Raw genomic sequence first — 144,179 nt, 5'->3', positions numbered from 1 at the left:
AAGATAATTTCTGTTTATCAATTTCAATAATTCTCTTCAAAGAGTTAACACTACTGTGTGTATTATAGTCGACTCTACATACAGCAACTTTGGATCTCCTCTTTCATACTTCATCTTGATGTTTTCACTGGTTCTCATCTTCTCTACTTGCAGCACAAAGAGAAGAAAATAAAAATGATATCATTAAAATTTAAGAAGGAAATGATTAAAGGAAAATGTTTAAATGAAATGAAAATTCCACCCAAAAGTCAGTTAATGGGGTTAGAGGCAATACGGGGTTTTCATCCAGGAGAAACGGAAGCTGTGGGTTGTTCCTTAAGTATAGGATGACCGAAATTAAAAGAGTTTAAAACAATAATGTGCTATATTATTTTATAAAACAATAAGTCCTAACACAAAGCATCTGAGTTCTGTGTTCTAAAATAGGTCAACTCCTTTCCCATGCCTCATTCCCTCTGCCTTTTGTCTTAGCTTCTCTTAAACTAGGATGCAGCCATTGTCCAAAAATATTTTTTTTCCTACAGAAAAAGCATTAATGCCCTGTGAAAACAGCTCAGCATCTTTTTAAAGAGTAGGAACAACTAAGAAATTGATAGGTACATTTATTTCCTTTCTTAAAATTTAAGAAAATAAAAACTATTCCAAAAGCTCATTTTCCTCAAGGAGGCACACAACACTTATCCTGGCCACTGAATTCTTCTGAAGTAGAATATCATGTAAAGCTGAATTTTGGGAAAGTTTTCAGATGACAACATCAAATACATATTTTTCCTGTTAGAAAAAAAATAGCAAAAGCAGCTACTTCATTTACCTTTAGAAATATAGATTGCATTGCCATTTCCTACCACTGTTCTTCTGGACGTCTAACCAAATCTAAGCTAAAAGAAAAATATGTTGTTCAGCAATCTTATAAAAGAGGGACAGAAACAGGGTAACACAGTATGATGAACGGGCTAAGCTCCTGCCTAATTTATATGGCTAGAATTCCCTAAATCACTGAATAAGCAAAAAAAAATGTATTAAAAGACTGATGATCTTGTTAAGAACTTAATTTATGTCCATACTGCATTATAAAAGGAAGCTACAATTTTTCATTAATTTTTATTTTAAGGAAAAGCAATTGGTTGTATATTGGATGAAAGTATTTAAGGTTGACAACTACAAATGAAAATATAATTTAAAATAATTGATACTATCTTAATAGGGGCCATGTTCTAAAATGACATTGCTATGCTGGTACCAACGTGAGGCAACTATATACACATAAAACCCGAGAGAGCTTGAAAAGGAATTACAAACCAAAATAGAAAAAGTTTAGTGCAGCTTCTTGGTAATCCCATTTTTTTTTCTCCAATGGGGCTCTGTTTGCTCGCAGCAAGCAGGGGCTCCATGGCTCCTTTAAGATAAGTCTTCCTGACTCAGCATTGGCAGCAAAGGCTGCTTGGCTTATTTTGGGGAGGGATTCCTGGTTTGTTCTAGTTGCACAGACAGCTCTGGACTTTACAGGACATCACACACTTAAATGGGCTCTGTTAGAAGTGTGTTACAAATTGTTAATGGTGAGGTAGACCCGCTGCAACCCTGGAACTGGGGCGGTGTGCATGGCTCTCAGAGGCAACGAACATACCTCTGCCATGTGGGACTGGACAGAGCCAACAGGCAGGACCACAGAGTCGGTCTTAGCCATGCCTGCTTAGCATTTTTTTTTTAAAAAAGTGCACCTGATCAGAAAATAGTTACAGATATTCATGCAGGGGTGAGAAGCATAGTTTTCAGTCCACAAAATGAAATAAACATAGAGTGGAATTTTTATTAGATTAGGATATTATCTGATTTCAAGACTTCATGTTATGTGGTCCTTTAAATCTAAGTCACTGCAATGGTAAGCAAACACAGATCTTCAGGAACAAACAGAAGTACAAATATACATTAGTATGCATAAAAAGGCGGAGCTCCTGAGTCGCACATTCCTTCTGAATAGTGAGTGGCCTGCAAGCCTACTCATAGTCCTCTGCCCCATTTCAACTCATTAATCCAGGACCCTCTGACTCACAAGCGCTTCCCCCAGGCACCACCAACCTGTGTGGTGAAGTTATTGTGATCATATCCGTGTTTTATATACATGAGGTATAGACTACTTTTTGTATGAATATGTGTAGAAAACAATTTAAAACTTATCTGTTCATATGAACACCCTGGATACAGAAAATTCTTTTTCAGCAATAAAATTCTTTTCTAGTACTTTGAAGTAGTTAGAGCAAATCATTAAACCTACAGTGCCTACATTCTGCAGAAGACACTCTACCAGTAGTGTTTGCTTCTGCAGAATTCTAGGACTCCAGATTCTAAAAAAAGCATGGGCACATCAGATCTACTTTAACCTATATTCAAAAGCAGAACACTCTTTAGATTTCTGAGACGTAGCTTCTGCAGCTGCTATTTACACGGTTCTCTATTTACACGTTTCCATACACAGAGTCGCTGTTCTATTTAAGTCAGATCCCATTGCAGTTCTTCTGTTTCTGTTCTCTAGATAACCTGCTAGAGCACTATCAGCAGGCCCACGTCTCGATAATTAACGCACACGCGGGATCTCTGCGTGTCACGTGTTCATACTCTTTCAGGAGCACCTCTTTTCTGCTGCGGTCATAGCCAGTTCACTTTCTTGCTCCAAAATCTTCTTTGGTGATATTCTTGGCGTTAAGTGAAAAATAAACAAATTTAAAGCAGTGCTTTCTGTAAGAATGGGGTGGAGAAACACATAGGACATTAAGAGACCCTAAGAGGGACATACATGGATCTGCATAGGAAAGAGAAAAAGACAAGATCTCCTGAGTAAATCGAGAGATTGGGGGTCACAAGAGAGTAGAAGGGGAGAGGAAAGGAGGGGAGCAGAGAAAAATATATAGCTTAATAAAACCAGTGAAAAAGAGCATGTGGTGTTCTTGCAGAGGATTCGAGTTTGGCTCTCAGTAACCATGTGTGCAAACTCACAACTGCCTGTCCAGCGGCTCCCGAGGAACCCAGTGGCTCTGGATTGACTGTGATATGGATGAAGGTGAGACCTAACTGTTAAGAAGCACTGGAAGCTAGAGATTAATCACAAGTTGTCCATGCACACACCTTCACTGATCACTACATGAAGGAATGAGCTTCCTACGAGGATCTACAACTCAGATAACAAAATGGCTATTCACTTATAATTGGTTTCTAGCCATAAATAAGAGTCACGGAGTCTACAATAGGTGAATCTAAAGAAGCTAAGTAAGAAGGTAAACCCAAGGAAAAACATATAGTTATCCTCTTGGCTAAGGGAAGTAGACAAAATTGCCGGGGAGAAAATTGGGATCTTGGGGGTGGGGTGGGATGGGGGTAAGGGGAGATGGGGAGAGAAAAGTTAGAAGGGAAGGAGGGGGGGGGGGGCTTGGGGAAACAGGAGGATTGGGATAAAGGAAGGTTGGATAGGGGAGCACGGAACCACAATTCTTAGTTAAGGGAGCCACTTTATGGTTGGCAAGAGACTTGACCCTAGAGGGGCTCCCAGGTGCCCAAGCCGAGGTCCCCAGTTAGTTCCTTGGGCAGCTGAGGATAGGGAACCAGAAATGACCCTATCCTAGAGCAATACTGACGAATATTTTGCATATCATCATAGAACCTTCATCTGGTGATGGATGGAGATAGAGACAGAGACCCACACTGGAGCACTGGACTGAGCTCCCAAGGTCCCAATGAGGAGCAGAAGGAGGGAGAACATGAGCAAAGAAGTCAGGACCAAGAGGGGTGCACCCACCCACTGAGACAGTGGAGCTGATCTATTGGGAGCTCACCAAGGCCAGCTGGACTGTGACTGAAAAAGCATGGGATAAAACTGGACTCTCTGAACATGGCGAACAATGAGGGCTGATGAGACGCAAAGGACAATGGCACGGGGTTTTGATCCTGCTTAATGTGCTGGCTTTGTGGGAGCCTAGCCAGTTTGGATGTTCACCTTCCTAGATATGGACGGAGTGGGGAGGACCTTGGACTTACCACAGGGCAGGGAACCCTGACTTCTCTTAGGACTGGAGAGGGAGGGGGAAAGGAGTGAGGGGAGGGGGAGCAGGGTGGGAGGAGGAGGAGGGAAATGGGAGGCTGGGAGGAGGTGGAAACTTGTTTTTTTTTTCTCCTTTTCTCAATAAAAAAAATAATAAAAAATATAAATAAATAAATAAAAAATGGCTATCTATAGCACTTTGGGACTTCTCATTTATAAGACAGTCTGAACATCTCATTGTAGCTGTATGAATCTGTATTCCAAATTTTAAGTTTTTCATCTTTTTTTTCCCTTTTTGGTCTCAAAAATAATAAAATGACTGGTGCCTGAATTTTTATGAAAAAAAAGTCAAGATGTTATAAAAAATTTTATGCAGACCCGTCTCTCCTTAGCACAGGACTCTTACTTCAGTGTGACCTTTGCAGAACCTCCACAGGGACACGAACGTAGAAAATAATAAAATCAGTACTTCTTGCATTATTATTGCTAACGTCATTATTAGGATATCTATTAGAGAGTTATGTGAGCCTTATGTGGAGCATTTAATCCTTAGGATGATAATTCTTCAAACAACTCAAGCTAGGTTGTACAACTCTTTTAGATTATTAATGTCTCTTTCAAACTCTTAAGAACTTCTGTGTTTAGAAATTACAACTAAGAATATTTCCCACATAGTAAATGTAAAAATGATACATGCTCCCAGATAACTAATAATTCATCTAAAATGACAAGAGCAACATCATTGCAGGCCAACGTGACACAATTAGCAAGCTTAACTATATGTTTTAGAGAGAACAATGACACTAATCTAAATCTTTGAGAGTGTCTTCAATTTTTTTGTTACAAGAAGACAGGTGACAATCACAGTTCCTGTACACTCAGTGTGACATCACACAATGTATGGCTGTTTAGAGTGTCATTTTGTGTGGCAGTTTGAATATAACTGGTCTCCATAAGCTCATACAAAATGGCACTACTAGAAGGTGTGGCTTTGTGGGAGTAGGTACTGGCTGCTGCCTTGTCAATCAAGATGTAGAACTCTCGTCTCCTTTCCCAGGAACATGTGCGCCTACCTGCTGCTTGCTTCTTGCCATGATGACAATGGACTGGACCTCTGAAGGTGTAAGCCAGTCCAAAGTAGATGTTTTCCTTTATAAGAGTTGTTGTGTTCATGTATCTCTTTACAGTAATAGAAACCCTAACCTTATAATTCTATATTTAGAATGGGAATGGAAAGACAAAGACCATCTTGCGTTAGGATGAAAGCAATTTTGACCTTATAGGACCCAGGTGAGTATATTGCAGATATTCAAGGGATTACTAGGTACAAGTGAAATATTTGCAGCGAAATTTTAGCATAGATATCATCATTGCTGAGTAATAAGGAAAAATGAACCCAATATTAGATTATTTGATTCAGAAGACAGAAAAAGCATGTCATGAACATAGGTTAGAACTCAGATCTGTTTCTTCTAGGCCCACAATTGATTCCACCTAGCACACAGCTTCTCAATTCTTCTAACTGCATCTTTCATCTGTATTGGTGATAGAGCGTCTATTGATCAGAAGGAATTTTAGTAGATAAACAAATGACTCTAGATGGTATTTTGATACTTTTTTATGTATAAAATCACTTTCACTAGACAAATTGAAACTCTAAGCAATTACCACTAGAGGTATCACAGGATGCCTCACAATTGGATAGAAAAAATGTGCATTAGATTAGATTGTAGTGACAGACCTGGTAAATAACCAGTAAAACAGAGACCTTCCCACAGAAGAAGGTCATTCCTTTCCAGAAAACGGGGCTAGACTTTATCTTCCTGATACAAGGCCTCTAGATGAGTCCCGTGGGGACCCTTTGAAGTAGACATTGATTCTGGAAGAACGGAAAAGGCACACTCTTTCTATAGCTGTAGGGAGTGGAGGGATTGCTAGACAATGAGCAGCCTGGTCGAATGTGGAACTGAAAATCCTCAGGGACGTTTGGAAAGCTCTAAGTTAGTGATATTTTGTGTTAATTTGTGTATTCATATAAATCTGTGGTGAGAAAACCTATTTCTGAGCTATTTTTAATTATTATGAGAAACACTATAAAGGAGTATAATATGCAAACTCAGAAATATTCCTTGAATTAATTAATTATCCAGGAAAAATTTTTGAAGAATAAAGGGCCACAGAAGATATGTGGCTGCACACACCAAAATTTCCTTTGAAAGTTTGAAATGGAATTGTTCAAACTAATAGAAGGTTGCTTTTGTTGAAATGCTGTATTTTTCTATAACTGATACACCTAAAATATATTAATCATTTTGAATAAGGATTTAACATATAAATCTTATTCAGGATCAATGCAGGATAAATCTTATCCTGCACTAGACACTGGGCTGTCCTGCTTTCATGGATTAATCTGTTTAATTCCTATAATCAGCTACAGGGACAGCACTCTGCTTAGCCCTACTTTCCACACGAGAAAATAGCAGCTCAAGATTTAAGAAAGTTGCTTGGTTATGTGGGGATGAAAAATAATTAGGCTGAGATTTCAACTCAGAATCACACTGAGTTGAGAGGAAAAGCAAGAACTTGATTTTCGAACAGTCACATCAATTTCAGGGGAGGTAGCACTCCTCCATCGAGGTCACCTCTAGAGTGTGCTGGCTGAAGCCTGTGCTAGGCTAGTAGCATTCACAGCACTGGGAAGACACCTCCTTCATTTCTGGGGAAGGTATCTGGGTGAGACCTCTTGAAAACTTTCCAGTATGAATGGTAAGTAGTTAATCTAATTAAGCTTACAGTTGACTTTCTGCATATGAATTAGCAAAATAAAGAAATTGCTCACCTAATCCAGGAAGTGTATTTGGTTGAGTAAACTGGGACACATTTTACTGTGATTATAATAAAATATGAAATACACTTTAAAGAGAAGCCCCAGCATGATGAACTTTAGTGCTTAAAATCAATCGTAAAACCACTTTATAAGGCAAACTATTTACACAAAGATTTACTTTTCTAAGCTTTGAAAAATCTATCGACATTTTTTCCTCAGAGAGCTTCATTTCACTGAAGCAGTTTTATTACTTAAATAAACCCAAATCTTTAATTTGTTCCTCATTTCTTCTGCATGAGCTGTGCTCAAAGCATTACATCATTAAACCCTAAGAGAGTATATTTAGTATGGCAGGGAATATATATTAATCAAGAAAACTACCAGTTTGAAGGAGAATTTTTAATTACTAAGAATTCAGATTCTGAGCACTTTGGGGACAATTATCTATATAAACTGATCATATCAATGTCCAACAAATCAAAAACATTGTCTATGAAGTTGATGTCTAGCATAAAGTGAAATAAAATGCAAGGAATGGAGTAGAAAATTGTATGGGAAAATTATATTTTATTATAATAAATAGCTAGATACTAAGGTCTACCTTTTTTAAAGGCCAGTATACGAGTCTCGTTGTTTTATTTTCAACATTACTTTAACAACACAGCAAACACATTAGCAGAGAACATTTTTATACCTTTATAAGTGTAATGAGTCTCCGCAGACCATGGAGCCTCAGAAGTAAATAAACAGTATGTGTGCACTCAGCGTTCCCAGAGAGAAACTCCAGTGGCAGTTTTCCTAAAAAATATCGTAGTTTTCTCATGGTAAATAATTCTGAAACTTTAACCCATCACAGAAAGTCAATTTCTCTTTTTTCTCAGCTATTTAAACGAGCATATAATCAATACCATGTAATATAAACACTTACCACAATGTTAGGTGAGAGCCGTGAGGAGAGGCCTTCTCTGAGACTCCTAAATACCTCTAATCTATGTGAAAATATATAACCCCAATGACGTCTTCTCTATAGAAACCCCAAATAAAAGCTTCTGGTGTTTACCTTGACTGTATTCAAAAATCAAAAGTCCTAGAAGGGAATTTTCTGCTGTTTCAAGCATAGTTTCTCTTTGTTCGAGATTATTGTGTTGGGCTTTAGAATACAATTGTACGTACTTAAGGCTATAAGGTGATGGCGTGATGCACACACATTTAGACATTAATCAGCATTCAAATGAATGAGCATTTCCTTCATCTTTTATCATTTGGGATCCCGTGAATGCTTCCGTCTACTGTCTTAATAAAGGTCGAATACACAGTGCGTGATCCTATAGCCCCATAACACCTGTAAAACCTACCATCATGGGTATGGTCGGTGATATCATCTTTATTATTAGCATCATCACCCAGTTCCTGGGAACTACAATTCTGCCGTTTCTACATGTCCCACTTTTATCTCAGACAACTTCTATCCCATGTGTTTTTATGTGGATTTCACTTAACATAATGTCCTCTATTTTCATCCATGTTGTCACAAATGATTAATTCGGCTATAAAAAGTTAATGATATTCAGTTACTATTATTATTTCATTATATATGTGCTCTAGGTGAGTTTTAAATAAGAACAAAATTTAAAAGTCTTTTTTTTTATTTTTTAATGTTTTCGGGGTTTTGTTATTGTTGTTCATTTGTTTGTTTATTTTGTTTTTGAGTCAGGGTTTCTTTGCGTGGCCATGGCTGTCCTGGAAGCTCTCTGTAAATCATACTGACTTGAACTCAGAAATCCGTTTGCCTGTTAAAGGTGTGCACCACCACTAGCTGGCTTAAAATTCATAGCAAACTCAATCCAATGAAAAGTTTCCTTACTTTTAATTTATAAAAAATCATATATGTATATCACATTTTATTTATAAATATGTCTGTTGACTGTTAACTAAGTCACTTCTAGAACTTGGTTGTTATGAATAACAAACACTACAATGAACAAAAGAGAAAGAATCAAATCTCTTTAAAATACTGATTTGGTTTGTTTCGAAGCTAGATAATAAGACAAATGGGATTTCTGCTTCATACAGTAGTCCCATTTGGCTTTGCTGAAAAATATCTTTACCTTCTTTTACCACAGAATGTGGATGCTACATACCCAGTACAAGTAGAGAAGTTGTATATGTTCATTAATTATTTCATTTAATAATTTTAAGAGAGTGGCATTAACTCTAAACAGCACTGTTCCTAAGTGAATTAATGACATGGAAACACTATGGATGTAATAATCCTAAATTTATGTAATTATAATAATTATCCATTGCTAATAATTTATTATTATGCAAAATAATCAGTTATTTTTATGAGTTTAATCTCAAACATGAATATTTGGAAGTATTCTATTCAATTCTTTGAAGTCAAATCATATAGCAAAACAAATACACATTTACAGCCTCACTGTATTAAATTGCAATACACTTCAGATTCTAAAAACTAATCAATAGTTCTATGTAGGATATTGCAATGAAAGAACTTCAGAATGATGGTGTTGGAGGTCTTTCTGTTTATGTGTTGCTTTCATTGGTTAATCAATACAGAAACTGCTTGGCCTGATAGGACAGAACTTAGATAGGTGGAGAAGACAGAACTGAATTCTGGGAGGAAAGAAGCAGAGTCAGGGAGAGACACCATGGAGTCGCGAGAGACAGACGTACTGACTCTTTCCTGGTAGGCCACTGCCACATGGTGTTACAGATTAATAAAAAATGGGTTAAATCAAGATGTGAGAGTTAGCCAATAAGAGGCTAGAAATAATGAGCCATGCATTAATTTAATGAATACAGTTTCTGTGTGATTATTTTGGGTATAAGCTAGCTGGGTGGCTGGGACAAACAATGGGCCACCCTCTCCTTGTAACAGAATGACGATCAGTAAAATTATTTCAAGGATTCAAATACAAATGTTCTTATGACAAACAGGCATTTTCATGAGGAATTATGTCAGCAAGTCTTACTTATGCTCTTTAATTCTAAAAACCAAAGATATTTATTACTTCTCTTTCTTACGAAGCTATTGTGTACCTATTTTTCATTTGTCATCCCCAGACATTGTTCAATATTATCTTTGAGTGCTAATATTTGGACACCTGCCTCCAGAGAACCAAGTTTTAAAGGCCAGTCACCCGCTGATGGCAGAATTAAGAGAAAGTGGGTTCACTGCAGGCATGTTGGGACTCTGCTTTCTGGTGACCAAGAGTGATAAGCGACTCACTCTCCCGTGTTTCCATCATCTTGCCTTCTAACTGGCCTAGAAAGCAACTAGTTGGCCAATTATGGATCTAAACCAAGAAGACTAATAACTAAACTAAACCTTTCTTTCTTCTCAGAAATATCTGATGACGGGGACAGAAGTTTACACACTGAATTATTATTTACTTGTGCTGTACCATTAACATAACATCCATAGTTATAACTATTCCACTTCTTTTAATTTCTTTTACTGTATCTCTTCCTTCCAACCTCAAGAAAAACATCCAAAAATACCAATACCACACATATACATTTAAACACTAAAATAAAACTCTCATATTTCCTTCTTCCTCTACACACACACACACACACACAAACACACACACGTCATTTCATTCTTTCAGGACATAGGTTCTCATATTTACAGAGAACTTCCAGACAATTACAATCTTTGATGCCAGTTTTTATCCTATACAAGAATTTAATGGCTTCCCTAAAAGCCTCTACTTAATTTGGTAAATGGTTCTTAATCAACTTGAATATTCCATCTGACTCCTGCCAAGGCTCTAACTGATATACAAGGAAATCAGCTTGCACCAAAGAACGGTGTGATTCTCCTGTAGCTGGCACTCATGAGTATCTACACTTGTATTTAACAACAAGCAGTTATAAAATGTGTCTCTTCACATTTTAGAAGATGTGCCACATCTTCTAAGGTAGGGACTCAAGGCTTGAAATGAAAACATAATTTTTCGTTCATTTTTCCAGAACACCTAATTACAAAGCACAGTAGTCTTGTTGATTGATAATGTCAAATAGTTTGAGAAGAAAACATTGTAAGAATGAAAATAGCTCTTATGAAATTTCTCAGAGATAATGAATGTTTTAAAAGTTCTGATGTAAGATAAAATTATCGCAATGGTAGTTTTTTAAATAACTGTGGAGATTTAATTGACATAGATGAATAAGACAGATTTCTAATGGCTATGACAGTTTCCTTCAGTGTTGATAAAAACTACTCAAAGTTGTACTTTTTAAATAATGATTAGAATTATTATTTATAATTTCTATCAAACATTTTAGTTTTGTGATTTTTATAAAGAATGACATAATTTGTTTAAATTTTGTACTTTATTCTCTAATATTTTCTCTTTTACAAAACCTAGTAATTAAATTAATGTACTCTAGGATGTTCATGCATGGATCTAGCTAAGTACAAGCACATTCTTCTTTGAAAGTTTATTTGGCCTTGTCTGCCTTTGTAAAGTCATTGGAGCCACTATAACCTTGAACAGTATTGTTTTTTTTATTATTCCACATACTTGGTAAAAAAACAAGTTGATACTTTTTGACTGTGCGGAACATTTTATGAACAGAGTGAAGGATGTCTGAAAGAAAAATTAGAGCCATGTTTATTCTGCTAACTTTCATATTGTCAAAGGTCTGGGAGGAACCATGAAAAGTGGAATCTGTGGGCAAATCGCAGCTGGCTGCAGGCTTTTCCTTATTTCTACACATTCCACAGCCCAGTCTACAGACTGAAAGGGGCCTACACTGAGACCAAGGCCTCTGTGACTGCACAAAGGTTGCGATTATAACAGGAAAAACTAAAAATTCAGACAGGAAAGAATTAGGGTCAGATGCATGTCAGCAGTCAGGGAGAGCTCTCTAGGCCCGAGGAGTACAGACAGTGAATGTTTGTTCACTCAAATGAGGGTGTAGGTCATCACTCAGTTCCCTGGTGTGGACACATTGCTTGCAAATCCAAAATGGCAGGAAGAATTGACTTTTCCTAATAGAGTGTTGCGGGAGGTCCTTCCGTTCCTCCAGCCAATAGCCGCTGAGATACCAGCCCATTGGGGCGTGGTCTCTCTCCCTTTAAAAAAGCGGCCACTTCTCTTCTCGCTCTCTCTTACTTCCTGCTCCTCTTCTGGCGACTAGACTCCCTTCCTGATTGCTCAGAGGGCTGTTGTGTGGGACGGTGATCTGTAAGTTTTTTCCCCTTTAAATAAATAACTATTCTATTAATCATAATTCTAAACTGGTGTGGGATTGTTTTTGACTTATGCCTTCGCCTTCAATAGAGAACTATCATGGTTTATTTCTGAATGATCGTAACCTTCAAAATTGATTATATTTTGTTTCTGGAGCCTTAGGACAGTTTCTGGAAAAAGTTAAATAGCATGTATATATTTATGTATTAATCCTATATACATTTCACCCTCCTTAAACTCCTTTTTCCTATGAATTTCACCACACTTTTCCTAGGTGCATTAAGTATCTTTTTTTTTCTTTTTTTTTTTTTTTTTTTTGGTTTTTCGAGACAGGGTTTCTCTGTGGTTTTGGAGCCTGTCCTGGAACTAGCTCTTGTAGACCACGCTGGTCTCGAACTCACAGAGATCCGCCTGGCTCTGCCTCCCAAGTGCTGGGATTAATGGCGTGCGCCACCACCGCCCGGCAGTATCTTTTTTTTTTTTCAGCTATCTTCAGCCACTTGTCTCAAACCAATGAGTCTAAAACTACCAGAGATACATTTGATTTCCTGACCCTTTGCAGTGAAGGGCAGTACACACCAACATGGATCTGGGACAGCTTACCAAACTCAAAAGAAAAAAAATGGAGTTTTCTGAGCCTGAGAGGAAGAGAGCAGTGTCAGAGAATTGTAAATGAAATTTTAATAAAAATATTAAAGGTCCTAAAAATGGATCCCATACCTTGTTTCCTTGGAAACTACAAAGTTAATATAAAGTAAGTACAATGTGTCCAGAAACTCTGTATTTGAAGCTTTTGCGCTGTCTCCCTGTCCTCTGTGTCCATGTAATTTAAGAGTTCTAGGCATCACAGAGGTATTTAATTCTTATTGATGTAATGTCAAACACTACATTTTCCAGCAGCATAAAATGTTTTAGAACAAAGCACCTCGGTGGGTAGAGAATGTCTCACAAGGGACTGGGTGTTTATGGCACTTCCCATTTTCAGTACATCCTTGGGAGAACAATCATTTCCTGTTAAATTACCTCTTCCCTTTGTGTGGGCTTGTTATTCAAGCCTAACCAAGAGGAAGAGAGACTTACCGAGTTAACGTTTGTTTGCTCATGTGTTTAAACAGCACATAAAAAAATTATGAAAAGTCAAAGTTTAAACTACAAAGGTTAAAATTACCAACCAAAAAACCACAGCTTTTATATATGCACGAACAAAGCACCAACGGTTCAGCCAGCACATTGCAACCAGTCCAACCCACGTTTTTCCCTTTGCTTTCACCTTTCCTTTGTTTGTCCTCTACTGGGTCCCACTGATCCAACAGGACGGAGCATGGAGGCTTGTTCCAGTTGAATCTTCCATTTTTATGATTGAAAAAATTGACTGTCAGTTCATAAGATTTAGGTCAGTTCTGAAATCCCGGCCTCCCGTTCATAGGTCCAATATTGATTTATTATGTAATTCAAAGTGTTGTGCCCAGAAAATTAACAAACTAAAAGATAAACTACCAAAAGCTTCTCTTTGAACAGCTGCTAAAGCAACTCCCTATCTCTCCAGCCCCACCCTCAACACGCATTCACCTGTCAAGCAGGAAACACAAGGGACAGGGGAGGCATTTCTGCTCTTATCTACGCAGGAAAGTATTGGAAAAAATCTATACAACCTAGGTAGTTCGACAGGATAAAATTAAAATCACCTTCCCCCCACCCCCGAAAGTCTCAGAGAAGGATAGTAATCAGCATGGGCCTGCATCCCTGTAGGTAGCTATGGAAACAACATGATGCTTCTCTGACTCTGACAGTGAGTCCTAACAACACAGGCTTCTCTGAGTCCTGAGGCCTGTGGTCATGATGTGAGCTGCTGTTTTGCAATGGCTGGAGCAATGATAGGTGCTAAGTTGGATGATTTTTTTAAGCCTTTTCAGAATAAAAATGCTACTATTACTAAATAATGATAATAAAGTATTTTCCCTCTATACAGTTAAGGCCAAAGAATTCAGCCTTCCTGAAAATCTTTTTCTTCCCCAGTTCTTTAGTTCTACATGTACATGCACAAGCAGCTGTCTCAGGAGGATGAACACTCAAGATCACGCAGGAGGCAGTGCAGCACAGTGATACCCTTGGGATTTGGATATGGGCGACTTCGGTTCAAAGTCAGCTTCCATCATTCCTATACCTCTAGCCTTATGTATGAACCTAAATATCTCTAGCTGGAGAGACTTGACACTGGGGTTCTATTAGTCACTAACAGATAATGATAATGTCCCTGCAATAAGGCAAATGAGGGCAAATGTGCCAATTTCAGTAGAGAGCCAGTTTCACAGTGTACACTCAGTGTGCTTCTCATATTATCTCGGTTTCAAAGCACAAGAAAATAAAATTCTCCACTGCTCGTCTTTCTAAATACAATAGTCTAAAAAATGAAATATAGTTAATTTCTTAATTAAATAAAAGTCACATTCCAGCTAAATAAATTGGAGTTGTCACTACTGTAAAAATGTATTTACTATATGATTGTTCATGTCATCATGAATAATAACACATACAAGCTAGCAAGCATACTGCTCTAGCTGCCAAAGCCAATTTCTTTGAGTTATCCTCTTTCAGGGAGATCATGACATCTATGGAAAGTGTGTGGGTTACAAGGTGTACTTGGGGGATGAGCAAGTGAGAATGAGCTGGGAATCAGTGCTGTGTGGGTTCTATGCAGCACCAATCACAATGAACCTGGCTTCTGGAGCTAAGGATAACTACACTTATAGGATGTAAGAATGGCCTTCAAAGAAGAGCATCTATAATGCCTTAGAAATAAAAATATTTTACGAGGAAAAGAACTTGTGTGAATCATACTCAATTCATTAAATATATTTCTAGTGTCTTCTATGAGCCTGTAAGAGACAATATTACCTATTGGAAACTTGTGATGTATTTTAAATTTCAATAAATTCAGATAAAGAATACAGATAAGGATTGGTTTTGATAGAACAAAATTAAAAAACATATTTTTAAAAAGTATTTGGAGAGAGTTCTTATATGTCATCATAGCCTTGAAATAGAGTAGCTTTTCTAATGATGGCTCAAAATTCACATATTAATCCAAATATTATTATTCTTAGGGGGAAAGATGCTGATCATATTGCAGATAAGTAGTTCATGTTCCACACTTTATAATTATTTAAAAAAACAATAAAGTTCCTAAATGTTCAGAGAAAAGAAAATGCAAATCACTTTAGACAATGTCAAAATGCTTATTTAGCAATGTAATATAAAGTAATATAAATAAAAATATTCTAACATAGCAACTTCATGGAAACAGGCTGACAAAAAAAAATCAAATTTTTGCGTACTTAAAGGTTAGCAAAGATCTGTACAATTCAAGAGGGCAATTTTCCAGTGCTTTCATCCCACAATTACACTTTGGAGAATTTACTGTGCAGATGGTCTTCTGTAGTGGCAAGTGCTCTATGTGTAGCTACTGCTGCTGTACTGACTCAGAGATAGAAAAGTTGTGTAAGCAACCAAAAGGATCAAGCACTGCTGAAGTAACAGCAGGGCTGAGGACAAAACTCAGTGATAGAAGACTTGCCTAACTATGCAATGCCCTGGTTATATCCTCAGGACCACAAAAGATAGTAGTAGTAGTAGTATATCCTTAAAACAGACTTGTAGCATGGATAGTAAAAACCCAGAGACAGATATTAGAATTCAACCCGAAGCTCAGAGAAGCAAATCAGCCAAGCCACTTGAGAGCTCTAACCTTTATGAAATCTTCAGAATGAAAAGAGTGAGTTCCTGTCTCATCCTGCCTTATATCCCTCTCTAGTGCTGGGATTAAAGGGTACACCACCACTCGGCCTCTATGGCTAACTAGTGTTTTGCTAGAATTAAAGGTGTGTGCCAACACTGCCTGGACCCTAGTAGCTTGGTTTTACACTCTGATCTTCAAGCAAGCTTTATTTATTAAAACATAAATAAAAGACCTCTACACAGGCTGTTAGACTTCAGTAAATGGAATACAGACCTAAACAGAGTTCAAAAGTGAACTCTAAAATGGCTGAAAGACACTTAAGGAAATGCTCAACATCCTTAGTCATCAGAGAAATGCAAATCAAAACAACTCTAGATTCCATCTTGCACCTGTAAGAATGGCCAAGATCAAAAACACTGATGACAGCTTATGCTGGAGAGGTTGGGGGCAAAGTGAATGCCCCTGCATTGCTGGTGGGAGTACTGTCTGGTATAGCCCCTTTGGAAATCAGTATGGAGATTTCTCAGAAAACTAGAAAACAACTTACCTCAATATCCAGCAGTATTACTTTTGGCTATATATCCAAAGGATGCTCAATTGTACCACAAGGACATGTGCTCAACTATGTTCATAGCAGCATTGTTTGTCATAGCTAGAACTTGGAAACAACCTAAATGCCCCTTGACCAGAGAATAGATAAGGAAAATGTGGTACATTTACACAATGGAGTACTACACAGCAGCAAAAATAAAGACATCTGGAATTTTAAAGGCAAATGGATGGAGCTAGAAAACATCATATTGAGTAAGGTAACCCAGACCCAGAAAAACAATTATTATATATACTCACTCATAAGTAGTTTTTAAACATAAAGCAATGAAAACCAGCCTACAAATCACAATCACAGAGAAACTAAACAACAACGAGGACCCTAAGAGAGACATACATGGATCTAATCTCCATGGGAAGTAGAAAAAGACAAGATCTCCTGAGTAAATTGGGAGCATGGGGACCATGGGGAAGGGTTGAAAGGGAGGTGAAAGGCAGGAATGGGAGCAGAGAAAAATGTATATCTCAATAAAATCAATAAAAAAAGAAAAGAAAAATGTAAAAGCAAAGTTTGAACTAAGATGAGCCACTGGAACTCAGAAATATTACAATGTACTCAATCAGCTTGGCGAAAAAAAAAACAAAAACATAAAAATTAAATGATTGTTTCCTCATATGATGTTCATGCACCTTAGGCATCCCATCTGTGAACATAAGCTTTGACTATTGAGATATGTATCTTTTATAAAGGTCATACTCAAAGAGTTCAGGAAATGACTTTAGGGGACCTGTGAAGAGACACTCAGTGGATGGGAGATAAAACACAAGGGCTAAAGGAGAAGAAGAGACAGGAGGGATTAAAGAGGAAGACTATCGAAAAACAGAAGTTAGGGTAGAGGAGGAAATATGGGTATTGGGGACTAAAGTCTTTCAAAAGGATATATAGAAGCAAAACTACTATAGATGCTTCCGAGTGTGTGTGTATGCGTGTGTGTGTATGCGTGTGTGAGTGTGTGTGTATGCGTGTGTGAGTGTGTGTGTGTGTATGTGTGTGTGAGTGTGTGTGTATGCGTGTGTATGTGTGTGTATGTGTGTGTATGCGTGTGTGTGCGTGTGTGTGTATGCGTGTGTGTATGCGTGTGTGAGTGTGTGTGTATGCGTGTGTGTGTATGCGTGTGTGAGTGTGTGTGTGTGTATGCGTGTGTGAGTGTGTGTGTGTATGTGTGTGTATGCGTGTGTGTGTGTATGCGTGTGTGAGTGTGTGTGTGTGTATGCGTGTGTGAGTGTGTGTGTGTATGTGTGTGTATGCGTGTGTGTGTGTATGCGTGTGTGTATGAGTGTGTGTGTGTATGCGTGTGTGTATGCGTGTGTGAGTGTGTGTGTGTGCGTGTGTGAGTGTGTGTGTATGCGTGTGTGAGTGTGTGTGTGTGTATGCGTGTGTGAGTGTGTATGCGTGTGTGTGTATGTGTGTGTATGTGTGTGTGAGTGTGTGTGCCACATAAATACATACAAATAGTTAAAATGGAGATGGGTTTACTCTATAGTAGTACAACAGGGTCTCTCCTAGAGATCAAAGGCGAACAAAAGTCCAGTGCCAGGAAGATCTTACTCTTTTGGAATGGCCTCTTAGATGCCGTAGGCTCTTAAGTGTTACAGGCTGTAGGAGCCAGAACTTGACAGGAAAACCTTGCAGGTAAAGACATCACAAACTGGTGTCATAGAGCAGATGAAATCGAACTTGTCGAGCCCTGGAGGCGTCATCATTTTGTCTGGTTTTCCAGGTGCTAGAAGGTGTTAAGAGTTCCACCTGAGAAGTACCCGTTCACAACACCCAGCTGTGAACTCTGAAAGCTACAATAATGCAGGTCTGAACCCGAGTTCTTAGAGCAAGTTGGTCACTGAGACATTTTAGTGTTCTCCTTTATCCCCGCTTCCTTCAGGAAATGGCCTTCTGAGTCTGAGACTTTCCCTGTCCACCCTTCACGTTTCTGAAAGAGCAACGCTGAGACCCAAATGCTGACACCACAGAACCTTTAACAACACGTTTTTCTCAAATGTTTCCAAAAGGTCCTACAAAGTCTGTGGCACCTTCAGAAAAGCAGGTCCCCGAAGCCGTGAGGTCACAGAGCCACCTGGCTCCTTAAATTGCTAAACAGTGCATTTTCAGTTTTTTCTCCCAAAAGTGGTTTCTGAGATGCTGGAACGGGGGGAAAGGTCAAAGCCAAGCTAGCCAGAAGCCAAGGACTGAGCTGTGAGTTGGGAGTCTGGATCCTGGTGGAAGTGAAACTTGAGAATTCCTTCACCTGAGCTCTGAGGCCAACACTGTCCCAAATGTACTGTGGAAGGGGGTGGGCCAGTGAAAAGCTCAGGCTAAGAGAACTAAAACTCATGAACACTTCAATCTGCTGTTGATAATGTAAAAACACACTTTAATTTAAATTGCAAAAATTAAAACGGCAAAAGATATTTTAGTGGTTTGCAATTATTTATCTTGAAATGTATATTTACCAGTCATGGAAGCTAGGCTTTAATTGCATTTTAGAGGCTTTAATTAAATTCCCGAATCTAAAGACTTAAATGTTTGTTTTTTTTTTTTTCCAGCTGCCAAGTTACAACTGACACATATAGAGAGAGGAATTTAATATGGAATTGCATGGGCAGAGGCAATGCTTAATGCCTGCTGCCGAGCACGAAGCAGGATGCTGGATACTGCCGGCTCAGCAGACTGCGGCTTAACTGCCAAAGCCTGACAGAAAGGCTGGTTTTCTTCAGAGGAAGCTAAATGTTTTAGAGGGTTGCATTGGACTGCATTTGTAAAAGTATCTACAGCTTATTTCCATTTGAATTATAACCTTTACTTGAGAACTTAATTTTTTATTTGTTCCAGATGAGCAACCTATATACTCAAAAAAGCACGACAGGATTCATCCTATAGCATCTTTGGAAGACAATTTCGGAAACCTATGAATCCCTACCCAACAGTTAAAATTATGAAATTGTGATCTGCCCCCAAAGTGAGGCTTAAATATAAAAATATAATATAAAGTGACAATATTTTATAAATCTTAAAAAAATCAAATGACAGGAGCTTAAAGTGAAAAAAAAAAGGCTGTCTGGACATCAATTCAAACACAACCTTACCACTTCAACTTGGTCTTCACAGGCCAACGGTAAAAATTAGCAAAAGCCAGGATAATTTGCTCCTTACAAGAAACAGGATGTTAGCAGTACCCTTTAGAAACACAAAGATAGAGGTGAGAGTATTAGAAAACCTATTCAATCCTCTGATCAAATCCTGATTTAAATATCTGTGGGACTTTAGAGAGCTGTTTAGGTCCTATCCAAAATATTTGTTAAATTTACATTTCCAAGCTATGTTACCTAAATAAAATGTAAGAAAAATATTCTCAGACTATGGCATGCAAATGAGAACTTCAGTGGCTGAATCATGAATCCTGACGTTTGTTCTGCCCTCGTCACACATTCCTAGCACGCTAATGGCGCCAGAGGCACCCTTCTCACCGACGCTTCTAACTATGCAAGTTTTAAAAGGAAGAACTCAACACGGAGCCACATAAGTAAATTAATTTGCATCAAGTAAGTCAGATTTTTGGGGCTGTATGACACAGACATTGGGGGACAAACAGGATCTCAATATTTGTATCTCTTTAAAACAATAAACCTGGTGAATATCTGAGAGGGTTATCAGTTCCTCTGACAATTGAACTGGTTTTCAGACCATGATTTTCAGTCTTTAGTATTTAGTGGCTTACTGTATGTTTTCCGTTCTGCCTTCTAGATTAATACGATATAGGAATTCTGGACCTCCGTTCTGTCTACGAGATTAATATGATATAGGAATGCTGGACCTCAGCTTTCATATTCGGTGGCCAATCACAAGATCTAAATGGTCTAGGAGGGCATGAGAGTTCCCTCCTGCCAGAAATTGCTTTATTACCAAGGAAGCTGACATATTTATTGCTGTCTGTAAGACTTTGATCTGGTTCTGAATTCAGTTGGGAAGATAAATGCTACTTATTGATTCCTTAAAAGCAGGGTGATGAGGATAAATCTCCATCTACCCCTACTGGAGAGCATCTTTCCTACACATCAGGGATGAGAGATGTCACAAGTTAATATGTGAAAAGACATAAAGAAGGGGTCTCTAGAGAGGAAAGGTCCCTTTGCACACAAGAGAGAAATCATCACTATACATTCAACCGCCTCTTCTGTCATATCCAAAACAACCTCAGTGGGCCAGAGCCGTGATCAGTACCATGCCTGGGTTAAAATCTGGGCTTCTGTATGAATGTCACACAGAAGACCTCAGCTTCCAGAAATCTTTTTAGACATAGACTCGTCTGAAAATTGTAGAGATCATTCCTAAATAAATGAAGTTCTCCCTGTCCTTGGGAGAGAATAAACAGGGCTACCAACTGACAGGAATAATGGCACTATGTAATAACGGCACTGCATTAAATTATAATTTTAAACAGTACTCCTTTCCCTTCCTAGGAGATCTTAAATCTTACTTTGGGGAATCGATTAAACCAGATGTCCCGGGCACGTCGACTACCTAAGTTAATGCGGTCATTCAACATCCTTACATCGGGAAAGGCAGAAGTTTGCAGTTTATTAAGTATCAAGAAGTGAAATATACAAGAGAATAGAATCCCATAAGAAAGCTAAGGACACCAGTGACTAAACTACCTTGTTTCTTTTCTAAATAGGAAAACTAAAACTAGATTTCATCAGTGGGTTACTTACTAGGTCAGCGGGTTACTAGATGAAATAAATCCTTTTTCGCCGGGCGATGGTGGTGCACGCCTTTAATCCCAGCACTCGGGAGCCACAGGCAGGCGGATCTCTGTGAGTTCAAGACCAGCCTGGTCTACAAGAGCTAGTTCCAGGACAGGCTCCAAAGCCACAGAGAAACCCGGTCTTGAAAAACCAAAAAAAGAAATAAACCCTTTTTCTCCCCAAGTTTCTTTTGGTCATATAGTTTATCACAGCAATAGAAACTCCAACTAAGACAAAATGTCTTCAAGTCAATCTTACTTCCTAAGATGTAGTCTTCCAAATAGTAGTGTGTAAAGTTTTCATTAATGAAGCAAATCATAATGTCATGTCTCTACCAGAACCAGAGATAAAACTGAGACTCCACTCTTGTGACCAGGGGGAGTGGCTTTTCCTTAATGTAGAGGTGAATGAAGCAAAGGGGCCAATGTGTTCCTTAGATGAAAGTTTCAGCACAAAGATGGGAAGTCTGAAAAACAACATGTAAATGACAACCATGATTTTATTTTATTTTGCTCTAATTTATTGAGCTTGTCATTTCATGGAAGGAGAGGGAACTGGGATTGGTATGTAAAATAAAAAAGCACCACAATTAGATTAAGCAAAGGAATGAGTATCAGGCTCTGAATAGAAGATGGATGAACACTTAGGTAGCAGGGAAGAAAATGATGAGGCTCACAGCTTTCAATAACTTGGTACCAAACACAGGAGTCTTTGTTCTGAAGAACACAGGTGAGATAGAGGCTATATCATAGAGGCACATTGGTGATTGATTATTGAGGGCCCAGCTTACAGACAATGCTAGGAAAATCAGAAATGTCAATCATGCTATTCTGTAAAGCCTGCTTTGTTCGGATCTTCCAGAATTCTGAGCATTGTCTCTCCATCAGTAGAACCTATCTTTATGCTTATTACAAATCATTCCTCCCACCCAAGGCCCTTCTCCTGAGCACCAGTTCTTTGTCAATAAAACTCATTCTTGTGTAAAAGGTCACAGGTGCTTGGCTAAAAAAGTGTATTTAACAAGGGAGTTTGGCTGTAGCCATGCCTAAAGCTTTGTTGGGATAACTGTCACATGTAAGCTTTCTTCCAAAGTTTTACTGTGTTTAAGTGTGTAAGAAAAAATAAACTACTTGGTGGGACTCCAGAAGTTTTTGACCCAGCACTGGTTACACTGTGCTAAGCCAAGTTTCCTTTTTATGTCACTGGGATGTTTCTTTGTCACCTTGCAGGGATTTCCCACCTGCAGCTGGCACCCAAAAGGTTTGGTCCTCAGAGACCTGGGCCGCTCACTGAGAAGAGTTCTCAACCTAAGTGAGAGGGTGGAAATTAACATGGGTTCTATGAGTCCTTTGAGATAAAGCATTTTGTGCAATTACTGAGCTGTTAAGACCCAGAGGTACAAAATATTCAGAACAACAGCTCTACAACTTTATACTCCTAATGTAAGGAGAGCCTGTGAAAGGGGAGGGAAAAAATCCCTGTCAAGTATTAGTGTTGTTGTTGTTGTTGTTGTTTTAATCAGAAAGAGAATTTTTTCCACTGGACACATCTTGCCAAACATGCCAAATGTACTCTCTGCAGCCTCTCGAGCTTGGGGTGGTCACTCAGCTGAGCTCCTCAGGGGTTCAGGGTTCTTGGCTCTGTCAGGATCTGACCAGAACTCAAATCCTCTGGCCTGCTGGGGTCTGATTGAGCTCAGGGCTGCATCTGAATGGCAGGCAGGGCTCCACTACCTGCTGCAGCATGAACTAACTCAGCTGCCCCAGAACTTAGATTTTTGTTATTATTGTTGTTTGCTTGCTGGCTTGCTTGATTTTTGTTAGTTTCCTTTTTTGTTTTTCCCTCATCGTGGTAACAATTTAGTATAGATTCATCAACGGTTTCCTTCATGGAGGAAATTTTAAAAAAGCCCCAACGTCTAGTACTGAAACAATTGCAGTGAGAACATAAACACTTAAGCCAACCCCGTTCAAATTTCCTGAGGAATTAGTCATTCGTGTATGGGTGACATTCTCCTCTTCTGCTTGTCTGTCTCATTAATACTTAATTGAATGCTAAACTTTCAGGGTAAAGAAACTAAGAGAAGAAAATTTCGCATTTTGGGCTATGTCAGTTTGGTTTTCTCTTATCTATTATGCCTAAGGATTTTGTCTCTGTTCTTTAATTTGCTTTCTGAAAACTCTGTTAAATTATACAAAAAAGAAGAAAGAACAACTGAAACAGAGCAGATTATTAGCTTAGTAAATAAGGCTGCTCTAAAGTGGCAGCTCATAGAATGAACCCCTTATAGGTAAAAAGACTACAAAAATTATTGTGTCACTAAATAAAATGAAGGTTGATTAGTTGCTCCATGCTAATAATTATTAGCAAGTTGCATTAACATGCTACTCGAGGTCTATAGATAATCATTATACAGAAAGATCCCCTTTCAGAAATTTTGTAAAGATACCCTATAGGCATTGTCTAAACTTTATCCAAAACTGCTATAGAAATTGCTCCTATTGCTTTCACAGATGACTCGTGAATATATTATATACAAATCCCACATGCTCACACAAAAAAGACAGCATAGCCATCTCTGGTGGTACAGCTTAAAAATATAAAAGTGCTGTACCCCATCAGCTCTTAGATATTTCTTAGCTGTTAGATATTTTAACTGGCGTTAAGTAAAAATAGAGGATAAAGTGTCTAAATTTTCTCTGTTTTAAACTCTTTAGTTCAGCATTTTTAAGTTCATTGGGTATAGTCAAAAAAATCTGTAAAACCTGTAATAAAAACTTAGCCTAAGACTTGTAATAAAAGGCAGCTAGTTAAATCTATGTGTAAGTGATTTTAATATGCTGTAACATACAATATATATGATACAATTCCTGTTTTAGGAAACTGTATAGGTCTACTGAATATACTTAAATTCATTATACATATTTTATAGCATATAATATTTTATACAGCATACTTATATTAAGCTATATATACTTAAGCATATATGTATAGTTTAAACTCAACTCTTACTTAGGAAAATGTTTTTTTAATAGCAACTATGTAACTTGCCTCCATTTTTGTGTAAAGGGTCACAAGTATCTTAATAAAGAACTGTGCTTTGCAAAGGAATTTTGATGTAGCCATGTCTGAAGCTTCATTTTGATGACTGTTATGTGGAAATACCCCCCAGAAGTTTACTGTATTTAAATGTGCAATAAACATAACCGCCTGGTCAGACTCCAAAAATATTTCACACAGAACCAGCTAAGTTGTGCTGACCCAAGTTTCATTTTTACCTCTTCTGGATCATTTCCCTGCTGACCATGAAGTTTGTGGTGACACCTGCAGGTGATATATAAGCTAAAGGCATAGAAAATATATTCATGGAAATGTTCCAAGTCTAAGGAAAGAGGCATACATCCAAGCACAAAAGAAATTTACAACCCCAAGTAAATATGACCAGGAAAAAAAAAACATTTTTACATTACATTATTGTGAAAATGCCAAATATGCAGAATAGAGAGGAAATTGAAAACTGTGATTACAATGCACCAGATTATTTACAAAAGCAAACCAATCAAAATAAAAGCTTACTTTTCAGCCAAAAGTTCTAAAACCAAGGAATTTATAATATTTGAAACCTTGACAATATGCTGATCCTAATATTACTATGTCTAGAAAAATATTTTTTAAAATATATGGAGAAGATGATGGAGATACATAAGCAAAGCTTGTCATGCACACATACAAAAATGTCTCAATGAAATCTTAACTTTAGACCAACTAATATTTACTAAGAAAAAAATATTTTCACTAAGTAAAATCATTGCTGTATTTGATTGATAGTATATGTAATCCCAAGAAGTTGACCTAGTAATCAGGCAATATCATTCTTTTCCTTATTACTAAATTTTGTATTTATAACTTCATAGTCTTTCTACTTTCTCCCTTTATGTCTCTGTAGTAGAGATATCTTTGAAGTATTTTTCAATCAATCATAAGAGATGTAATTAAAAACTAGAATCACTACTCCCATGATTTATTTTGCAATACATTATTAGAATTAAAATATTTGAGTATTTATTCAAACAATAAAAATATTAATCTACTATGAATAATCTCATTCAACTTTATGAATTACTAGGTAACACATACTACTAAGACTTGTATAAATATAAAACATTATAAAAGTTTTGAAAGTGATGTAGAAGCTTCATAATTATTGAAAGTATAATGAACAAATAGTATTGGGACACACAGTTCCCGAAGAGGGAATATGTGCCAAATATATTAAGGCTATAACCTTTTGCAAGCAATTCCAAAAGAACTAATTAATTCAAATTTTAAAATGTTTGCATGGAGAAAATTAATTTAAACCACTATTGTTTGAAGAGAAAAACACTAAAGAAATATGGCTATAAATCAACTATCATGCAATATGCAACAGGAAAAGTGGAATAAATTCTTGCCACTTGACTCATAGGTAGAATAAATTTTCAAACCTTGCTTCCTTTACTCCCTACTATGTAGATTATTTGTCAAACATCAGAAATTGGGCTCCCATTCAGAGCCAACAGACACATGAAGCTTCCATTTGATATTACACCAATGGTCAAGAAGGACAATTTTTCATCAAACCCTTCTGTTGTTGTTGCTCATCAACTCATTGGACTATTGAAGAAAATAAATGACTTTGATGCTGAGTCAACCTAGGGATTACTTCTATTACAAAACACAGAGAACATAAAGGAAATGGATGCAAGCTATCTACCATGTTTTGTGTCCTTACTAGCCTCAGAGACAACTGCTTTGATACATCCTCTACTTCTACCGTCCCTCATATTTCACCTCGGGAACGCCTTAGTGCTAAAACATCAACTTTCACATTGCTGCCTGCAATGCTATCCATGGAGACATTTTTTTTCAAAGTTATCCTTTTAGCCGCAAATTCAGATGACTTATGTTAAAATGATCATTATCCCTTCAAATAGCCTTCTTTTCCTATATTTGTTTATTCATTCTTTCCAGTAAGAGGTAGCTAGTGAAAACATACCCTATTTTCTGCACTGTCATGGGCATTAGGATGGCAACAATGGATAAAGCAGACAGATCTCCTTAATTAATGGATAGAGACAAGAGTTCTAAAAGGCAATTTTAACTGATTGAGAGACAACCAAGTCCTAATATAATACAAATGGGCTCGCCCACATGAAATTACATGGAAGCCTCTATTCCAATTGAATCTTAGGTAATAGCCACTTAGAAGGAAGTGCGGTGCTTTTAGGCATTATTGACCCCAGCTGACACATCTGATATACAGCTTCTGCACCTAAGGTTCAGAAAGCATCTTATAAGAGGAGGCAAAAAGATTCTAAGAGACAGAACTGGGGCATGTGTGTAAGATTGTATCTTCTATACATGACAAGAAAGCTGCACTCATAAAATCTCAACAATATTGGTGTCTAAGTAAGATGTGAACACTAACAATACTGTTTTATGTGTCAGTTTGAATGGGAGATATCTCACAAGTCCCATCCCTAGTTGCAGGTCTACAGGCGAGTAATGACTTCCAAGACAGGTGAAATTAGTCTTTCTTAGAAAGGAACACCTAAATTATTTTCAAATACCTAGTGGTCAGTCCTAAAAAAAAACATATATATATTTACAATATTAAATTGATTTACCAATTTATATTTGCAATTTTTAAAGTCTGTATACATGTAACTATGTACACATTAATGTATCGATACATAATAGCTAACTAAAGAAGGGGGAAGAAAACAGTAATGATAATACATGAAAGAAGGAGGTCTTGGAAGTAGAGGAATGAAGGGGGAGTAAATATATTAATAAGAACTGAAGATTACTTTGGCTTTTTTTAAAGAACTGAAAATATCACCTATGAACTATAATGTTACAATGCTAAATTAACATTATAATTGGATGATGGTGTTATTCTATATTTTATTTAAAATATTTAAAGTAAAATATTGTGTCACAGTATGACAACAAATGCTATCAAATCAGAAAAAAAACAGATATTTTGGTACCCATAGCAAAATAAATCTGGCTTAGGACATTTATTGACATGTGAGTGTATGGATTATTACCTTAAAGAAGACATAGTTCATATAAATAGGTATTCTGTGATCTTTAAAAACATGCATGTATAAGTATATGTATGTGCATATATACATACATGTAACACACTTCTGAAACATAAACATATAACTGGAAAAATATAAATGAGGTCAAATATGATAACTTGACTCTGTATTGACATGAAGATATAAAGGGGAAATAAGAGTTAAAAATCAGCATAGTGTTATACACACACACATACACACATAGCATTATATTATACATACACTGAGTAGTGTTTTATTCTTCTATGACCAACTTTCAGACGTAATTCCTCTAAAACAGGATCCAAATAGAGGTTGTTGATTAAGATTAAGTAGTAGACTCTGAGAGGAGAGGGCAACCATGAACTTTATTAAGAAGTGCTTTCAGGATTAAGAACAGGGGAAGGAATGAGCAATGAAGACAAAGTAGAAGGGGAAAGATACAGTAGGAGAAGGAGAGGCTGAGCTGTGATTCATTCTCAGCATAGGACCAGGAACTTCATGCAGAATTTCAAACTTGAATGATATTTCCGAGCTGTAGATGGATGTGGCTCAGTCTAAAATAGGTATGATCCCTAGCAAGACAGCTGTCTTCACTTGAGACATTTATCCAGGCCAGCTTAGAGCTGAAGACAATCACCAGTCTAGGGAGACGGCAGTAAACCTAGGTCCACATGAAGAGCATGTTGCGAATACCACTTTACCAAAGTCATTTCCTTTGCCCTGATTTCCACCCTAAAAATGAGATCCACAACTGCACAGCTCAGATGTCATATTCAGTGAGCCAAAGGAGGGTGGACAAACAATTCATAATACTCACATACTGCACACGACACGTGTGAAATAGCACACCCCTCCAAAAGATAGTGAATCGATGGTTGCAACTGAGACAGAAGATTAAACAAAAGACATGAAAATATCCATCATCCTCTTTATCTCTTTACAGCTCCATTTCTGGAACAGTGGGGCCTTATCTGTGGTTTCTATTGTCTGGGCCATAACTCATCTCAGGAGATGAAGAAAACAAGGATAGGGGAGAGGAGAGAGCCTCTCACTTCTTAAATTAATGACTACTTTCTACAAGAATGTGGTCTATAGGTGAGGAGGTTTCAAAGCAATGAGGGCTTTCAAAGAAATAGGATTTTAATTGAATGAATGTTAATAAGCGTTAATAAATGTAATTGAATGAATGTTAAAAAGAAAATAAGAGTATATGAATTGATTATGTTAGAGAACTTGGCCTTTTAAAATATTGAAATAGGATTCTTGTTATATACATCCTGTATATATAGGATTCCTATATGATTCCTATATATACATTATATGTATATATAATCAATTCTACAAACTTATTAACAATTCCTTTTCAACTTGTGAAGCTTAATAATCACTTGACACACATATACATATCCTGCCAAAAATACATTCCAAAATGCCTATTAATTACAAGAAAAAAGTAAAATTAAATAGATGCATAAACATACTGGGGTTCAGAAGAAAGTCACTCAAATAAAGAAAAAGCATGAATGGAGCTTCCTCATAAAGCATAAGATTCCCCCCAAAAAACCTGAATACATCAATGTCTTCCACAACAGACCACAAGAAATATTTCAAATGTGTCCCTGATCAAATGTTACCTAGACACCATTAGCCTACTTGCATCTTTGCTGTTGTGATAAAACACTCTGACCAAGAATAGCTTCAGGTGAAGAAGTCACAGGCCTTCATTGAGGGAGGTCAGGGCAGAGATTTAAGCAAGAACTTGAAACAGAAACCATGGGGAAAACGCAGTTATGCACATTCTTCCCTAGTCTTTTTACGCTAATGTAATGGTGCTGCCCACAGTGGGCTAGGCCCTGTTTTATCAAGTAACAGTTAAGATAATTCCCAAAAGATGCTCACAAGCCAGTCAGATCTAAGCAGTCCCTCAACTGAGATTGCTAATGTAATTATAAGTCGTGTTTCATTGACAGTTAAAGCTAACAGAACAAACAATATATTTAGTACCTTGTGGTTTATTTTAATATTTATTTCCTGCCATGTATAACCATCAAAGTAAGCAGTCCTTCAAAGTCTAAAGGAAGTAAGATTGACTAAAAGAAAGAACAAAGTGGTTCCCAAGGGCAGCAGCACTTAAACAGATGGGATGTACTGCTTAGCACTGAGTCATTGTAAACAAGTAGGACAAAGATGACTGAGGGCAGCTTCGAGGTGACAGAGCAGAGGTGTAAGAATGGACAGGAAGATGACCTTTCTTGTTTCTGCTCTTCCTGGACTCTCTCCAGCAGATTATCTGCAGAAAAGCAGCCATACTGGAGGCAATGATTCTTACTTGGCAAGAAGAAGGTTAAGGAAAGATCCATCTGCAAGCAGTCGCTTCTCAAGCCCTGTTTGGAACATAAGAATAAATTCCAGAACATTGGCTTCTTCTGTTAAGATCATGATTCATGACTAACAACATCCTTTCTAAAGTGGAAAATCTCATGTCAGCAACACACTTTGGGATATATGAATGCCATTATAGTGACATCCTCTAACATTAACAGAATGATTGATGCTCAAAAACCTCCTTACAAATGGTTTGGTCAATGGCCGATAAAATCATTTTGGTATTGACAGTATGTGCTTCTCATGCTCAGACAAGCTACAGACTTCCTATTTTTCACCCAAAAGGCAAGCCTAAAACTAAAAACTGAAAAGAAATATAGCATATCTCAGGGCCAGCTTAAATAGCAAATGACAAGAGTAGCCATCCCTGTACTGAAATCTTTCCTGATAGATGCCAAAAATGTCCTCCTCAGTAAAAGAATAGCTTCCATTTTATAAACTATAACCATGAGACAAAACATACAGGTGTTTACCTCCAGAATCATGCTGAAAAACTTGGAATCTTTCTAAATTTCTACGCAGGAATGCAAATATTCCCCAAACACTCCTCACCAAACTGACCCAAATCCTAAGTCTGTCTACTGATATTTAGCACATTCTTGCTATCTCTGTAGCCCGTGTTGGGGCAGATGCACCCAGAACTCCACTACTGAACCTTCCTAAGTTTCCTAACGTCCTCCCTTCCATCCTCATGTACCTCTTCCAGATAGATCTCAAATTCTAGTGTGGATGAGCTAATGGTATTTTCTCTAGGACTCCAGTAAGTTCCTCAAGTTCCCTTTCTGTCCGTTTTTAATCAGACCAAGAATCAGAGAGAGGCAGGGGCAGAGACGGAAATGTCCTGTTTCCCTGGTTGCATATTCAGTGGCTTGTAACAAAATCTTGGACAAAAGACAAAGATCTATAACCCTCTTATGCACATCTCCTACTCACTTATGAAATTTGCACCAAAGTCTAAAGAAAATCTTCAAACACAATAATGACTAAGTTACAAGTGAGAAACAAATAAGAAACCTTGAATACAAGAATAACCCTTTTATGAACAATTGAAAAATATTTGCAGAAATCCAAAGCCATTAGGGAGAAACAGTGCAAAATGAAGAAACGGCACCTCTAGAGCAAAGAATTTAATATAGGAGACAGAACAAAATATTAATTACAATTTTTCTCACCGCAATGTGAGTAAATAATATTACATTCAGATGTGAACCTGTTATAATCTTGATAATGAGTCATTAATTATGAAAATATAAAAGAAATCTGTAGATGGTTTTAAAACCTTCATGCCCAAAGCTGAAAATAGGAACTAAGTTTTTTTTTTTTAAAAAAAATTCTCCCAGAATAAAAAACGACATAACAAAGAGTAGAAAGCATAAAGAGGTAAAATACTTATGAAGGTCACATTCAAAAGTTCCTAAAGTCATTATCAGAAACATCCAAAAGCAGAAAAATAGGTAGATTAAATACAAAATAGCAGTTTTATTTCCTTAAGGGGAAACACATAAATGCTCAAAGTAATTATCCATGGTTAGAACTTACACACTCTAGCATGGGGACAGAAATTCAGTCTCTCTCTCTCTCTCTCTCTCTCTCTCTCTCTCTCTCTCTCTCTCACACACACACACACACACACACACACACACACACACATGCGCGCGCGCAAACCACATCACGTTACATAGGTCTCTGAGGAAAAATTCAATTCAAAATTTTATATTCAGACTAAGTGGTCGTCAAGGAATTAATCTAAGTAGGATGTTTTTAGATATTCAAATGTCTACCACTCATGTATCCCCTTTAAGAAACCTCAAGAGGACCTAATCAGACAAATGCAAAAATAAATAAATCCAACAGAAGATGCACAGACACTAAACAATATTAGCAAAACCTAAGTGCTTGTTTGCTTCCTTTCTCCATTCCTCCCCTCTTGTCTGTATGCCTGTCTTTTTGCAGGTGAGGGCTCCAAGGCCTGAAAATCAGGGTCAACTTTATGCATGTTAGACAAACCCGCTTCCAACACTGACCTAATTTCTCAACTCTCATTTCTGGTTTGTTTGTTTTTTGTTTTGTTTTGTTTTGTTTTGTTTTTTTCGGTTGTTTTTTTTTTTATTTATTTTTTAAGACATAGATTTTCTATGTAGCCCTGGATGTGCTGAAACTCATTCTGCAGACCAGGCTGGCCTTGAACTCAAAAATCCATCTCTCCCTGCCTCCCACGTTCTGGGATTAAAGTTTTGAGCCACCACCTCAGGTTCCTACAAGCTTCTAAGTACATATACAATGATAACAAGACTAGATCCAAATATGCGAAGCTTTTTTCTCAAATCTGCAAAAGGAATCCTCAAAATCATGTAAAAATCAGGCATGTCAGTGCACACCCATGATTCCAGCCATGGGAAGCATACAGGAGAACCCTAAGAAATGAAGGTTTCATGTGAGGCATACCCCTAGATATGAGGTGTAAACTGATAGCACAACTCAACAACAGTAGAAAAATATAATGGGAGCAGATGGAGAGAGAGCTTAGTTGGCAAAATACTTGACAGAGCAGCGTGAGATCCCAGGTTCAACCACCACAACCTACATGCAGCCTTACATCCATGTAATTCCAATGACAGGGAGGCAGAGACAGAAAGATACCTAGGGTTTTCTGGGCAGCTCATCTAACCATATTCAATGAACGACTCTGCCCAACAAAACAAGGTGGAAAATGACTACTAAAGATTCCTGAGTTGTCCTCTTGTTTTCACTTGCAAACACACATGGACGTGTGCAGGCACACATATACACACAACAGTATATGCATGCATACATACATACACCAAAATTATGTGATATTCCTTAAATACCATATTTACTAATCTTTAACATGTGAAATAGTGCCTTTGTTTTAATTTTTCAGCATACTGTGTACAAATACTAAAGTTACTCATCATACAATATGCTACAAGAGAAATCTCAACAAATTCTATATAGTTCCAATTATATAGTCTTTGTTCACTGATTGCAATGCAAAAAAAGAAAAGAACAAAAGGATATAGAGCCTACTTGGTTCTAAGAATGTTTAACTTAAAAATCAATAAAATATACCTAAATATTTTGATAATGATAAAGACTTAAAAATTAAAATATCAAAGATATTAGAACTGAATAAACCATGTGAAGTCTAAAAATACATTGTATCATCTTAAATATTTTTATTAATAAAGAAATAATTAGATTTATGCTTGTAAGCTAAAAACCAAATCTAGAAAGAGAACAATTATTCCGAAAGCAGTAAAAAAAAAAAAAACAAGAATAAACAAATAATTTTAAAACACTGGCACAGAAAAGCAAATCAATGACACAGTAAGTGTGAATCAAAAGTGGGGCACATACATGCGATCCTAGGATTCAGGAAGCAGAGGACAGAAGGCCAGCATTTTCAAGGTCATTGTGATCCACATAGCAGATCTGATGGTTGTTTGGGCTACATTAAACCCTGTATCAAGCTTAAATCACACATTAACCCCACACACTAATAGTGGGAGACTTCAGTCTGCCAGACAAAACTTAACAGAGAAAAAAGGGAACTAACAGATGTTATGACTCAAATGGACTTAACCAGACATCAATAGAACATTCCATACAATGTCCACTCTCTCCATATCTATTCAATGTAGTTCTTGAGGTCCTAGTTAAGGCAATAAAACAACAAAAGGAGATCAAAAGGATACAAATCAGGAAAAAAAGAAGCCAAACTCTCACTATTTGGTGATAATATGATAGTTTACATAAGTGATCCCAAAAATTCTACCAAGGAACTTCTACAGCTCATAAACAACTTCAGTAATATAGCAGGATACAAGATTAACTCAAAATAATCAGTAGCTTTCCCTTACATAGATGATAAATGGGTTGAGAAAGAAATCAGAAAAATATCACCCTTCACAATAGCCACAAATAGCATAAAAATATCTTGGAGCAACTCTAACCAAGCAAGTGGATGATCTGTAAGACAAGAACTTTAAATCTTTGAAGAAAGAAATTGAAGAAGACACCAGGAAATGAAAAGATCTCCCATGCTCTTGGGTGGGTAGAATTAAGATAGTAAAAATGGCAATCTTACAAAAAGCAATCTACAGATTCAACACAATGCCCATCAAAACCCCAGCAAAATTCTTCACAGACCTTGAAAGAACAATATTCAATTTCATATGGAAAAGCAAAAAAACCAAGATAGCCAAAAAATCCTGTACAATAAAACAACTTCTGGAGGCATCACAATCCCTGACTTTAAACTCTACTACCAAGCTACAGTATTGAAAAAAGCCTGCTATTGGCATAAAAACAGGCAGAAGGACCAATGAAACCAAACTGAAGACACGGATATCAATCCACACACCTATGAATACCTAATTTTTGACAAAGAATCAAAATTTATACAATGGAAAAAAGATAGCATATTCAACAAATGGTTCTGGCATAACTGGATATCAACATGTAGAGGAATGAAAATAGATCCATATCTATCCCCATGCACAAAACTCAAGTCCAAGTGAACCAATACCACTGAACTTCATAGAAAAGAAAGAGCGAAGTACACTTCAATGCACTGGCACAGGATATCACTACATAAATATAACCCCAGCAGCACAGACACTGAGAGAAACAATTAACAAATAAGATCTCCTGAAACTGAGAAGCTTCTGTAAAGCAAAGGACACAGTCAACAGGACAAAATGGTAGCATACAGAATGGGAAAAGATCTTCACCAACCCCATATTGGACAGAGGCCTGATCTCCAAAATATACAAAGAACTCAAGAAATTGGTCATCAAATGAACAAATAATCCAATAAAAAAGGGACACAAACCTAGACAGAGAATTCTCAGCAGATGAATCTAAAATAACTGAAAGACACTTAAGGAAATACTCAATCAACATTCTTAATCATCAGAGAAATGCAAATCAAAACAACTCTGAGATTCCATCTTAGAGTAAGATGTAAGAAATAACCTGTAAGAATGGCCAGTATCCAAAACACTGATGACAACTTATGCAGGAGAGGATGTGAGGTAAAGGGAATGCTCCTGCATTGCTGGTGGGACTGCAAACTGGTATAGCTGCTTTGGAAATCAGTATGGTGATTTCTCAGGAAATTAGGAAACAACCTACCTCAAGACCCAAAAATATCACTTTTGAGTATATACCCAAAAGATGCTCAATTTTACCACAAGAACATGTGTTCACCTATGTTCATAAGAGCACTATTTGTCATAGCCAGAACCTGGAAATAACCTAAATGACTGTCTACCAAAGAATTGATAAAGAAGATGTGGGCACATTTACACAATGGAGTACTACACAGTGGAAAAAATAATGGCTTCTTGAAATTTGTGGGCAAATGGGTGGATCTAGAAAACATTATATCGAGTGAGGTAACCCAGACCCAGAAAGAATTATAATATATACTCACTCATAAGTGGCTGTTAGACAGAAAACAAAGAAAACCCAGCCTAAATTTCAAAATCCTAGAGAACCTAAACAACAAAGAAGACAGTAAGAAAGACATACATAGATCTAATATACATGGGAAGTAGAAAAAGACGAGATCTCCTGAGTAAATTGGGAGCCTGGGGACCATGGGAGAGCGTAGAAGTGGAGGGGAGAGAAAAGGAGGGGAGAAGGGAAAAAAATATATAGCTCAATAAAAACAAGAAAAAAATTTAAAAAATAAACCGTAAGAGCTAAAATACTAATTGGTATTAAGTAAATTTAAAATGAGAATACTTACAATTATAAATGTTAGTTAAGGATGTAATATTAGATATTTTAAAAATGGCATGTCAGGATTTCAATAATTCAATATTTCTGCTGTTAAAACTTCTGATACAATTCATGTAAGACTCTTTCTACCTCCTCTCCTGCAGACTGCCTCCTCATTAGAAATAAAACTATCTAATGTCCTTACTCCATGTATGTTTCTCTTCCAGAGTATCAGGAACAGTGGAAAAGTGAAGAACTTCAGATACTTCTGTAGTCCCTTCCCATATCCAGGGGCTAATAAACAATTCTAAAAACTTTCAGCTCTGCTGGCAGTCATCTCTTTTGTCCTACATAGCAATGATATTTTTATTTGGTAATTCTCTACACTGCAATAAAACTCATTTGACCCCTGAGCATACTTATCATAACAGCTAAATATGGACACAGAGCAACGAACTTGGATGCATGACATTAGAGCAAAGGTTATATTGCCACTTGCATTTTCTTATTTCTTATACTGTTTGCTTATGATTAATAATAATAGCTACTTAGAAGTTTTCAGGGATCCAAGTAGAGTATTTGTTTATTGGAAGTGTAGCCTGAAACTAATACATCTGAAAATTGATGGAGAAAAGGATCTGCCTTTGCTTATTAGCAGCTATAATGAATTCTGTTTTTTTCAGTCTGAGTTTCCCCCCAAGAACTCCTTTGATAATGGTATAAAACAATCTAGGTTGTAACTGTATGCTTTCCTTAACACTTCAGAGGAAAACAGTACTGGAATCCATGGCCCTGGCAGGTCTAACAGTAAGTGATACCTCACCTCTCCTTTCCTACAGTGTTTTCTGTGGTTTTGGAAGAAATGCAAATTTGTCTCGTTCGTCCTTGATGCAGCTATTCTGTACAAACAGTCTTCTTAATAGGGATTATTTTTATAGTGTAATTTATTATGAAGCTATTGAGACTAGGTTTGGAAACCAGAAGGGGTAATCAAACCTGGTTCTAAACTTTGTCTTTATATACTAATTTATTGAAAAGGTTTTTACAAAAAATGTATATTATTTATATTTTAGTAGCAAATTAATTAAAATAAATAAGAATATCAAATTTTAAGTAAACATCTTTCTATATAGCGGACAATGAGGAATACTGAGAATTCAAGAACAATTGCAGTGGGTTTTTGATCCTACTGCACGTACTGGCTTTGTGGGAGCCTAGGCAGTTTGAATGCTCACCTTACGAGACCTGGATAGAGGTGGGCAGTCCTTGGGCTTCCCACAGGTCAGGGAACCCTGATTGCTCTTCGAGCAGATGAGGGAGGGGGACTTGATCGGGGGGAGGGGGAGGGAAATGGGAAGCGGTTGTGGGGACGAGGCAGAAATCCTTAATAAATAAATAAATTTAAAAAGAGTAAAAAAAAAAAAAAAGAATGTTGATCACAATTCAGAAAACATTAAGAACAATAATCGAAACTCAAATAGAATTTTTAGCTGTAAGTGGACCTATAGAAGTAATTTTTTTATTTTTTTCTCTTTCAGGTGAGGAAACTAAGAAAGAGAAAATTTATTGGCTCATGCCATGCTATATCTCTAGTAAAGGAAATAATAGAAACTCTACTCTCTTGGGCCTTGTGGGGGGCTTTTCCCATTGTTCTATTGACTACCTGGGCTTTTTCCATTGTTCTATTGACTATCTGGCATTCTGTCCTTGCTTTTTTTTTCCACCTACCACACTGTATAAGGAGATTTTAAAGTAAGAAGTGAATGTCCTATTTTATTACAATTCCCCACACAGCTGTAGCGTGAACACTAAAACTCAGTGTGCGTCAACTTACTGAATATTTGTTAACCCGCAGAAAACACAGTCCTCTTGAAAGTTAGTGTCAAGATATCTGTAGCACTAGGGTGATGGTTAAATCTTAGCTTGAAGAAATCCAATCTAGGAAAATTTTATAGTAGTATCCTACGTCTTAAAGGAAATTGGAAAACATCAAAGACATTCCATAAATAGCTAAAAGAGAAAGAAAGGGAAGGACAATATTATTCACGTCACAAATGGTCTTGCTGAAATGGCTCCCTGTAGGCATTTCAGATTTTATATTTCCTAATTCAAAAGTTTCTATATAAACTGAATAGGCAATGATTTTTGTTTCCCTCAGACTCATGCTCATCTTAAGCTTTTACCTGTATACAGGCACTGTACAGCCTAGGGTATATGCTAATTTCCCCAGGCCTATAAAACCAGAGAACTAAACACAAGCAGCAATAAGGTTCAATATCAGCTAAATAGAGAAAAGTCCTTGAAGTTATTTTAGACAGTAAAAGATCACTTTGCTCTTACCATATCATATGAAAGAATAGACATTTGCCAAAATATTTTTCTATGTCAGCATCAAATCTGAGAGTTGGTACTTAGCACTTTTTATCCACTTCAGACTCTAATTTTCCTTCTCTTCCCAGTGTCAATTTTTTGATCACTTTTATTTTTAATTTTAACTGTGTCATTTTTATCTGTTACTGTTTTTATTTATCTCCAAAATTGAAAAGCATCACTAGGAATTTTTTTTCTTGTCCCCTTGCATCTACTTCTCCATGAATTCCTCTTCCTAACCAGGACCTGGTTCAGAAATTCAGAGATCCCTTTTTTGGGGGAAAATAAAAAAAGTTCAGTAAGTGAACTCCAGGAACTTCATCAACCGATGGTGTCCCTCTTTAACTCTTTGCTCCAGCAACATTTAGCTCCTTCAACCCTGCCTGGGCGATTTTTCACTGCCAATGAATGCTCACACCTAAAACACTACGTACACATGATTCCCAGGAGTTCCTCAACTCTATTCTTTTTCTTTTTTCCTTAAATCCCCATATTTCAGGTCATTGCTCCTGGTGCCATCTGTAAGCACTCACACTTACTCACCAGGGCAAAGGCATGACTGTGACAAAATGCTCGACAGAAGCAACTGCAGGGACTCATAGCCTGATCTAGCCTTGACAGAGACGCGTCGTGGGTTTCTCTGGTTAGAGTTCATGGTTCCTGGGGCACAATTTGCTTCAGTTTGATTGCTCCAATAGATTTGTCAAACCTCAGTTTTTCTGTACCCCTCCAACCTGGCCTGCTTTCATTGCTTGAGGAATCATCAGGTGACCTTGGCTGCAGTAAGAAAGTGTGGTCACGTACAGTCCTTCATCCTATCAAGCTGATCGTCAGAATCAAGATGGAGGCCAAGATGTGTGAACTAGAAAGTGCGATTGACCTACAGACACAGGTGGGATTCTCTAAAGTGGGGTAGATCAGGAAAAAGCTTCAGTTCGATGCATTTGCCAGGCACAAACAAGAACTCCACTTTGTCTTTAATATTATTCACTAAATAATTATATATTCTTCCTCTGCTGTTATAATAAGATTAATTATTAAACCAGAACACATTAGAAATTTAACAGTTGCAGTAAATTGATTTTTTATTACATAAGAAATTAAAATATTTTCTTACTTTCTGTAAAAGGAGCAGAGCACAGTTTATCTGAGGTAAACTGTCTTTTAGTTCCACTTCTGTCTAGCTGAGACCCAAAGACAATTATAGTATTGTTAATTATCTCTCAAAATATTATTACATCATAAAGATATTTTAAGAATAACCAAATTATAAAAGTTGCTATTAGTTTTCTTAACTATAGAATCAATGTATGTTCATTATAGAAACAAAAATGTAGAAACTATAGAAAAAATATGCATTAACAAAAGGTCATCAAAGCTCTAAACTCCAAAAGCCAGAAAAAGATCACTGCTGTAGTTTGAACTTTCCTTCGGAAACTCACGCAACCTCTTACATTTTCAATGAGAAGAACCCGTCTCAGAAAATATACTTTATCGTTTCTGAAATCCTCTGCTTCTTACCTATATGAAGTTTATAAGAAATACTATATTTACTTCACAGTATTATTGCATTAATTTATATTTTCAAACACTGTGCCTCCATTTTTACCTAAGACAAAGAGATTGAGGAGTAATTAGACATGTACTTAGAATTTTAATTTAACTGACTATTAATAAGATCTAACAGTTCTGAAGAGCAGAGCTCTTGCGGGGGGAGCTTGCTCACAATTATTTTATGAAGGACTACCTCCTTCACTTGTTTCTAGAGATGATTCCTGACATATAAAGAATATAAAATATTTAACCAAACCTCTCCTTCATTCAGATCTTTCTGTTTTAGAGAGCTCACTATTCTAAATCTTGCTATCCAAAGGCTAGCACCCATGACATTTTACCTTTGTAGCCCAGTACCTCTTAGAGGATCAGCATGCTTTATTCTTGTATACCAGTCCTTTATACACTACAAATGAGAACATAACCACTGTAACTAAGGAAGCAGTACATTACTTGGTTTACTCTATAATTAAAAATAAAAATTCTTCAAAAACATCTCTCTAGCAATAGTCTAATGTTTAATGATGTATGTACAATAGTTTTGTGAGTTTATAAGTATGAATTGACTGAATAATTTTGGTTCAAATGTAATCTTTTTAAAATAAAAAGAGTAATTATTTTTGGGGTGTGTGTGTGTGTGTGTGTGTGTGTGTGTGTGTGTGTGTGTAGGTGCCCATAGAGATCTGAGGTTTGGGCTATCCCATGAACTGAGGTGATAGGTGATTTTGAACCAAGGGTGGATGTGGGTGTTGATAAACAAGGTTGGGTGCTCCTGAAGATGAGTACTGACTCTTCACCATCAAGTTATCCTCCCAGTGGTAGCAATCACTCTTGTTGGATTCCTCACAAAAGTCAATAATCAACGGGACGGAATGTTATTCTTGAAGGCCAAATAAGATGCATTGTTGCATTTATTGCAAGTCCTATGATATGAGTATGCTTACTGTTTATTGGAACATCTCATATTCTCTGTTGTTCATAAACATTTTTCTATTATCAGTTCTGTATACAACTCCTTTCTTATTAGCATAGTGCTCATATTTACCTTGATAACACACTGATTCTTCAAGTGAATCCTGAGTTTCACTTTTTCCATTTGTTTTTGGGACAGGGTCTTGCCTTATGGGTGACCTGACACTGTATAGCCTGAACAAGTGTCTTAGATGCTAGGATTCCAGATGTGTGCCTCTGTGCCTGGTCTAGGACTCTTACTTAAATGCAGCCCTATCTCTTAACTAGCATGACTTTGATGTGAAAATATAGCTGTTGTGTAAATCTCTGACTTTGCTCCGGTTTCTTTTTTATAGCCTCTCCTGTTCATTTTTTTAAAACATTTTCATTGTACATCTTAACGTTTCATTGAAGTAGCTTCACTTCCTTTGTGATATGAACATTAAATAAGCAGCATTTCCTTCATCTGCTTCAATATTTTATTAAAGGGAAATTTGTTGCTATTTTTATCTAAATCTCTTTGTCATGTACATGTGTGAATTTTAGTGTTCAATGAATTTGTATAAGAACAAAAAGGAACTGAAACTATTTTAATGGCGGTTTCTTTATCTGTATTTTTATTGAGTTAAATAATAAAAGAAGCTTTAAAATCCCTTAATTTTTCTTTTGCTTCAAAGATTCATGAGGATTTTTTCAAGCAAATGTAAGAAAGAAGAAAAATGAATAACATTTATAAAGAAGATACAAATTAATAAACAGAGAGAATCTTTCCTAATCCAGTATAGAAAATTAGTTCTTAAGAAATCTCCTGGTAACTCACTTTGCAGACCTCTCCAGCCTATTCAATCAAAATGTGAGTTTGGATTGGTCCCAGAGTGTATCCTCCTGCACCAAGGTGTCGGTGTTTAGTTTGTAATTAAGCACTTAAAGTGCTTGAAAATATTCTTATCCTGGCATCAGCACATTGCATAAGAACTTTTCCTCTTCCCCTCTAAATAATATGGTGTGTCAGCATGAGTCATGGAATTCCAGGGTGCATTATGCATCAGCATTATCTTCCCTCTGTTCTGCTTAGGAGACAAAGTTGAGATTATGTAAATTAAACTACTTTATTTTCTTTGATTTCCTGACTTGGTTCTATATGCTTAAAAATATAGATGTTTCTGGAAATGTAAAATTAAGGACATACTTTAGATCTATGGACATTGTAGACATTTATAAAAGACAAAAGTAATATTGTAATTCTTTAGGGATGTATAATATTTGAAGCCAAATTAATGTACATCAAATAATATAGCAAAGAGAGTGGCATCTCCTGAAGTGATCTGTCAAAGAGAGCAGCATCTCCCAAAGTGATATGTCTCGGGTGTCTTATTTTCTAGTTGAGAACGGGTAGTTGGGAAGCTGTTTTTCCACAAAGTCCATAGTAGTTATTCATCACTGTGGCAAAGCCTGAGAAAAACAACTTCAAAGGAAGGGAGGTTTACTCTGTTCCATCCTTTCGTAGGTTTCAGTCCATGGTCAGGGCGCTCCACCATTTTAAGAACAACACTAAACAAAATCATCACGGCTGGACCACATGCTGAAACAGTGAAGATGCCCACTTTATACTGGCCTTGGGCAGAGAGATAAGAGAAGACTGGATAATAAACCCTCCAACCATAGCAACACACCTAGAGACCCGCTTCTTCCAAATAGGACTCTGTTACTCAAATTCCCACCACCTTCCAAAGCAACAGCCCTAATTGGGGATCAACAGTTTAACACATGAGCCTCTCTCAGCCATTAACTATTCAGAACACAAGAATAAAAAAGTGTTAGCAGAAGGATGGAGCTCAAACCTCCTGATGCCCTACTCTCCATGCAAGTTACCACTACCGAGGAAAAGGAAATGCTTTTAGACACTTTAAATACCTTTAAATAACAGGAAGTTTGCTGTGTCATCATATAACATTTGGGTAATATGGTTTGTGTTTTAAATTGTTTTCCATCTAAAACTCAACTAAATTATATTGCTTAACATTATTGAAATGTTTTATAAGTCTTGAACAACTTGCACAAAATTGTGGATAAGAAGAGGTAAGGAGCAATTAAGAAAAGAGAAGGACATAACCAACTCAAGATAATTTCTTTCTCAGGTACTCAAGGATTTATTTTTCTTAAAAGCATTTGCTCTTCAAAGTTTGACTTGGTGTGATTATGAATCAGATAAAAGTTAGATGCTAGTATTAACTTATGAGAAAGCCATTCTGTATTAATAGTAGAAAAGCCAACCAAAGATAATTACCAAAAAAATCCCCATCAATTTCTTGATTTCCAGAGTACAATGACTCATTGAAGGTTAGAAGTAATCTCAGTAATGGATGGGAACAGAAAATGAAGCAATATCACCAGAATCTTCTTGCTGTTATAACTCTATAGCTTGGTTAAAATCTAAGTTTCACCTACATGGTGGAAAGATACGTGTTTTTATACTTTTCTTTTTTATTTATTTATTTATTTATTATTTTATATGCATTGGTGTTTGTTTTGTTGTTTTTCTTGTTCTTGCTAGGTTTTCTTGGGTGAGGATTGTGTGTTTGTTTTTTGCCTGCATGTCTGTGTGAGGGTGTCAGATTCTGGAAAACAAACCTGGGTCCTCTGGAAGAACAGTGAGTACTCTCAACCACTGAACCATCTCTCTAGTCCCTTCTTTATGCTTTTCAACTCATACAGAATTCCAAAATAAATTTCCACGGTGTATAAGGGAGCATGAAGTCTTCCAATTGCTCCAACAAAAATCCCAGAATTACCCAAGCATGGCAACATATGTCTGCCTTCCCAGCCCCCAGGTGGCTAAAATAAAAAGACATGGTTTTGTGCCCAACCTGAACAACATAGCTAAACTGTCTCCAGAGAGTACCTCCACCGCAGGAACAAATTCCTACAGTATAACATCGGGGCACTGATGAGGTCATTGCTCAACTTTAATCACTGACATTTGTTTAGTGTTGGGTTTCATAGCTGCCCATAGAATGGGACTTAAATCCACCTCTCTCTAAATACATTAGTGTGCACTGCAAAAGCGTGATTGTTTTTGTCCACAAGTGAACAGGAATGTTGGGATAGCCAAAACAATGAGTGTCTTCTGCGGTCTACTTATTAAACAGGGGAAGACATTTGGTGATTTTGCTGTTTTCTTATCTCCTTACTTCCCACCTTGAATTGTTGAATCCAATTGCTTGGATTGTTTCCTGTTATACTGACTGAAGCACTTAAAAGTAACCAGTAGAGGGGGCTGGAGAGATGGCTCAGTGGTTAAGAGCATTGCCTGCTCTTCCAAAGGTCCTGAGTTCAATTCCTGGCAACCACATGGTGTCTCACAACCATCTGTAATGAGGTCTGCTCTGTTGCCCTCTTCTGGTCTACACACACAGACAGAATATTGCATACAAAATAAAAAAATAAATATTTAAAAAAAAAAAGAAGTAACCAGTAGAAACACAGAGTGTCATGTAGTTCCAGAGGACAAAATCTTATTCTAACTTCTTCAGCTTCCTTTATTCATAGGACAGAGATTTTTTTTTTTTTGGCAGATTAGCTCTCAAGGTGGGAGACTGATTTCTCCCTATTTCACCATTTTATTTCTCTTAAAGCACACTTGAGAGTCAAGAATATATTTGATGTTGGAGTGGATGGAATGGTAAACAAGACAGCAATCTTGATAATAGAATTAGTTCCAAACAGATTGGGCCCAGGTTTTAAAGATAGAATATTCACTATTCTTTAGTCCCATTAGGTCCCTGAAAAATAATAGAGACTTAAATTCTTTGCTTTTCCTTTTAATTTCTAAGGGCTTCCTCTTCATAGTTGAATAAACTACTGTCTGTCCAAACTTGGGTTTAGCTATTAAAATAATGCAGGGCATATTTATTTACAGATGTAAAATTAGCTTGTGTGGTTTGGCTCTTGCCTTTACAAATCGGTACCTGTCCTCAGTGGATCTCACCTATTTCCTTGGGGCAGTTATGAGTCTGACTTATAGATTGAAGAATGTCACCCCAGCTAATATCCAAACCTGTGAGGAAGACAGCATTTCACTGGAACTGCTGGGATTGTTTATAAGGCTGGCTTACCACACAAAACAAATTCCAAGACATTGCACAAACCCTCTGACGATACAACCTGCCAATTTCTGCCAAAGATAATGCAAATATTATTTTAGAACATCATAGCCGTAACTTCCCATTGCCACAACCAATGGTCTCTTTTCAAATTAGTAAGATATTTTAGAAAAATTCTGAAAGCTGAAAGAGGATCAGATTATGTAAGAACTGGATTCGCCTCTCTCCAACAACTTGCAGTTAATTAATCAATAAGTTTTTTTAATGTGCTTTTTTTCTCTTCTGACTTCTTTCTCACATTACACACCTGACCACACATTTCTTGTCTTTAATGCCCTTTGCTTTGACATTTCTATATCTGTGGCCTGCTTACTTTGTCTTTGCGTTAACAATACACAAAGATCTAATGGGGACAGAAGGAGGGCTCAGTGCTTATGAGCACTCTAAGCAATTCTAGACAACCTGAGTTTAGCTCCAAACACCGAGGTCAGGTGGCTTACAATCATCTCTAAATCCCCCTCAAGGGGATCAAGAAGCTTCTGGCCTCTGTAGTGCACATGATCATATGCGGGTACACAACTGTGAGTAATTAAAAATAATAAAAATAAATCTTTTAAAAGAAAAATAAGTGGTTTGTTTGGCAAAAGTATTACCTCAAGAACTGGGGAAAATAGAATAAAACAGAGTTCTCTTTTGTTATCAGGGAGAGAAATAGCTTCATTCACATATAGACTTCTCACTGGAAGGTATGATTAATCATGGACAGAATATTGGGCATTTCTTTATTCATTTCAGTCACTAAGTATCATCTTAATAAGAAAATAATCAACTTTTGTTTATATGTTCTTGTAAAAATGTTATAATTATAGGAGTGAAAGTGGTTTTATACCAAGAAATTAAGCACTACAAAGTTTTAATAAAAATGTTAATAATCAAGTCTTCTCTAGCAATCCAACTCCTTTAGATATAATGTTTCAATGTTAGATTCAATCTTTGAAGTGTTCATGTTTAAATAACATTATTGTTTACCACATAAATAAATATGAAGTAAATCAACGCCTAAACTAATTGAAGACATAAATTGCTATATATTTATCAAAATTCTTCAACCAATTTTTCTTAATACTCAAATAATTTTTAGTTTGTAATGATCAGTGTAGCTAAGCTATGCAGTAGATGATCATTAATAGGTAATCTCACACAAAGAGAAAGATGCCATTTGTCATATGTGGATAGTACTCTACATTATAATAGTTATGTGTGTGTCTCTGTGTGTGTGTGTCTGTGTGTGTCTGTGTGTGTGTCTGTGTAACTTTGATCTTTGGTTTTTGATATTTTTATTTATTGTGTGTGAACTTTTAGATTGCCCCAACCAACCATGAGGATAAAGCAAACACATTCTGTCCATAGGCCAGGAATAATGAAAAGAATATGTAATCACTTGATGGTATGAAATCAGGGAATTTGGAAAGACTTCATAATCACATCAAATCCCTCTTAAATTACTTCCTGATACCTGACATTTCTTTGTCTTAAGTAATTGCAAACATCACAGAGAGAGCTAGGACATGTCTCATTAGGCTTTTACATATTATTTTTAGTTCTCTTGCAAAATCCTGCATGAGAGTAAGTTTTTATGTAGACAAAGCAAATGAATTAAATACTAATATTCAAAAAGTATTAAAGCTAACCACTATAAAAAGGCATGAAGGAAAATTGAGTAAGTCAAAGACAAACTATCTAAATTATAACTTAATAGAAGAAAAGATTCAAACGGATAACTTTGTATTGAAGATGCTTTCAAAATCAAATACAGTTTAAAATTTTGCGTCAGTCAAGGTCATAAGGTAATTGAAATATTCAAGCAGTTTTATCCTTTAGCCTTATATTAAATAACAGAATTTCTACTTCAAAATAATGTACACTTTTCTCTAAAATGTACCAGAATTTCATAATTGAAAGAAACAAACTTGTGGTATTTGCCAAGATCTCGGACTTGAAAAATCACCACTGAGCCTTCCAATGCTAAAATAGAGTCCTACAGATAAAAATGAAGACCTGTAGTTCAGATATATTTCAAGACAGCCATTTTCTGGTTGGTCCATATAAAACAACTCCCAGCCACTGATGTAAAACTGTCCTTTGCATCGTTAATTGAAAAATATAAGAGGCTACCATTGACCACACCAAGAACATTCCTTTTTAGATATATAAAGCCTATTTGCATATAAAGAGTCTAAATTGATTCTGTGTACATAAAAGGCATAGACACATTCCTTCTGGTCCTTTAAGAGAAAAATAATAATCTTCTTAGGTTTTCAATATTATCTGACAGTTTTTCTGGTAGTCTAGAGAGCATTTGCAGAAAAATGCCTCAAATAACTTTTCCCTTCCATAACCAACCAGATGCCTTATAATTGTTTTCATTATTGCACTTTCATCTCTCTATATGCAAATTTAGATTTTCAGAGACTTTTTTTACTCTCTAAAAATGACCTCTTAAGGAAATAGAACACCATTGTGGCAAATGATACTTTAAGATGTAAAAGGGAAAGCTTAACATTGACTATGTTCTAAGATTTCAAAACTTGACTGACAAATCTCTCTCTTAAAATAACCCTCAAAATAATATACTAAAAAAATCAAGATTCATTGATCCTTGAACTAACACAAGGTATGAGGAAGTAATGAATAAGCAGAATTCGGCATTTATAAAATATTTTTATAGAAAATATTATATATTGAGAATTGGAATCAACCAGGTTCTATGGCTGGTAAGTGGAATATTCTGTACAGTTTGATTAATTTCATTGGTTCTTGACAATGGGATGAGATTATTGACAGCAAGAAATAGTTGAAATTGTATCTTATGTTTTGATCCAATAATCCAATCTTCAACTATTAATTGGAGAACTGAGATCATTAACATTTAGGTTATAATTGAGAGATATGTGCTGATCCTATATATTTTTAATTTTTTGTCCTGCTCCAAAATTCTTTTTTTTTATTTGTTTGTTTTCTTTTCCCCTTTATTTATCTTAGAGGCTTGCTGGTTAAATAATACATTTTTTTTATTTCTATCTAGTTGTCATTTATTAATCTGGTCCCGAGCTGCATTTTTCTCTGTTCTTTTGTTATGGCTGTCTTTTACTTCTTCTACGTGCAGACTTCCTTTATTGATCTTACATAATGCTGGCTTCATTAGCGATAAACTGTTTGTGCTTGTATTGCATGGCCAACCTTATTTCTATATCAATTTATAAAACACTGCTTTGCTAACTATAATAATGTCAGTTGTCAGTTACTTACCTTTACAGACTGAAATGTATCATTTGATGCCTCCTTTTCTTAACTTCTGGGTTTCCTGCTGAGCGGGCTGATGCCATTCTGATGACTTTGCCTCTGAGTGTTAGCTTTTATCTCTAGAACCTTTCATTGTTGTCTCTTTGCTCTGTGATTTTAAGCATTTTAATGATGTGTCTTGGTCATGCCTGCTTGATATGTATAGGCCTGTCTTCCCCTAAACTTCAGAAATAGTCTACTATACTTCAAAGGATAATTTCCCCAAGTCTTTAACTTGTTTTTCTTTCTTTATTTTTTTGTTTTTGCTGAAAAACAAATATTTATACAGTATATTCTAACCACCATTTCCTCACCCCCAACTTCTATATTACCTCCTTCTATCCTGGGCTGTTTAAAAAGCTCTCTCCATCATGCCCAGAATTCTTGAAAGTTGTGATTAAGCTTGAATCTTCTCTTAATGACTATTTGAACACAATTTTCTCATCTTCACTGCCCATACCTCATCTTCTTTCTTCTGCTTCATCTAATTTGTTAATGATGCTTTCTACTGTTCTTATTCTTCACTTCCAACACTTCTGGATTATTCCTTCTCAAAACCTCTGTTTCATTACTGATGTTTCGCCCATGCTACTGAAATCTCAGCTGACTGGCTTTCTCATCCATACTGCTGGTTTTCTTCTCTAGATCCTGAATCTACCACCTGATGTCATTCCCCTGTTTGAATCTGACCCCAATAGGGCTCAGAGATGGTTTATTGTCATTCCAAATATGAGTGACCATGGTTTGGAAATTCAGATTATGGCAAATTACTTATTCCAACTTGAGAGCAGTTTGAGGTTTTTATAGTAACAGCATCAAGAAAGTCATAAATCAAGGTACTTTTATAAATGCATTATTGGAAACACATAGGTAGGTGGGATATGGCGATGGGAGGCTTCAGCCAAAAGCTTCAGGCTGCTCTCCATGAGTCAGGAAAAAGGACATGAGATTTTCCTTCTGCAAAACATATCAGTGAAAGATTCAGGAGCAGGAGGAATTGTTGATCCCACTGTCAGGCGTGTGATGAGGTGAAGAAGGTCTGAGCTTTAGAAACAAGTGGATGAAAGATAATGTGGGGAGGGAGAGTGGGAGAGGGTGAGACCCAGCAGATGCTATGAGGCCAGGTCATGAAGGAGTTCATCCCTGTCCTAAGGTGTTCCTACTGAACCTGTCACCAGAGGCCACTGAAGGAGCTCAAGCACAAGTATAACCTAATTCAGTGTTTCTGGAAGGCTGTTGGCGGCATTAAATAAATAACCAATACTTTTTTTTATTTATCATTATTACTGAAACCCAGAAAGCATCTTGGCAGTGAGTAGACAGGAGACTCTGAAATCTGCAATGTCACTCAACTAGCCAATCAGATGCACCTGCCCGTCGGCACCCTGGTGCTTCATCAGTCTCAGAATGCAGAGAAATGCACGGTTTTCTACCTTGGCAGTTCTACTGTCTCAGGCATCATGGCAACTTGTTAGATTCTCTCTTCTAATGACACAGTTCCACATCTCTTCTCAAACTTGGGGATTTTTGCACTTTTGAATGATTTCCAAAGCCAGTGAGAGAGTGGGGAGAGAGCTCAGTCACTAAAGGGCCTGTCATGCAAGCATGAAGACCTCGGTTGCATCCCCACCAGGAGTGATGGCTGGTGTGTAGAATCCCAGCACTGAGGAGATGGAGAGAGTAGGATGCCTGAGACTGTCTAGCCGGTTCCAAGTACTTACTCTGTGAGCACCAGCCCAATGGAAAACCCTAAAATCCCTATCTCGTAAAAACAAACAAACAAACAAAAAACTAGAAAGATGCCTTAGTAGCAAAACCCAATACTATCCTCTGGCCTTCAAGTACACACATGAACACACATACTCCTTTACATGGACATGAATATATACATCACACATATACAACACACACATACGCACACATATACACATCTGTAACACACAAATACCTGTACTACTAAGGATTAAAAGTAAAGAAATTGCTGTATTCAAATTACTACTGGAAGTGTTTCAATGTATTTGCTAATCCATTACCAATATCAATAATAATGTCATTTCATAGTCACATTTTCCATTGCTTTTAAAAGAAACTCTACTCTCTCAGACAGGAAGGAACTATGGGTAACTGTATATGTTTGGTTGCAAAGATTTCTCCAGTGTCTGGCTCAAGAGAGGACAGATGAATTCTCCAAGCTGCTCGGCATTTACTCAGCTGCAATATGTTGTTGGAATGTATGATGAGAATCTCTCACCATGATGAAAGAAAAATGGCTACCCCTTTTCAGACATTTATTTTGATCGGTTGAGGGCATGGATTGAACGCAGCGGGAGAGGAAGGATAAATCTCCTCTCTGTCTGAAGTTTCACTCACAGGCCCCTAGTTCTCAGCCCTCAGACCTGGATGACGAGGACACTGGCCCTCTGGTGCTTTTTTTGTCTTCAGAACTGCACTCCCGGGCTCCTGGTCCTTTCAGTACTGATATTCTCTCTCAGTTTCTCTAAAAACTGAACTGCATCCTCAGACTTTATTTGAACATTAAACATGATATTCCACTTGGGGCCCTTAGAAAAATAAGGGCATGATGAGGGCTGTCTGAGGCCTGCAGCCTTACTGGCTGTGGCCTCTTTTTTATCAGTCATCTGACAAGCACAACTCTAAGCCAGAGTGCTGAAGAAACAAGAGCTCCCCTGAGCTTGAGTTTAATGAACTTGAGGGAATGTTTGTGTGTATAAATAAGAGGGGGAAAGTATTATGAATGTGTTTACCAGATGTTGAAAAGATTTTTAAGAAACACTGCAGGGAACATAAAGTAAATAAAATAGCTAATATAGAATAGGCTCACTGAGGCATTCGGTTATGCTTAGTCTGTTCAGAAAATGAAAGGTTTATAGAAGCTAAAAGGAGCAAAAGACAGAAAAATTAATTGCTTACTATACCCACTGGCAGTCATATAAAACACAGTCATATTCATTTAGATGTGGTTTTAAGACTTAGAAAATGCTGTGTTTATTTATACATACTTCCAACAGATAAGTTCAGTACCCTGCTAGACATCAGTTACAAAGCTTAAAGGATAAAATGAAATGGAAGTTGTGCTCACTTTCCAGTTCTGTTTAACAGGACCTCAGAAAGTTAGTGGATTAAAGGACCCACATTCACCGGCTCAGTTTGTGAGGGTCAGGAGGCCAGGCTTGGCTCTTATGAGTCATCAGCTTAATGTTCACAAGGCTGCAAGGAAGACATTAACTAAGACTGGAACCTCATCAGAAGGAATAACTAGGCAATAACTTGCTTCCAAGCCCGAGCTCCCTGGCAGAATTCATTCCCTTAAAACGGTAGTATTCATGAAACACGATCTTTATACCTATATTAGAGAGAAACCCTAGTGATATAGCCACCTCCCCCGACCAACGAAATCACCAAACATCAAATAGTGCCAGCTGCTGGTTAGAATCATAGAGCTCTTTCCATTCAAAGAATAGTGATACACAACACAGGAATATTGAGACCCAGATTGCTTAGCAGTCACATGAAAGACATCTAACTACAAAACACAAAATTCTAGTGTTTTAGATTCACATGGATATGATTTACTATGGTCAAATAGAAATAGTTAATATTTAAAATACTTGACTCACTTACTAAAAATGGTCTAAGGCAAATGTCCAATGCACACAATACAGTCACAGAACAAATACTACCATCTGACATTGTGAAGTAAGCATGGAGGTAGGGGCATCAGACTTTGATTTTGCTTCAACTACTTACTACCTTCATCCTCAGACATGTTTGTGAACTCCTGAGGGATTCACCTCACAATGTTCTCATGCCACTTAGAGAATAAAGTTGTAAAACAGACCAAGATCTGTCTAACTAAACACAAATGTCACTAATAAAACCACAGTGTGTTCAAAGTCCATTTTGTGTGTAATACATTCTATGACATTATGAAATTCTTTACCAAGGTTTAGCCATGTTCTTATTTTGAGTACTGTATGTGGGGGAAATAAGCAACCTGATCTAGCATGTACAGAAAGAAGCAATTTAAAATGTGCAAATACAAGCAGGCATATTCATAAGGAAAATTAGGGCAATTTCACAGACATAAAACATGATGTAAACCATCTCTTCTGTGAGTCTTGTTCTTCTTTAGTACATTGGGAGTGTATTTGCCGTTCCCCCAAGTGACCCTATCTACAATTCCTGTGAAGTCACTGAACATCCAAATGTGCAGGTGGTTTTTTCTGACATGGGTCAGAAATTCTGTATTGTGTGGAGGTGTATATGGTTTTATGCATGGAAATTTTAAGAAGCACTATCTTGCTCTTATATAAAATGAATCAAAAAAATTATTTGCCTGCAAGACCTGCATGACAGCAGCACTTAACTCTCTTCATTCCCTCACGCCTCTGCTACTGATTTCAGTGGCATAAAAATAAACTATTAATCCATAGACACACATTGCCAAGAACTTAGAATGCAACTTAAACAGTGATCTGGCATTTGGAGTTTCAAAACAGCTTAAAACCCAACCCCTCAGAGAACAATTGGTTCTCTCATACTCCATCGGGAGTCATTTGACCAAATGAAGACCTATGAATAATGAACATTTCTGAGGCCATATGAAGTAGAGCTGGAGACTGAGGCCAGGGACCAAAACAGACTTGTATTTGTAGTAGTATTGGTTAATGATGCAGAACGGATCCAGTTGACAAGGTGGTTCCATCAGAAAGGAGTCTCAGTCCACACACATTATTGTTGGTACACTCTTGAAATAGCATTTGGGCTTTAGACAAATGGGGCACCTGATCCTAACATAATGTTGTTATTTATCGCATGAGGAACCATGAGTATGTTCCTAGATTAAAGAGGAAAAATGACTCAAAAGAACAAATATGTTTACAGAAACCAGCTCACATTCTGAATTCGCCAGAAGTTTATTATAAAAGTATTGGAGAATAATATATAGATGAAGATAAGAAGATAACCAACAACAAAGATGAGAAGTATCATTGTTATATTTGCTTAGGAGGAAAGGCACTGGGTCAAACCATGTCTGCCAAAAAAGAAGAAAGTGGTGAGATCAAGGTGAAATGGGGAGACAACAGCTTTAACAATTCAATTACTTGTAAAATTCAGAAAATCCCACCTTTTAAGAGAGACTGGAAGGCCCAAAGGAGAAGTGGGAAGTTCAATAAAAAAAAACCCTCAGCATTCACAGTGAGTTTAACCAAGAGTTATCATATTAGTGAAAATGAATACTTTAACAATTGATTTAATTTTTAATTGTTTTTAGTGTTTTACATGTATTTGAAATATAAAAGTTGAGAATATAAACAACTATTATGAATCTGACCTATCATTTATTTTTCCAGGCAAAAATGGGAAGTATTTATATTACACTACTTTAATCATCTTAAGACTTGAGTAAGAAATAATAAAAGCCATTATATGCTGCTAAGAATATTATGACCTAAAGGCATCTGACCCACCATCTTTGCATAGAAATTAGAAAGATGGTAATTACTAAAGGCATTTGGATATTTGATTATTTACTTAATAATACAATACTTCATTACAAACAAACAAAAAGTATGTTTAAATAAAAGCCATGCCACTCTTTGATAACTACTAATTAATTTTTCTTTCTATTTGATATTGTAGTTCCTGCTTTTCTCTACCCCTTGTAAACTTCAGGGGACCAAAGCTCCTGTTTCTTTTTTTATAGTCTCCCTCATGATAAGCAGTGACCTTATGGGACAATTCTTGTTATACTTGATTTTTAGGGTATTCAGTTCAGCCTACACGCTGATTTCCCAACAATTTACATGGGATAACATGTCAGAATATATAATTTTAAAAATTATTTTGTCTTAAAAAATCTTCCTTTTTGTGAGTCATTTATAATTTTACTACAATGATATGTGGCAGGAAAAATGAGTAAACATCCTAGCATTTTTAGATACCAGAGAGGGCAGACAAGTCCAACCATCCACAGACAAGTCCAACCAAATGCTGAATCACTCTCAACATAGAGCTGTGACTTCACAATGCGTGTCTGTGCTAGCCACTCTTGTTTTAACTTGACCCAAGCTAGAGTAATCATGTGAAAGCAGGGAGCCTCCATAACATCCAGCTGTATGACATTTCCTTAATTAGTGATGGATGGGGGCGGGGTCAGCCCTTTGTGAGAGGTGCCATCCCACCACTGGTGGTTTTGGGTTCCAAAAGAAGCAGGCTGAGGAAGCCATGGAAAGCAAGCCAGTAATCAGCACCCTCCATGGTTTCTGCATCAGCTCCTGTCTACAGGTTCCTGCCCTGTTGGTGTTCCTGTCCTGACTTCCTTCAATGATGAATGGAAATGTAAGCCAAACAGACCCAATTCCTCTCCAACTGTTCATGGTGACTCATCACAGTAAAGAACCCCTAAGACAATGGTGACCCAAGATTACTGATTCCAGTTATACACATCTTCATTAAAGTGTTAGATATCTCTAAAATCTGTCACAAGTATTTTGGATCAATACATATGTCACAAATGTCTTTAAACACTCAAAACTTGTTCTTTGATAGTAGGAAAAATATCACACATCTGCCACTTTTGTGTAAAAGATGGCCATCAAAACACAATTGCTTCTTTGCTTTTAGTTTTTCCCATACTCCTAAGCCTTCCTTTGACATTGAGAGAATAGTTTAATTACTTTGTAGAGGGCAAGCTTCTGATAAGTAGAGTCTGAAGAACAGAAAATCACAAGGGTTTATCTGAAGCGGATAAAGTTGAGGTAAACTAAATTTTCTAGAGGTCACAATAGGCTTTCTTGTGTAGACATGCTTGACAACATCCTGTTGAGAGGAGAATCAGACCCTAAAGAATGTCGACCTAAATAAGATCATTCAGGGAAAATCAGCGAGCCTTACAGAGATGGAGAAAAGTCAGCTAAACACCACAGAAGGATCTGTGCAAGCAGACGTGATTGTAAAGGGAGACATTGCTGAGAAATATGCTCTAATACTGTCGACTTGATTAAACCATTCAGCACTGCACTGTGCCCGGAGGCTTCGATATAATTGTATGCCATCATGGAAGCATCACAGTGGCATTTGATATTTGAAAAGAGAAGGCAACTGGTAAGATTCATTTAAAGAGCTTTGCATTCTCTTATGAAGTGAATGCTTCTTAATCGGGGAGCTATTTTATAAGTGGATTTCATCCATGCAAATGAAGCAATCTCCCTAATGGGGTGCAATGATGACAGATGTATATGTACACACCTGCATGTACCAGCTGCTCACTTAGGCATCACTTTTGTCAGCCTCCACATCACTCTGCATTATCACTGTGGTATCTTTGTCCTTCCTGAGTCCCCGCTATTCCTTTCAACGTCAGTGACAGCTCCGTTCCCTGGAGAACCATCAATGTTTACCATACCTTGCTGCACCTCATGTTCCCCACTGATAAACAATGACTCAAAGCCAATGGCAAGCAATGTCATTCAGCACATCTGCTTCATTCCTGCAAATTGTGAGCCCCCCCCCCCCCCGAGTTCTTGTTGCGTGACCATGGTGGAAAAAAATAACAAGGAGTATGAGCAGGTAAGTGATGTGGTCCTACAGGAACATCAAGAAAGTAAATCATCTTCCCTGCAGACCGTGTAAAGGCATTCATAGTTTTGATCTTTTTAGAAGTATAGTATATGTTATAACCTACTGAAGTTAACATAGCACACACAACATTTCAATAAATAAGCCCAATTTTGAGGCAAAGTATTTTAAAATGTGAATATGAAGTTTAAATTAAAGAATAACTTTCTATTCTGTCCCATGATTATAGAACACAATTTACTTTTAATCTCAAACACTTCCTTAAATTGATAAAGTTCCATAGTTTTTGCATATTTCTGGTGACTGGAGTGTGAGAAATCAGCCCTAAAGCTCAACCTAATCTCAATAAAAGTGAGTCTGAGATATTGTTTCTATACACGGATAAATCACCCTCAAGACTAAGAGTGGAAAGAGAGATGAAATTGAAAACATAGGACAATTTTTCACAGTTTCCTCCACTTCACCATTATTCTCTACCTCTTTCAAATCTAATTCCCTGTATGAAGAAACACAGTCCATAGCGTTTTGAGATAGAGAGGACCTAAAGTCATTCATTCTTCTGCACTTGAGTGGTTCTCAGTCTTGTGTCTCCTTCCATTTAGGCATATACATTTGATGCCTTCGTGGGATATTTGAGTATTTACCAATAGAATTAATTCTAAAATTTGAATCCCCAAAGTTTACAATTAAAAATAGAATGACTTTTTATTCTGTTTTTTGTTTGTCATGGTCTTATAACTGGTCAGATACAACATAGTTGATGATTTTTTTCAGATTTTCTTAAAACTTTTAGAACATAATATTTGCTGCCATAAATTAATACCATTTACTAGATATTGAGTGCTAATACAGGTTGTAGATCTAATAAGAACGTATTGGTAGCTACTGATGTAGAAATTTTTATTCTATATCTGTTTTATTCCACCTCTGTTTAATTGATTTAATTTCAGAAACAAACAAAATTTGGGGTAGTTCTGTTTTCAAATTATTTTCTAGAGTAGTGAACACAGGTCTCCTTGCACTGAATGATGATAGTGTCACAGGGCATGGCCCGGGGTCCCCAGTCCATGACAGCCAGGCTGCCAAGCATCTTCAGTGCAGAGAGAAATGAGTCATATCCCCAAACGCCGCCGGAGGAAGAGTTCTGGCAAGGAGGTGCTGAAAGAGCACCTGTTCCCCAACTCTCACCTCCACAGTCATCTACACTGCATTTCTTAGCAGAAATGAAGAAGGAATACATTGCTAAAACAAGCCAACTAAAAGGGCTGGAGATGTAATTCAGCAAGTATAGCAGTTGATCAACATTGTGCAAGATCCTGGATTCAGTTCCTAATATTGTAAAACAAAAGGTAAATAAATGAAAAATGTGTAAGTACGGTCTTGAACCTTATTATATTTCGGATTTCAGATTGAGCTCAATCATAGAAGCATGCTCTTGAAGGAGGTGTTTGATCTGAAATGGTATGTGTTTGACAGACATACATATGACCGTTTGTTTACCCATGGGGTTCTCTGGCTCAAACGTACCGTCTTGCCTACAACTTTGCACATCTCACTGAGAAGAAGACTATAACTAAAATAAATAAAAGTCATCTTTTAATGAATTTTATTGGAAAAGAGCCATTGCCCAACATTCTGAGTTTACTCTGTACTTCATTTCAGGTGAGGACTGCAACTCTGTTCTAAATTCAGATAAAAATTAATAAATGCTGTCTTTTCCACTCTGAGATTGACATGTTTTTTTTCTTGTATGTTGCTTTATCAACATATAGAGCAAACAGAGAGCACACTAAAAATAGATTTTTGATCTTCTGCCAATTTTAAAGCATAAGAGGAAAGCACAGTTTAAAGAGAGGTTAAGAAGACTTAAGTAGGAAAGAACGGGAACAAGCACAGTCTACAGAGTGCTCTCTCTCTCTTTCCCTCTGCTTCCCTCCATCTCCTTCTCCTGCTCCCCACTCTCCCCTATCAATGGACCAATGGCAGATTTTGAGTATCAAATGTATTTATAGACTCTCTTTTTTACCTCATTCTGTAAATTCAATGGAGTTATTATTATCCTTAGGAGAAAATTCATATCCATGCCACATGATAAGAATAAAACACCTTGCTTTCTGTGGAATCAATACTGTCTTTCTAAAAACTAGCCATAGTAAGAATTAGGGCAGACTAATTTTTACTGTGCCTAACATTCTAGATCCCAGAGTTGTGAACCAATAGGTAGGTTAATTTATGTTCTTATAATATATTTCTAATGAAAAGGTACAGAAGAAACATCATAGCAAATTTAACACAGAAAAAATTCTAGGTTTGGACATTGTGCCAGGTAGTGTCTTTGTCAACTTTAAACAAATTAGAGAAACCTGGGAAGTGAACCATAATTGAGGAATTCCCTCCATCTGTGGTCAAGTCTGTTGGGCATTTTCCAGACTAATAGTTGATGTGTGGGGGGAGGGATGAAGTGCTCACTGTGGGTTTTGCCATCCTCAGCAGGTAGTCCTAGGTTCTATATGAGAGCAAGGTGAACAAGTCATGGGGAGCAATTCAATAAGCAGGATTCTTCCATTGCCTTTCTTCAGTTCTTGCACCCAGGTTTCTGCCTTGAGCTCCTGCCCTGACATGTCTGGAGGAGAGATTAGACTTTGTAAGATGAAATTAATCCTCTCATCCCCAAGTTAGTTTAGGTTAGTGTTTGATCACAGAAACGGAGACACAAAGTAGGATATAAATCTAAGACACTTAAATGATTAACACAAAGTGCAAGTAAATGTCTATGAGATCATTAAAGTCGACTCAAGAAGGATTAGTCAATGGGAGTTTTTGGAATGGTTTTAAAATATTTTAACTTAAATCTAGTTCTATATGATTATAAGCAGTCACAATAAAGTTTGCAGTGTACAGATTTCTAGAACATCCAATCCTACAAAAAGGACACACTGCTTAGAATTATGACACAGTGTCGGAGTTAAACACACAGTGAAGTCTAGTCTTAGGATCAAGTCTGTATCTTCTAGGTGGCGAGTATGTAATGACCCTCACTGCATCGTTTAATTTATGCAAACTATAAATAAACAAATTATTTCTCTATCATTTAGCTTGTAAAAGAGTTGAAGGCATAATTGTTCTTTTACTCTTCCTGAAAAGTTGGGCATGTACACATTGTGCAAACTTCCTTAAAGAATATATTAACACCTAAGTACTAACCTTTTGCTTATTTTTAAGCAAACATCACATTAAAATCCAAGAGAAAAGAAGATAACAAGCCTAAAAGAAAACCCACTCAATTTTTATAAAAGTATGAAATTGCACTGTCCTTCAAGTTCTTTCTATCAGTCCAGGTAGGGTGCAGAAGTGGCCTATGTGGTTATTCTAGGACCATGGTGGTTTCTTGGATGGATTGTGGGCATATGATACCGATAAAGTTCACAGCGCAGCTATCGTGAACTCTGCGAGAGACAGGGCATAGCGTGAGAACAGGACATAAAATCCTTCAGCTCCTATCAGTTTGCTTTTTATACACCATTTACACTTCTTAATGACAATAAGAGAGTATTTCTAGCCAGAGAAATGCAGTGTCATAGGCAGCTTCGCTGTGAGGTCTATTTGCCAAGGTCTAATCGAATTGGACCTTTGAGTTGAGGTGTAATAAATGACTCCCCACAATGTCCAGGGAACTCTTTCCTCAAATCAAGATAAAAAAAATTGAAATCCATCTTTTATCCTTGGGCATTAAAAACAAAAATGGGAATGTCATTTTTAAAAAGTATCTGAAAATTTTGGAGGTATATTTTAAGAATATTCACCATATATTTTATAGGTGTTCAGACTTCTAATACCTTCATACAACTGGAACTTTGAAAACCGCAGTACTCGTTTTTAAATTACCAGCAACTTGTTCAAAGACTTGTACCAGCGCGGCCTGATGCACTTAGCTTCAGAACATTTCTGCACTTATAAGTCAAATGTCCAGCCTGGCATACATTAGCAAACATTAATCGAATTACATAGCCATGCTCTAGAAGGTGTTCGGGAAACTTGATCATCTACTTCCTTCTTTAATCATTCCATTTAAGACTCTGAATTTTAAAGTCACTACTGACAGTTTCAATCAGCATCAACATATGCTTTATATTAAGTAATGAATACATAACCCTTCTGAAATATTTACTGGTCATCAAAAGAAATGGAAGATTCCCCTATGCCCTGCTGAAAAGACTTTTGATAGGCAGACAGGAATGTTTTTATCATGTCTCATTTGTTGGTAATTATCTTATTATGAGGTAAATAGGTCTTCTTTGGGAGCTAGGTTCTCAGAAATGAAATATTTTACACCAGACTCAAGCTGTGAAGTGGAAGGTATGTTGTGTTGATGTTTTGAAAATGTTAGATTCCTGTTTGAAATGGTACATAAGCAACCACCTCAACACCGAAGCAGGAAGTCAATTCCTTCCAGGAAAAATATGTGAGTCTGAGTTGATACAAGCTTTCCCTGAGATTGAGCGGAGGCAAGTGTCTGAACATCAGATTTTCAGGGTTGCCGACCTTCGTGAGGTAAGGATGCATTACCAGGCTGAAATACACCACCCTGCCTTTTCCTGTATTTGTGTTTGTAGCTAAGAAAGCAATCAACAATATATCTTTGGAATACGCGACCATTAAGAAGGAAGCAGGTGTTCTAGTTACCTTTTGTTCCAACATGTTTGTAGAGCAGCTACCATGGCTAAAACACTGTATATTATTCCAGAACCCACAATATTTCTTGACAGAGTTCAAGTTTAGTGGATGATATATACAATTCGATCACGCCAGACAGTAAATACTTTAGAATATGCTTGTGTCTTCCTGTAGGTCTGTGCACAACATCAAGTGTGCAGAGACCATTCTACCTCAGGTGTTGCCTTCCCTATTTGGGTTGATACAAGGTCTCTCGTTGATCTGAAGCTTGTTCAATCTAGCTCTCTGGGATAATTAGCAAGCCCCAGGGATGCTCTTCCTGTCGTCATTTGTTTTCCATTGCTATAATAGAACCCACGACCAAAAGCAACTTGTGGAGGAAAGGGTTTATTTTATCTTACAGTTTATATAGTCCATCACTCAAGACAGGACCTCAAGGCCAGAGCCTGGAGGCAGCAACTGAAGCAAAGACAATAGAAGAACATTGCTGACTGACTTACTCAATCTGCTCTCTTATCTAAACAAGGAGTGGTAGCATCTACAGTGGACTGGCCCCTCACACAATGATCAACCAAGAAAATGTCAGATAGACTCTAACACAGGGCAATATGATGGAGATAATTGCTCAACTAAGTCTCAATTTTCCTGGATAACTCCAGGTTGTGAAACATTGACAAAGGCAAACAAAAGCCAAACAGTGAGCTCACAGCCTCTGCCCACAGTGCTGAGAATATACAAGCACCACATTCCCTGGCTTTTCCATGGGGGCTGGAAATCAAATATAGGTTAAGTTTGCTGAGTTTGTAACTTATGAGAAGTGCTATTTCCCTATCCCTAGCAATAGACTATAATAAAAGAAGGTAAAAATTATTTTCTGAGATACCATTAAACTCAAAAAGATAATTTTAAAGATCTGTGAATAAAAGAATGTTTTAATTTCTACAACTAAATCCTAAAACACCACAATTTTACTTTTCTCAAAAGTTTGAATTTCATTTTTCCTATTTTTTATTATATTACTATAGAAGTTATATTAATAAACCAACCTGTAAAATTCATGTTTTCCACTTCCTGCCAGCTGCCTACTTACTGAATCCATTTTAATCCAGTGAACTTCTAAAGACCTCTAAGACATCATTATCTACCATTTCACCTCTGACTCACTTCTGAGCACATCCAAAAGCTTAATTACCTTCTCTTTTAAATAAACTCCCGTTAGATGAAATAAGCCAGGAACAGAAAGACAAACACTGCACGATCTTACTCATATGTCGAATCTAAAAGGTTTCGTCTCATCAAAGTTGAAAGTAGAATTTTGTCCTCTAGAGACTGAGAAGAAAAATGAGTGATGGAGAAGGAAACATGGATCAACAAATAAAGTAGGATGTTTTGATGGAAGTGAGTCCTCATATTTTGTGGTATAGCAGAGTAAATGCAATGTAAAATAATAAACTTCAAAACAGAAGAAAGGATATGTAACTTATAAACCTTGAAGAAACTGATTCAGGGAACTCAATCCATCAGTTGGTTCTAAGACACCTCAACAGTCATTCTGATTCCTAAATATTTACAATATCACCATGCTATATTTTCACACAGTATCTCCCTCCTTGACCCTGATACAATACCTGCCTTCTACTTAAAGAACCACATTGTTTTCTTTCATTTGTATATTTTCATAATGTTCTTACTTATTTCTCTTCCACTATTCGCAGATCCTTCTCACCTAACTCTCTATCTATCTATATCTATCTATCTATCTATCTATCTATCGATCTATCTATCTATCTATCTATATCCATCTATCTATCTACCTATCTATCATATATCTCTATCAATCCATCTATCTATCATCTATATATATATATATATATATATGTATATATATATATCTCACATAAACCACAAAAACAAAAATGGAGGTCATTTTGTGTTAGTCAACACAATTTCTGGGCCTTGGGCCTGCCCTGGTGTGTGGGTGATATAAACAGTGCTGCTCCATTGAAGAAAACGTAATTTTCCACTTGCCAGTAGGTTACTATTTATTTAAAATTCATTTTTAAATTACTCAGTAGGGTTGTGTACAAAGGATTCTTAGGTTAGATATGGGGACGTCTGAAACAGACACCATGCGGAAAGCAACTGTTGCTGAACAGTCCCTCATGCCAACAGAATCGTGAGTTTTAGGGACTCCAGCTCTAGAGAGTTACCTGTTACTCAGGAAACTTCAGGCACACTATGAATCAGTGTTAAGAAAAAAGGTTCTTATGGTTTTTCATTATATCATTTTGAACCTGGACATGCATCCCAATCAATACAACAGGCCATCAGAGGAAAACACCATTTTATTTAAGAAAGTCTAAATTACATCCTACTCAAAGTGCTGAATGCACCTGTCTTCCAAGTTAATCAAAAACAGAAAACACACAAGCTCGGTCTTGTTTTGCTTTTTTTCTTTTTATATGGAAGACATACACTGCCAATATTTGAAAAGAGTTTTCAGAGAAATAAATTTTGCTTTTCCTAACAACTCAGACTTCATACTAAATAAAGAACTGCCTGAAGTCAGGTCCAGTTAGTTTTATAAACCTTTGCAAATCTTGTGCTATCCCAGAATGACATAGTGGTAACATATCGGAGTTGAGACCAGAGTCTGTAGCTAAACTGACAAGAGGTAGATCTTAAATACACTCCTTATTAGAGTATACAAAAACAGCCAATTATTTCGCCTTTGTGTATCCCAGGTTTCTCCTTTGTAAAATGAAATCCTTTTCCTTGGTGGGTATTATTTTGATTAAAGAAACAATATTCATATTATAAGGAATATTTTAAAATACATATTTTAAGCGAGGCGGTGATGGCGCATGCCTTTAATCCCAGCACTCGGGAGGCAGAGGCAGGTGAATCTCTGTGAGTTCGAGACCAGCCTGGTCTACAAGAGCTAGTTCCAGGACAGGCTCCAAAACCATAGAGAAACCCTGTCTCAAAAAACAAAAAAATAAAACAAAATACATATTTTATAAAGACTAGTACAGGCAATCTTCTGAATCTGTGGGGTTTACATCTGTGGACTTGTCTTGAATAGTTTTGTCAACTAGACACAAGCTAGAGTCATCTGAAAGAAGGCGTAAACGTCAGTTGAGAAAGTGCTTCCTTGGGATCCAGATTTAGGACAGTTTCTTAGTGATTGATGTGAGAGGGTGCAGGCTACTGTGGGTGGTGTCATCCCTGGGCTGGTGGTCCTAGACCCTATAACAAAGCAGACTGAGCAAGCCATGAAGTGCAAGCCAATAGGCAGGACTCCTCCATTGCCTCTGCATCAACTCCTGCCTTCCCTGTTTGAGTTCCTGTCCTGACTTCTTCAATGATGAACAGTGACATGGAAGAGTACGCCCAAAAAAACCCTTTCTTCCCCAACTTGTTTGGTCATGGTGTTTCATCACAGCAATAGAGACCCTAACTAGGAGAGGTTTCAACCAACTATGGAAAGAAAATGTGTTTTACAATTGTATCTGTACTGAACAGGTGTATTTTTTTATTTTTCTTGTTATTTTTTTTAAAAAAATTATAGTGCAACAACTGTCAGCAAAGCATTTGCATGTATTAGGTATCCTAAATAACCTAGAGACAATGTGAACTTCACAAGATGACGTTCATAGTGATATGCTAACATGATATCATTTCACACAAGAGACTTGGGCACCCACAGTGTTTATTGTCCATGGAAATCTATGAATCAAATTTCCAGAGATAAACAAGAAGTAATTGGAATATGACAAGAAATATGAACATGCTCATCAGTAAAAATAGTCCCATCACAGTTCTGAGGCATTAAGTACAGTTAATAACAAAGCTACGTAAACTTAGGGCACATGCTACATACAGCATTGTTTTCATTGACTTCAACTTTCATGGAATTTTTTCCACACGTTGCACCAGTGCAAAATATTATCTTTTACAGAGCACAGCACAATAATTATGAGAGGGCAAAAGTCAGTGGTATGCTTCTATTTATAAACAATTAATAAAAGATAGGTCCAAGTGATTATTTTCTACATAAGGAAGTGAATTAAATACTAGCCATTTTTAGATGGCTAGTAAGAGCACTATTATGTCAAATGAATCAGATAATTCAAATTAAGGGAGCAAACAATTAACATGTTACATTATTTGTCTCAATTGTTGAATTTTTATTCTTTCTGATAGCACTGCCTATTATCATGTGATGTGATAGTCAATGAATAACAACTTTTAGAAGGAGAAAAGTTCATTTATAGAAGCAGCTATTAAATTCAATTTAATAGAAATTTGACGTGGGATTCACCTCTGTATTCTGTGAATATGTTCGGTTAATGAACAAAGAAGTTGCTTGGGCCTATCACATTGTAGAATAAAGTAAAACAGGAATTTCAAGCAGGGAGGAGAAAGTGGGCAGAGTTAGTGAAAAGCCATATGTCTGCCATAGGAGACAGACTCCCCTGCTGGAGCCAGTAGGAACTCTAACAGTAGGCCAGGACCTTGTGATGTAGAGATTAATGGAGATGGGTTAGTTTAGGATATAAGAGCTATCTAGAAATATGTTTAAGCTATTGGCCAAACAGTATTGCAAATAATAGAGTTTCTGTGTGACTATTTCAGGTATGGGCAGCCAGGAAAGAATGAACAGCCTTTGCTAACAGAACTTTATTTTAGTTCCCTTATCAAACAATGCCCAAGGAAAATGTAAGAAATACCATATTGTTATTTAAAATGTCTTAAGATCAGAGAGTAAGTAAGTGAAAACAATCTATGTCCACACAAGAAATAGGACCAATTATCAATATTGAATATAGTAGCCATAAAATCTTCAAACTCCCACTCCCCAATAAACAAACAAAATTCATTACATACATTTTAAATATTCATTTGTTTTAATATTAAAACAGCCAACATTTTAAACGTTTTACTTTGTGCAAATGGATGACTTACAACAACAGTCTATCAAGTAATTGCTGACCCAGCTGAAGCGGCGAAAGAAAAGTCACACCCTTTTGTCTTGCTCGTTGATAATTTGGGTTACTCCTTGAAAGGCTATCATCAATCATGTCCAGAACAAGGCTCCAGTTATTCCATCGTTGTAATAAAAACAGCATCCTTATAAAAACTTCCCTCTACCCATAGAGAAATTAAAGCACTGCCAAAAAAATTCTAAAGTCCCAACAATGTAAACAGCAAAGAGAATATACTGCTTTCTTGTCTCTGTGACCTCTCTCATCTCTTTATCCCTGAGTTTGTACCTTGTTTCTGAAAAATAAAAGGCATCAAACTATTAAAATGAATAAAAACATACAGTTGAATAAACACACGATCAGCATGTGTGAATTATCTTCCTATAAATGTGAAATGATTAGAGGATACAACTGTGTTGTTGAAACAGAGAAGATGCAAAGCACTGCCAGGCTCCAACATGAAGGAATTCACACAAGAAGAACAGGAGGGACTTAAAACACAATTTTTTCCTACCTAAAAAGAGAGTCTGTAAATAGATGGTTTACTGCAGAGAGGACACAGATCTAAGGAATCTGGCAACGAGAAAGGGGGAAAACGGGGAGGGGAAAAACATATACCGATTAGAAGAGAGAGCAGAAAGCTGAAGAGTCAGAACTCAACTTACAAATAGGGGTATTTGTAAATAATGTGCAAATGATGTTAAGGCTTGAGAAGCATTGTTAGGGAATGTCTAACCACTAAGGATCATTGGGGTTTTTAATATAAAATATGCACTTGAATATGCCTAATTGGAAAATGAAATAGGATAGAACTGGAAAAATTATGTTGGTCATAAACATAAAGCCTTTATAATATGTCAGATATGGTTACATTCAGCTTACAGCATTCATTTCATTTGATCTTCAAACAAACATTTTAGGCCAAATTATTGTCTCCATTAGCAGAAACTAAAACATAAATGACTTTATCAAAATCACCATTTGATAGAACGCACCCCCCTAAATCCGAAGCATGGCTCTTCCATCACTGAAGAACAAAGGTCACACTCCACTGAACTACACTGGCTACAACATCGTACAACCAGACCCAACAAGAGAAAGGCATATCGCTGGGCGGTGGTGGCGCACACCTTAATTGCAGCACTCAGGAGGCAGAGGCAGGCAGAACTCTGAATTTGAGGCCAGTCTGGTCTACAAGGTCTAGCTCCAGGACAGGCTCCAAAGCTACAGAGAAACCCTGTCTCAAAAAAACAAACAAACAAAAAAAAAAACAGAGAGAGAGAGAGATAACTTTCAAGAGAAAGAGAACAGCCACCATTTTGTCCATTGTTCTGTAAGGTGGCTCAGCTCAACACAGTAAGAAAAAAAGATGTTAGCCTAGAATTATCCTACATACTGTTTAGTGCATTGATGGAGAATCTGAATGTCATGTCCAAGGCCCTGGTTGGACGCTCACTATTGCAAAAGGAAAAATAAATGAACGAATATATAAATAAAACAGTGCACTTCGTAATATTCTGAAGAGAAAGGGAGGTAATGAGTGTCTTTTCTATGATAATTCTCGGTTGTTCATATAATTCCTGCCGCCATTATATTGGATATTGTGCGAGGTAAATAATGCATGTTCAGTAGTCCCTGTGTCCATTCCTCAGCAATCTCTCTGTTAACCGGAAGTTGTAAAGCTTGAATTTTCCTATACTGTATGCTTTCTTTTCTTCGAAACTCTGTTACAAAGGTGGGACAGCTTTGATATAAGAATATGACTAACCGGATTTACAGAAGATATTTTTAACTTATCCCTCTTACAGAACAATTTTCTGAATTGTATCAAATTGATAACTCCTTAAGAATAGTCTGTGTGTATCAATGGCAAACTTTGCCAATCATTATAAACCCTTTCTAGAAATAGCAATCAATTTTTTTTTCAATTTCCCACATGGGATAGTTCTGCAAATGTAACCAAACTCTGTTTTCTCTCAGCTGTGGTGAATGTAAATAATCTATGGTGTCATAGTGGTGATCACCATCACTCCACAGCTGAAAACGGAAGACCCTTTGATACGCTTTATTCTTGTCCAAGCTAAACGCAGGAAAATATTGACAACGGAAATAACAGTAACAGACAGCAGGATTATGATCTTCCTTCTCTTCTCTTCAAAGCGTTATGAAATGCACTCAGCTTTATTGAAGATTTGTTATTTATTTTGAGTTTTGCTATAGTGGGCATCCAATCAGTCCCTTGCACATAATATACAAGCACTCTACCAGTGAACAGTATCCCTAGCTCTTGGCTTCTTGAGATAGTGCATTATAATACGTGTAAGGCTGGACACAAATGTAATTTTCCTACCTTCACCCTGGAGTACTGGGATTCATGAATGTGCCACTGCGCACAATTGTATTACATATTTTTATATCTAAACAATGTCATTGCTTACAGTGGGCATCTTATAATGTTCATATATGTATTTATATTGTCATGTTCTCTGTTCTGATACTTGCATTTCACCATTCTTCCCCCCATGAAGTTTATGTTATAGAATGTTGAGGAAATATTTTCAAGTATACACAGCTATCTACCTATACCTTTGACTCAAAATTTTTACAGTAATAATAGATCAATGAGAGAATGAGCATATAAGATATATAGAATAAGAAGAATACACCAGGGCTGGAGAGATGGCTCAGTGGTTAAGAGCATTGCCTACTCTTCCAAAGGTCCTGAGTTCAATTCCCAGCAACCACATGGTGGCTCACAACCATCTGTAATGAGGTCTGGCGCCCTCTTCTGGCCTGTAGGCATACAGACAGAACATTGTATACTAAATAAATAAATTAAAAAAAAAGAAGAAGAATACACCAGTTACATAAATGTGATTATGTCTCTGACAAATTATGATTAATAGACAGTATTTTCTTATGCTGAATTCTAATTTCTTCTTACTAGATACATGCTTTAACTTATTTTATGTGGGCATGGGTAATTATTTAGTCTTCATCTTATTCTGTTAATATTCACTCGTCTAGTGATGTATTTCTGTTGTAACAGGATTGTGAAACATGGTCTTTTTGTTTAATAATAGAATAGTGCTGGCTTTGGTATTAGGCGAGTTCTTGTGTTGCCATTTGCTAAGTCTCTACAACCTCATAGAAACAAGAGATAGTCCCAACTTTTAGTCTCACTTCTGTGAATTGAATTGGCTTCCTTTCTTGATGTGGGATTCCCCTCTGCATGCTATGAATATATTTCATTACCATTGGATATTAAAGAAGCGGTTTCACCCAATTGCTTAGAGTAAAGCCAAGTGGAAAATCCAAACAGAGATATAGAGAGAAAGTAGGTGGATTCAGGGAGATACCAGTAGGCCACAGCCTCATGGCTATACAGATTAAAAGAAATGGGTTAATTTAAGTTGTAAGAGTTAGCTACAAATATGCCTAAGCTCTTGGCCAAACAGTGTTGTAATTAATAAATATAGTTTCTGTGTTATTATTCATGGCTGGGTGGCCCAGAAACAAACAAGCAGTCTCTGTCTACATTTTATTCCAAAATAAAACAGAATGGTCTTCTAAGTATTACATTTTGTATTTGACTTTACATTCTGTATGTTTTGTCATTGAGGGAAAAATAGTATAACACAAAAACCTGTTCCCCTGGCATGACAAATGGCGATTCCTCTCATTAGTTCACAAGTTTGGAAGATTGATCTAGCCTTCTTAATATTGAGAAGCATTTGTTGGTCACTTATCATATATCAAGCATGTTCTTTTTAGCTCACATTTAAGACAACTAATAAGTTCTAGGAACCATTATTAATCCAGTTTTACAGCTAAGGAAATGAGACTCGGGGAGATACAAATCACTTCCTGTGACGTGTTGTCCAAGATGACAGTGGGAATGAATGTGACTGGAATCAGGATGGTTGGTCACTGGGAGCCTGATTCCCTTCTGGCTCTGTCAGTATCTTTTCCGCTCATCTTTAGGTCACAGTTTGTTCAGGGACCTCACCATAGCTTTAGAAAGCAATTATCAACTCTACTTCCTGAACTTGCTGAAAAGTGCAAGGACAGTTTTCTTATCACTTCTCTACCAAACAACCAAGCTTATTTAGCACACAATGCACTTCCGTTAGTAACGATGTTTCAATGGCATGTGTACCCATATATCAAATGTCACACAATGTTCATTTCTAACACCGGATTCCTGGTTTCCCAAATATCAATTTAGTTATTGAACTTTCCAAATTAGACATGCCAAAGCTAAACTCATCACAGCCTTCCAACCCTCTCATGGATTTCTGTCATTTTGCCAAGAACCATGTGACTTCTTCAGGGGAAAAAAACTGCCTGAGAATAGCACTAACAAACTCTCCTTGTGGCAGGCCCTGGAAAACCTGACCCATTTTGGCAAAGTCTATAGACTGTTTGCTGCATAATTCTGCGCACGACTCGAGGAGCATATGTACTACCTGCGCTCCTTGCTTTCAGCACGCTAGCTATAATGCTGGCAACCTCTAGTCTCACTTTCCCACAGTGATGGACAAGGTAGCTGTTACAAAATGAAAACTTCACCCAAATGACTCTCCTCCAGGTAAGCCAGAGGCGATGTTGTTAAAAATCTACACTGGTCCTGATTCAGCCCCTAAAATCTTTGATGTTTCAGGTGTGACCATGAATTCATGCTTCTTTCCAATGCACCTTGTGACTAGCCTGAAAGAGTAACAGCAGCTATGATAATATTACAAATCTGCAGAACTGTTCTTGAGAGAATGATTTTAACCACAATATCCCAGGAGAAATCCAAATAAATAGATGATATCAAGAGGTAATGGGAAGAGTCTAGGAACAGGGAATGACGTAGAATCACAGAAGCGCAAAATGCCCTCATCTTTATAGCTGCGTCAGGACTGTAGGAAGTCGAGAGGAAGAGGACATGAAAACAAGGGATCAGCAGTGTCTGTTGTTAAGAGTGAACTTTTAAGTAATGTTTCATACAGGATGATACGAGAAACCTGGTATATCACCCGGAGGATATAGACAAGTACAGAATGTAGATGAAATTAATCCCTCTTCAGCTGATGAGTTGTTGTGAGAAACCAGACCATGCAGATGTAAATATGAACCGCTAGAGACAAAACTATCTCTCGGTTTGTATGACGCTGTAACCACAAATGCTGCCACCTGGGCACACTGTTCCACCTGTAGGTGTGCCTAGTTAGAAAACTTCCTTTGTTGCTTATAACATTGTTTATGTTTCTAACATTGGAGCTATGAAACAAGTAGGTAACGGTTACTGGTAGGGAAGCTGAGGGATGGAAGGAGAATGAGGTAAAGGGGGACACTGGCAATGATTGCAACCCTTATTAGAAACTTAAAGAAAGAAACTAGAAACTGTTCATATAAATCACTGAAACTGTGTAAGTAAAAACAGCCCAGGCTATTGTGGCCACTTGTTTGAAACAGATGAACAAACAGAGTTTCTTCACCGACCCAACTTCACACATTCGTCCCAGGCCACCAGGCTCCCAGGAACACTTGATATTCTGCAATGAATTAATGGCACCCAGTCAACAAACCAAGGAATCATTTTGCACTCTGCTCTCTACTTCATGGGTTTATTCATGGTTTCTGCAACTTTTGTGGCCAAGCTTGATTCATAGTAACTTCTCAATATCTCTTTGCCTACTGTCATTCCATGAATTATGATTTTTTTTGTTTCAATTTCCCATTACTCTCAAAACAACTAACTATAATCTTGTTTTCATTCTCCATCCTAATGCACATTAAATTTCCAATATCATTGACCTCAAATTCAATGTGAGCTATTTAATGCACTCTCCCTCATGGCAAAGACATAAATGTTGGTTCCTAATACAAATTGAGGACGTCTACATCTCATCATTCTTGCTTATTCAATAATCCTTTTCTGATAGGATTATTCCTTGACCTTGCATCTGGTACATGAATCCCACTGTATGCCTAGGTGTTATCTGGGACCCACACATCAATCTCCGAGTTCACACTACTGCATATGTCTGGATCCCTGACTATACTGTTCTTCACCCAATAAATTCATTTTCTTTAACTTTCCATAACTGTATGTGGGCATTCTGTGCTATTGTTCTGGCCTGTGTGTTCATGATTCATATTTTCCTGAGATTTCTAAACCTGTATTATTAAAAAGTGTTTGTTGTGGCTACAAGAAAAGAGAGTTCCTCCAGATCATGAACACTGTTTCATTCTTCATTTAAGTGAGTCCTATAAATGTTATAATAGGTGCACAATACATATTTATTTAGTAAATAAAAAAACACTGAGAAATAGATGGATGAGAATTGTCATATATCGTCATTAATTTTCTATCATAAATAATTAAAAATGCATTCAGCTTACCATTGCTTAAAGGAACATACTTATTGTTACCCAGATGAGTTTTTTTTTTTTTAGATGTTAGTATTTAGTCCTTAAATTCTTTGAGGTAAAATATAATTTGGAATTTCAATTTAAAAATCTGTACATATATTTAAATTATGATTTAATAAGAGAATCTACAAACTTAACTATAATGCACAATGATTTCTCAAAATACATGCTTAGTGATGTCATAGCAGTTTCCTAACACCGATGTTAGGAGCTTCATTTTATTATCATATTGCTTGATTTTAGGCATACTTCTTTAGAAATAAAATGTGAACACCCACTTTACTTTAAACATGCTATAAAGAAACTAACCTGAAGAATTTTTTTTAAAATAGGATTGGTCTTTATGTTGGCACCTCTTAAGTTATTCAGATAAAACCCATCAAGTACCAAAGAAAAGTAACTAAGAGCCTCGTGTCTAATGCATTGGCTATTGAAGAAACTGGAAATAAAGAATCTAGGTCATTAAAATAGATTTATTATTCTACCATCAAATAACAGTTTCAAATCTAATTAGATAAATCATATTGTGTGTGTGTGTGTGTGTGTGTGTGTGTGTGTTATTTCAAGAGATCAACCACCTCTTACTAAAATGACAATATAGTAGGTATTGTTTGTTACCTAATGCATACTAAGTAAAATATTATCAACGCCTTTTAAGATGAGGCAAGATTTGTATTGATGGAACACAAAAGTAGAGTAAATGAATATTCAGTAGCCTTACAAAAATGATTGGTTTTCCAATTGCATTTAAAATGGCAATTGGAATCAATAGTCTGCCATTTTAGAGGACATGCTCTATTTCATAAATACAGAGCATAATAATTAAAAATGCTGTTGTCAATAGGCTAGAGGTTAATTACAAATACAGCCAGAAGGCCAGTGCTGTCTGGGTAGTATTTTAAATGAACAGCGTGAGAACAGGGGGACATTTGTGCATCTGTGAGATGCTGCTGAATCAATCCTGCTTTGAACTGCAAGCTAGAGGAACCACACTCCGCAAAAGCTGAGGGAAAATTATAAAATAATATTTAGAAGCTATCAGCATTCAATCATTTAAAAGCTCAAAATTTTCACCAAATTATTTCTATTTTACTTCAGTTATGTGAATTTTTAGTATCTCCCAGTACTGTCTATTGCTGGATGACTTGAGGCAGATTCCTTGACATTCTTAAAAACTCATACTTTCATCTAAATACACATATAAATTGGCTAAACTGCATATCAACTAGAGTGAATTTAGGTATACATATTTTTAAAAACTTGAAAAGGAAAACAAAATAAAAATCGAATTTTCTTTAATTATGAGATTGAACTTACTGAATTTTATCTCTATAAAAAAGTTCTTAATTAATTATACTTATTGACATTTGAAAAGCAAAGTAAAAAATTTATTTTAAATAATGCAATAATACAGAGAGAAGTAAATAGTGAATTCCATTTTTTGTTTTCCTACTCTGTGTTCTATTAATTGTAACTAGTATTAAAATTTGATATATGTCCAGTATATTACTACTCAAGCATGTGAAGATTTGAGAATACATGCACATATTTAATTCCTTAGCTCTTTGAGAGTTTAGCTTCATGGTACTGGTGGGAGCCACACCTATTGCTACAGCATTCTGGAGTTTCTAGGTCCATGCCACCACCAAGAAGCCTGAGGCTGGCTGCTCATAAAAAAGCATTTAAGTGTTTGGTGCCAGAGCCTCTTAATAGAGCTGCCATGCAGGTTTTTGATGCTGATGCTGAGTCAGGAAGCCTTTCTTAAAGGAACCATCGCTCTGCTTGCTGCCAGGAAACAGAACCTACCAGAGTAATGGCAGTTACCAAGAAACTGTGCTTAACTCTGTTCTTCTCTATCTAGAGGTCTTATTATTTAGGCTTTCTCAGGCTTTATGTGAAATTTTTTGCTTAGCCATGTAGTTTTGTATCTTTTCTCAGTAAGGCATTCTCATTTTGTTTCCTCTGCATCTTGCTGGTGACTGACTCTCTGCCTTTTCTCTTAGTCTGATTATCCTGCCTATACTTGCAGCATGGATACTGACCAATCAGTATTTTATTAAACTAATAAAAGTAACAAATGTTTACAATGTACAAGAGCATTATCCCTCAGTGCTGAGTATGGCTAACTCAGTATATTGAGTGACATTCCTACTAATATGGTCACTGAAAACAAAAAAGGCTATAGTCAATTATGTGACATTGTTTTACACACACACACACACACACACAAACACATACATACACAAGGAGGGGCATGGGGGAGATGCTGCTGTTAGTGTAATAACCACTGATAGGAACATATTACCAACCCAAACATAATGATGGATTTTGGAAATATTCATACACAAAAGAAACTACATATATAATTTTTAAATAAATTATTAGAATATGTTTATATAAATCTATATATATATATATATATTGAAAGACATTTTATCTAAGATTAGATCTTGAAATATATATTTAAGATAACATTTTCATTAAACTGTTATCTTTTCATAAACAAAATAGCAGAACCAAAATCCAAAGGAAAACAACTTGACCTAACAATAAAGTTCTGAATGAAATAACTTTGCATAAACATTAAAGCAGAAAACTACAGATAATTAAAAGTATGCAACACTTGACAGCCAAAATGCAAATGTTTGATATGCATAGAGAGATTTTTGCAGCATTAAAAGTAATGCATTTCAAAAAGAAGAAAATTTAGAACACAGGAAAGTTTCTTTACTGGTGATTAGGTAAATGTTATTCAAAATGGGGTTTAAAATTATTTTCATCCATAATATTGGCAAAGAATTGTTAGGATCAATATCATCTCATCATAAATAACTGACTCATAGTCCCTGTATCATAGCAAAATGGAAATTGTGAATATGCAGGGAAGTTCCCTCAACAATGGCAGTCCTGAGCCCTGAATTCCATAGGTTCATGAGCTTTCCTCCAAAGTCTCTGCCTCAGTTCCTCTCTCCAGTATCCTGCCCTGTGTTCTTGCCTTAGTTTCCCTTGATGATAGACTATAAGCTATAAGCCAAATAAACCTTTTCCTGCTTTTGATCATGGAGCTTATTGAAGCTACAAAAACCAAACTAGGACATAGAGTTAGTCCTGCTGCTGGCAGTGGTTTGGTTTTTCAGTACTTCCTAGCTCCTTTTCATCTTTGCTTCTGCTAGTTCTAGGATACTGGATACATCAGATGGCTCTCAGTGATACCATAGCCACTGATTGCTAATCTGTGTGACTCTCCTAGCCCGCTCCATCTCTTTACGATCAAGGTCTAAGTAGACAATAAGAGGCTAGGCAGAGAAGTTTTACTAGGACCTAATTTTGCAGCACTAGAGATAATACAGAAGAAAGAAGACTTGATTAGTAACACAGAAAAGTTGCTTATATTCAGATTTTTAACCAATCACAGTTTTGTTTGTACATGGGTTTTAATTCATCCACCCTGTATCTCACACATACCTCAATCACAAGTTTTGAACACAGTCCAGACTCTCATCTTCAAAGAAAAGCATTTTGTGGGGTCACGAGAAAAGTGTTTCATCATCAATCTGAGTGTGGCTAGCTGTAAGATGGCTGATACCACATAAATCAACCATAGAGACAGTCAGGCAGAGTACACTAAGGCTTGTCAAGGCCAGAGTTCCTCTTATCCAGTGCGAGTTATGTTGAATGGTCAGAACTGGGTCAAGGTCTCCTTACCCAGTAGTCCAGGTCCCACTGGCCTTTGAGGTCAGAATGGCTGTTTCCTAGAAATATCTGGGAACTGTTTAAAGAAGCTGGTCTTGGGTGACCACAGCCCATCCAGTCACTAAAGAAGGGGACACTTGATTGACAGTTTCCCATGCAGGGCAGCTGACCACAAGGGAGAGATTCTAACACCTGTCAAAAAGGGAACAAATGGCTATCTCTCAATAGCTTGGCATATTTGAGAGGGAACAATACAGTTAATTATAATAAAGACTTGTAATAGCATTAGCATTCTGAGTAATACCTAATAGTGCTTAACCCCAAATCAACTAGGCAGAGAAAGGTTGAGTTCCTATGATCTGTATCAGTGTTAGCAAATAGGATATCCACTATATCCACCTAGAAAATTAAGATTACAAATGACATTTGAAAGAATATAAACATGGGAGCAAAAGCAATAAGAACCGGAGCTTGAGTTCTTAGAAATTAAAATCTCTGGTGTGTCAGACACGACAGTCAAGAATACAGGCAGCTACAGAGAACGCAGAAAAATCAAAAAACAGCAGATCAAGAGGAGGTCAAACTTGACCTCAATAGGAGCTGTTAAGAAATAATGAAACCTGGGGAACTAGCATGCAGGAGAAAATTGCTTCAACTTCCCCAGCAGGGCATTAAAACAGCCTGCTAGAGTGTGAGGGATCTCATGGTATCCCAGGGCCTGTCATTTGCTCTTCCCACAGGGAAACCTCCATGAAACATTTTCTTCTTATTACTAAAGGTAAAGAATCCTGGAATCTGTCCTCTGTGGTGGCTAGGCAGACTACATCGCAAACCCTGCTTGCTATGTGAGTTGCAAGCCTCAGTTTCATCTTCTAGAGAACTGGAATGTTGTTTGTAAAGGGAAGACTGAATGAGAGAGCAGCAAATGTGAACAGCACAGCGCCAGAGATGATGGAAGCACACAGCAGATGCTAACCCAGATTCCCTCCCAGTGCCTGGGAAAATCAGATGAAGCATCAGCCACGGTGTCATGAAGCTCCTGGCAGAGAGTTCAGCAAGCCAAATAGGAAGCTGAACTTCACACCGACTAACTAGAATGATGTGATAAATTATCAGGAAAGAAATAGTTTCTTAAATTGAATAGACTCTCTCAATCTAATCAAAGGGAAAAAAAGAAAACAGTAACAAAAACCACTGCCTTTTCAGCAGTTATATACAATCTTGCTGCAGTTAAAGGAGTCTCTGGAGATTTGGTTTCTTTGTTTCTCCTGAAAATGCTGAGGCAGAAACACAAGAGTTAAAGTTTGCAAAGCTTTACTCCTTCCAACCAATAGCAGGACAAAACAGTTCGCATCCCTCACTCCTCCCCACTTTAATGAGAAGGGAGTAGAAGAGCAGAGATGCTGCCCTCTGGAATCACATGACTCAAAGCAACAACTATTGTAAAAAGACCATCTGTGAGGCAGAGAAGATGGCCGAGTAAGTGCTTCCTGTGCAAACGTCAAGACTTTAGTTCCAAACTGCAGCATCTGCACAAAAAGCTAGGCGTGGTAGCATGTTTGTCACTGAAGCACTAGGGAGGCAGAGGCAAGAGGATTCCTGGGTTTTGCTGCCTAGTCAGTCTACCCAATGAGTGAGCTCCAGGATCAGTGAGACTCCACCTCAAAATATAAAGTAGCCTTTGTGACCAGTAAGATGTCCCCGAGCTGGTAAGGGTGCACGAACTGAAAGTCTCATGACCTGAATTTCATCATCTGGATCCACATAATAGAAAGAGAGGCAGACTTGAATGTTGTCCTCTGATCTCCACACAAGAGCCATGGCATGTGAACAATGTGTTTGAGTGTACACACTAATTAATTAATTATTACAATTTTAAGTGGACAAGCAGTTGAGAAAGTCCCATGACATCAATCTTTGGCCTTCGGAGGTGCACACGTTACTACACATTTGCACGTCCATGAGCATATGTACTGTACACTAAAATAAATACAATAAAATTCTTGAAACCCTTCTCTGAAGGAAATATAAAGTTTCTTGTGGATTTCCCAACAGAAACAAGGATTTTAGAGCATGTATCTTTTGAGTGGCATAAATGATCAGAGAACAGCAGGAAGGGAAGAACTGGAAGATGGAAATGTAAGCTAAAGTAGGTCAAAGTTAGCCACAAATTCTTATAACCCCCTAAGATTGAAAGAGAGACTCGATTTTTTCACTTTCTTAAGTAAGTAAAAGGAGAAATGGGTTGTGAAGTTTCTTTGACTAACAGAATATGGCAGAGGGATATTATATCAATTTTCTGCTGAATCCTAAAACTCTGGCAAATTCTATTTCCAGCCTCTTAAAAAAACCATAGCCTGATAGTGCCAAACTGCCTTGTTCAAAGTTAAACCCTTGTTGCAGAGATAACATGAAGAGATCATGGCATAAATAATTCATGTAGGGAGATAGAACCCCTGAGATCTGTTTTCTGGGCGTCCCCATATGGCTTTAGGAACGCGAACAAGACCAGCGGAATTAATTCAGATCCTGTTCACCAGCACAGTCAATGATCACCACAGAGCATCTCTGGCTGATGGCAAATACATCCACTGAAATTCACAGCTGGGTTCCAAATGGCGTTGTGACTTTCAAAGTTGTGGTATGCAATAAAATTATTGCTGTTTGAATGCACTCATTTTTACAGAAATTCTTTATAGACAGTAACCGGTACTCCAAACATATCCTTTAACCAGCAAAATGATGCAACTATCATTGAGAGAATGATATTTGATTTCATTGGAAAATGGTGTTAGACACACCATATAATAATTCTATGTGAAGGATGAAAGAGTCTGTGGGTTGAGGGCTGCTAGACGGATGTCCATTCTCCAGTTCATGCTGACCCAGGGAATGGTGAGAGACAGAAAGACACGTGACAGCATCTTCCACCCTCTTGTACAAATAGTTCTTCCTTTGTCTGATTCTAGTATATATGAAATTTTAATTACATCCAGGCCTGGTCATGTGCAGTGAGCTTGAGGTCAGCGTAGGCCACATAGTGCGACCTTTCTCAAAATGTGCATCCCATAATCTTTTCACAATACCTTTTTACGATTTCTTAAATTAAAAGATCATCACATTTTGAATTTTTATAGTTTGATTCTCATATTTTTTTTCTTTTTAAATTGGGTTTAGTAAATTATTAACCAAAATACAGCATTATCAAAACTGGAAGAGCTATAAGCTATTCAGTTCAACTTTTTGGCCTCATTCTTACTGCTTTGAATTTGGGAAGAATTAAAAATCAGTGACTGTTTATAAGTAGTTCATTGTTGCTTTTGGTGCTGCTTCATGCTGTCCGAGAAGACTCGTTGAGGAGTGCAGATGACAGAGCGTTCCTAAAGTAAAATCTCTGCTCAGACACTCTCTGGTCCTGAGAGGTTTGGAAGCCTTGTCTTTACCTCTTCAGCACTACAAAGCCTTCCATCCTCCTACAAAGAAGGAAAATAGCATTTTTCTTATGGGTTTTGAAAGGATACGAACACTATTGAATTGTTAAGTGTAAAGCACTTGCAATAGCCTCTGATATATATGTAGGTTCTCAATAATGGATAAAACATTATTATTTTATCTGTCATAACATAAAAAATACAGATGACACAAAGGTCTAAATTTGCCAAAAGACTATGAAGAGGTCTCAATACGTTAAAATTCCTGGCTGAGTATTCATACCAGCATAAAGCTGTTTATGGAACCATAACTCCCTCATTGCAGAACATTCTCTGAACTTTATTACGCTACAATTGGAACAGAGCTGTCATAAGCGAGAAGTATTGAACTGAGCCTGAAATGCACAGATTCAGAAACACGGATGAGAAAGAGCCTTCCACATCAGCTTTTATTGCTCATGTCGATGCTATCTGCAGACTCCATCTAGGGCCAAGCACCCAGATTTCAATAAGTAATCTCCCTCATTTATTGACAGCTCAAGATCTTTGTTGGAGACCCTCAGATTGAAAACCGGCACAGATGCACGCACACAGGCAGTTTTACAGTTTAATGAGTTTAAAAAGAATCTCTTCAGAGCTCACATTCTCTAATACAATTCCAAATTGCAATTCAAGCTTGAACAGAAAAAAAAAAGAAAGAAAGAAAAAGAAAACCTGGAGAAACTTAGAGAAGTAAAATGTATGAAAATAACACCCAACTTTCACTGTGTGATTCCTAGCTTTAATAATTAATTAATCCTGGCTTTCTCTGGGTTCATGCTGGAATTTCTATCTACTCATTTCTATATCTCAACTTTCACAATCATGCACATTAAAAAGGAGACAAAATAATAACATAAGTGAAAAATAGTAATATGAATTAGGTCATTTAAGTCCTAAATTACTAATTAATCATTTTTTTCAAAACACATGGGGCCACACCAAAAAGTCTGGCCAGTCTAGTCTATTTTGATCATAACTTTTGAACCTGTGTTTAAGAAAGTCTTTAAAATGGATTAAAATACTTCTAGTTACTTTGTCTCTCATTAGACCCACGATGAATGATCAAGTGATCAACATTCAATTTTACTTTTGCTGCTAAAAACAAGCATGTCTCCCAAATACTTCAGTTACCTTTGTTGGCTTTTCACATGAAATTGTTGAAGTTACATGCTTTCTCGGGGGGCTCATTCTGTCACATTTTTGTAATACAAGTTTGAAAGTTTTTCTAGTATGATTAAAGAATTAAATATATTGTTAATTTTATATTTTAATGGAAGTTTTACTGAAATCAAGTTCTGTTATTTGGGAGCAAGTTTTAAATATTAAAATTAAAGACTAATTTATTTTAGGATCTTAAAGGAAAATATTGTAAAAAGGCCATTTGTTTGTTCCAACCTCCCAGAACTGAAATAATCACACAGAAGCCATATTATTTAAAACACTGCTTGGCCCATTAGTTCTACTTTATTATTGGCTAACTCTTGCATCTCAATTTAAACCACATTTATTAATCTATATATCGCCATGAGGCTGTGGCTTACCAGTAAAAGTTCTGGCATCTATCTCCGGCTGGGCTAAATGACTTCTCTCTGACTCTGCCTTTCTTTGTCCCAGCATTCAGTTTAGTTTTCCCCACCTAGCTCTGTTCTCTGATAGCTCTGCTATAGACCCAAAGCTGTTCCTTTATTTATTAATGATATTCAAAGCATACAGAGAGGAATCCCACATCAGGAAAATGTATAATGTCTTCTTCAATGTGTATATCTATTACCAAGAGTAAAACTTGAGTTCAGTCTGCCATGACTAACTATTCCTTGGGTGTAAGATCTGGTCTATAATTCTGGAACATGGTGAATGGCAGCAGGACCCAAACTCTGTAATAAGTTAACAGAGCTTTATAAAAATGAGTCCAATTTCAGATGGAGGAAAAGGCAGGATGCTTTCCTCTAAGCAGGACACAGACACTGAAACTTTTAGCTCATGGCAGCTATGCTGGCGTGCATGGGGCTTGTTCAAGACTGACCCCATATACACTCAGTCACAAAGAAGGTAGAGGCACACAGAGCCCTCTGCTTTACAATTTAAACTATTGCTGTCAGTTGTGAGGTCACTGCTGAACCCACCAGGATCCAATGGACAACTCCAAAGCTATAATTGTACACACAATTAAATTAGGTGACTCACAATAAATAAATAAATAAACAAACAAACAGAGAAAAAATGAAGAGGAGGAGTAGACAGGAGTGCAAGGGAGATGAAGGAAGGTAGGGGTGAGAGTAATATGCATGCATTTTTCACATGAAAGATATTATCAAAGGACATCTTTAATTAATAAGAAAAATGTAAACCCATCTCATTTGACCCACCCCCTCACCTTCCCACCCTCCCTGATCACCATTCCACTCTCTTCCCCTTTAAGAATTACTTTCTTTAGATTTTCCCACAAACATGCCAACACAGAATTTGATTTGGCTATAGCACAGCTCTTCAATATTCTCCAAACTACTAGTGTTGGAAGTTTGGTTACTAGCTTGGAGCACTACTGGATGGTGAAGGAATCTTCATGAGGATGGCTTGGTGGAAGAAAGGCATGTCATTGAGGCTGTACCCTTGAAAGAAGTGTTGGAACCCAACCTCCTGCTATTATTATCTACTTCCTGGTCACCTTGAAGGGAACAGGCTGCCATCCATGTATTTTTATCATGGCAAACAGTGCTTTCACAGCTGGAAAGCACCAAGCCCAAGGTGAACACCAAGTGAAACTTCTGAAGCCATGAGATGAAGTTAATCTTTTCACCCATTATGTTAAATATATCAAGTAATTTGTCACATTATGAGAAACTGAATACCACAATTTTTCTATGCATGAATTATTTCATTTAACATGATGGCTTTCCAGCCTTTTAGATATAAATGATCAGAGGGAAGTTCGGTAAGAGGTTAAAAATACAATTACAGGGTTCAGGGAGATGACTCATTGGGCAAGCATAAATGATATATACTAATGATTTCAAACTTCCTGCACTCGAGTAAAAAGCCAGGTATGGTTACACAAGCATTTATAACACTAACATTGTGGAGGAAAACAGGAGGACCTCTGGGGCTTGTTGACCACCAGACTGGCTCCATACTCAGGGAAAAACCCTGCCTCAAGGGAACGCAGCAGAGAGTGATAGTTCAGAAAACGTGACATCTCCCTCTGTTCTTTGTGCACACAGATGCATTTGCATCTACACACACATAATACACACTTCACATATACTTATGTAGAAAAATTATTTCTGATATTCTATACCATTGAACAATAACAATCTTCAACAGTCTAAACAACTAAAAGATTCCAAAAATTACCAGTGCAGGAATGCCTGGTTTTGAGACAATAGAAATACTGTTTATACCTGATAATGATAATAAAGACTCACAACACAGGAATGCCTGTTTTTAAAACAATGGAAATGCTGTTTATACCTGATTATCTGATGGTTGTCACAAAACTTATATATGTGAATATCATTGGTTAATAAAGAAACTGTCTTGAGCCTGTGCAAGGCAGAATAGAGGTAGGTGGGGGAAACTAAACTGAATGCTGGGAGAAAGAAGGTGGAGTCAGGGAAAAGCCATATAGCCCTGCCAGACAGAGATGTTAGACAGAAACTTGCCATTAAGCCACAGCCAGAAGTGGATTAAATTAAGATGTAAGAGCTAGCCAATAAGAAGTTAGAGCTGATAGGCCAAGCAGTGATTTAATTACTACAGTTTCTGTGTGGTTATTTCAGGGCTGAGCAGCTGGAAACATAAACATATGTGTGTGTGTATGTGTGTATACATATATTGCACCTATAAATAAAATATAATAATTAAAATGTGCTTAAACTCAATAACAAACTTGAGGTTATTATCTTTTTGTTTTCCTTTCTTTTCTTCTTCATGTCTTTACTTAATGTAACTTAGAAATTTATGAATTGGAGATACATTTTACAGAAAAATTATATGGTTTAATTAATCTATAATGTACAATAAAAATTATCCTTGATAATTGATTGACATTTTATTATAATTTTAGTGAAGATTTCCACCTTGCTTAATAATACCATTAAATATGCAAAATAAATATTATGCTGTATTTTATCTCATAAAGGAATAGGGAGAATGGAAAAGACAGAAAAATTGTAGGAAAAAAAACGTTTATAGTTAATAAAATTCTGCGATTAACTACACTCTTGCTCTATTCTGTGTCATTTGGTCTTTGGAAGTAATGATGCTCTAATTGATCAATGAATCAGTTTTTCTCTCTCCTACCTGTCTCCTTTTCCTCTCCTTCCTTTCCCCCCACTTTTTGTTAGTTATTGCTGTCTCTGAAGAAAGATGGAGTGAACATAAAAATATGTCTGAAGCTGCATAAGTTATGCTGTGATAGACCTGTACCACATTAAGTTTGATCTTGATGATTTAGGAAAAATTTTTAAACAATTTCCAAGACTCTATATGTGTGATTTCCTTTCTTCTTCATTCTTCACAAAACAAAATCGGTTCTTGACTTGAATGAACCAAAACTGTGACAAAATCAGCCTCAGTTTATCAAAGACAAGGAATACTCTTATATTTGGGAAATTTACATTTTTTTTGTTTTCATTGATGAAGATAAATACTATTACAGAATATTTGAGAAATAAATGCAGTGCTTACACATGTCAGAGTCACAATTTATTTTGCATATAAGAACAAGGAAGGATCTTAGACAAACCACAATATCCAAATAAGTGGTAGAGCTACATCCATGCTAGAACCTGGATCTAGCAGACAACCAAAGACCTTAGACGCATTGCTATGAGCATAGCCATTCCAGCAGAAATAAAGCTTTCTTTCCCAGCTCAGGAAAACATATTCGGTATTGGATTCCTTCTGAAGCTTTTACAGTTATCATTTGTCCATAGGGAATGAGGTCTGCTAACTTTTCAGGTCTAGAGCACACAATTATACCATCTTCAGAGCCCTGTATCTCTCATTAAAAGAAAGTGGAGAAAAAAAAAAACATGTAATGGTCAAATACAATCGCCGTCTAGTGTTCCACAGATACAGATTCATTAGGATCTGATGCAATATTGTGGGAAATCCTCTTCTTATAATTTTCTATAATGTTCCATAAACACAAATCAGCACAAAGATTTGCATCCTCAAAAGATCTGTATGTTTAAATTCTACATTTCTAAGTGGTAATGTGATATGCTAGATATCTTTAGGTACTGTGTTTGTTTGAAGACTGGACCCCACAGGCTTATACATTTGAATGTTTAGGAATTTGGGAGTGGCACCACTTAAGAAGGATTAGGAAGTGCCCTTTTGTCAGAATAGGTTTGGACTTGTTGGAAGAAGAGTATCATTAGGAGTTGATTTTAAGTTTTCTAAAGTCAAAGCCAGGGCCAGTACCTCTCTATTCCTGGTGCCTATGGATTTGGATGTGGAACTTCCAGCTACTTCTCCAGCACCAAATCTGCATATATGCTGCCATGATGATAGTGGGCTAAATCTGTGAAACCATAAGCAAGCCCCAATTAAATGCTTTTATTCTTAAGATTTGCTGTGGTCATGATGTGTCTGTCTTAACAGAATAGATCTTTGACTAAGACAGGTATATTAAATGAAATGGAAAAAATATGGATCCTTTTATTGATAACTTTGATAGGTGAAGTCATGCTTTGGGGCTCATAGCAATTGCAAAATGAGAAGGTGTTGACAATAAAGATTATGAAAGCAGTTTGGGTCAAAGATTAATTCAATATTATTTTTCTTTCTCATATTTCTTGTTCAATTAAGGAAACTATACCCAAAACTTGGGCTTTGGAAAAAATGTGTTAATCAATAAAGACAAACTTAAAAGCTTTGCATACTTGCATGCATGCACACAAACACACACACACACAAATAAGAAATTAAAAATAAAAATATCAATAGTCTTCTCCCAAACCAGAAATCACAAAACTAAAGTGCCTCTCATTTTGTCAATAGCTATTAAAATTAATTTGAAAAGCCATACAGAATTGTTACCATACAATTAAATAAATAGCTAAAATCCTAAATAATCAATAACAACTTCTTTACTAGAGTTATAGATATGTTTTAGGTAACTTTTGGGAGATTAAAATAACTAGATACACTAAGACAATTTTAGCTGATTATACATAATCTGAAAAAGTATAATCAATCTTTGAATTCTTAAAATAAAGTTGTTTGATAAAAATTCATGTTATATATACTCATGTAAGGCAAAATACCAGCACATAAAATATTCAACTTCCTGAATTTAACATTACTTGTTTACTCTATTTATTTTATTTAACTTTCAGTTCCCCCATACAAATGTCAGAGTTTCATCTTTTTCTATCAAATCAAAAAATACCACAAAAAATCTAGATCACTGGTGTGTATGGATATATTTATCACAGTCGTATCAGCAAGTAAGTGGTTGATAGCTTCATTAAAAAGCAAGATCTACTGCTTTCATTTGGTCTAATAAATAATAGCAAATGCTTAGACAAGATCTGTACCAGTCATTTTAAAAGAAAATTAAGGTATAAGTTCTTTGTAATGGATCATTTGTCTTAGAAATTAAAATATTCTCCCAATAAAATAACCCAAGGCCTAGCAATGACCTATAATCAATAGTTAAAATTGAATTGCTTGACTTTTAATGCTTTGCATGACTTACTTAACTAAATTATTTTATAAGTATAGACTTATACTAGTTAAGACATTTCTTTTTTCAAGTACTTATTCCATTTTCCTCTGAGAGGATACCTATGAATGCAGGAGACCCCTCCCTCCGAAGTCAGATGTGTGCTTCGTCACATGCATGGTCTGTGAACATGCCTTACACACATCCGGTCTGGGCACAAGCTAACTACCTGCTTTTCCATTTGTATCAGGAATAAAACTTTCTGCACAACCCAATAGTTTGCTCCCCTCACCTGGTCCCCAGAGTAGAGAACCATGTGCAGCGATAAAGTGGCATACACATCAGTGGGTTTTGGTGCAAGCCATTAAAGCTAGGGGTTGTGTTACTACTAGTAGTCAAGGATTACAAGAAGTACTATGAACATCAAACAGAATATTTATTGCTACCTTAAATAGTGTGAAATAAATATGGTCAATGTAGAATTTTGTTTCCCATTAGGAAAACAAATGTCAAATATAGAGAACTTTTGTCTTCAACAATAACTGCATGTTGGGACCATAAAATCTAAAGCCATCATTAAAACCAGATAACCAAGAATGGAAGGGTTGTGAGCCTCGTACTCCTATAACAGACAGAAATTAAAATCTAGATAGTTTCTATTGTGAAAACAAAAACAAAATACGCTAACACAAGTCACTAGTGATAGATTTCTATCACTCATGATCAAAGGCAATCTTAACTACCACAAGGAATCATTGAAACTGTCTAAATTCTTTTATATATTTATTATATTTGAATTAAAATGTGAAAGTTTTTTATGAAAGGAATCATGGACAGAGAAAAAGAAAGGAGAAAAATTAAGAAGTGAGTAGAATCAAATAGGAAAAAGACAGAAAAAAAGAGAAGTCATGAAAGGTATATCAAGAAATATAACTTCTAGATCATAGGCAAATAATTTGTTTTGTTTAGGTAAAGAATGTGTAAAACTTCTTTTTAAAGTAGATATATCAATTTGCATCCCACCAGAAATGATTAACAATTCCTGTGTCTATACATCTTAGCCAGCATTCAAATGTCTATGTCCTGAATTTTAGCCATCCTAGCAAAATGTGCAATAGTACCCATTACTGTTTTAATTTGAATTTTCCAAATGACATATCAAGTAGAGCATCATTTTGTGACTATTTACCTCCTAATAAGCCTTTGACACCTTTGGTAAATGTACTGCTCTGTACCTTATTGTTGAATTCTAGGAGGCATCTTTATGTTTTGTTAGCAGTTTTTATTAAATATAGCCTTTTGAAAATATTTTCTCTCCTAGAAAAGTTTTTAATGTCTTTATCTTTCTCAAATCTTTTACAGAAGCATACATTTTAATGTTAAGTAAAATTAATGTTGATATGTTAGTCTTCTTTTTTCATTTACTTAAATGCTTATATCCTTTTGGGCTTTTTTGCTTGTTTTGGTTTTTACAGTTATCTTTACAATCTAACAATGCAATCATTTAGACACCTAAGGTTGTAAGTCTCCAGAATGCTGGTTTTGTCCTCTGTACTGTTGTGCTGTCCCTTTTATGTGTATTCTGAACTGTGTGGTGTGCTGTGCAGCTTCCCCTGTGAGGTCATATCAGAGCTGTGTTGTGTCTGTGCAGCTTCTCCTGTGAGGTCATATCAGAGCTGTGTGGTGTGTCTGTGCAGCTTCTCCGGGAGGTCATATCAGAACTGTGTTGTGTGGTTATGCAGCTTCCCCTGTGAGGTCATATCCGAACTGTGTGTTTGTGTCTGTGCAGCTTCTCCGGGAGGTCATATTAGAGCTGTGTGTTGTGTCTGTGCAGCTTCTCCTGGAGGTCATATCAGAACTGTGTTGTGTGGTTATGCAGCTTCTCCTGTAAGGTCATATTAGAGCTGTGTGTTGTGTCTGTGCAGCTTCTCCTGGAGGTCATATCAGAGCTGTGTTGTGTCTGTGCAGCTTCTCCTGTGAGGTCATATCAGAACTGTGTTGTGTGGTTATGCAGCTTCCCCTGTGAGGTCATATTAGAGCTGTGTGTTGTGTCTGTGCAGCTTCTCCTGTGAGGTCATATCCGAACTGTGTGGTGTGTCGGTGTAGCTTCTCCTACAAGGTCACAGAAGAGTGTACATTCCGCCTTGGTCTCATGGCTTACACACATTAGGGAAGGCAGCTTCCAACTCACCAGAACAGAGACACAGCCCCACATTCGGGCACTACAGAGAGGAACTGACCTTGTGAGACAAGGTCACAAGAGTAAACTACCTCAAACCTCCATGGAGTCTTCAGATCTGGTTGACATTTAAGAAAGCACCTCCTGAGGGACACTGCCAGCCTGCCACCACCTCTCTCAAATAACTCACTAACAGAACTCATAGATGGTTATTAGAAAATAGGCAATGTAAACATCCATTTAAAAGAGACAATTTTCGAGTAATTCTGTAAGGGTGACACTGCATCACCAGTCTGAGCCTACAATTCTCTCTTCCTCTAAGACGAGCTTTTTCTATGACCTACATGCTTTCATAGGAACAATCATGTCATTTTCTAAAGAATATCTATTTTTCCTTTGCTATACACATTACCTAAAACTATTTTTAGTTTGTTCTTTATCCAAAAGTCTCTCGAACACCATCTTATTAGTTCCCTTCAACAGTTCTATTTCTCTTTACCTGGTGAACAGATTTTTTTTCTTTTCAATAGTTCCACAGTGGCAGTCACTTTCTGTCATTGTTTATAAACATAGTTCCTCTGGCTTATATCCGCTGTTGTGAGAGCAATGTTCAATAGTGCTATTGTTTCCCCACAATCTAGACTGGCTTTTCCTCTGTTCAACTCTCTAGAAATCTAAAAGTTTTCTTTTCCTGCTCATTAAGCATGAATTTTAATATACATACTAAAGAACCAGCCTGTCTCCATGTTAGACTGAAAAGACATCTTACAGTAAAGGTAAACTAGTTGAATTCATGTCTACGATCAAACCACTGTTTATCAAAGATTGGGCTATGTCCCACTAACAGCCTTAACCATAAATGGTTCTCTACTGCCTGTTCCAGGAATAGCAATCATGACCTTCTTTCAAAAAGTTGTTTATAACCATATTGCAACCCTATCTCTGTTTCAAAAGGTTATATGACCACCTATGACTACATTTTTATCCTCAGGTCGCAACCCTGTCTTTATTTCAGAAGCCTATGTAGGACTAACTTGTTATGTTTATGGTCTGCTTCTGTAACCCTACCTATTTTGCTTGCTAAATTTATCATTTGGAACCTCCTGCCCGTAAACCTTATCTTTTTCACATACAAAATTGACCTCTCAAAACCTGACATTGGGGGAGGCAGCCCATGTAAATGAATAAAAATCTCGCTTTAATTAATTACTTGCTTTAATTTATTTGGCCATGATGATCTGGGTCAGTGATCGTTCTCCTCCCACCTTTGGGATTAACAGTGCCTGGAAAGGTTCTACACTATTTTTCTCATACAGGAATCATAAAACTCGAGTGAACCTCTAAAATATGCAAAGCCAGGCCTTCCTGCAGCTAAAGAAAACAGTCTACTGTTAGTTTCTTCTGTCCTTCCACATCCCTTTCTCCTTCGTGAGCTTGCATTATTCATGTAGTCCCTTAGATAAGTCCTGTGGTACAAGTCTTTCAGTTTTTAGTCATGCTCCTCGTCAGTATTGTGAGACATTTTTGAATGTGATCTTACAAGGTATTAATTCAATGTTTGAAGTGGATTATTCCCTTCTTTCTTTCATAAACTTAAGTCTTAAGAACCTAGCTAGTGTTTTCTGCCGTCCATCAGGACTTTATAGTGCTGTGGTTAGAACCTTTACATGTTTAAGTTGTTTCTGATTTTGTTTTATTTGAAGAAGAAATCACCTTCTGCATATATCCCATCTTACTAAGAGCATGTTTTTATTATTCACCCGACCTTCTGTGTATAGGAAGGGCTTATTTGTATACATTTATTAATATATGCTCTCATTTACTGGCTTTTGGAAGCCCTCCTATCTAAACAGTAAATGACAGTAAGGTGAGAGTGGTCAGGGATCAGCTACACTGTGACTTTTGTGACTGTAGGGCCAAGTGTCAATCCATATTGAGGCCCTTGCGGAACTCTTTTTAATAAAGGATTTTCTAATGAGCTCCTTGTTTCTATATAAGGAACACTTAACTGACTTCTCCTGTTCCTTGGCACTTTGGTAAGACCAAGTTCTTCTTTTAGTACTTTTTCAGCACTTTGACATTCTCACAAAAGACAAAGCACTTCTAGATCCTGGCAATTTCCTCCCCCAGAAGCCATTGTAAGGAACCTCTTCCTTTCATGGGTGCCTTTGAGATTTCAAGCTATATTCCAGGTAATTTGGGGATCACCATAATCCTTAAGGACTCAGCCCTTCTGAATAGTCTGCCAGTCTCTAGGCTCAGTGGGTACAGGAGAAATAATGACCAAATATTTGAAGAATTTGCTATTTTGTGTTAAAATAGCATAGATGTGATTTAAGAGATACATAATACTTTTCTGTTACTCTCAGGATTGTTTCCACAGTTAAAAAGTATGATTTGTGAGCAAATGGATGAGTGGCAGAAAGAGATTTGGGCAAGTCTGTACTTCTTTATGGGATCTCTGGTGAGCCACCTCCACCTGAGCACATTTAGGATGTCTGCTGTGTCTATTTCATGGTGGCAAGACTTGTCTTACTTCCTTTTTTCCCACCCTTTTTTAGAATTAACTTTTTTATATAACACATTTTTATTCCTTCAATCATTCCTTCTAAATTCTCCCATGACTGCCCAGGTATAGATTCTTTCTCAAAAAAATAACAAATAATTGATTTAGATAGATAGATAGATAGATAGATAGATAGATAGATAGATGATAGATAAATATTAGATAGATTGATTGATAAATATTAGATATATAGATGATAGATAGATAGATAGATAGATAGATAGATATTAGATAGATAGATAGATAGATAGATAGATAGATAGATAGATAGATAGATAGATGATAGATAATGAAAGAAAGAAAGAAAGAAAGAAAGAAAGAAAGAAAGAAAGAAAGAAAGAAAGAACCTGGAGTCCATTTTGTTTGTTTTAAGTAAATTACTCCTGAGCATATGTAATGTGGGTAATATACTTGGTGCCACCGCATTGAAGAAAACGGATGTCTCCTTTGTTAAAAGCTTTCAATTGCAAACAGCTACATTTCTCCTCCTGCAGTGCACATAGAATCCTCCATCACTATGAATGCTAGTCACTTTGGGGTAAAACTTGTAGTTAATTAAGCATCAGCTTGATTTTTCTATGTTTTATGATGTAAGTATGTGGTGTTGTCACCAATGGGATCTTACTGTCAGGTTGTAGAGGACAAGTAACATTATAAATAGCCTATAATTGAAGAGAGGTCTCTATGAAATCCACTTAGTCAATGACTCAAAAAGTAACCCATTCCTGAAACTGGGAGTTTTGTTTTGTAGATTATGATGTCTAATTGAGTCACTCTCTTCTCTATTATATGCTCATTTTACTTGTATATGAAAATACCCTCACTCTACCGTATCATGTATTATATGGGTCAATTCTAAAATTTATGACATAAACTTAACCATGCTGCCCAGCTTAATATATTTAAACACAGTTGAAATAAAAACTTTGCTAAAGACTAATAATTATTTCTTAAGATGCTTTATCAATATTATATACATTAAATATAAAAGACAATAATTACTTAGTCTCTAAGACTATAGGAATTAATGATATAAATCAGGGGATAGAATTGACATTAGAAAGAGAAGAACTTCTATAGTAGACATAAAGAGGAAATAAGAAATGGAGACTACATGACTCAAATAAATTAGAGATAAGAGAAGTTGAAGAAGAGTAGATAATGGAAGTAAATACATTAATGAGTAATACAAATTATATAATATAAATATACAAGTTTATAATATAATGTCCATCACTTCATTAACCAAATTTATACCATAAAAGGGTTTTTAGGGGATTTCTACATAGCATGTTTCCAAGACAGGGGGTTCACTAGGAAACAGATCACAGTGAATCAAGAAGAAATGAGAAAGGATCCCTTAATATATGTAATACATTTCCAATATTTTGTATTAAAAACTAAGAACTATTTTGTCAATCCAGGATGAAAGTACATGAATGAAGAAGTTAAGAGTCATGAGCATGTTGGCATGTTTGCAACTGAAGTGATAAAGAAGGATAAGTCTCCCAAACTAATGACCAATTTCTACTGTCTATTTGTAGATGGGGGTACCAAGGCCTCACTTGCAGAGAGAGAAGGCTCCTGAGAGAAGAGGCTAAATTTATCCTCCTTGATGCTATAAAGACCACTTGTTACTTTCAAATACTCATTCTTCCATTGTTGTAATTCTGTGCTGATGAAAAAAATGATGGAATTACATTTTATCTTCAAAAATACACAAAGAGAAAAAAGTAAATAGGGACCTGAATTCAACCCATAGAACACCTATGGTGAAAGGAAAGAATAAACTCATAAAAGCTGCCCTCTGATTTGTGCATGTTGTGGACTGTATCAGTACACACATGCACACACACACACACACACACACACACACACACACACACACACCATAAGTTCAAATAAAGAAAAAGTTAGCTGAAACACGATATTATTATCTAGCCTCTATGGTAGCTAATAGTGGTAAAGTTAAAGTAATTCTACTGGGTTTCCTACAGAGGTCTTTGAATAAGACTATGTAACTGACAATCTTCTTTGTTTTTCCTGCCTTCCTCATTCTTACAGTTTCTCAGATCATAAAACAACCTCAAATATGGACAAATTCAACACGAAGAGAAAATTAGTCACAGAGAAAATATCAAATATTTTAAAGTTCAGATCCATGAAAAATTAGTAAAAAGAAAAAGACGGTCTTCTATAAATAAAATAGAATGTGATAGATTGGTAATTAAAAAACAGTTCCACCCACAGACACATGAATTTCATTATCCCTGGTCTTGGTTACAATAAGCACTACACTCTAGGAGATCCACATTCATAACCATCTTTCTACAAATAATGCATCATATGGTGGTAAAACTATGACTAACTCATTATCAAAGCTTGGCTATGTCATTGAAGAATACATCCGCTGTGAATAATCCTTTTGTACACTGTGAAGATATGTCTTTGCCAAGGTGCCTTCTAACTGTTTTAATGAAGAGCTGAAGGGCCAGTAGCTAGGCAGGGAAAGGTTAGTCAGGACTCCCGGATAAAGAGAGAAAAAAGTGAGATGACTCTAGGTACAAGAGAGATGTCAGAGGACATGGAGAGGAGACAACAGGTACAAGACTGAAAAGAGGGGGAAAAAAACATGAGTCAAAAGCACAGAAGGATAGAGTATAACCTAAGTAAACAGGGAGTACATTGTAAACAACTTCCAAAAATCTAAAATTGACAGAAGCATTTCACTACTTAGACTGTCACCCAAAGTTCTTTTGTACCATTGGGGCATCCAATCTTCAGCCCACAGGCCCATATTATCCATCAGACTTTTCCATGAAACAGGAAATTTCAAAGACAGTTTCACCTATATTGGCACTTGGTAAGTCACTTTCTTCTGTGTCCTACAGAATGTCCAGCAAACTCTTTCATGCAACAGGAACCCACAAGGACATCTCACCCTTACGCAAGTTCAGCAGTCATTTCTCTATGGGTCCTGCATATCCAATTCATACAGCATAGCAACAAGCAGTCCAGGCAAGAGGAGTTTCTTGCACAAACGGCTAACCAACTGCATAAGGAGCCTCTTAGATCTCCATCTTCCTCTTGAATTAGCTTAGTGTTACCAGGATCAAATGTTGTCTCAGTGTCATGAAAAATCCTAAGTTATTAAAACATTTAAAATTCCATGTTCTGAAGGTCTCTGAAAGATTTGAAGAATGCCTATCAAACTGAAATATATCTCTATAAATCTAGAAAACCTAACTAACATGAGAAGTTTGACTATTATAGATGATTATCTATTAACCTATATTTCTTAATTATACATCAATGTAAAATATTATACATTATTCTTTATATAAGCTGCACAAACACAATACCTTAATCAAGAGCAGAAATATACATAAAACAAAATTGACTTTAAATTTGTATACATAAAGCAAGTTCAATACGAATGCAAATCTCTATAGCACATCCCCCTTTAAATGTAAGCAAACATTTATAAACAATATTTGGGAATTTGGGCATAGTTCTCTCTAAACTGTTTCCTGCTTTTTGTTGGGCATAGTAATTTTTTGAGGGGTGTTCAAGGCAAGTGTTCAGGGAGTCTTGTTTCATTAAACCACATTAGTCTGGAAGGATTCCACAGATTATCATACTCTGTGAAAATGAAAGAAGAACCTCTTTTCCAAAGCAACATATCCTTAAACCCAAATTTTGAAGACGAGATACTTTAAAGTATATTTGATGGTTACTTAGCTTCTTCACAGTCAAAAAGTTCAAAGAAAACACAATAATATACATAATATACACTTTCTGTGTATTTTCCATCTTTATGTGACTTATTATTTTTTACTCTATTATTTTTTAATATTTATTATCTTTACTCCTTTAATCTATGACTATCTGTCCTCTGTCTGTTTGATATTTTTTCTAAACCATCTACTTTCTTTTATGACTCTCTATATTCTTTATCTTCTCTCCCCCAAGCCTACTTACATTTTTTAAACACACCGTGACACATTTAGAGGTCTTTTATGTCTAAATCTGACCAGAATCGCTTCTTAAAATGCTAAACATTTCTTAAAAACCTTAGCAGCTGCATTGCTAGGGCAAACAAGGCCCTGCCTACTTGCTCTGCATAGTCCTACATGGCATGGTGGAGGTCTGTTTAGTGTGAGCCATGCTCACAGCCCCATTTTCTAGTGCACAGTGGGTCCATGTTGTCATTAAGCAAGTTTTAGGATGCTATATTCACATACCCCATTTAAATGTTTGACCTACTGAAAGAGTCAGAGTTCACACTAGCAGCACAGCCTGGAAGCCACTGTATGAAAACCATGTAGCTATTTTTCTGGTACCACTGAAAACAGCCTCAGCATGCCACCAGCAAGCAAAGCTCTTTCGGGGCAAAAAAATTAAAAAATGTAGGTAAACTTTTGTTTTTAGTGTCTAGAATTCCTTTTCAAGCCCTCTCAGGTTTTATGTAGATTTTTGTTGGCCATGTTGGCTATTGGTCAAGCTTTCATAATTAATTGTAAGTCTCTGTGTCATTTTTTGTAAGCTGGTGGATCAAAGAATATGCTAATATTTATAGGCTAAATGGTCTTCTAGAAACCTTACTTTGTAACTTAGGTATAGTGATAAAAGGAAACAATTGAACTGAAAAGATGGCTCAGGGGTAAAGATTAATTTAGTAGAAGACCCATGTTTGGTTCCCAGAACCCATGTCAGAGAGGCCATATCTACCCGTATCATAATTCCAACTCCAGGAAATCAGAGACATTTTCTGGCTTTCTGCTTAAGGAGAACGTTGAACACAGAATCACATAAATAGGGCTCATAGGGGACCACAGAGACTGAAGTGGCAACCAAGGAGTCTGAATGGATCTGTATTAGGTCTTCTACAGATATATTATCCTTGCTATCTTGGTGTTTTGTTGGACTTCTAACAGTGGAAATGGGGGTATCTCTTAACTCTTTTGCCTGCTCTTGGAACCCTTTTTCTCCTACCGTGTTGATTCACTCAGCTCTGATATGAGGGTTTGGGTGTGTGCCTGCTCTTATTCTAAATTGTTATGCTATATTCAGTTGATGTCCCTGTGAGTCCTGCTCTTCTCTGGAGTGAAACAGAGGATCAGAGGATCTGGGGGAAGAGGGCAGGTTCTAGTAGGAGTAAATGGAAGAAGAAGAGGCCGAAGTCAGGATGTATTGCATAGGAGAAGATTTTTTTTAAAAAAGGAAATGTTGCATGATATTTTATTTGTGTTCTAACAAATAAAGTTTGCCTGGAGATCAGAGGGCAGACCTACCCAACCACTAGTTAACCATAGAAGCTAGGCATGGTGGTTCATGCCTTTAATTCTAGCACTTGGGAGGTGGAGAGAGGAAGTGATAAGGTGAGGTATAGACAATATCACACTACCTTTTTGTGCTGAGGAATAAGAGAGAAAGGAAGCAACTCGTGGCTGCTTCTGGTTCCTTGATTTTCCAGGTTTATACCCTGTTTGTACCAGACTCCTGGTTTTTATCAATTAAGACTATTTAGACTCACACTTCAAAGAAAATAAAAAATAAAATAAACACTTTAAAGATCTTTAAAAGAGGAAATATTTAACAGTAAAGATAAAGATTCATTAAAATTTCTAAAGTATATGTATAATGACAAATGAAAAGTTGATAAGTATTGTGGTTTGAAAGAAAATGGCCCCCAAAGGGAGTGGAACTATTAAGAGGTGTGATCTTGTTGGAGAAAGTGTATCACTGTGGGGGTGGGCCTTGAAGTCTTTTTCTCAAACTTCACCCAGGGTGAGAGACAACTTCCTGCTGCCTTCTGGTCGAGATGTAACCAGCACCATGTGTACCTCCATGCTGCCACGTTCCTCATTATGATGATAATGAACTGAACCTCTGAAACTGTATGTGAGCTACCCAATTAAATGTTTTCTTTATTAGAGTTGCCATGGTCATGGTGTCTCTTTACAACAGTAGTAATCCTATCTCAGACAAAAAGGAAGACAAGATAATCACTTAATGTGAAAAGTACTGTAAATTCTTTTTAGGAATTAAAAACTAATCTTTTAGAGATGTTTCTAACAGCCTAGTTATTTAGAAGACAATATGGATAAGAATCTTAATGATTAATTAATATTGATTCCAATTCTTAATTTTAATTTGATATGTTTGTAACTTTTAAGTTAGCAATAGATGGTTGACACACAAAGAGAATTCAATTTACATATGAGGATTAATATGAACTTAGACCTTAGAAATAATAAATATAAAAGGATACACCTACTCTTAAGACCTGTCCTTGCAGACATATTTTCTACTCAAAACTTTAATATTTTTGCATGTTATTCATTTGTTTTTTATACATACAGGCAAGCATGCCAAAGTACATGTGTGGATATGAGGACCTAAATTGTGAAAATCATTTTTTTTCTTCTTCTACCATGTGGGTTCTAAAATTCTAAAGACTACATCTGGTATAAAATATGACTCTGTTTTCCTCTTCAACTCTCTCAGTAAAGGCAATAATCTATGTGGATATGATATGAAAACCATTCACTATTTTAATTGTCGTATCTGTATGTCCACATTCAGTCCCTATACAGAGGTACACAGGTTAGAGAATGGCATTGGATTGCATCCTCAAACTTACTGTATAATGACTTAATAGTTCAGAAGTGTTTAGAAAATTATTCTCTTCTGCAATATTTTTGTTAAGTCTGTTTAGATAGATGCATAGGATTTATATTAAAAATGAGCATATAATCTATTTATAATCCTTAAAGGATTAATATGAGTTTGAAGTATTGATCAGGAGAACAATCTATTGGTAAGCTTAAGGGAAGGTCATCAGAATGGAAAATAAGACATTGAAGACATTGTTTATTTGGAAAAAGAGAACCAATATACAGAATGCAGAATTGTCAGAACTAGGTTAGGAACAAATAGAGCTCTTAGGAGATACTTAAATGTTTTTGTCTAACCTTTGCAAAGACCACATTACTTTTAGCATACAGCTAATTGAGAAACATTCTTGAGAGGACTCTGATCAGCTCCACCTTGTAGGATAGGGGGGACTGGTACACAGTATCAGCCCCCTTGCATTTCAGAATACTCTTTCAAGTGGTAATGTACATCATCACAGTGGACTTCTCTCAAGAGGCTGTTCGAACTGAAAATTGCAGTCCTCATCTTGACCTGAAGTAGGAGCTACAGTTCAATAAAATCCCAAACAAAGTTATATGTACAGCAAAATCTGAGAAACACTGCTCTGAAGGGTATCAAAAATTACTGACTAATCACTTCTTCCAAGAACACTGGTCAGTTCATCATATGCCAACATTTGTGCTGTTAAAACCATTTTTTTTTCTTTTCCATTGTCAATGATGCCTGTGAGCCAACTTAGACTATAGAGATAAAATCTCCCTGAATTGGTGTCCTGTATACTGGCAGGACCATAACACTCTTTGCACCTAGCACAAACAGGGGATTCTCTCTGCTCTTCGTTCACCACGAGGGAGGTAATAACACTGACCTGAACAACCACACTTCTTAATTTGAATGTGCTAAGGCTTTTAAGTGGCAGCATTACTTTTATAAACATTTCCTAAAGAAATACCACAAACTGACACAAATGAGAATATTTCTCTTTTTTTGTAGAAAATAATAGCTAATACAGCATTTTTCTCTAGAGACTGGAAAAATACTACTAATATATTGTATGAATCACATGAATAAATATGCTGCTCTATTAATTAGATACTCTTTCTTCGTTCTAAATAGAAATATTATCCTATTAATGTTTAATGCTCTATGAAAGAAATAATTCACAACTAAACTGCTTAATTTCTCATTTTTTGCCTGCAAGTCTTAAGTAGGTTTCGGCACATTATCACAAGAGATCATGTCAGAACTTCGTATTTTCTATGGAGTTAGCAAAAGATAATAAATACATTTATAAAAAAATTGAAACTCTGTAATTGTCTTTAATAAACTGTGTTTCTACTCCCTCTTAGTCTATGAGGCACACTCATTAAAGAAAGGCTTCCATATTGAGAACTCAGAAATCAACCTTTCTACATTCTCCAAAATCAATAGTACCCAGTGGGCTGTGCTTCATGTAGCTAAGAGCCACACACTGTATGGTAATGACTTTGGGGTCCATTATTAAACAACCTTACTCCTTTAAAGAGAAATTGGTTAGAAACTTTAGAGTAGAGACTGGTTTCTAGAATACATTTTTGTTGAAATTTTATGCTTTATGCAAAGCTAGAAATGAAAAAACATAAATCATTTTCTACTTACTTGTAAAAATGTAATAAGAATGGAGGTTGTATCAAACTTTGAAAGCTAGAGCAGGCATGAAAATGTTTTATGTTAACTGCAAAATGAGAATTATAAAAAATAAAAGATACAGCCTCTATTCACTGGTCAGAAAGCAACTTTAAGAGTCTAAAGGAAACATGTTATTGGGTGACTCTGAAATCAAAATCACATTTTAAATTTATTTTTTAAAACAAGTTATTTTTCTTGTACTTACCAAGAAAAAATCATTGGTGCTAAAATTGTCCTTGTTGTATTAAGATTTATAAATTAAATTGACAAATCAGTGACTATGTGAATATATCCAAGGAAATTTCAGGAAAAATGTAATTTTTGAAGACTGTTTAAATTAGTACAATGGTGATGAACAATTAATGTAGACATATTTGAATAAAATGTATTATTAATAATAAAACAGCTTGTTATTTTTAGGTTCTATTTCTAATAACTATAACAAAAAGTTTAAAGAATGGAAGTAATGATAAAAATTGGCTATTTCAAAGTTAGTCAGATCTTATGATGGCAGTTTTCTAAGTCTGTTGTCACATCTCTTGGTACAAACCCTCACAAACAACTAACAAAAGAATACTTTCCAATTCTGCTTCATAAAGTTTTGAATACACAGTATAGTTATTGAGTATCAAAATTCCAGACCTTAAATAACTTATAAAAAAAAATATTAGCCCAGGCAAGACTCATGTGAAGTAACACTGACATATAAAAACTAACCAGCACTCTATGGCATTTAGAAGAACTAAATAGGTACCAAGGCACTGTTACTGACTAAACACTAGACACTAGAACACAAGCATGACTGGAAATGATCCAGATAGTTCTTTGTGATTACATACAAAGTAGGATTGAGTCTATCTATTTTGAAACTACCCAGCTTTACTGTCACTGTGCTAGTCTGCAACAGACATGGAAGAAAGTGATAAGGTTGCAGCCACCTTACTCAGAGGTGGCCATGTGTTTCTGCATCCTCCCTAAGCTCCAACGGATTTTAAACTCATTATAGTTCACATCTAGAACTGCAACTGAAAACTCTAGGTACCATCAACTGAAAGAGGAAATAATTTAAGAATTCCATCACAAAATTCCAGGGCATGTGTTCGAGGAGTTCCTTTTACTGACATTACTAACCAAATTCCTTTGAGAGTGGAGCTTCTAGATTACTCTCAAATTTGTACATTTTTTTAAAGAAAGGAGTAACAGCTCACACCTTTATTCCCAGCACTCGGGAAGCAGAGGCAGGTGCATCTCTTTGAGTTCAAAGCCAGCCTAGTCTACAGAGAGAGTTCTAGGACAGCGAGGGCTGTTACACAGAAAAATCTGATGTGGTATTTCCCTCTGTGTGCTGTGATTACCAAAATGAATAAAGAAACTGCCTTGGCCTGTTGATAGGGCAGAACTTAGGTAGTCAGGGAAGATGGAACTGAATGCTGGAAGAAAGAAGGGCAGAGTCAGAGTAGGAAGCCATGGAGCTGCCTGAGTCAAACATGCTGAATCTCTGCTGGTAAGCCACTGCCACGTGACGATATACAGATTAATAGAAATGGGTTAAATTTATATAAAAGTTATCCAATAAGAAGCTACAGCTAATGGGCCAAGCAGTGTTTTAATTAATAGAGTTTCTGTGTGGTTATTTTGGTTCTGGTAGGCCGGGACAAACAAGCTGTTCCTGCAACAGAAATCCTGTCTTAAAAAACAAGAAACAACAAACAAACAAAAAGAATGTGTTCTGATTTGGTTTCTTGTGCTTATTATACTGATTTTCTACATTGAAATTAGTGTACACAAACTGCAGGAAAAGAACCTGACCCTATCTTAATGCAATCTGGTAACTGTTCAGGGAACAGACTCTGATTTGCATACTGCATCAGCGGCAAAGGCTCTGCAGCCTGATGTTTCCCTGAAACTCCTGCCTGCCCCTTAGAACTAAACTTCCTATCTCTGTGATCCCTTTGGCTTTCAATCTGCTGGTATGATTACCAAGACTTCCATGTCTTTTGAATATCACACCAAACTGGATTACCTAAGAAGACACTTATTGTGTCTTGTCTTTCCATGATTACATCCACAGACCAGAAAGCCTTACCACATTTTGAATTTTATTTTGTAATAATGGGGGAAAATGGACTGACATTTAAGAAATAGCAGGGATGTCCTCACAGATTAAAGAGATCCTTTCAATTATTCAGCAAACCAAAAGTGGCATGCAATCATATTAAGTACTTAGACTACTTCCTCACTTGGGTCCATAAGACAAGGGGGAAAAAAAAGATGAGATCTTACTATTCTGGTCATTGCTTACAATCTTTATGTCAGCTTCATGGCTGACATTACACATATGCATGTTCATCACTCTAGAAGCCCCTGTCTGAAAACTGGTGATACCTAATCTAACTCATACAAGTGTATTTTACTTTCTCCTTTTAAAATACCCCACTTCAGACCCCCTATAGAGACTTTCAAATGTCTCTCATCGTTGTCTAAGACAATAGACATCATGATGCCAGTAACAGAGATGCCTCACAGACAAGTCATCCTGTGATGAGATTATACCCAAAAATCATGCCCTGGTTCTACCCCTGCCACAATTCTTCTGTATCAACCTAACATCATGTCAGTAACACAGAGATGAGCTAAGATGTCTAATCTCCATCGGCTCAAACTGTTTATTTTATTTTCTATCCTTTCCTGGTGTTTTTAGCACCCTATCCACTTTCTTTCAGACACGTGTCCTGACCTGAGAGGCTGGAACCCCAACACCAGCCTCCAGCCTAGGGCCAACAAAGAGCTGGTCAGTAAAGTCTTACTCTAGGGGGCATTTCTTACCACTACATGTTGCATCTTACCTTAACTCTGGGTCAACTGACACCTTCCACACAGGCTCAAAGCAGGACTTAGGTTAGTAGGTAAGAGCAGAGCATTCTTATGGACATCCTGGCATAAGTGCTCTCCATAATACTGGCCAAACCTCTCTTAGAGTGGCCCGATATCAACAGTGTCTAAACTGTAGTGTCCAGGTTTTCTCTACGCTAATTTCTCTCAGAAATCTTCTCCAGAAAATCCCTCACAGACTTCTTCTCATTTTGCATACCTACTCCAGTCTCACAATCTCCCCTCCTTCTACTCCCCCCACCTTCTCCAAACCCCACCCTCCCATCCACTCCTCAGAGAGGGTAATGTATCTCATGGTGAGTAAACAAAGTCTGACACATCACTTTGAGGCAAGACCAAAGCCCCCACCCCTCTATATCTAGGCTGAGCAATGTATTGCTACAAAAAGCCAGTTCAAACACTGGGGATAAATCCTAATCCCAATGCTAGTGGCTGCAAAGATTGCCCCAACCCACATCTGTTGCCCACACTCATTCTAAGGAGTAAAACCTATGACCATTATGGTGAGAAGTGTGACCTCAGGAAGGAAGCCATGATGTTGGAGAAGTAGCAGAGAACTCACATCTTAGGACATTATGGTGAGAATTATGACAGCAGGAAGGAAGCCATGATGTTGGAGGAGTAGCTGAGAACTCACATCTTAGGTCACACACATAAGGCTGAACAAGAAAGAATGGGAATGGTGTAGGCTTTGGAAATGTCAAAGCCGAGTCCTCAGTGACATACTTAGCCCAACATGATCACTCCTACTGATCCTTTCCAAACAGTTGTCCCACCTTGGGACAAAATATTCAATATATGATACAATGCTTGCAATTCTCATTCAAACCACCACAAGCAAGCACTCTTAATCACTGATCCAACTCTTTCAGTTCATTAGCTTTTAAACTCATAAAACGGACAATACATTTAAAATCCACCTAGTGTAATTAACAGGCTTCTACTATATATCACTTCCATAAATTTATGTCCTTAAGTTACAGGATATATAATTTGAAATTCCAAAAATTTAAAGCTAAATTTTGAACTACTTTTCTTTTTGCCTTGATAAAATAGACTAACAAAAGTAACTTAAATTTTAAAAAAAAAGGGTTTATTTTGGCTCTCGATTTGAGTTATAGTTCATCATGGAAAGAGGTTATAAAGTCAGGACTTTGAAGCATCTGGTCATAGTGTCCCTCCTTCCCCCACCACCCGAGTCAAGAAGAAGGCAGAAATGAAAGATTGTATTCTGATACATTTTTCTTTTTGAGAAATCCAGAATCCATACATAGGAAATGGTGCAACCTTGCTTTATTATTCTTTTTCTGTCATCAAGATAATTCCTCACACATATTCCCAGAAATTTCCCTACTATAAATAATTTTTCATAGTTTTATCTGGAGACTAGTCTGCTAGATGAGTTAGGATCCTCCCAGGTTGACAGGTGGTACTAAACATTACATTTTTAAAGACTCTTAGAAGACACAAGAAGTATCTTTTAAAGTGCTAGTTAATAATAATTAACTGCAATTTTTCCTATAAATCAGAACTCAACATCCCAATTATGGAATAACACCAGTTAACATTCACAGAGCTGAAATTCAACATGTAACTGTACTCATCAGTATAAAAATTAAAGAAAGGAAAATGCTAAAATTTCTTGGAACTATGGAATTAATTTTTAAAATCTATTGTGCTTGAAAATGCTCCCTAACAATGTATTAAGTACACTCCAAATTAAGGAGGGATTTCCTTTGAAATTAAACATTTTAATTAGCTGCAAAATTATTTGTAGATGTTCTAAATGTGTCAGAAAAAAATAAAAAACAGTAACAAACCACTTTACCTCTTGACAAGATCTTAGAATGCTTGTCTAATAAGCCAAAGAGCAGAAAATGCTGTATAACTCTGTACTGTATTAATGTTTAGGTTATTATTTCTACTTTTATGATCAAAGAAATAAGAGAGTTACAGGTTTAGTTTGGAGTAAAGGCAGCAAAGTATAGTCATAAAGTTTAATCTTTAAATTTCTAAGCAATAGAAAATATTGAAATTAAAACTCAACTGAAAGCAATTTTTTCAAACTAAGATCTTTTGTAAAACCAACTCAAGGTAGACATGACAAAGGTTCCTAAGTCTCCCCTTAGGAAACATGTATGTGTTGAAGTACTCACAGGAATCAGAAAAACTATATATTCATGGATGAAATTTTTATAGACTGATTCAAAAGAAACAAAATATAAACAGGGTGAAGTTCAAGAAAATCCAGGCACAAGCTCCTCACCCAGTACAACAGCATGAATAAACAATTTTCCAAGCGCTCTGTATGGCAGCAGATGGCGTATCATCAACCAAGGAAGAGCTCACGAGCCTTGTTATTTCAGTTTTATTTGAGTTTTCTCTCAGAGGCATGAAATATGTGCTATTAATGACACCTGTTGCTCAGAACCCAAGCAGGAGCTGGCTATTAGTCCCATGTTAGCATAAACAATCTGATCAAATTGGCCACAGGTATAGAAAAATGAGTGTTTGCTATAAACTACATTGTGACCATCAGTTGATTAATTAAATTGAAATTCTGTGGTCCAAAAATTTGAACGCAAGCATACTCTATTAAATAGAATGTTTCAAAGACACTAAAGAGTAGATTTCTCGGCCATTCTAGTTAATACATACGGTTTGAATCTTGGGACCCTGATAAGTTAATCTTAGTATGACATGAAGTGAAAAGTAATCAGATATGGACCAAAGAAAGGAGTCAACCTCCCACAAAAAAAAAAAAGAAACCTAAAAATTCATGAAAAAAAAACCTTTCTAAACATTTGAGGAACAATTTTTGATGAATAATTCAATCAAAATACAGTTCACACAAAACCTACAATTTTCTCATTACTAAGGTCTCCATGGAAGATCGTTTCCCAAACCCTTTCTTGATAAGCAATTCACAAACATAGTATAAAAGATCTAATTTATGTCATATGTTATAATACCATCTCTTCACACAGCAACTTAGTTTTCATTATAAACAACAGAAAATCTAAACATAGATGCACCAATAAATGTTTATACTACAGATGGAAAATAAGTAAGCTTAGCTGGAAGATAGTGAAGACATGTAAGTACAGAGGCCTGATATTTATGGATGGGAAGATTATTACAGTAATGACTCAAATTTCTATGCATTTTCCCATTAACACATTGTAACTGCAAACAAAATGCTACAAGGAGTTGAACAACTTCAGTAATATATAATTGATATTTTACAAATATTTTACAGGTGCATATAGTTAAAGTACTCCACTTATATTTCACAAATATGCACACACCCATTAAGTTCCATCTATAATCACAACAACCATGTCCATCCCACTCAGAAACTGTTCCACGTCCCTTAGTAACACATATCTCAATCCTTCTCTACTCAAGAAGCTTGAAATGCAACAACACATATCATGCATTTTTATAATATGAATATATTATAACATATAAATGTTGTATTTATGTCTTTTTTATTTATAAGCATTCCAAGATCATATTACTTTGCATATGCAAACATTTAATTACTAAGTAGTGTTTCTGTTTATGAGGATAGTATATATTGTTCATCTGTCTTGGACATTTTTGTTTGATTCCAGGTTTTGAATATTATACACAAAGCTGTTGTAACATTTGGGTGAAAGTCATTCTGTAGAAATACGTTTGTTTTCTTTTGGCTTACTCTAGGCCTGTAGTGGGAATATGCACTTTTTAAAGAAAAAACACCAGCAGTCCCAGATTCATTGGATAATTTTGTGTTCAGAGCTCCAGTATGACAGCTATAGTGGCTTGTCAATCAAACCAAAGTTTGAGTTGTTGGTCATTAAGTCAGTTTTCCCATTGAGTGTGCAGTCATATAAAATACAATAGTTGTGGAAATTTCTCTAAAATTTAAGATACTAAGTACCCTTACATGTTTGCCACCATCCATAATCTAAATGTCTACCATTTTCTCACTTTTAATTTCAGTTGTGTGCATATTTAGTTTTTTTGTAGTAAGACTGTTTATTCCAAATATTATCAATCAAATATATATATCACAAATAATGGAATCTAAATTCATTTTTTACTTTTATATTCTTAGCAATGCCTTTTGAACAGAAAATACTGGTGACTTTAATAAAGTACAGTTAATTTTTTTTCTGACTTTAGGTGGGTTGCTTCTGAAAAAGAAAATCTGACAAACAAAAAAATAAAATGAAAATTTTCAATGTTTTTATTAATTAGAGAATTAAAGGTTGTTAATTTTTATTCATGAAGACTTTATTTCTTCCAGAATCATTTGGTCAGAGAATTCATCTTCATCAAAATTAGTCTTCATATTCACCACCTCCACTACTCCATACCCAGACTTCCTACACTCACTAGTCTGTTGAGTACCCTTGACCTCCTCATCCAGGCATTTTTCACAATCTCCCTGATTTGGACTGGATCCCATCACCACTGCACCAGCCAAATATGGCCTCCCCTGCCTTCATAAAGAAGAGTTCTAGGCTTAAGCCAGTATTTGCCTTGTCTAACCATAATATCACAGGGTTCTTCCACCCCATATCCAACTGCTCTCTTTATACCTATCTGCCCTCGTACTTCCAGCACGGAAGAGGAAGCCCCTCCTGTGCATCTGCTCAGTCGCCTCTGCCCAATGGACTGCAATCAAACCAAACTACTTCTAACCTAAGACCCAACCCACCCATATCTTTTCTCCTCCCCCAACCAGGTCCACTTCTTAATAAATTCTTAACAAAGGAAGTCCACATGCCCAGAACTCATTGCAGGAATACCAGCAATATGTAAGATCAAGTCTTTATTTTCTTTCCATAATCAATCAATCATATACAAATGTTTGCCAAAGAGAGTTACCTATATGAACTCCAGGATCCAAAATTAAAAGAGCATAAGCCTTATAAACCTCCTCAAAGAATTCAAGAAGTTTAAAGAAGACACAAAGAATATTTTAGTTATTTCTTAGCCACTTTTTTCCTTCTGTTGTGAATTTTATGTTTCAACCCCTAGCCAATTATTTGGGTCATTATTTCCTTGACCCTTTGTTTTTGGGGTTCTTTGCATTCTGGATATTAATCCTCTGTCAAAAGTATATCCAGCAAAGACTCATTCCCAATATGTAGGTTACTTTTCACTTGACTGATTATTTTTTATAGCTAGTAAACTTCTAGGGGCTGGTGAAGTCATAGATCATAGAAGAGAATATACTACTGTTAATTTGCTGGACCAGCACAATTCATTAACTACAATCTAAATCTTATCCTTATACCCATGAATAAGTGTATCTCTCACTCTTCATACAAGAAGAAACTTCTCTATATATAAATAAAACCCACTGTAGAAAAATCAGAATGTTAAAAAAAAAAAGACACAGAGATCAATGGATTGTTGGGAGCCCAGTCCCAGTGGATATGTCCAGAATCTGTGGCTAGAAAATATCACAGAAGAGGGGGGAAAGGTTGTAAGAGACAGAGTACAGAAAATCTGCAGTAAGACTTTCTCTCTTAGAAATAGCTGCATAAACAAAACTTGAATAGCAACAATACCATTATACACACTAATGAAGAAAGGATAAAGTCACAAGGAACCCACCCCTACACAAAGCACCAGAAGCAGCTAATGACCCCTACGAGAGTAAGAATTCACTTTTTTAACAGATGAGAACCATAATTGGTTATTCAATATAATGTGGTTAGCTGGGCAGTGGTGGCGCATGCCTTTAATCCCAGCACTCGGCAGGCAGAGGCAGGCAGATCTCTGTGAGTTCAAAGCCAGGCTGGTATATAAGAGTTAGTTCCAAAACAGGCTCCAAAGCTACAGAAAACCCTGTCTCAAAAAACAAACAAACTAAAAAAGAGCAATAATGGGGTCATCCCAGAAATCATGTATACCCCAACAACAAAATAAGTAACAATAATAAGAAAAGATAAAGACGCTATCAATTTGAGAGTAGGGGGGACTTGGGAGAGATTTGAAGGAGGGGACATGGGAGAGGATGGAGTATAAAAAGTAAAGAAAGGGAAGAAATGATCATTTTTAAGAAAAGCTGCATTTTGAAACTTAAAGAATAGAAAGGGGAAACTACATCACTGAATTAATAGTAAATATTCATAAGATTTCAAAGATGATAGCTGAAAATATTATTGGCAGTAGTCCTTATTCTTGCTTTAAGACATTTTCTAAAAATACGAATAAAAAATAAAGAAAATCATTCCAGAAAGGATTGAATGATTCATGAATTAATAATAACGGTGTTTGAGGCCAGTCTTAGTGACTCATATGACATTCAGTTTGATAAACAGCATGGTTTGTACTCTATACTTGTACACAAAAATGCTATCCAAAGTAAAATTAAAAGTAGTGCTTGTTAAATGTTGTTTATATTACATTACAGCTAAAATTAATTTTCTGAGACTTGAGCATGAAAAACTTTTATACAAAGAAAAATATTTTTTTTGCTAAGTTCTGAACCACCCACAATCAGAAGGACACCTTCAACAATATTTCTTTAGTTCACTTCTAGTCTGTATTCACTACTCAGAAAAGGCCAATTCTGTAAGAATAATAGTGATATTTGGACATAAAAGATTCAAGATACTTTAATTCAATCAAAACATGATCCAGAAGGATATCTAAAACTGCCTTTTACATATAGCATTTTTGTTGTTTGACTCAATTTGAAGTTAGCAATCTTCTGAAATCTGTTTATTGAACAATGTTTGGAGACTGTAGGAAGCAGAGGCTGTTTTCTCTATCATTTTCTCCCACCTGCAGCTTTTGTATGCGGGGAGTTTTTGGCTGTCATACTCACCAACAATTACTGTGAGCAGTCTCCCTCAACAAGTTAGCTGGAGTTTGAGTAGCATCCACATGAATTTTGCACACTTTTTTCCATTGCTGAAGCAATGAAAATTTAGTAGCTTATCCAAATCTAGTAATAATAATAAGCAAAAAGCCAGGTTGAACCATAATCAGCCTGACTTTTTTACACTGATTGCAGCAGTAACTGTGGGGCTGCTTTCCTACATCACTCTTCTTTGCAATCAACAGTGCCCAAGCATGGCATGGCCTCATGCCCACAAAGATACACAAGCATTGAACAGTTACACTACTGTTTACAAAATGATGACCAGCATTATTTACATTATTTATGGAGGTGATACATGCTAAAATTCAACAAGACAAAACTAATTGTAAGCTCACCTGTCAATTTAACATTCATTCAGAAAAACAAGAAAATATAGTCTATAGCTAGAGGGAAAACTAGTCAACAGATATTGATTCAGAAAGAGTATGTATCAGAGAAATTGTGATTATAAGCAAATATACTATGTCAAAAAGGTAAAGGTAAAGATGGATGAATATATAAAAATCTCAAACCTAAAATTATACTAGGGATGAAAAACATATGGATAATAACAGCCCACTGGGATTAGTAGCATGTTATAGAATAGCAGATATCTGCTTAGCAACTTAGAGGTAGAAAATGGAAAGCAACAAATAATAGAAATCCAATGTGGGCTAAAATATGACTACCAAGCATCTAAAGGAAATGTTACAGTGGGTATCTTAGAAAACAAGAGCATCAGCGGAGGCTGACCATGTGGCTCAGCTGATGGGTGCTTGACTCTAATTCAATCAGAGAGCAAATAAAATGGGACATGGCGAAGTGTGTTTATAAAATAGAGTTTATAATACAGAGGCAGGAAGGTCAGGAATTGAAGGTCATCCTGATACACAGGTCAGCCTGATCTAAATGAGAACAATTCTCAATAGTAAAAATCAGTAACTTGTAAGGTAAATACAAAGCACTGTGTATAGACCACACCAATATATCTAGAAACGAGCATAAAGGATTGCAAATATTAGAAAAAATCATGGACATCTTTTCTGTGATAGACGCCGGTCTCAATGGATATATCTAGAAAACATTACCGCATCTAAGACTCGAGGAGCATTGCAAAGGAGGCTGCAGAAAAGTTGTAAGAGTCAAAGGAACAGAGAGTTTACTGTGAGGTTATGTGTGCTAGTCACATGAGAAATCACACACATAAGCTCTCACCAACATGGTTGCCTAAATACAAGCTGAACAAAGATGGCTGCAGTAGACATGCTAACATGATCAGGGGACAGCCCACAGGACCTCAGCCCTACACCACACACACACACAAACACACACACACAAAGAAAAAGAAAAAAAAGACTGCAGGCAACTGAGGAATGGGAAGAATGCACCAATTGAAACATACACACAAAATAACATTATACAGACTGAGCAGATTATATTTAGCAATGGACATCTACATAAATATGCATATGTGTTTACAATAATAATTAATGGAAAAGAGAAAAGGGGACATGATTTCATAAGGAAAAGAATAGGAGAAAATTTGTAATTATATTATGAACTCAAAAATTAAACAAAATAAATACTTGTCATTAAGCCTGATAACCTGAGTGCCAGATAGGTTGTCTCCTTATCACCATACATATTTACATACACATAAAATATAATACATACATGTACAGTCAATTTAAAAGGATGGATATACTCATTTAAAGAAATAATGAATGCCTCATACAAAACTTGAACACTTCAAGTAAGTCTTAGTAATTCTTTGGTAATGCTTTACTCTTAGACACAGAAACCTGAAACTCTAAATTTAGTATGTCATGGCATATTTAAATTCACAATCTTCACCAAACGCAGAGCTAATTGTCCTCATCAACCATATTGGTTAAAAAAAAAGTGGGGGGGGGGGGGTGAGGATAAAAGAGATGGAGTTCAGACTTTCTTCGTGGAGAAACATAATTCCATGGAACTGTTTTACTTCTTAGTTTGCTTTGTGAACCACTGCTTCTTCACTCCTTTTCCTATGTTCTTAGGACTAGGCCCTCCTCGATGTAAGCTGATATAAAAAGGACACACCTAATATGCAGCAGAGACTTTAAAGCCCGTTCTCTTAGCATGTGTTTAATCTAGCTAAGCCTCTGGTTTCAAGACCTAATGTATGAGCTAGGAATTACTTATTAACTTGTGGTTTTGCCAGTATTGCAATTTGCAGATGCATCCAGTTCAGAGTCTTGATGACTCCTCCTAGTTGCTAGAGTGGCAGACAACTGAAATGAAAGCAGCAGGAGGAATTAATTCTCCTCCAACTACAGACAATCTTCTGCCAATACACTTTGTAGAATGCTGCAGTTCTGAATGCCAGGTTTGTGTCGTGGAGACTGAGCTTATCTACCGTTAAGGTGATCAGAGAATGACAAAACAGTCCTGACAGCTGATAAGTGGTTGCTATCTTGGAAAATAGCAATAGGGCATGGTTCTCGCTATTGAATCGAAATGATTTAACAGATCATCAATATCTCATGGCATTGCTCCATGACCATGACACAGCAAAGTCAAACAGGAAAACATCACAAGATCTTAGCATTTCCTAATGCCCTTTCTCTCATGGTCACTGGCTGACCACTCTCTCTTCACCTGTGTAGAAGGAGCAGCGGGCTGCATTCTTGCTACCTGGCTCCCAGCCGCCTGGCTAGCTTATGCCCCAAAATAATAACACGGAAACTGTATTCTTTTAAACACTGCCTGGCTCAATAGTCCCAGCCTCTTAATGGCTAATTCTCACATCTTGATTAACCCATTTTTAATAATCTGTGTAGCACCACGAAGTGGTGTCTTACCGGGAAAGATTCAGCATGTCTGACCTGGCGGCTGGCTCCATTGCGTCTGACGCAAAGAGGAGAGGCATGGCGATTGCCTAGCTTCCTTCTTCCTCCCAGCATTCTGTTCTGTCTACTCCACCCACGTAAGGGCTGGCCTATCAAATGGCCAAGGCAGTTTCTTTATTAACCAATGAAATCAACACAAAACAGAAGACCCTCCCACATCACACCTGTGACAATTCCAGCTTCGCTTTGTGATGGAGGAAGGTCATTGGCTAATAAAGGCACTGCCCTGGCCCATTTTATTGGTTAGAGGATAGGTGGGAGGAGTAAACAGAACAAAATGCTGGGAGGAAGAGGAAGTGAGGTCAGAGACTCCACAGCTCTGCTCTCCGGAGCAGACGCCTCAGCAGAGACACCATGCCCCGCTCCCGGGATGAAGCTCCAACCCAGGATGGACTAGGCTAGAATCTTCCCGGTAAGACCGGTTCTCACAGATTATTAGAGATGGGTTGATCGGGATGTGAGAATTAGCCTGTAAGTGCTAGAGCTAAAGGGCCAAGCAGTGCTTAAAAGAATACAGTGTCTGTGTAATTATTTTGGGGCATAAGCTAGCCGAGCAGGCGGCTGGGGTGCCAGGGACGCAGCCCCCCGCCGCTCCGTATTACTACAGATTGGCGCCCAGACGTGTGAACAACTAAACCCACTTAAAAAACCTGAGAAGGCTTAAAAATAAGGGAAAGAGAGTTTAACACAGATTTTTGCTGTTTGTTGGTGGCGTGCTGTAGAGAGATTTCCTGATTCAGCAACAGTAGCAGAAAAAAGGCTGTGCCATTTTAAAGCGCGACTTCCTGGGGCTGTGCCGCCATTGTGATCTCTGTCTGGCTCCTGCGGGAGACAGAGCTTTTGAATAGAGCATTTGGAGTAAAGTGCTACGATTTGTTTGATGGCAACTAGACTCGCTGTGTTCTCGGGCCTGCTCTGCTTGTTAGAGGCAAGCATGCGCTTTCATCTAAGAGAGGCTTCCTGACTCAGCTTTAGCTGCAAAGCCTGCAGCTCATTAAGAGGTCCTGCCACGAAACACTTAAACGGTGTTGACGAAAAGCTGAACACATGCTTTTTGGTTTTCAGCCGTAGCAGGAAAAAAGCTGTGCCGTTTAAAAATGCCAGCTTTCTGGGCTGTCCTGCCAGGACAAACTCTGACTCTTTTACACAGGCGGTTTGTGCGGTTTGCAAGCACAGGCTGCTGAAGCTCGCTTGCTGGCTACAGCCAGTACCTCAGCCATGAGGCTGGAAAGCTAAGGAATGGGCTGGATCCAGCCGGCAAAGCCACGCCTTTAATCCTACTGATATTGCTTGGTAAATTAAAGACTTGTGTGGTCAGAAAAAGAGAGATTACAGTAAAGAGAGATTCAAAGACAAAGAAAATTTCTAAATGGTTTGAAGTGTGTTAAAAATATATGCAGACTAAAATTTAAAGTTCTTAAAGTAACAAAAAAAAAAAGGAAGAGAGTTGTTGTGTGTGGTAGCACATGCCTTTAATCCCAGTGCCTAGAAGGCAGAGACAAACAGGTCTCTGTGAGTTCAAGGTGTCGTAGTGTACACCTTTAATCCCAATGCCTGGGAGGCAGAGACAGGCGGATCTCTGAGAGTTCAAAGACAGCCTGGTCTACAGAGTTACTTCAGGTCAAAGATACAGAGAACCTGTCTCAAAAAGCAAAAAGTTAAAAGTAAAAATAAACAAAATAGAGGTTAAAATAAAACGAACAAAGATGGAAAATACACAGAGAATCTTGATACTGTATGCTATTATGCTCTCTTTGAATTGTTTGAATGCTGAGGAAGGAGCAACAGCTACTAAAAGATATTTGTTTATAAATGCTGCTGAACTAATCCAACATAGATATTTTGTAAATGCCTTGACTTTGAAATTTGGATCTAAGGACATGATGCTTTGGAAAGGAGTTTCTTATTTTGTTTTCACAGAGGATGAGGCACTGTTCATTTCTTCTATTCCGATTTGGTATGATGGACCACGCCCTCCTGAAGGGTTGCAGTGAACATCTTCAAAAAATTGCTTCGCTCAACTGCCAACTGAGATGAAACTAGCACACAGGTTATACCGTGAAAGACCTAATTAACGACGCCCCAATTCAGCAGGAAGCAGTTTGGAGAGAAATAACTGCGCCCATATTCCCAAAAAAATGTTTATAAACGTTCTTTTACATTTAAAGGGGGATATGATATAGATATGAATAATTTACATTAGTATAGATTTTGCTTTATTGATAGAGATTTAAGGTCAATTTTGTTATATGTATAAGTGTTTCTGATTTTGATTAAGGTATTGTGATTGTGTAGTTCATTTAAATATGTACTGTATAATTAAGAAATATAGGTTGTTAATGGATAATCATCGATAATAGTAAAGCTTGTAGTCATGTTAATTAGATTTTCTAGATATATAGAGATATATTTTAGATAGACATTCTTCATGTCTTTCAAAGATTACAGAATAGGACATTTAATGTTTTAATAACTGAGGACTTTTCATGACAATGAGACACTCTGCTCCTGGCAGCACCAATCTACTTCAAGAGGAAGATGGGCATCGAAGAGGCTCGTTATGGAGTTTGATAGCCATTTGGGCAAGAAACTGCTCTTGCCTGGACTATTGCATAAACTAGACACAGAGAACCCGCACAGAGAGGACTACTGAACTTGCCTAAGGTGAGATGATCTTTTGGGGTTCCTGATTCATTTTTAAAGAGTCTGTGAGACATTCTGCAGGACACAACAGATAGTGACTGAACTGACTTTGAATTTTCCTGCTTTATGGAAATGTCTGCTGGATACCATAGGCCTGAAGGCTGAAGATGGATGCCCCAACGGTACAAAAGAACTTTGGGTGACTGTCCAGGCAGCGAGATGTCTTTGTCATTTCTAGAGTTTGAAGTTTCTTAGTTCTTGTTTACTTAGGTAATATATCTTTCTGGAGTCTTTGATGGAGTTAAGAATAGTTAGTTATAGTTATAGTTTTCCTTAGTTATGATAAAGATTATTGTAACTTTTACTTGATAACTGTTTTGTTATATGTAATTTTGCTATGTTAAAGCCTTTTTTTTTTTTGTTTAAACCGAAAAAGGGGAAATGATGGAGGAAGGTCATTGGCTAATAAAGGCACTGCCCTGGCCCATTTTATTGGTTAGAGGATAGGTGGGAGGAGTAAACAGAACAAAATGCTGGGAGGAAGAGGAAGTGAGGTCAGAGACTCCACAGCTCTGCTCTCCGGAGCAGACGCCTCAGCAGAGACACCATGCCCCGCTCCCGGGATGAAGCTCCAACCCAGGATGGACTAGGCTAGAATCTTCCCGGTAAGACCGGTTCTCACAGATTATTAGAGATGGGTTGATCGGGATGTGAGAATTAGCCTGTAAGTGCTAGAGCTAAAGGGCCAAGCAGTGCTTAAAAGAATACAGTGTCTGTGTAATTATTTTGGGGCATAAGCTAGCCGAGCAGGCGGCTGGGGTGCCAGGGACGCAGCCCCCCGCCGCTCTTATTACCACAGCTTTGCATCTGGCGTCCTATATCTGAAATTATGAGGATAATCAACTGATTATCTGTCATCACTTCATTCAACTCAGAATGTGTCGCAGAGCGTCTGTCTGCTCTTAATCTGTCTCAAAAATTACCCACCATGCTTTGACATACTACCACAGACCACACCGCCCACACTGAGACAATGTGTGAACCAGTTTCATGCAAATTTTCACAAGGTTCTTCTTTGACTATAGCATATCTGATGACCTTCAAATTTTAGGTTTTAGTGTCCTCACAGCAGATAGGTTTAATTATATACTCACAATTCCAGGTATTGTTTAGATTTCAGGGTAGAAGATACTTCAATGCCTTGTTGGCTTAAGTTTAATTTGTACAACACAATGAAAACCCTTTAATATTATCTCCTTAGATAAGCATAAACACATACTACACCCCAACAGTTGCACACTATGTGTGCACCTAAGAATAAGAGAATGCATATCTACTGAGATATAACTTGGAATGTCCACAGATGTGTTGTTCATATTGTACCAACTGTGAGCAGCTAAACTGATTAAAAGCAGATAAGTTGTACAGACTACTACAGAGCACCAAGAATGAATTAATTCAATTGCACATTACAGTATGAGTTAATCTCAGAAACATAACATGGGTCTTTGGTGATTTATACTTCTTTGTTTTTGTTTTTTCTTAGAGTGGAACTTAAGACCCAGAATTTTAATACATGTTAAGTAGGTTCTCTATACCAGAGTATTAATATATCCCCCAACATGCAGAAGCATAGAACTAATAGCATATGTACCTTAATGTGTGTTCACTGAATGGGTGCTACTACCTAGAGCTCAAAAAGAAGGAAGCCCATTCATGTGTTAGATGACAGGACCCTGGGTACACTTAAGAAACAAGAACATCAAAGACATTAGATTCTGAAAAAAAAAAGTAGTACTTCATGATCTGGATGCTCATATTGATTCTGGGGACATGAGGGTTTAGGAAGAGCCACAGAGTTGTACACAAATGATGTGTGAGCTACTCTGTTTATATGCTGTTCTGAATTTACATATGTCCATCGAAAAAGGGCAATGCTTACCTCAGAAGGGATAAGATATACTGCATTCTGATGCCATACGAGTGACCATGGTGGTTCAGGAACACATATTTAGGTTGTCCCAAATTCCATGTTCTAAGAGTAAGACAGATGAAGTTCTGAAAGACACAGAATGAAGAAAGTCATAAATCAAGGAATTTTTCAAACACATCAGGGAGGCAGATACAGCAAAGCAGAAAAAGCTGCTCTAAGGGGATTTGGATGCTGCCTGTCACCACTCTTAGTCCTTCACTTGGCAGGAACCAGAAGCATGTTCACACATTCCACAGGATTTACCTTAGGGTCACCAAGACATTAGATCTCATATAGAGGAGGGTATTACACGGCTACAAAGGGGATCAAAGTTGCCCCTTGATAATTTGTCTTTGGATTTACACCATTCCAGCCTCTCTTAATAGTCGAAGTTCTAATCAATCAGTTAACCTTTAAAGACAGTTTCTTTTTGGAGATTCTCATTCATACATTAGGAAGTTGGGGCAAAAAGAGCTGTCTCTCCTACAAAGTCAGGTTTCTCTTTGATGCTAGCACAGTAAGTAACTCTACTATGACAGCCACTGTCTCACCTTGACATCAATAGCACACTGAAGGATTAGTGGAAAGGAGTTTCAGGGAGAAACTACGTACAGATAATCTAGACAGAGCCAAATGAACCAAGTTTCACAAGATGATGACCCACGCTGGAGCTGTCACAAGAGAAAATGTTCTTCCCATCCACACTGCTACAACCCACTGGGGAAAGGAAGTCAACCAACACTGCAAAAGGATGCAGCTCTAGAGATGAAAAGCCCAAGGGGCGGATACTGTGAACAACACTGTAGCAAGGAAACAAAAGAAGAAACAAAAAGTCTTCCCAGAATCCCTTTCCCAGTCCAACCCAGGCACAGCCAAGGTATCTCAGATGCATTTCCCCAGAGTGTGTACTGCAGAGCACAGAATCAGAGCAACACAGTGCAGAGAAATAGTCTGCAGTGGGAAACCCTGAAGAGCTGGCACAGCTACAGAGATATACAGCCAGGGTTTGCAAGGACCATTTTCTATAAACTTAGTACGTGTCTCCTTTGGAAAGAAAACATGTTCTTTCCAGCTCACCACAATCTTATTTCCTATCATCAGCCTCTCTTCTCCGAAACTGTCATCTGAATTCATTATCCGTTCCTTGAGCTACATTTTTTAAGAGATAAAAATCTCTTTATGTTGAGATTAGGCTGCGGTCTGCTCTAAGCTACTGCACATTGTGTTAAACAGTGGTGTTTATCAGACTGTTACATTCCTGGAGACTTAATTTTACACATGGTGTTTGGCTCTCCTTTGAGGCTGGAGGATGGCTGTGGGGGTGGGACAGGGGTGGTACCTGAGCAATAACACTTGTACAGACAACTCAAGTATCACACTAATAAAAGAATTATTTGGGGGATTCATGAGTTTCACCTAATATATTTGTCAGAATGAGTTGAGAATACAGGCATACATTGGTCTGTTAATATGGCACTAGGGAAGTCAGGCCCAACAATTTATGGGATTCACAGCAAGAAAGGGTAATCTACTTCAATTCCATATAGAGGTGGACACTTAGCTCTGTTAATGGCCATAGCCCCACCAGCCTATTTGCTTATCAGTGAGCATCAGAGACAGACAGGCAGAAAGATCTCAACTTTTCCTGCAGCTTCAGATCAGCCGGGTCTCTGCTGTTGACAAGACCTATTCAAATACCTCTTGTCCACTCTTCTGTCAGTTTGCTCTGAGGACAGTCCTGTTTTTCTCACCTCTACCATTGAACCCAGCTGTGCATGGCCTTTTTCAGAGCTCTAATAGCCACAGCTGCTTCACCAGATCCTTCCACCTGATTGTTTCTGAAGCCTTTGTTCAACCCTTACAATCATTTTGTAACCTACATATTTATGCCCGTGGAGGTAGATAAAGATATATCATATCTTTTGGGTGATGTGTGGTCTGAGTACTCATGCTAGCAATTAAGATTCGAATAAAACCCCAGCTTGGCTGGGGTCACCAATCTGGCAAATTGCTACCAATGAAACCATCATCTTGGCAAACTGATTGCTATTCAATAAACTCTGACATCATCAAAAAACAGAACACGTCCATGTTTCTGAAATAGTGTTCTTATGGAACTCTGACATTTCTCCAAATAAAATAAAATCTTGAAACTAAAATGCTCTCCAACAGACAAAAAGTATATGCTTATTACACTGATGGTAATGTTTCCCTATGGCCTGGTGTTTAATAAAATATATCTATGTAAGCACTTTGATTTCTAACTCATAATCTAGACAAGTCTGATAAGTACCTAACCAAAGTAATCACGGGTCCAAGTTACATTAAACTCACTACATAGTAGAGGAACTGCTCTTAACAATTTTTCATTGGTTGTCAACTCCCTTACATAAAAATCTCTCGCTGCTTTCATACCATTGAGAATACGTTGTTATGTGACATATTTTCCTTTAAGCATAGCACGATGTTACCTCAGAGTGGAGAATATCTTATTCAGGTGGCCAAGACCACTAATCAGCAAAACAATAGAGGTATCCAGGTCTACATGGAGTTGGATGTATTTGGCAAGTCCTTGTAGACAGAAATGTATGTGTACCAGTTATTATGCCTATTTATCCCTGTATTCAAGCTGCACGGTATCTTGGGAGATATTGCAGTATATGGAAGAATGACTGAGAGGTGATCTTTTGATGCAGCTTTCATGTGAATATTATCCATTATGGGATGGGACTTTGAAGTGATACATCTGTTAATAAAGCCGCCCAAGCTCCTATAAGTAAAACCCTGCTTGTGCCTCCTAAACAAGCCCAAGAAACTCAGGGATTCATCAAGTTGGACTTCAGTGAAATTTTGTTTTGGACTCTAGTTGTTTTAAAAGGAAACTGACATTTATACTCTTCTCCCAAGCAAAAGTTAATGAAACAAGGCTTTACAAGGCACCGCCTCCTGTTAGGAAGACACTGAGTAATCCTAATCATGAATTTAATATTAGCTTTTCCATCAGCCATGCTGAGGAGGAGAAGGGGAAGGATGAGGATGTTGCTGTTGATGATGATGAACTGTTACAGACTGGGTGCCTCCTGAAGACCTTGTGTTAAAAGTGTGATCTCCAGTCTAGGGCATTATTGTGAGTCCTGGAATTCTCAAGCAGTCCGACCAAATAGGGTATATCCGTGTAGAAGGGATTCATGGGCCTGCTTCTCTCTTCTTTGTTTCCTGGTTTCATGGAAGTAAGCCAATGATCATTATCTGGCCTTCGTCCATGGTATGCTGCCTCTTCACAGGCCCAAGAACAAGGCAGACAACTGACTATGGGTGAAAGTTCCACAACCAAAAGTTAAAGGCAAAGCTTCCTGACTTCTCGGTAGTTTCTCTTACCAATGGGAACCTAATTACCACATCAACTAACAGACCATTCTGTTTAGAGGAGTGAACTTTAAGAAGTGAGTGTGTTTTAGATATCAACCTAATAACTTAAACTTGATATGGCCTTAAGGTTCAAACCTCATTACCACCAGGGTAGATTTGAAAATACACTTTGTTGATCTTCTGCCGGTTTGTTTCAGGGCAGTCCTGCTTTTTCACGTCTACTGTTGAACCCGGCTCTGCATGTGCCCTTTCAGGGAGGTAATTGTCAGAGCGGCTTCACCTGCTTCTTCCATCTGAAACATTTGCTTTAACCCTTAAAATAACTTTATGACCTACATATTTATATATGTGGAGGTAGATGTAGATATATTTATTGTGTAATGTGTGATCTGAGTACTCTTGCTAGCAATAAGCTTGGGTTTGGCTGGGGTTACCAATCTGGCAAATTGCTACCAATAATATAACCATACTTTGCAAATGTATTATTTACCCAACTGTGAAAACATGAAAAGACACAGTGTGTTCATATATGTTTGTAGATGTTTACACACTGTGACATTAGTGTGTGTATATGTTTATGTGGGGAATGCACACATTTGTGTGCTTGTGTGTATGTGAAGGTAAAAGGTTAGGGTTGGGTTTCTTTCTCTATACTCTCTACCTTTTTTATTTTTTATTTATTTGCTTATTTATTTATATTTTTATATTTTATATTTTTAAGAAAGGCTCTCTCACTGATCTGAACTCAACAGTTCAACAAGACTGATGGGCCAGTAGAACTCCAAGAATACTCAGGTCTCCACCTCCCCAGTGCTGCAATGCGAATCAAGATCCTTCTCCTGCTTGCAGAACAAGCATTTTACCAAATGAGTCATCTTTCTTTCTAGCCCAATACCTTCTTTCATCTGCTTAAAAAAAATCTACGATCCTGGACATATGCATTTAAATACTGTTAGAATATATAAATGGTTACTATTGACAAAAATTAGTTTTAAAAGATTACAAAATAATAAGAGATTTAAAATATAGTCATTACAATCTAAATTTTAATCAAATGTCTGTGAAGAAAATACAACATATTAAATTAAAACTATGATTGGAATGTGGAAATCAAAGTTATACTTATTAGTACTAATTAGATTAAGCCTTTAATTAAATCTAAACCATTCATAATAGAAATTTTAATTATCATTAAATTATATGCTACAAGTAATTACTTAAAAACTTCTAGTTTTGACAATCTTGCAAATCCCATGCCAACAATACTCAACAATTTTACTTAACACAGTGTTTTGAAAAATGATAGAGTTGAAATAATTTTTACAATAAAATGTCCTTCTTTCAACATGAAAAATAATAAAGGATAATATTGTTATATCCAATTTCCTAACGAGGAAAGTCTTCATGGTCTGAAGAGTAAGTAGAGACCATCATTATTCTCCTCTACCAATCAGGCCTTATGTAGTAATAAGCTGGAAGTATAAAATCTCACACATTATGCAAGGAAATACAGCACTCACCCTCTTAATAAACAAAACACAAGTAAGATACATGGCTTATCCAGTTTTGGAGAAACTATCTCAGAATAGCAATTTGGGATGTAATGTTGAAGAATCAAATGATACAATGCAATGGCAACTTTGGGGGTGCGCTCCACGGCACCCCATATCAGTACTAGGGAGCAGCTACTTGAATTTAAAATATGTCCTTTCCTTCAGACAGCACTGACATTAATATGCAATGAAGAACTTGATCTTAATTTATTCGGTTTCTCTCTGAAGCAAAAGCATGCATCACTGTAGCCATCTATAATGGTAAGTTATTTTTATCTCAATATATTGATGAGTAAGAAACAACTTCACACTTTAAGAGTTGGTTCCACTGCAGAATATACGAGCACGCTTGCTGAACTAAAGTATCTTACCAACTCAAATGCTCAGACCATAACTCTCAGTGGCAACATGTTGTCCAGCAATTTCAAATTTATGAGCAAGGAAGAGGCATGGACAAAGCAAAAAAATGAATAAGATAATTTGGTGGCTCCCCAAATATCCCTTTAAAAAACATAAATCTGGAAAAAGAGATTTGATAGATACTACTCACTGACGAATGAGATTATTTGATAGTTCCAATTAAAAATAAAAGACAAAATGACTTGATTATATGTAATGCCCATCCAAATTATACACTCCGAAGAAAAGATAGTCATCAAATAATCTCTATAGTCAAACTTTCCAATGTGTAACTTGGCATTTAACTTGAATATCATCCATGATGACGTTTATACTCTCCCATTCAGGCAATTACTAAATATCTTTTTACTGCATCAGCAATATCAACATACTGGGAAAGTTAATTTTTATTTTCCTTTATTTGTGCACAAAGGAGACATTCCTGTGTATTACAGGATGGCAAGCACCGTTCTGACCTCCACTTAATGGCTATGATTTTGTTATTGTGAGAAGCAGCAAGAGGCCTCAGAAAAGTCTCAATGAATGACTTGAAACTGATAAACATCTCTCCTTTGACAGTTATTTATTGAGCCCCTTTACCTAGAAATCCCGCAAAGAGTTGCATATCAACCCAAGGCTGTATCATTAAAACTGTTGCAAAAGATCTATATGAGTCTCTAAATATGTTGGTCTTAGCTTCTGTGTCAGGTAGAGTAGTCTCTACAGAGTGTTGGTCTTAGCTTCTGTGACAGGTAGAGTAGTCTCTACAGAGTGTTGGTCTTAGCTTCACTACCAGGTATTCTCAGTGCAGTGGCAAAATGTGTGATGGAAATAACATAATTTTTGTTCATTGCTTCTCAGGGTTTCAGTTGATCATGATGGAAATGTGAGGGGACAACAGCTGGATTTATCATGAACAAAGTGTGAATCCAAACAAGCTCACATCACAGTAGGCCAGCAAATGGTGATGGAGACAGCAAGGACTGTTTACAACCTTCAAGGACTATCCCTAAGGACACTGCCTACAGAATCTTTTCAGTTTCCCAAAATAGTGCCGTATGCCAAGTTCTCTCTATGAAGTCTTTAGTCATATACCATACTTTTTGTTTATCAAAAGAAATGGCAAGTTAAGAAGCATAATTTATCTTTTCTTGATAAGTATTTTTATCAACTGAAAAAAAAAATCTCATCAAATGTATCTAGGCACAATTTGCCCCAAGATTCACTTCTCTCATACCAAGTCACCTGCCTGCTTCCTTTCTTCAAGAGAAGCTGCTCACTCAAGCAGAGAGGAGTGGATCACAAGTAATGTTTTAACTCTTTTCAGACTTTTCAAAGTGTTCATTTTGAGGTGGCATAGGAAGACTGTAAAGAGAGAAGATGGTATGGTTTTTAATAAAGAAAGCAGTAAAAGAATAGACAGCCCATTCCAAAATGGAAACTGCAGGAAACATAAAATAAATCTGAAACTCAGTAGGACAAGCAATGTTAAGTCTCAGAGTCTGAGAATATTTTCTTACTCCATGCCCTGCTTTGAAGACAATACAGTAGGTGTTGAGCGCACAAACTCTGGGAGGCCATCTCAGCCTGGTGACATTGCAGGCAGCTCTCCTGTGTTGCAACTGCCTGACTTCAGCTTTCCCAAGCTAGAATTGCTCATCCATGACTCTGTATTTCTATGACCCCACACCCATGCCTTCTCTAGACATCGCCCCAGTGGAAATTTCCACTTGTGTGGGTATTGCTACATACTTTGAAGTCTGGATGGAAATCACCATGTCCAGCAACTCTTGTCCTCTGTGTGTTTGCTGAATTAGTAGCATGTGGGCCACACCTAGGCTCACTATTATGCCCTTCAAAAGAGCAACCTGAACCTCAGCTTAACCCGTTAGCATCACTGCTCAGGTGGCCGAGAGGCACTGCGTCAGAATATGGTACAGAGAATGAGGTATAGTCTCCTCCCCAGAAAATGTTCCGACTCCAGTTGTTTCCAAGTATACACTGAACAATTCCATCAAACAGCTATGTCATTATTGTTTCCTATATTTAGAGATAAATTATAAGAAAATGTCTATGGATGAACTTATCATGTTTAATTTAATTTTATTTTCCTAGATTAAGTGACTCCACCGTATCTTATGAAGTACTGTGCGTCAGAAGACACTGAGCCAGGCCTTCTTGAAATTTAAATAAAATGACTGTGTCACACAATGTATTTCCAGAAGTAACCAGAAGAGATTATTGTGTGAGCTGGAGGGGTTAGATATGTTAATCAGCTGAGGGTCCAGATGAAAGAAAGAAATTCAAACAAAAAGAAATGGAAAGCAAATGAGGAGTAAATTTTGACTTCTCCCCTAAAGCAGGGAAACCCTTCTTTTATTGATCATGAACATCTAAACATCAGGTTCTATGACCTTGCATTTCTAGGAGTTGGATCAAAAGCTGCCCACTCACCGAGGTCTCAAGCCCTTCGAATATGTGGGTAGGGGGCATGGATAGGTAGGTATGTGTCTTTGCTATTTTGGTTCTGTTTTCCTGGAGATCAGTGCCCGAAGGAGGACGAGTCTGGAAATGTTGCTAAAGACAACCTGTTTTAAGGAAACTTTTACTACATTTGAATGTATATGAAAAGATTTGCAGAAGTTATAAATTATCAACTAAATGCATCGTTAAAGTGAGGAATAATCCACCATGACTAGGTTGGTTGTCATCTAAGGTCCTGAGGGTATCTTAATTTTACATAAAACACTATACCAGATGTGAAAGAATATGGGATTGAAATTCCAAAAGTAATTTTAATATTTTAGATGATTTATATATGGCATAATACATTAATAAATTATTAGAGAGAAACACTGGAGATAAAAATAGACACGAAACAAAAATAAATTAAGTATGATATTTTAATAATTGAAAAAAGAAACAAAGGAAGGGTAATGATGAAGAGAGTAATTCGATGGACGTCTTGAAGGACCTAAACTTATTGTCAAAGAAAAAGTAGTTGGTTATTAATAGAGTTATTAATGAGGACAAGAAGTATTTTTAATGGTTACAGAAACAGGCCACATTATACCAGCATCTACAAGCAGATTTGCTTTCACCGTGGTTATTTGTTTAATTTTCTTAAGACTGTAGAGTGTTTCAGCTTCACTGACAGCGCGAGTCAAGAAATTTAAGCTGCACTCAGCCGTGTGTAATGCATCTTGAGTGGGTTTATTGTCTCATAACTTTTCTCTATATTATAAATGATCAATGCTACTTTTAAAAAGAACAGTCACATAAAATAATTTGTCAGAGAATTGAATTGCTTCCACATGGTTGTTTTTCAAACCTAGTAATGTTTTTATATGGACAAGCATCCACAAATAATAGTTGGCCACATACTTTTACTTAAATATTGTTTTTGAATTACTGGAGTTTTTTAAGCAACAGGGTCTCACCATGAAGCCTAGGCTGGCCTCAGTCTCCAAAATATGAAGATTAAACACATGCTACCATGCTTAGCACGAACAAAAAATCATTTTAAAGAAAATCTGTGAGTCTGCCTCTTTTTATTTACGTACATGGCAAAAGCAAAAACAAAAGAAAATCTTTAATTCTAAGATATTTGCTTTTGTTCACTCATAATATCACATATTTCTTTTTAATCTTTAATTTCATGTGTATAAGTGTTTTGCCTGTGTATAGGCATGTATGCCATGTGTGTACAGTGCCTACAGAGGCCAGAAGAGGGCATCAGAATCAACAGGACTGGAGCTGCAGATGGTTGTGAACGCCAATGAGCCCTGGGGACCAAACACAGGTCCTCTGCAAGACCTCTGAGAACCAGTGGGCCATCGCTCCAGTCCCCTGTATTACACATTTCTTAAAGAGGTACAGACTGATATCTAACAAAAGCAACTACATTGGTTTCATTATAAAATGCAGGCAAAACTATTTATTGGCATATGCCATCAGCCTGCACAGAAATTTTCATGCTTTATTTTAGGCTTCCAGCAACAGTCGTCCAGGGAGAATTCTGAAACTGATTCCAGTGCCGTCTTTGTTGCAGTACAGATGATCAAACCCAGGTGTGCCTGTAAGCTGGGCAAATGCTTTCCCACTGTCTGGTTACATTATTTTCTCTAAATTTGATCAACTATTCTCTCCTTTGTTTGAAAAAACTATGTCTTTTTTGTAACAAAATTAACTACATCGAGGCATCTGTTTAGAGATATAGCAGTCACAAAAGCAAGATAATAAAATTAATGAAAGTACAGATATCAAATTAACTTGGATTTTTTCCCCAATATCTGTTTGGAAATGAACTGGCCTCGTGGAATTACTCCTGAAATACTTTTATTAAATGCATGATACTGTTGTCTATTTGAAGAATAGTTCAAGTAATTGGTGATCCAAGCCTGCTATCTGGTTCATTCGTCCTTCTCCTTGAAGAAGCATCCATAGTGAAACTGCCTTACCTCGCGTTACATTGTCTATCAGCCGGGTTTAGAGTCTCCTAATAGCCACCGTGCAGGTCTCCCCTGTTACCTTGGTTTCAGCTATGCCAGTACAATTGAACACATCATTAAGGTGTCCAAGCTACTAACTCAATCATCTGTGATACACATCCGAAATTTTACTTCAAAGTTCTACGAATTTAGATTTGAAATTTATATTAAAAATCCACTTAGCCACAATTCATAGTATTTTATGACAGGTGAGCTAATTAAAAACAGCCTTCTATAATGAAGCTGACCTATTATGCAAAAGTCTGCATAATGTCTCTATTGCGTAGCTGAGGTTTTTAGGAGAGACAAGCCGAAGCATTTACCTCATCATTTTGTCTCACTCATGCGTGATGCCCTCATACATTTGAATAGAATTTCAAAACCTTCTTGATTTTGACACACCAGTTTCTAGCAGCTCACGTAAGTCACAGATGCCTCTGAGTTTCAAATCGTTCGCTGTAAGAGATTTGGAAGCAGGATACAGCAGCTGCCCTGAAAGACAATTTTAATAACTATTTATAGTTTTCCTCCTCTGAAACCCATGTAGAGCCTGGCTTTAGTGATGCAAAATCAACCAAGGAGAATACAGTGGTCACAAAGCTCATTGTTAATGGGAGAGAATAAGAATGAAGTGAACAAATAAACTAAACATGATGCATTACAGCTAGTGGTGCAGAAATAAACTAGAGGGTGTCAATCTAGAGAAAGAAAGGAAGGACAAAGGTGGACCTCTGTCAGCAAGATGCCTAGAACAATCCAAAGAAAGGTGCAATTTTTCTTGTTGGGACTTCAGGGACAAAAATTGACACTTCACACACACTCCCGAATGCAAAGGTGGCAGAGAAGAATATTCTAGGCAAAAGCAACCGCATAAAGCAGCGTTTAAACGGGAACAATAGAGTGTGCTTATGAAAGGAACTGGAAAAAAAATAAAAGTGCATTTGACATCTGCTTCTGGATAAGAAGGAGAAAGTTGCATTAACAGACCTTAAGGACCTCGCCTCAAACAGACAAGAAGACTTCAGAGCGGAATGCACAATGTGGATATGTTCTGGTTACAATTCGTGGCTGCTGGAAGTTTGAAGCAGCGGCTCTTTGTCTAACTATCGTCAAGGAAGCCCGTTAATGGAAAAGTGGTTGAAAGAGGTTCTTTTAAGAACCAACAAGAAAGTAATGTTATTTCAGAGAGCTATTTTGACAATAAAAATACATGCTGCTGAATTTAATATAAGGACGAAGTAATGGGAAGCATGAAAGATGGCTCAGTTGGACTCCAGCAGTTATTTAGAAGTTTCTTCAAAAAAAAAATGGAAAGAGGAAAGAATAAAGGGATCAGACAAAAATTAAGAGTTTCATCTCAAAGTCCAAAAACCTTGCTGAGGAATCAGTCTCCATGATTGGACTAAAGCCTAAAATAGGTCTATAATGTATTAATTTTACTATCATTAGAGCAGAAAAATAAAAATGGCGCTGGCATAGATGGCTGAGCAGTTAAGTGGCTTGTTACCCTTCTAGAGGAATGGAGCTTGGCTCCCAGAATCCATGCTGAACAACTAACAACTGCCTCCAGCTACAGCTCTTGGGGATGTCTTACCTCCTCCAGGCTCTACAGGCACCTGCATTGCATGTGCTAATACACACACGCACACACACACATACACACACACACACACACACTTCCCACACAACTATAATAACAACTTTATAAAATTCAAAAGAGAGAGAAATTAAACTCAGATGCAGTAATTAAAGTTTCCATGTTATACTCTAATTTATTGCCTATGCGTGTTTCTCTAGACCTTGTTGTAGGATGGTTTCTACTCTACTGGGTATTTCATGACGTTATCCCTCTGAGTGGGGAACTGAACCCAGCACTGTAGGACTGTGTGCTGCAGAGATGCTCTGCTACTGATTCACATTCCCAACCCTTAAAGTGTAAATCTTCCTCTGCCTAAGCCTAGTCTAGGCTATTTGGGGAGCTTGAATATGATTGCACCTTCACTAATTTTGATCATATAGAGCACTGCATGTCTAGAACTAATAACCAATACTCAAGTAGGCTAAATTCTTGTGTTCATGCTCATGCTTGCTAATGTTTTATAATCCTCTTTAGGAAGTGTTATGACTCATATCTCTGCTTTACTTGTGAAAAATAACAATTTACTCTTGTGTTCCATACAGGGTCAAAAATGACTGAATTAAATTTTCAAACAATTTCAAGTCGATAAATTTACGATTATATATGATGAGGAGATTTTCATGTTAACCATTTAATCTGGAAATTGTAAAAATTACAGAAGCAAATTAGAAATGTTTATAAATATAAAATAGCAATCTAATAAAAAATTAAATTGGTGATTAATAACTTTTTCAGCAGGAAGAAATTAAATAAATTGAAAGTACTGTTAACAGACTTAAGTTTTTAACTTTCTCTTAATATGAGAAAGTAGTGTTTTATTAGCTTTAGTCATCCAAGTATGATTGATATTTTTTCTTTGTTACTTTGATAAAATGAATTCTGGGATTAACAAGTATTTTAGAAATACTGACATACAAGTAGTATCCATTAGTGTCGAAGTCATGAATACACTCATTTACAGTGTATCCAGCCTAAACCACAGGTCTTCAAGGGAGCTGGCAGACATATGCTAACACCTCTGTTTATAGAATTTATGGATTGAGGAGATGATTGACACAAGGTTGCCACTGTTGCCTTCCATTTACCTTAAATTGGTGGCAATGCTCTGGTAAGCAATTTGTTTCTTTTTAAAGAACCTGGGGCTTTAAAGATGTTTTAGCAGTTAAGAGCACCTGTGGCTCTTTAGAGAGCTGGAGTTTAGATGTTAGCTCACATGTGGCAGGTCACAATTCCTTGGACCAGTTTCAGGGAATCTGAAGTCCTCTTCTGGAATCCACAGGTGCCCACATATACACGCTCATGCACACATAGAAAGAAGCACCAAAAATAAATCTTTACCAAAAAAAATCAAGAACTCAATGACAATGAGTCTTTTCATGTTCCTCACCCCAGATGGAAGCCATGTGAAAATTAAATATTCTAAATTATATTGTTAAAGGTAAAGTAGAACCTCTTTTGAGAATTGGGATGCCTCTCCCACTCCTTTTTCTACGGCCAAGAATCAATTTAGCTGGACATCATTTGGATGAAGAATGTGCATTCTGTATCATTCTAGATAGAAGGGTCTGAAGCAACATCTCCTTCATCGACTTTGATGCCGCCAACTGAATATTTCCACCGATTTTCAAGGGTAATAATATCCCTTGCATTGTCTTATCAGGTGGTGCTGATCCATTTAATAATGTATAACATACACTGTAAATAAATGCATAAAGGGCTAAATCATACAACCTAATTTAGTGTTTTTTAGAAACTCCAGAAAAACATAAAAAAAAATAACTAAAACATTTTTGCTTGGTACTACATAGATTTATGTTTAATTATACAGAAACATCAATAGAAGATAGTCTAAAAACATACATCGCTATTGGGAAAATATACATTTAAAAATATGTATCTATATTCACTTATATTTCAAAATATCTTGTATCTTGACCTAATTCTTTACCACATATTTTTCTTGGCAGAAAAAGCTGAACCATGGGTAACACGGTCAACAGTTGTCTCAAAGCTTACATATTACTTCAGAAAACTGGGTTAAACTCAAATAATCCAAAATCTGTATAAAGGATGAAATTCTAAATGGAATTACTATCTGGAGAAAGTTAAAATTTTGAGAACAAAAACAAGTACAATTAGCTAATAATCATGACCACTGCCTGTTTTACTCAATCTTAGGAAATTCTACTGTCAAAAATGCATCTTAAGATGCAAGTATATAATAGAATTGCCTCTGTATAATTTTTCTTAATTTATCAAGAATGAGAGACATTGTATGGTTAAATAAGAGATTTTGCCCCCACCGGGAAATAATACTTGTAAGTAATCTTCAAAACTCCAAGCTGGAAGTGAAATAGTCTTATTATCAAATTTAGTGAAGTGCTGAGCAAGGCACAAGTGGCAATTTGCTGATCACATGGAGAGGGATGAATTTGGCAGGGTTAAAAGAAGTAAACACACTCAGAAGCGGAGGCTTCCAAGCGACTTCCACACTCCCAGTGACCGTAATAGGCACTCACTACCTACTAATCATATCTCCAGAAACCTTTGCTTTGTATTGCTCAGAGCAGCTAATGAATAGTTGTCCAGTCTGCCATGGGCTGACATGGTTTAGGACACTGTTAAATAAGGGGGAGACCGAGTCCTGCAATTGCAATTTCGGCTTCCATTCAAAAATGCAAGATTTTTAAATCTTTCTCTTTTCTTTCTTCCCACTTTAGACAGACTTGTAGGCTAATGTTCTGAAAATCTATGTTTTGTGAAAAGCAAGAGGGCTATTTTGTATTTCAACAGTTTATCACTCTTCTAAGTTTCTAGTACTCTCTATCTGGGTTATTATTCCATATTATGTTTTACATCCCTCAAACGCAAGCTCCACTAAGTTTCATCTGACTCTGAGCAGCACAAACATAATGGCATTTGCAAATAGGCACTTAAGATGCTCTGAAATATAGAATGATTGCGTTGACCAGAGAGCCCAGAGAAGAGCAAAAATTACTTAAAAGACAGTGATAGAAAGCATGTGTTTTGTAAGCACGGAGTTTTGATCTCTAAATGGTCATTATTTTACTGAGAATGTGTGTGATTAGCCTAGTTGAGAATGCATCAAAGTTATGAGCATGGCACTTCTTAACACTAAGAACGTTACGTCAAAGATGGATCTGGAGGAACCCATGCTTAAAAAACGTGTAAGTTTCCTAGCCATCCCTCAGATGTTAGAGTGGGTTGTGGATATAATTCAGTATCAGAGCACACTTTGGACTCTCATGTTTTCATATTGGTTCATTTTCCCTCAGCAATGCACTCTCTAATTAGGATAATGTCTAAAAAATGTAAGATTGTAATCAATGCACATTTACAGCTGTTTCTTGACAGCTTACTGGCATTTATCTGTTTCCAAGAAATCAAAATCTTTTGAAGTTAGAAGATGAGATAGGTCCGTATTATCATTTCTTGAGACTTGATCTTACAGGAAACATGAAGCTCATGAATTAAGCCAGACTAGCTGACCCACGGGCTTCAGGAAACCATTCCCCAACCCCTAGCATTGAGTTTACAGGAGCTGAGTCCCTAGGTTTTTGAAAAAATATTATTTGTTGGATTATAATATATCATTTTGCCCTTTCTTTTGCTCCCCTAAATCCTCCCCTGTACCCCACTATGTTCTCTTTCAACTTTCTGGCCTCTTTCTTTGGTGGTGGTGGTAGTGGGGTAGCGGGTGTGGGGAGGTATGTATTTCTAAATACAATCATCTCAGTCTGTATAATGTTAGTTGTATATGTATATTTACAGGCATGATCTTACAGGAGAAACAGTCTTCCTCAGGAAGAGCACCCTTGGGCTGTTTACATGGGTTCTGCAGACTCAAATTCAGGTGCTGTGCTCACAGAAACTTACTGACTGAGCCATCTCCTTTTATTGTGTATGCTGATTACTTTAGAGATTTATTTTATTCTTGTGTGAGTGTGTGATTTGAGTGTGTGATTGCACAAGCAGGTCGTGGTATCTGTGGAAACTGGAGAACAGGGATAGGGCACTGATGGCTGGAGATACGGGTGATTTTTGAATCACACAATAGAAGTGTGGGAACTGAACTCCGGTCCTCTAAAGACATCACTTTCAATTTTGATATGATAGTTATGCTAACTTTATAAGAACGGAGAACACTATTTTTCTGTTTGATAAAAATAATTCTAAAGAGTAGAACTATTATACTAAAGTCTGTAAATGAATTGCTTTCTAAATATGTTGAAATGACATTTGGGATGGAGACACAGGGAATAGAGGTCAATTCTGAAAACAGTAAGTGACCCCCGTCTTATCATCAAGTTGATCTTTGAGGCTATTTAACTGTGATGAATTTAACTAAGGGAAATTTCCTTTCCTAAGCACTGAATTTTTCTGAGGCCACTCTCCTAGAGCCTCGTGTTCACTCTGAGGTAAATCGTACAATTTGGGGCAGTTTTGCTTTTACTGTTATTGTTTCCTCTCACTACATTTTACATAGGTGCTGGCCTTTTGGTTATGTTTATTCATGTCTTTGCTTGGCTTGTATTTAATGATATGCAAGAGTTTTCTGTTTCGGTAGCTGAGGTCAATGGCTGTACAGCCGGACTTTACATTCCTAAGTCTCATGCATCTTCTCCGAGTTCTTGGTGCTGAGTCTGATGATCTGTGAAAACCTCAGCCCTTACACTCATTTTGTCTTCTCCTTTTGTCTTTGGCATGCTTTTATTTACTATTTTCTTTCAACCAGTTCTAGTGATATTTCAAAGATATTGTTTGGGAGATCTAGGATTTATTTGCCAAATCTTGTGACTCAATCAAAATTTAACTTTCTGTGGATGATCTTCACAAGTTGAGTCTAATGAGGTGTGTGCTTCTTATATCTCAGTCTTTTATAATCAGATTGCTTCAGATCAGAGATTAAGTTAAATGTGTGAACTCTGCTACCATTGCACCCACCTCCGAATTCTGACTCCAAGAATTGATCCCAAGACTTTGAAACAAGTAAAAAAGTCAATTATGTTTAATGTTGGTACTTAAAAAATATGGCTCTGCTAATCTATGTACCTAGATTTGACTATTTTTCCAACAAAAAAGGATTTGGCTTTGATTTCCCAAAACTGCTTTTTGAATATAAGCAACGTCTTAGTGACTAAAACGCAAACATAACAGCCTAGAAAGAACAAAGAGGCAGATTAAAGACCGTGCAAAAGGCGGGTCCTTTGGAGGGGATTTGAAGAACAGAGTTATGAATACTAAGGATGTGCTTACTATTTATTGGCATGTGTTTGAATAATGCTTGCTAATAAGGATGAAAAGAGGGAGAAAAACAAACAGATGGTGACTTGAGCAAGGGGAACAGTGGCTATGGAAAGGAACTGAGAGTCAATACAATCAGACACAAAGATTGCCCTCTGGGACAGCTAAGCCATCATCTGGAGTGACAGGAACGTCATTGGAGAGGATGTGTTCTGGCTTAATAAGATAAGGTAAAAAAATTCTTTCTCAAGTTAGTTAGTTGTCATTAGATTATTTCATCTCAATTAATAAATGGTTTTGACATAAGAACACATGCACAAATTCCTTAAAATATTGAAGCAGAATAGTTTGTCCTATTAAAAATAACTTTAATGCCGAGTAAGTAAAAATTTAGAAAATTTAAGAAATAGTGATTACAAAACAGAACAATAATTTAAATCAAAGATAAACTATATAAACTAATTTATCTTTCTATGTTCAGTCATGCCGCATAATCTTAATATTAGTGACAGGTAACATCCCTGACAGTGATCCCAGAAGGTTACCATAGAACCGAAATGTTCTACTGCCTTGTGAAATCATAGTTACTAAACGTTATAGGACAATTGGAGGACATATGGCTGTTTTTAGGAGAACACAGACCAAACTTGGAGCTATAGAAGAGAATGAATACAGCAAGGTACATATTCTGAAAAGATTTTTGAGATACTAATATGATTTAAAATCACTAGTAATTGATTTTAAAGAACAAAAGAAAGTACTTTTCACTCAAATTCTGGAGAGTGCAAACAGACTGTCAGAAATATAAGCAAGTTTTGGCAAGGAATGAAGGTGACTTTGCATGCATAAAGTCTGCATTATGAAGATGGATCCATTAGGCAAAACAACGTGAAAAGGAAATTTAGTAAAAAGCTTTGGTTCTTCACTGTATTAAAGATCTGACATGTGATATGTAAACAGCAATGGCTACAAAGTAGAAGCCAATGCTACGAGATGTGTCATTTCTTAGAGCAAACTATGAATTTGATATTGAATCATCAGTTCAGCAAAGCACAGCGAACATAAGGCCACAATTTAACTCTTGTGTAGCAGAGTGACTGGACTGAGACTTTTGCTTGAGGACTGACATCAGAACAGAGTAACCATAGATATACATACATATAGTCAATCAATGGTTGAGCCAAGATTTATCTAAAAAAAACAAAAAGCTGTTCCTTCCTTTTATGAATATTGGTATGATATGAATACATTAAATTGTCAGTTATATGTAAGGCTATGTCGTTTACAGAAGATACTCTTTACTCACTAGATTTTGGAATGTTCTTACCTTTTTTAGTGAATTCTTTTTTTTGTTGTTTATTTTATTTTTTAGTTGTTGCAAAAAAAAATTTCCCATTTTGTAGTAATAAGGGGCGCAGGGCTGCGTTCCCAGCACCCCGGCCACCTGCTCGGCTAGCTTATGCCCCAAAATAACAACACACAAACTGTATTCATTTAAACACTGCTTGGCCCATTCTCTTCTAGGCTAATTCTCACATATTAATTTAGCCCATTTCTAATCATCTGTGTGTAGCACCCCAAGGTGCGCTTACCGGGGAGATTCTAGCCTATGTCCATCCTGGGTCAGAGCTTCATCCCGGGAGCGGGGCATGGTGTCTCTCTCTGAGGCGTCTGCCCCCGAGAGGAGAGCTGTCGAGTCTCTGACCTCACTTCCTCTTCCTCCCAGTGTCCTGTTCTGCCTACTCCTCCCACCTATCTTTCAACCAATAAAATGGGCCAAGGCAGTTCCTTTATTAGCCAATGACCTTCCTCCATCACCATTTTCCACCCCCCCTCCCCCTTTCCCCCTTCCCTCCACTCCATTCCCCCTCCCTCTCGAGAATGAAGAGCAGTCCATATTCCCTGCCCTGCGGAAAGTCCAAGGTCCTCCCACTTCTATCCAGGACCAGGAAGGTGAGCATCCAAACAGGCTAGGCTCCCACAAAGCCAGTTCATGTATTAGGATCGAAACCTAGTGCCATTGTCCTTGGCTTCTCATCAGCCTTCATTGTCTACCACGTTCAGAAAGTCCAGTTTCATCCCATGCTTACTCAGTCCTAGTCCCGCTGGCCTTGGTGAGCTCCCAATAGATCAGTTCCACTGTCACAGTGGGTGGGTGCACCCCTCGTGGTCCCGACTTCCTTGTTCATGTTCTCTCTCCTTCTGCTCCTCATTTGTATCTTAAGAGCTAAAGGACATTGAGCATATAATTTGTGATCCTAGAAAAGCTAAATAAGAAGGTGAACCCAAAGAAAAACATCTAGTCATCTGCCTGGATATGGGAAGTAGACAAGATTGCAGGGCAAAACCTGGGAACTTGGGGATGAGGTGGCATGGGGCTAAGGAAAAATTGGGTGAGAAACGTGAGAAGGGGAGAATGGGGGAGCTTGGGGGAATGGGATGGTTGGGATAAAGGAAGGGTGGACACGGGAGCAGAGAAATATATAGCCTAATTAAGGGAGCCATCTTAGGGTTGGCAAGAGAATGGACTCTAGAGGGGCTCGCCAGTGTCCAGGGAGATGTCCCCAGCTAGTACCTTGAGCAACTGAGGAGAGGGAACCTGAAATGACCCTATCCTATAGCCATTCTGATGAATATCTTGCATATCACCTTAGAACTTTCATCTGGCGATGGATCAAGATAGAGACAGAGACCCAAATTGGAGCACCGGACTGAGCTCTTAAGATCCTTTTTTAGTGAATTCTATGTGCACTTTCCATCAAAATAACAGAGAAACATTTGAGAAATGTATTAGGCAATTACAATTTGGTCATTGCATGAATGTCATCGAAATCCACACTGTAGAGGTCTATCGCTCCATGTAGCTTCCTACTAGAATGCAAACATTGTGAGCAGGAGAGGCAGGAGGCTGCCGCCAACGTGGCATGCTATCCTGCTTTACTACACATATAAAGTTAGCATGGGACTGACATTGAGGATGCAAAAGTGAATTATGAAAGGAATGTATTCCAGAAAAAGTTCTGAAGTTTCAGAAAAGAGGAAAAGGTTTTATTGTGAAATATAAGAGAATGGTATTTAGTCTTCAGGGCTCACTGCAAAGGACATGTGATTTTAAACTCTTTAAAATCTTTTGAATCATCAGTCCAAACCATGATTGTTTATTGAATGTAATTTTCTTCCTTTTGAAAAGAAAATTACATACCATAATTTATCTGTTATCTCATAGTTCCTAAAGAATAAACTGTCTTCTCACTGAATGGGTAGGTGATTTTGATTATTAACTTCGGGCTTTGTTTTTCTTTTTTCTTTTTTTAAAAAAAAACCCTAAAGAAGAAATTAAGAAAAGGACTCAAAATTTCAAGGAAAATTATGATTATATGCACTGTTATTTTCTTGAACAACAAAAGAAAATATAAAAATGAGGCAGATATAAACCCCAGGCGATGGAGACCCTGTTGAATTACTATTAGTATTGTAATTTGAATATGAAATTCCCCTCACAGGCTTCTGTGTTTAACGTGTGATCCCCAGCCTAGCTACAGTTCAGACTAAGGATTGTCTAAGACATTTAGTATAATAACCATCGTACCTCTGAAAAGAATTAAGAGCAGGCATTAAGAGGAAGAAACTGACAAAACACATAAGAACATATACATGCTCTCACAAGTACACAGCCAGAGATAAACACAAGGGAGGGATGTCTACAAAGTAACTGTTGGCCTGGAAAGTAGCTCATCAGTGTAACACTGTTTCTGAGGATCAACACACTGTCTCTGGGAGCGCAGATGGATAAAAGAGGAAACCGAGAAAGATGAACACCATTCCATAAACTTTCTACCCGGCACCATGCTGCAATTTGGTGTCCAATGCCACACTTTCCTTGTCAAGATGGGCAGAAACTTTGACATGAAAACAGACATCTCCTATCGCTGATATTCTTGGACCAGGCATTTGTCAGAGCAATGAAACTCTACTATAAGGAAGGAAGTGGCAGTTGCAACAAAGTAAAATTATGAATACAAAGAAGAGTGAACTCTGGCTTGCTGCAAACAGTGTTTGTGGTCATCATGTAACACCGTATAAGGATTTCACTAATCTTCAGACACAAGAGTAATTATGACTATCAACATAAAGCATTATATGAATGACATCAGTTCAGGAGGTGGTAGGACAACTCAATAGGAACTTTGGAGAAGTACAATTAAAATCTCTTGTCCTCAAATTATCTCCATAAAGTTATAGAAAGAAGCTACTTTTATTATTGAAAAAAAAAGCATTTAACCAGAATGTGATGCGCATCACAGGCAATCTGCTGAGGGAACTTTGTGAAGACAGAAAGAAATCGCACCCTTTTATATAGCCAAGAAGCTGCACCCCATTACACACATGTTTTCAAGATAAATAATATCTAATCTTCAAGTAGGAGGAAGTGACAATGCCATTTGTCACAGACAGCTTATCTTGCCCATGTCTTCATGGTGGAAGGTTGTTTTGCAACTTGGAACAAGAGGCCCCTAAAGTGCCCACCCACCCACAGATACTGGGAGAGAAGGCCACTGCTGTCCTTTATGACTGAACATCCAAAAGATGGTACCTAAGTCCCTGTGAAAGATATTCTAGGTACTCAAACTGAGAAAAAGCCTACCCACTATTGCAAGAGGAGTTCTGTATGTTTCAATGAGAGGAGACAATCACGTCTAGCAAAGTAAACCTGGGCTTTTGAGAGAAAGGAAAGATGAGGTGAAGCAGGCCTGCTATTTTTAGTATCTATCTAAGTATTGAGATGATGATTGTGTTAGCAGCTTCTTCCTGTAAAATGGACTGCAAGAAACAAAGCCCTGAGAGAGCAAAACATGGAATGAAGGAGCTAAATGGTCCTTTGAAGATCAAGAGATAAACGGAGAATCCAAAGCAATGATAAAAATATACCAGGAATAGGTATACATTATATGTTTATATTATGTAAACAAACTGAATTCTCATATTGTGCAATTAACAGCTAAGTAAAAGCACTTGAGTTGCAACGTAGACACACCCTGGAGCTATGTAAGGGACCGTTTAGTCCAGGGGATCAGTGTGGATGGCACTGGAAAAACAGATAGGAGCAAAGACTTCACATTGTATCTGAAAAATATTTTGAAGAAAGGAAGCGTGGTGGAGATTTTAGTGACTCCTCCAGGTTGTGAAATGCAGAGACAGAAAATTGAAGAGAAAATAGTTCAACGATACCGTGTAATTTTTAAAACATACACTTTGAACTCTTTCTCTACACATCTCTCTATAGATATATTTATCTCTATATCCAGGAGATAAAATATTACATGTGCATGTATATGTTTAGATGCATGGGAATATGTATATGTGCATGTATGTGCATGTATGTGCATGTATGTGAGGGGTACACCTGTGTCCACCCATTAGCACATTTATATACAAAGCATTAGATTAACAAACTTTAAAAAGAATGGCAAAACAGTCCAAGGACTACTGCCTGTAACATAACATCCTTAAGTCCTTCTGTGACAGTAACCACAGTGTACAAAGTCTCCCATCAGACCATCTTCACAGGCTCTGCTTTGAGTCTTTTCTTTAATTATTTATTTATTTTATGTACCAACCATACTTGCTTCTCCTGTCTTCCTATTCCCTCCCCAAATCTCTTTTCTACCTGCCCTCATTCCACTCCTCAGAAAAGGTGAGGCCTCCCATGGGAGTCAACAAAGGCTGGCATATCAAATTGAGGCAGGACTAAGTTCCTCCCTGCTGCATCAAGGCTGAGCAAGGCATCCCAAAAGAAGTACATTCCAAAAAGTCGACTCATGTCCAGGGACACATCCTGGTCCCATTGCTAGGAACACCACAAGCAGACACAACTGTCACCCTCATGCAAAGGGCCTAGGTCTGTCCCATGAAGGTTTCCTAACTGTCGGTCTAGAGTCCATGATCCCATGAGCTCTGGTCGGCTATCTCTGTGGGTTTCCCCATCATGATCTTGACTCCCCTTGCCCATATAATCGCTCTTCCCTCTCTTCTCTCTTTGACTGAACTTCCAGAGCTTGGCTGTGGATCTCTGTGTTGGCTTCCATCAGATATTGAATGACGAGTCTATGATGACAATTAGGGTAGTCACCAATCTGATGACATGACAAGGCTAGTTCAGGTATCCTCTTCATTCTTGCTAGGAGTCTTAGTTGGAGTCATCGTTGTGGATTTCTGAGAGTTTCCACGGCAACAAGTCTCTCCCTAACCCTATAATAGCCCCCTCTATCAAGATAATTTCTTTCATTGCTCTTCCCCCCCCAATTCTACCATCCTGATCCCTTATGTACCCATCCTGTCCTCCCTGCCCCCCACCTCCAGTTTACCCAGGAGATCTCATCTATTTCCCCTTCCCAGGGTGATCCAAGCATCCCTCACGGACTTGGTCCATGCTACTGAGCCAATGACTAGGCAGGATATGAAACTAGAAGAAATCTACTAAGATCATGGTAACCAAGAGATAGAGGAGAGAATGGTCAGGGGAGGCCATGTTCAAGGTCTAAACTTCCAGAGGAAGTCTCCAATGGCTGACTTCCTTGACCTAGTCCTATCACTTGAGACATCCATGAATTCAAATAATGCTACCACCTGGAGACCATAGCCATATTGCAAGGGCTCTGGAGTATTTCGGGGCTAACCTATAACAATTATCTCATTATTATTTCTTTGAAGTTACTGTCTAGATTCTCATTCTGCTAACAGCATTATTTTTCCTTGAAGCTTGAAGAAATTTTACCATTTAATTTTTATAATAAAAAATGCAGAAGGCTAATAGAGTTGAAAAAGTATGCAGGCTCAATTTCAGCGTAAGAAGACTAACAGGTTTGACAAGGTAAATAAAATGTGAGAAGTCACTTAAATGGTGAGGGCATTCGTGCCATATAAATTCAGTGTTAAAAATAAATCCCGAGTTTCTTTTCCTTCCCACTTAAAAAACTATTGGATTCTATTATATCTCCTAATTATTTCAAATTCATGATGAAAGGAAGCAATATATAAATGTTTTATTAATTATGCCTGTCTATTTCGGGGTTTTAAGAACATATCCTGACAACAAATATTTCAACTCAGCTATGTCAATACAAAGTCACAGTTTAAAATGTTTTGGTTAAAAATAATTCCATTACCCATATACACGAAAATTAAAATATTTTCAAGACCAAAAAAAAGACTTCTGTGGGTGAACTTGTCTGTAATCAGATAGGTAGGCTGCCAAGGATAAAATGAATCATTAAATATTAATAACTATCAATTTCCTGTAGAGCTGCAGTCCTGAAAACACTTACCATAGCTCATGAGCTCTTCGCCATTGCAAATGAGTCATGTCTAGCTTCTGGCTTGGGACCGGATCCCTTAATTGAGAACACAGCACTTTACCTGAGCAAAGACTTATCCTGGGCTTTAAATTTGATGCTTAGATAAGGTCTGTGAGATATTGGCTTCTCAGTGGTGCTATTCGTTCATCTTCCTCGCCCACCCTGTACCCAGACATTGGCAACCCTTCTAAATAAAATGTCGAGATGCATCATGGAGCACCGTTATTAATAGCATACTGTATTACTGTTTTGAAGAGACTTTAAAACATGACTACGCACTTGCTGCCTTAAAACAACAAAAATTTATTCTCACACAGCCTTGGAAGTTAGATATAGAAAATCAGCTCTGCACAACCAAAATCTGGTAACAGTGGGACTGTGCTCTCTGTGGAGGCTTTAGAAGAAATATGTTGTCTCTCTCTTGTTCTGATGGCCATTTTCATCCCTTGGTTTCTTAGCATCTTTCTTAGTTTTCTTACATTCATTTATTTGGAATAAAGCCAGGTTGCCAGGGCATGTGCTTGGAGGTCAAAGAACAACTTGTGTGAGTCAATTAGTACTTTCAAACATGTGGGCTCCAAGGACTAGACTCAAATCACCAAGCCTAGTGACACTGCTTATACCCAGTGAACCTTCCCACTTGTCTCTGGATGTCTGGATGTCATCATCCTCTCTCCTTCTCCTCTGCATATTTCAAAATCCTATTCTATGTGTTGAGGACCCACATGATAGGATGTAGATCATCCCCAAGATACAGAATTGGAGCCTCCTCTCAGGGTCCTTAATTTAATATAGCAGAAACTCTCAAAGCATATACACAAATAAGAGTTCAATTGTTTTTGCAAACTATCACTTCATTTGTATCCATCATGAAATTTAACAGATAAGCACCAACTTGTCCTTAGTATAATTATGCATAATTTTATATCCTTAAATATGACAAAGTTGTTGTCAGAATGGAAAAAAGCTATTCTTCTTTTTTGCTTTTTTAATTTTCACATTTAAAAGGATTTTACATGTGCTTTAAAAGGGAGCACACAAATAATAAGATCCGGTAGGAAGACACAATTGGACAAAATTTCTTAGGAAAATTTATACCTAAATTAAGGTAATTGGCATATTTGCTCAGCTGAAAATGAATTGAGGGGAAAACAGATAATAATTTCTAGTTTAAAACTGGCTAGCATAATCTAAACTTAAAGGCTCAACATACTTCCTTGAATGAAAAATATGAGTTATACTAGTATCATAAACCCACAAGAGAACATTTTTTTCACAAGGAAGTCTGAACAGAAAGCCATTTTCTCAGATTTTAAGAAGTAAGCTTGTCCCAACGTAAATAAAATATCATATTTTGCTTCAGGGGAACTTTACAGTTCAAGAAAATGGCATTAGTGTACTTTCATGAAGGTAGCTCATAATAGTGTTTTCTCGGATCTAATAAAAACAAGCTCCTGATAAATCAATGTGTATATAAAAATTAAATATTGGTAAAATAGCCCACACCTCCTTATTACCAGACTCAACAGTATGCTTTATAATTTTATTACATCTTAGTGCTCTCTGTGTTCTGATTTCCTTCCTGTCATTAAAGTGGGTTGAGAGCTGGTACACCTTGCCTCTGCAGTCTGAGGAAGCATCCGGGCCTACCCATGTGGGCAACACTTCTACTCCGATGTATGATGAACAATGAACAATGCAGACAAATTGTGTATATGTAGAGGTGTACATACTAAAATAAGACTGTGGAGGATACATGCGTGGACAAACTGTGTTGAAAACACATTTCTCACGTGACAGCATGATTCTTTAAAAAAAAATTGTTTTTTTTAAATTGTGTAGTACTGAGGATTTAACCTATAGACTCGTGTCTGCACAGAGGTGATGTACAGAGGTACTTCACAGCCCTGCCAGGAACTCTTAACATGGGCACTGTCTTTTGACTATATTTTCATTTCTTCTCTTACAACATAACAAAGAAAAGTTCATTTTCCCTAGTATCTATCACAAGAAGCTATCCTGGACTATGTCACCTGATGTGGGATTCCCCTCTGTATGCTGTGTATATATTTTATTCCCATTGGTTAATGAAGAAGCTGCTTTGGCCTACGGCAGGGCAGAATAGAGAAAGGTGGGAAAGTTAAGCAGAGTCAAGGAGAAAAGAAGGCAGAGTCGGAGAGATGTCATGTAGCTGCCCAAGAAACGAAAGATTACAAACAATAAGCCTTGTGATAAGATACAGAATAATAGAACTGGGTTGATTTAAGATGTAAGAGGTAGATAGAAATATGCCTGAGCCATCAGTCAAACAGTGTTGTAATTATTATAGTATCTGTGTGATTATTTGGGTCTGGGTGGGTAGCCGATGAACAAAAGTACAGTCTCTGTTTATAATCACCAAGAGCTGGAATTATGTTATTTTGAGGAGACAAGGAGCATATGTTTGTTTTCCAAAACATTTATTTAAGACACAAAGGCAGGAATGGTTAGAATGAAAATGGAATGAGATGCATATTACCAAAAGGGAAGAACCCTAGGCTAGCAGTGGAATAGGATTTATATACTATGCCCAGAAAGATCCCTATTAATATCACGTAGTATGGCATGGCCACTGTACATATGTAAAACAGACAACCAAATGTAACACATAGATATTTAGTAAAGTATATCATGGCTAAGTCTCTGGTCACCTATATTGGAAGGTTCTACAAAAAGGGCCAAAGAAGGTGTTTTGTTTTGTTTTGTTTTTGTTTTTGTTTTACAAAGAAAAGCAGTCAGTAGCTGAGGAATGATGTCAGTTCACTGCTGTCCACCAAATTATTTAATGGACATATCTACACACCAAGCATTTTGTACTAAGAGTGAATTGATGGGCAGTACTGTGTTTCCAAGACAATGGAGAACCTGAAGCTCACATATGTGAAGTTCATATGTACAACAACTGTAAATCTCCAATAATGAAGAATAGTTATTGACCAAAGATTTTGGCTAGTGATGATCAGGATACTCAAAGAACACAAAATGACACATGTCTTCCCATTACAACATGAGTCCCTTTTAACCAGCTTTATTCACTAGCACAGAACTGGCATGCCATTGACTAAAACTCTTCCAAGTTCCTGTTTTCTCAATTGCACAGCTGGATCATCTCCTCTGCTAGGCTTAAGTGAGGGTCAGCTTATCGGCAAAGGCACCCAGCTTGAAGTATCCTGAAAAGTATTAAAATTTTAGGATCTTTATTATAAAATAAGGGCAGAATTTCTCCATCTCAACAGTCTTGATGAATTAGGAGGTCTTTGCTATAGGTTTTGTTGGTGTTGTGAACATTGTGGAACTTCTATAAGGTGTTCTTAGCGTCTACCGATGAGACGTGAGTAATACCATTCCTCTGTTATGACACAAAAATTCTCCAAAACAAGCCAAATGTCCACTAGGGGGCAAAATCACCCCAGCAGGAAGCCAGTAGCAGAGACTTACTACGTGGTTTAACACAACACGACTCCAAGTTGGATAGTGTACCGTGTGAGCATTTCCAAAGTGCCATGTGAGTTACAAAAGTCGTACATTTGTTCACAAAACCAGCTTCATTAAACAGCTACTAGTGACTAGAAAACCCACTCTAGGGGGTAATGAGGAATTACAAATTATTCCCCCTAAGAGGGAAAGTTGGCTGTACACAGAAATATGGTTTTCAATATGCTTCAGAGCACTGGCATTTCAGAGACAGAGAATTAAGAGTAACATTGTAGGTAAAATTGGGAAAAGAAAAATCAGAGTTTCATAAATTGTTTTAAAGCAAAGTAGGGCAGTTAAGAAAACTGTGCCATAGACTCAGCTAGGAAAAGCTATTACTCTTACTAATATGGTTTAAACTTTCATTATTAGAATCATAAAATTTTAGAGTTTGACAGGACCTTGGAGATCACCTAATACCATCCCCAACTCCTGTTTCACAGAAGAAAAAATTGATTCTCTCTTCACCCCTCTGTATTGCAAACAGATGTAAGAGAAACAAGCAAGAAAAATATAAGTCGATGTGAACAGTAGCAGGGGGCTCCAAATTTATATATTAATTTTAAGGGGAATATCATGAAGTCTGACCTACTCCTAAATTCAGTACGAAATTCTAATAATACAGGCTAGCAGACTTTACCGCAGATGAAAACCATGTTGCCCTGGGGTAAGTATGGGAATCTCGGGTGGGAAATTCAGTCTGGGGGACGACTTCTCCTTGTTTGAAGTCTTTAGATATTCCCTGAAATATATTTGGGATTGAGGGAAGAAAAGGAAAACTACCTACAGTTATTTCCCCATCACAGGCCGCACTCCACACAGTTCTTTAAACACAATGGTGTACACCATATTCATCAGAGTGTGTTTTCCAAGGTCAGAGCATCGCCAGAGCAACCTTTATTCTGCTACCCACAGCATATAAGGCTCACATAAGGCTGTCAGCAAGGAAGAGGGTGGAACCATAATTACTCTACTGTTTGTCTGCCTAACCCTTAAGT

This window comes from Microtus oregoni, unplaced genomic scaffold, assembly GCF_018167655.1.
Source record: "Microtus oregoni isolate MIOR12 unplaced genomic scaffold, Mior012 000060F_ref0000265, whole genome shotgun sequence".
Classification (NCBI taxonomy): domain Eukaryota; kingdom Metazoa; phylum Chordata; class Mammalia; order Rodentia; family Cricetidae; genus Microtus; species Microtus oregoni.
The sequence above is the reverse complement of the archived record's forward strand: the minus strand, read 5'-3'. Positions refer to the sequence as shown.